We start from the raw sequence: 114499 nt of genomic DNA, 5'->3' as shown, positions 1-114499 counted from the left end.
GTTTTTGTTTTCATGGCAGAACCTAATATAAGCAAAAATACCACATGGTTATACATGGGTGAATTAAGAAAAAATTTGCAGTGTTGTCATACAAAACAAGTGATTTTCAAAATTAATTTTAGTTCTTAAATCAGCTGAAATAAACTTTGTACCTAATATACCCAGGCAGGTAAATGACATTGCCAAATTTATAATTAATAAACTGAAACATGAAGTAAGGTGATCTCTACTGTAGACCTCATAGCACAGCTGGTTTTAGGCGTATGTACAAGTGAAAGATTTATATGAATCTAACTGAATACAGTTGATTATAAGTCAATTACATTTATTATGCATTCAGACATACTAGAACAGCATATAATTGTTTTTCAAAGCACACTGTATTATTAGGAAGATACACATTTCGTGATTAGAGCAGACATCATCTGAGAAGGGATATGTTTATATTCTGTGTGAAACAAACTTCATTGTTACATGCTGAATACACAATATAGCTGGGTTACAAAAACTCAAATAATGGCTACTTTTTCATAAATGACCTATTGCAACAAGATCACAAACTTTTACATTAAAGGATTCTGTTTACTATGATAACTACTTACTAAAGGATGTTTTGAAAAAGAACATTAGGAAACCTGTTTTAGACTCCACACCTAGCATGAGGTGTTTTTTACTAAAAAAAAAAAAATAATAATTTACTTTTAAGCAAAACTACAGTGCAAAATCCTCCCAAATCATATGGTTTGTCTTCATAAAAAAAAAATGCAAATACTAATTTGTCCAATGTCCATCTCATGCTTGCCAGAAGCACAGAAATACATAACGTATTCACATGCACAAATTCATTGACTTCATGAAAAGAAGAGCATAAAATCTGTACTGCACCTGCAGAATACAGAGAGTGCCACCCAAATTCTGCTCTGGTGGTTGTCTTCCAAAGAGCAGAATCTAATCTTTAATCTGAAGTATCAGTGGACAAATAGAAAACTATTTTGCAGGAATGCAATATTATATTAAGTGTATTTGCTAAGAAAGCCAGTTTTCAAGATGCAAAAGGGGCTAATAGCGTAATCCACATGGTGAACATGTTTCTTCATCATACAAAAACATCATGACATCATGTTACCAGCCTTTAAAAAAGCTAGCAGAATAGAAGGAAACCAAGAATGAATGAAATCTTATATGAGCTGGGAGTTTCAATTCATTGGTTAGGCTGATGATGATGCACTAATGCTTGCTATATTTTTTTATGTGAAATTAAACACCTAAACATATTTTGATGTTCAACTTGCATGTTAGCTGTGGTGACAACTGTTTTCCCCCATGACAAATATTCCCAGATAAGCACAAGAAACTTATCAATAGGGTGCATTTATCAATGCAGGCATAACAAGCATCTGCTTGTCTTTTACTGTTTTATCAAAAATCAGTTAGAATAAGCCCATTTATCCTCACCAAAGTTTAAAGAGATTGAGGGAGTGGCTTTCTGTTAAAGGACTCTGCAGCCTGCTTAGCCCTGTGGCAGTGTCCTCTAAAGCCCAGTTCCTTTATTGAGGACTTTGTTAACAGAAACAAAGCTCAAAAGAGACTACACTGTGCATTAAAAAAAAAATCTGTATTATATTCATCATCAAAGAGCAAAAAGCTCAGCTTTTGCACCTCTAGTAGAATTTGCCGTGTTTCTCCTGCATCATCTATAAAAAAAAAAAAAAACCACAAACAAAACCGACCAAGGTTGTACCTATAACTCATAGTTAGAGTGACAATGATTTTCAATCCATTTCACAAATTGATTCACTCAGAAGAACAGATTTTTACATAAAGTTAGTCAACTGTTGAAGGTATAAAAAGCACCAACCCCCGTTCACTGGTGAAATGCAACAACTGTTTTGTTCTGCTCCAGCACAGCAAAACCAGAGTGTGTGCTAGTAGCCATGGCCAACTCTCACCCACTGTTGCAGAGGTGGCCTGGCGTGACCCCCAGACCTCTAGTCTTTTCCATCAGAGTTGTGCTGCAGGAGATGGAAACTGCAGAACTGGGACTGGCTGTCTGATACAGAAATTCTCTTTACCAAAACCTCTGTGAAGGTCTGTAATCACTGGCGATGAAACTGCTAACTAATGAAGGAGTATTTTCAATTAATAAGGGGCCCAAAGCATAGCAAAAGGCCTAGATCTCTGGGAAGATATAAGTGGCTCTAAATACTGATATTCAGAAAAATGGCAGCATGGTGAGCCGTGAGTAAGGCGTGGGGTCCTGACCCTGGGACCAGACTGATGTCGGGGGTCTGCTGAAGAGGGGAGCGCCACGATGACGCTGAGGTGGGGAACGGAACTAGGTGAAGACTTGGTGGTCACCCCTTGCTTAGCCTGCAGCCCCAGCTGTGCAGACTCCAATAATATGCCTCTGCCTCTCCCTACGCTGCTTATCAGCTGCCAGAAAATTAGGCCTAAACTTATGTCAAGAGCCCAGACAGTTTCTAACAGAACACTCTGGGGGAAGTATTTAAACCAAATCAAGAAGCTGTCACCCACTCGCAACTAAACGCTAATCACAAGCACAACTCGTGGTTGAGGGTTTAGTTGTGTGGCTCCTTTAAATTATAGAAGAGTGAACATTTTCGCTGAACCATGAGGCCTTCCACCCTCCTTGGCCCTCATTTATCTACCCAAACAGCCACTGTTCAGCTCCAAGAATCATAGCAGGGTGTGCTGTGGCAATTACGACTCTGGGTACAAAGGTATGTGGGGACTAGGGGCTTCACACCAGCTATAAAATCAGAGATGGGAATAACTCGGTGGAGCTCCCTCTCAGCTGGCCTGAGACCCCCACCACCTTTGGCCTTGCCATGGACTACTGGAACACCGTCATATCCCACTTCTCCCGATTTTATGTATCTTGCTCTACCAATTTATGCCTTATTATGTATTGGGCTTACTATATAGGTTAAAATAACTTGCTTAAGGACAGTGGAGAATATAATAAAATTGTGGTATATGTTAACCGCCTGGTGTCTCATCAGTGAAGCGAGTTAACAGACAAAATCTGTCTCACTGCGGATAACAATACAGGAACAGTGCATGACATAGGGCTGCTGAACTTTTTTTTTCCTCCAGTATTAAAGCAACATGTGTAAGAACTACTTAACACATTAGCTAACTTACATGCAAATTATCAGAGGAATTCAGATCTCGAAGGTATGACATTCATACAATATAAAACAAAGCAAAGCCACAAAATACGCATCCAGGCAGGGGAGAGAGATGCTTTGCACACCAGTAAGAAAACAAGAAACAGTCCCAGTTCTTATCTGACATGAGAGCCAATACAAACACTCCAAACAGCAGGAACAGCTTCAGTCAGGCTATGGACCTCCTCAGGCACCTTGGAAATCTGCAGGACACAACGTCACAGGACTCGAGCGCTTTGGGTGCTGCTGTTAGTTCTTCAAAGCACAGAACAGGGTGAAGATGGGGGACTTCAACAAAGAAGGGACCCACTGGGATGGTGCCACAGGTCAATTACAGTACCATGTTAAAGGGAAAACATTTTTTTACCCACCAGATGAGTTGTTATATGAAATCTGGAATATCTTTTCCTTCTAACCAATGGGGGTAAACTGACTAAGAATGCAAGACTGTGGGTAACTTGGGTGACAGATTATGGAAAAATATTATTTGTAATTCATAAGAAAAAGAGAATGGAATTAAAAACAAAAGGAGGTGAACTGTAGAGCTGCCATCTTTTCTGGATGCTTTCAATTGCATTAGGGCAATTGTTTGCATAGATGCTCTGCAAACACAGCAAATGATTCAGCTTTAAGAGCAAAATAAAAATAAATCTTTCTGCTGGATTATTTATAAGTTGGATTGGTTCTCTGATCCAAATCACAGATCACTGAAGAAACAGTTGTGCTGACAGCACAGAGGGCTGGGGACATGAGAATATCTCAAGCCAGTGTCAGCCGAGACTGTCTTATAAAACCCACAAACTTAGATTTGCCCTCTACTAGGTTTTATTTTATTATTAACTCCAAAAAGAGCAATCTGTTTTCTTAAAGAAATAACGTGAAGGGCATAAACACAAACTATCCTGACCTGAAGGGAAAATAAGATGAGTATCACGAGACAAACTTGACTAAATTGAGAGCTCTTCAGTGATCCTGAAACACTAGAAGGAAGTATACGCAAGTAGAAAGTAGGTCAAATTACTAAAGGAAGAATATTAGGGAAGAGTGCAAGTATGAAGGGGCAAAATCAGAAAGGCCAAATTACAGAATGAGACCTGGCTGGGAAGGAACAGCAAAGGAAACGAGGCAGCCCTGTAGTAGGAGGAGGGTGAAGGAGAGGACTCACTGCTCAGCAGGCAGGGAAAGCTGTCAGATGCCACATGGAGATAAAGCAAAATGTTAAATACTCTCTTGTTTCAGACTTCCCTAAAAGAGATATTATGTATTTTGACTTCAGCAAAGCTGCTGGTCATTAAAGGTGATATAGGCAAAGCTGTGGTAAAAGAGTACACATTGTTTACAATTATTAAATAATGGCTATTAGTTATTAAATCCCAAGCCTGAAGCATTTATCAGATGCTAAATCCATACCAAAACCTTCAATACATTCATTAATAACTTTAATCTTGGAAGAGTTCAGGTATTGCATGTGCAAATGTGTAAACTGTTAGAAACCAGGGAGGAATTGCAATATGGGATTAAAATTCAAAATTAATTTAACCCATAGAAGTAATTTTAGGGGGGAAAAAAAGATGTGTAAGTGAATACCTGCTGAGTGAAACTCAATTTCGCTAATACAGAGTGGGAAACAACTAGTTAAACAATAATCTTTGGGAAAGGATTAGGACAACAGCAAATCATGCACTGAAGAGGAGTTGTTACACATCATCTTGTTGTTGGGGCGGGGAGGAATCATCACACTGCTGATTCCTGGCAGCAGTGTGAAAGAACAGTGTCATTTGGGAGTCACACAGAATTATGCTACTATAATATGGCATAATATTAGCCAAATAATGCATTTTGTTTTTGAAACCAGACTTTAACAAATACCTGACATAGCTGGAGAAAGTCCAGGCAAGAGCAACAGTGACAGTCAGAGGTCTTAGGAGAAAATAATGAAAGAGGTAGCCTGCTTAGGCTAAAACAAGACATGACGAGCCGTCTTCAAACACTTACAAATTTGCTACAAAGAGCAAAGCAATAAACCGTTTCTATCTTCCGTGAGGAAGCAAGACTTGAACTGCAGCAGTTGCAGGATTAAGATCACCATTTAGAAAAAACTTGCTAGGGATAAAACTGATTTTGTACATCTTTTCCACCCATATAATTTGGGTGGTAATTAAGGGCAATCATTATATTACACCTTTCTTCAAATCAAGCATTATAAAATTGAATGGATTTGGAGTTTGGTTTTTTTTTTTAAGTAGATTAAGGTATAGTGATGCACTCTTTTTTTTTTTCTGTAGACATATAAAAAAATTCCAAACCCACAACAAAAACACTACACGTTGTCAAGACCCAGAAATAATATTTCATATTTTTTCCATAATTTCATAGCTACTTATAACACTATTGCATACCATTATTATAAGATAACCTAATAGCTTTATATACTAAAAATATATATATAATTCCAATACACTGTATCTTACTTGTATGGAGAGTTCTGTCGCTGTTAAAATCACTTCAGAACAAAGATCAGCAGAAATGCTGCATTTCTTTAAAAATTGCATTTTTATTTAAAAATCTAATTCAGCTGCTTAGAACAATGCTGAAAATAGAAGTCTAGGTACAGAACATACTCATCTTGTTTTCAAGTTAGGAAAGGATCTGTATTTTTGTTTTTAAGCTTTATCAGCACTTCTGCAAAGAAAATAATAACTGTGTTCACTGGGTATGCATAATATCTCTGGAATTAAATATACTATCTTACTGGCCAGGTCCCAGCTTCAAATGCAGGGTAGAACTGACACTTACTGATGCAGCTAGGGGAATAGTTTCATAGGACAACATTTCTCAAATAATATAGCAAATTTTTTTTGCAAAAAAAATCCTGTAGAATTAACATTCCAGTATTCACAGTAACTTATGTGAATTTGCAGAGCAGTACAAAAAAGTGATATGTTCCTGTCTCAGAAGTCAGACAACATAATTTGTGTTAAAGCTATACAGAACTATGTTAATAAATGTTAATTTCGACTTTAGACATAAAAATTGGTGTAAATGTTGTGGCTATTCATATGGAACCAGGAAAGACCTATTTGTCTCTGAAATTTCTACTCTGTGGCTTTAGTCCTACCTTTACTCCTCTATTTCTGCCTCCCACAATACAATGTGTGCAGCTCATGGAGCTCATCAGTTAAGCATCCTGCCTCTGTTCTGCAAAGCACTTGAGAACATTCTTTGGAGCTTTGCTTTATTTGAGCACAGATAGCTTGCAGATGTTTAATTTAAAGCTCATGTGTAGTCCCACTGAAGTAAATGGGATTACTAAAGTACTTAAAGTAATTCCCTGCTGAATCAGGCTTTTAAGGGTAAGCATAAATGTGCCTAATTTTTATTCATGCATCAGATATCTATAGACTAATAGTTTAAACTCAGCAGTTTTGTATCTAGTTAATATTAAATCTCTGGAGTTTAATATCTTCACCTGCTGCATCTACCATCCCTACGCCAAAGACCTTTTTAAATATAACCCTGCAGGGCAGTTTTTGCATACATCAGGCACTCATGTTCTGCATACAACTAGTGTCTTCAGACCTAGTGCTGTGACGACTTACTCAGCAAGACAACTACTCTAGGTAAACTTTCTCTATTTCGCCAATATACAATAAAACCTGCACTTTTTTGTAAATGATAAATAAACTGCACCTGGACCTTGTATTTTCTTAGTGTTACATGTATCAAAGACTTCAGAAAAGAACTGCTGCAAGGCAGATTAAAAAAATAGTAGAAGCAATTACATTTATCTTGGACACAACAGGTATACTCATTGATCCACCTGTAACTGCTTACTTCCTGCATACAATAGAGTTTTAGAACTATTTTCAACTTGATACTGGGTGGAAGTGTCCAAGGAAACAAAATCTGTGGATTTAAGGTATTTAACACATGTGCTACACATTGCATAGGTTCCTTACCTACACCCTGGCCAGAAGCAAACACAAAGTGGCATGAACTGAAGGTGAGACTCATCAATGCAGAGAGACACTCATGACTTCTTACATCAGCAAGGCCTGGCTGAGTGATGCTGAGAGTTCTCTGCAAAGCATTTCTCTCCTCACATGTATCAAAATTTATCCCCTGCTGAAAGTATAATAAGAGAAGGCTGGCAGCGATGAATTCATCTTGTCATCAAGCATCATCTTAATTTAAACTGATTACTTAATTTAAATGGATACACCTGGAAATATAAACCAGATGCAAAATTACCATTCATTTCAGCTACATTTGCAGGTCACAAAAAAAAAGACCCACTGACATACTTGTGATAACAAAAGAAAAATTTATATGATTCCTTCCTAGAATTTTCATTGTTCACCTCTGGCCCATCCAGTCTTGTTAGTTCACCTGAACAAATATTAAACCTATAAAATTTAAATCAAGGGGGTAAAACAAAGGACTAACAGGCAGATAATAATTTCATTAATGCAACTGTACAATGTCTTCTAGTGTACAGATGTAAGAACTTAAGGCAGCCCCAATTACTTAAGGTTTGGGATATGATAACAGACATCAGACCAACAGCTTCAGGGATAAAAAATTTATTTCTAAATAACAGCACAGTAACATACATAGATAAGTAGTACAATTACTCAGGTCATTACAATGGCAAATCCAGTTAATCAGTAGTACAATTATTCAGGTGGAAATGACAGCAAAAGCTGTAATTCACCAATACTGAGCCAAATGTAATACCCGGGCACGCAAACACTTGCACAACCATGGTTATCAGCCAGGCCAGCAGGAAGCATGGCTGCTTCTTCAGAGGAGCAGCTCGGACCCACGGAGGGGCTGGAGGAGTCCCACACTTGCTCATCAGGCCCACCCTTTCCACTGCTGAGTCGCAGAAGCACTGTCTGGACTTGTTAACCAGCCATCCCACCCCACCTCTTCTCCTCAGTCCTGTCCCTGGTGTGCATGGGGCACAGAAGTATTGTGTAAGGCAATACTGGCCTTACCCCTCTGTTGTGTGCACAGGACCCAGAAATGCTGTGTAAGGCAATACTAGACCCAAAACAGATAAAACAATGCTCAGCAGCTCCAGTTCAACCATGAAAACATGTGTGCTACATAAAAATCTGCTGGTAGAATAACATGCAATTATAAACAGGGGACCTCAATTACTAGTTTAACTGTATACCAGTATCAGCTATAGGCATCCTGACTTCCGACAAGTAGTTTCCTTCACCCATATGAACCATTTCACTCTTCTGAGATTTTATGCTAAAACATGACAGGGTTTTATCTCATGTCAGAAAAAGAAAAAAGAAAAGAGATAATATAGAGGGAGTGAAAATAGTAAACTCCTCAAACCACATGTGCTATCAACACTAATACTTCCAATCTTTTTCTTGACTTAGAAATGCAAGATATGGAGGGTTTAAAACCTGATGAGCTCAAGAAATACTCAGAGGATACAGAACTGCATCTTCTTCATCAATCCACTTATCAATACTTATAAATATTTGAAGAGCAGGTGTCTGGAGGATGGGACCGGACTCTTCAGTGGAGCCCAACAACAGGACAAGGGGCAATGAGCACAAGTTGGAACACAGGAAGTTCCACTTCAATATGAGAAAAAACTTCTTTCCTGTGAGGGTGACAGAGCAGTGGCACAGGCTGCCCAGGGAGGCTGTGGAGTCTCCTTCCCTGGAGACACTCAAAACCCACCTGGACGCAGTACTGTGCCCCCTTGGTCTGGGTGTCCCTGCTCAAGCAGGGGGGTTGGACAAGATGATCTCCAGAGGTCCCTTCCAACCCCTACCATTCTGTGATTCTGTAATCCCACTGATGGTAACATTTTCAGACTTCTCCTCCAGTATTGGTAATGGCTTTCTACAAAAGCTCACATCACAATGAAGGCCTCATTCCTTAACTTCAGCACAATATACAGTCCAAAGACTGTATATTTGTCCAAAGACACACAAAAGACTGCATAATGACTGTACTACAGAAGCAATATTCTTGTCTGTTTTTCTACACTCCAAACCTATGGAATAAAATTCCTGGGGCACAAAGCGGCACCGAAACTTCCCCATTGTTGTGGTTTAACCCCAGCTGGCAACCAAGCCCCGCACAGCTGCTCGCTCACTCAGCCCCAGTGGGATGGGGGAGAGAATCGCAAGAGTAAAAGTAAGAAAACTCGTGGGTGGAGATAAAGACAGTTTAATAGGGAAAGCAAAAGCCGCACACGCAAGCAAAACAAAAGAATTAATTCACTACCTCACATGGGCAGGCAGGTGTTCAGCCATCTCCATCTGCATCACAAGTAACAGTGACTTGGGAAGAGAAATGCCATCACTCTGAACATCCCCCTCTTCCTCCTTCTTCCCCCAGCTTTATATACTGAGCATGACATCATATGGCATGGAATATCCCTTTGGTTTGTTGGGGTCAGCTGTCCTGGCTGTGTCCCCTCCCAACTCTTTGTGCACCCTCAGCCCAGTCGCTGGTGGGGTGGCGTGAGAAGCAGAAAAGGCCTTGATGCTGTGTAAGCACTGCTCAGCAATAGCTAAAATATCCCTGAATTATCAACACTGTTTCCAGCACCAATCCAAAACATAGCCCCATACTAGCTAGTACCAAGAAATTTACCCCAGCCAAACCCAGCATATTTTCCACCCCTTATTACATACCGTTTGTGTCACGCTCAGGTCTCACAGTATCCAATACAACCTCATTAACCACCACCCCCCTTCTCACCCTTTGATAAAATACACAGATATTATTCCCTTAGTCTGTGGACCACCTCTGTGAAATGTCTGTCAAATGTCCATAAGTGTTCATGAATGTCCACTGAGTTCATGTAGTCCCTGACTTTGGGCTCCATCTGTTGTAGTGGTCACTCAGGACAGGAGAGGAGGTGGTGTGATTTGTGGGGTTGTTGGGCACCAAAGCCAGCTCAGGTCAGGTCACTGCTGCACTTGCACTGCTTTTTTTAAGGCTTGGCCTCCTTCAGTTTGGGTGGTTCCTGATATAGTAATTCCCACGACAAGCAACTCAAATCCCAGGTTACAACAATTTAAAGATATTTCCATTATAATATCCACACCTGCTCCCTTTGGGACAGGTTATAGGATTTAACATTGCAATGAACTCTTCCCCTTGCCTCTGCTCCTGCTTTGACTTATCCACAGACTGCAGTCCCTTTGGGTCCAAGTGGAGCCTTATTTATGAGCCACACTCTCTGCAGGGGTACACCAGCTGCAGCACAGACCTATCCATAGCCACAGTTGCTTTGAGGAGGTGCGCCTGTTCCAGCGTGGCCTTCTCCGTGGGCCACAATGCCTTCAGAGGTATACCTGCTCCAGCGTGGCCTTATCCAGAGCCACAGTCCCTTCAGAAGTAAATCTGCTCCAACATGGCCTTACCCATGGCTGCAGTCCCTCCAGGGGAGTACCTGCTCTGCTGTGGGTTTATCCGTGGCCACACGCTTTGAGGTGCTCCAGCTTGACCTCGTACACAGTCACTGATGCTTCAAGGTGTCCCTGCTGCAGTGTGGCCTTATCCTTGGGCTACAATCCCTTCAGAAGCATAACTGCTGTGGCACAGACATAACCAGAGCCACAGATGCTTCGAGATGTACCTGCTCTGGCATGGGCTTATCCATGGCCACAGATGCTTCAGGGTGTCCTGCTCCCATGTGGGCTCATCCACAGGTCACAGTCCCTTTGACTCAAGTTCCCACTGGAGTTCCAGCCTGCCCAGTACAGCAGCACAGAAACAGCAGCGGGGCCCTGGCCACCTGCCAGCCCAGGCGCATCACCATTGCTGTTATCAGAATGTTCCCAGGCACAGCACAGTAAGATGATAAGCAGTACAGCAAGCAGCAAAAGGAAAAAGCAGCCACCAACGAGCACTAGACTAATATACAATACGGCAAGCAAGCCCCATGGCAAGCACAGGGACCTGCCCATTAATAGCTAAGCAGCAGTAACACCTATACATTTGACCTAGCACATTCCAATCAAACCTGTCATTATCCTGAACCTTTCGAGCCCGACGTTGGGCACCAAAGAGGACTGTTGTGGCTTAACCCCAGCCTGCAATTAAGCCCTAAACGGCCACTCACTCACTCCATGCTCTGGGGAAAGAATTGGAAGAGTAAAAGTGAGAAAACTTGTGGGTTGAGATAAAGATAGTTTAATAGGGAAAGCAAAAGCCGCGCATGCAAGCAAAGCAAAAGAAGGAATTCATTCACTACTTCCCATGGGCAGGCAGGTGTTCAGGGCTCCATCATGCGTAATGGTGACTTGGGAAGAGAAATGCCATCACTCTGAACATCCCCCTCTTCCTCCTTCTTCCCCCAACTTTATATGCTGAGCATGACGTCATATGGTGTCGAATATCCCTTTGGTCCGTTGGGGTCACCTGTCCCAGCCGTGTCCCCTCCCAACTCCTTGTGCACCCCAGCCCACTCGCTGGTGGGGTGGCGTGAGAAGCAGAAAAGGCCTTAATGCTGTGTAAGCACTGCTCAGCAATCGCTAAAACATCCCTGAATTATCAACAGTTTTCAGCAGAAATCCAAAACATAGCCTCATACTAGCTACTACCATGAAAATTAACTCTACCCCAGCCAAAACCAGCACACCCATCTTCTCATGGACAAGGCACATCTTTGATCTGTCTTTTTCTCTTTGCATGTGTGTCTCCAAATGTGCGTGTAGGCTTTTACCTACACATTTTCAAGCAGAACAAAAAATCGCAAAGCCCCTTGTTGGAACAGAAACAAGACTTCATAGCACACGCTTCCTCTGACAACAGGGGAATGCATCGGTTCTAGTGCTCAGCTCACTCCTGGAAAGAGCAGAGATTCTTCAGCAACAAACTCTGTGAGTCTGACATAAGAATGTACACAGAATGGTGTCCTGTGAAGCACAAAGCCTGAAAATTTACCCAAGTTTTGTTATGTTTAGTATGTGCAATATTTTAATTTAATTTAGGTTTAAGTCAAAACTGCTTTATAACTGGGCTGAATTTGGCATAAATTTCTGAAGCTCAACTGACTCAACTTCTGATGGTTTGTGTTCAAATCTTTCATTTGCAATTAAGTTTCTGCTTTTACTCACTGCTACTGACATGGCCGTTGCTATTTCCCTGCTTTTCCAAACCATATGCGTCCAGATAGTACCACGCCCCACAATTTATGATTCGTGTTTTTAAGAAAATCCCCATCGAAGAGGAACATTTTCTTTCAGATTTTCTTCCTGCCCTGGGTCTATAACTGTGAAAGAACAAAAAACTAAGGTGCCCTACGACAACAGCTTTCAATCTCTTCTCCACTATTTTCTCTGCTACTTCTACACATCCATATTTCTCCTGTCATTTGCCCTTATATTTTTATCTGATTATCAAATATCTGGCATAGGAGTACTTGGCAGGATTTAGAGCTATTCAGTCACCCAACAGCGTGGAGCTGAAGGCATAATGAGAGATTCCTTACTAAGCCCCCAGCGGTGCTGTCCTTGGAAGGCCTCAGTACCTCTCACGTTCCTTGTGCCCCGTGTCTGTAGACCCGTGGCACTGGTGGTTTGCTCCCACGGGAAGGTGGGCTCTGCGTGTGGTTTGGGAAAAGGGATAAAGCGCAACTCAGCCGTGCTCTGCAGCAGCAACTTCAGCTTAAAACTAGCCTTGATTTTATTCTTTATTTTTACTTTCTCTGAGCTTTAAAAATCACAGGGACGACTTGAAGACGCTCTCCCTTCGAGGCAACCACTTGTTGCCGGCGCCGGCAGGTGCGCAGAGGCAGCAGCACCTGCCCGGGACCCCAAGAGACAGGCAGCGCTGAGGCAGGGCGAGGGGGGCCCTGTCCCGGCGCCCCACGCCGCGGGTGCCCGGCCTCCCCCCGCCCTCGGACTCACGGGAGGGAAGGGCAGGCGCAGGCCGCCCCCGTGGGGCTCCCAGCCGCTCCCGGGGCCGCAGCCCTCCGGCGGCCCGCGGGGCGCGTACCTGCCCCACGGCGGCGGCTGCGGCGGGCGGGGGCGGTGCCGGTGCCGGGCGGGGGGTGGAGGGGCGGGCAGGGAGGAGCGGGGGGCGGGCGCTGCTCGCCACCGCGGGGCTGCGGCGGGGCCGGGCCGGGCCGGGCTGGGCGCGGGCGGGCGGGCGGCGGAGCGCTCGCAGTCGCGGGGAGCGCCGGGGCGGCCGGGCGGGAAGGGAAGGCAGGGAAGGGAAGGCAGGCGGGCGGGAGGCAGGCGGCGGCGGCGCCGCGCTCGCCCCGCTGCCCTGGATGACGGGCGGCCGGTTCGACTTCGACGATGGCGGCACCTACTGCGGCGGCTGGGAGGACGGGAAAGCCCACGGGCACGGCATCTGCACCGGGCCCAAGGGGCAGGGCGAGTACGCCGGCTCCTGGTCCCACGGCTTCGAGGTGGCGGGCGGCTACACCTGGCCCAGCGGCAACACCTACCTGGGCTACTGGGCGCAGGGCAAGCGCCACGGGCTGGGCGTGGAGACGAAGGGCAGGTGGATGTACCGCGGCGAGTGGTCCCACGGCTTCAAGGGGCGCTACGGCGTGCGGCAGAGCCTCAGCACGCCGGCCCGCTACGAGGGCACCTGGAGCAACGGGCTGCAGGACGGATACGGCGTCGAGACCTACGGGGACGGAGGTGGGCGCCGGCGGGGGGCGCCCCACGCGCGGCGGCGGAGGTGGGGGGGGGGGCTGGGGGCGCGCGCCTGCGTGGGGGCGCGCGCCGCGGGCACGGCCACTCCCCCACCTTCTACCCCCCACCCCCCTGCCCAGCCGCCGTTCGCCGGGCGCTGCCCGGCGGGGCTCGGCTCCTCCAGGCGGGGATCGCGCGGCGCGAGGCGGGCCGCGCCCTCCCGCGGGGCCCCGCTGCACGGACGCGCGGGCGGGGAGCGCCACAGGTGTCCGGTGCCCGCCCCGCCCCGCTCTGTGAGGAGCCGCGCGGCCCCGCGCCGAGCGCGAGCGGCCGCGGCGGGCTCGGCTCCTCTCCTCTCCGGAGCGGGCGGTGCTGCCGGGCTCGTCGCTTTCTCCCGGCCGCCTGGTAGAAATCCGCTTTACGGCTGCCCGCAGGCAGCTTTCTTTTTTCCTCTGCGAGGCGGCTGCCGGGCTCCCCGCCTGTGATAACGATAACCGTGACTGGCAGCGCCTGTCTCGGAGAAAAAGCAGGCAGGCGAGCTCGCTGGCGAGCTCCCTTTGCAGCGGCTTCCTGGTAAAACAGCACGAACTTGACAAGCGAGCCCTTGTTACTTTACCAGCAGGGATAGCGTTGTACACTCGATAACGCTCGGCCGCTAAGCAGGACACTCAAGGTAACGAAGTGGGGACGCAACTTGCGTAAAATCAGTGAAACTTGGGTCCGTCCTCATGTAATAACCCTTATTTTATTAAAATACAATTTTAAAAACACTGATTCTAAGTACAGGATACGTTGTGAAATTACAGAGGCCTGTCTCTCACACCCTTCGCCATGAAAGAGCAAATGTTTCCGGGGCTGAGCTCCCGGTTAAGTGTGCGGAGGGGATCGGGCAGTCCGCCCTCGCAGTTGAGTTAGGATTGTTCAAGGATTCAAGGATCAATAAGGTCACTTAGGCCTGGAGCTTATTTGAATGGTCAGTTACAGTTCCTGTACCTGTGCCGTTTCAGTCACTGCACAAAAAATCCACCTGTTATTCTCTAATTCATCCTTTGCTGCTGTGATGTCATTGGCGGCAGGGGAAGTGCCACCTGCAACTTCTGTGGAGTTGCTCTTCAGCTTGGTTTGTTCCCGTGTAACAGGAAGGGCTAGTCTTGGTTTTAGGACTAGAGAGTTGTTGGGGTTTGGTTTGTTTTTGGGTTGGTTGTTTTTTTGTTTTTGTTTTTTGTTTTGTTTTGTTTTTTTACAGAAGTGCTGCTCACTTCAGCTTTGAGCAACGTGCTTAGGTAACGTGCAAGAAATAGAATTTACCAAAATCAGAGGTAATGTTCACGTGATGTGACTAAAGGACTAACCCATGTATCAGATCTCTTAATTGATGCTGTTGTTGGTTTCTTCAAGAAATTTTGGTAAGAGATTTGTGGTCAGACTTTCAGGATTGTGTCAAGAGGATAGGTGTTTCTGTATTAAGCAGAAGAAGAGACGTTTACACTTGGGGTCCTGTGTTTTCCTTTCAGAAGCACAAAATGTAGCGAGTTGGGTAAGATACATTTCCTTCAGAAAATGAAATGTACTGTGGTTTTTGTACCTTGAACTCTTTTAATCCCCTTGTTTATACATACTTCTAGCTGTCTGAAAGTTGTTTCCTGCTACAGAAAGTTCTGATGCTCAAAGTCAGCTGAGATATATGTTTGGGGATTCAAAAAAAAAAAAACCAACCAAAAAACTCACAACCCCCAAAAAAACCCGAAACCAGAATGTGAGAGAGATCAGGATTTTAGTTTCACTTTCACCACGCAGTAGACTCTTCAATTTCACTCTGTCTGTTTTGGCTAGTAATTTGGAAGCTGAAGAATAACTGAATTTTCACTGACCTTTTTTTTTTGTTTTGTTTCTTTCCAGAAAAGTAAATTGCCATTCCAGTAAATCTTCTAGGAGTGATTTTTCTCAAACTAAAGTTCCTTTTATCTTTTTCTTTAGTCTTCTTGTGGAATTTTAAAAATCTCTGTAATATTGATAATTGGAGGTAAATTTTTAGCATGTTTAGACTTAGACCCCACAGGAAATTCTTTGTCCGAAAGGGCATATGAAGCATCTAGTTAACACTGTAAGATTTTTAGACCTATTAACTGAAATCTGTTACCATGGCCCCAGTCTTTTACATGTTGTGATTCATATGAACAGAGTGCGCGAAGTCCCATTGATTTTAACGAAAGTACTCCTGAATGAAGCAAAGCAGTACGTCACAGATGTTTGCAGATGTGTATTTGTTTTCGTGCTCTGGGAACAACAGCCGTATTTGTACCCCAGAAGAATGTCTGAAATGTTTTTACAAGGAGACCAGATATACATATGTGTCTTTAACATACTATGAAATATTTGCAGAAAAGCTATTCCTTTATTACGACCTGAGAATACCATCATAGGGAAATAACTGTTTAGACTATACCAATTGCCAATTTGTTTTCAAATTCACTAAAATCCAGACCTCTTCACTGCTTTTTTTTTTTTCCCTCACTCCCCAATATGTTGTTTTAAAATTCATTTTTGGCAAAATCCTATTAGGAGGTATAGTTAAGGGAGGGAAAAGGAACATAAGCATTGACAGTGTTCCTCAGTGTTTCTGCATACAACACTTTGCACGACATGAGTAATACATGTCATGCTGTGTTTAAATGCTTAAAATGGTCACTCAAGTCAAATCTCTGAGGAAAATACTGTGAATTATAATCCGTGATCCTCCATCCACTGCATGTGCTTGTCCTGGGCCTTCAAGTGGCCCATCGGGTTGTTTCCTGCAGCAGCCTGGACTTTCGTGCCTCCTTTAAACTCCCTAAATTTTGTTGAATCTGCAAGTCTACCTGCGAGCATTTTTTAACGGAGGGACTAAGGCCTAATTTGAAACTCCAGTATGTGTAAATTAGTTAGCGGTTTATGGTCCTGCCAACATTAGCAATAACAGGCATCTGGCTGTAAGGTTGTGCGTTGTCATTCCACAGGGGTCAGTCAGCGGCAAATGAATCCTTAAGCAAAGGTCATCAGTAGTACGTGTGTTCATTGAGTTCTAAGTAGTCTTCTTTCTAGATGTGTGCTTATCTAACGTTTGAGTCTGAAAAGCATGCAAAAATCTTGAGGTAACAACAAACTTGTTAAACCACAGAAGGTGTAAGTAAAAGATAAGAGCACGTCGAGGAGTTAACAGGTCCTTGGCCTGGCAGCTTTCTCACACAGTGTAGTTTTAAATTTTAGCCGCAAGTAGGCAATGACATTTACAGCTGCAAGATATACCGAAGGGCTTCTGGGAGGGATGGCACAACGTAAATATAAGGAGACAGGTTAGGAAATTATACCTTACAGCAACTTGCCAACAAAAACAAAAGAAAAAAAAGTATACTTTCTAAGAGATCTCAGCCTCAAAATGCAAACACCTTTTCAGGGGAACAACTAAAACACCAGATGGATGGTCAGTAGAAGCCGTGGCTGAATGTCTCATCAGTTACAAAGGATACTAAGCCTAACTTTTGGAAAAGGAATGCTGAACAATGTTGCCAAATACAGTTTTAAATTAGCTTGGTAATTATATTGTTAATTAAAATTTTAATAGTTGACCCCTACTGGAACTGCTTTGAACAGTCAATTACAGTATAAGGTAGAACGGGAAAAGGTGTGTTTGTTAATATATCATTCATATTTATATCTATATGTAGAGATAAGTAAATATTGCGTATGTTTTTATCTTCATAAATGGGAAAAGCTTTTTTGTCATGTCTTATATGCTGCAGTATTTAAATATATTGCAATATTAACATACCTTATCTTGATCATTTAAAGTTTTTAAAATTCCTGCGGTTGAAGATGATTCATTTAGAGTCTGCTATTGTCAATCAACTTACTGTTTAAGTATCTTGTGTCTGTATTCTGGACACTGTCCTCCATATGCCATTAAAATATTTTTCCTTTAAAATAGAAGTTGAAAAAATCAAGGAAAACGAGTCAGCTTTCTAGTGCTAGTGTCAGAAGCCTTTCCCTTAATGGATTTGTAATGACAGAGATAGTTGTTACCTGCAAGACTGCACAAAATTCCAACTAAATATCTGTGGTACTCTCTAAGGACGAATTCAGTATGAATCTTCCATTTTCTCATTGACTATTTTCTCTTTAGGAGAAGCTGGCATTGATTTTATTTCCCCAGTAGAAAGAAAAATCGGACAAGTAAATAGCACATCCATTTTCCTTGTTTTAATGCCCTTCTGGGCAACAGTGACCACTTCCGCTTCTTTCTACAGAGTAGTGAAAAATACAAGTCCTACATGAATTAAGTATTTTTGAGCTGTGCATGTTTATTAATTAAAAAAATATTAGTAAGAAAAACGGCTGACCTTTTGTACTTCTGTAAAATTCCACACTGAAATAAGTTGATTCTACTTAAAGTCTGACACCTAAATAGCAACATGGAGAGCTATGAGTTGCTGCTCTAATGTAATACTGTGGTATAGTAAAAACTAGAATTAAATTTATCATTTTAAAATGAAATTAAATGGTGCAGAATGTTACATGGATTGTTGTATGTAGCGGTTAGTACACGTAGCCAGATTCTTAGCTCCAGCATATCATTATGATACTAGAGGGATCCCAGATAGAATTATGGACAAAATGTAGTCATTTATGCTCATAAAATATTAATATATTTATAGGAAATGTCTGTTTAATAAAGAAAAAAAATTACAGTGCAGCTGTATTTTTGCAGTATTTACAGAATGCATCATACCAGTGCTTTTTGCTCATGTTTCTATTTGTTCTTCTCCATATGCTGAGTTTTTTAAAATAATCATGTTTCAGATTCATCACCCTTACAACCAGTGCAGCAGTAGGTATCCAGGATACAGAGAACGAGAAAGAAACTAAGAAAGTTGTTTGTTTGTGTCAGCAGCCATCTGTTAAAACAAAAACCTTCCACTCGGTAGAATTTTCTACCAACACAAAATAGTTATGTTGTGGAACCTATCTAGTACTATATAATGAAGAAAGCACGCTTGGCAAATTCAATTGCATATTAACATTGAAATATAACTTAGCAGAAGAGTAAAAGAGTAAAGCAGTAGTTTATAGATAATTGAAATGTACACGACCAAAATAGTATGTTTATACAGAGGAGATTGAATCTCAAAGCAAACAAAGCTTTGAGCTACATCTAAAACTGCAGGTATTTCACAAATATTTTCACAAAAATTTAGTCAGTCACTGAATTTGACATGTAATATTTAGTTCTCTGAAGAATAGCTTTTAATAGGTGCTCCAATTAAAGCAGATCAAAATCAAAGATTTTTTTAATGATTGGTTATTCATCCTTCTGTAAGAATATTCAGACTCTAAATAGCTTTAAAAAAAAAAGCACTAGGTGGGCAAGAGACTTCATTTTGGGGAGCTTAAAGCAGTTTAATGGGAATTAGAGGGAAATGATCTTAGAAAGCATATTATCTTGTATTTGCCAGTTGTGGGGTTCCTGGCACCTTCCTTCGCAACATCTGGTACAAATGACTCTCAGAGACCAGATGCTGGAGTATGTATCTCGTCCAAATGAAAATGTCTTTCAAGAATACAAGAAAAAAATTGTCTGCAGTAATAATCTGATAATGCTGGGTTTTGGCTCAGATGCATCTTTGCATGTACTCTGTTACATGATCCATGAATTCTTGTATCAAATACCAAGTTGCTTTTCCTTATATAGTTTGTAAAAAAAATTACAAAAATATTTATGGTTGCAAGAATGAAATGTATTTACGATAGAATGGTGTGCAGTATTCTGTTTATTACTGCCTTGTCTTTCTTACGTACTGTAGAACACATGAAAGGCAAAAGAAGTGCTAAAGGATTCATGTTTCTGATCTTTCTGTCACAACATAATATAGAATGCAGTGCCATGTTTACGATACTGGGGATTGGTATCAAGAGTTCATAGAGAGTAAGATATACCAAGGTTTTGTTCTTCCATTCAAGTACATGCAAAAACTTTAAAATATTTAATTTTACAATAGAGGTTTATAACAGTGGATCCAAAAGCCCATCTGAAGACAAGACAATTTCGTGAATTGTCAAATATGTTCTGACAAAGGTGAGGTCTGTAGTCACCTTAAACCCAGGATAACAGGATGTTTACTACTCCTTCTTACTCCTTCTGCAAGCAACTGTAGGCAAAAGTGCTCCCTCCCTCCCCAGCTGACTGCATATAATATGGCTCTGGTTCTGCTGACTACCTCGCCCTCTGACCACCTTAAAAAAACCATTGAGGGAGTCGTGCTTCAGAAATTTCTCTTGAAAATTTTTCCATGGACAAATCCATTCAAAAAGTGCTTATGATTATAGCTACTGTGTCTTAGTTGCCAAAATGAATTACTGCAGCTGGGAAAGTGAAGGCTTTGTTCAGCAGAAAAATAATTTATAGGAAGAACAAGCAACAAAAGTAGTTTTTCTACGGTGTCGTGTACTGTGATTTTTCTGCATTTCTTAACAGAAACAGAGCTGACAACATAGTATTGCTTGTAGCATACTGGATGTAGGGTAGTAGGTCTTCTGCAGCTTCCTAACTTTAACTTCTTATTCCTTTAAAAGGTACGTACCAGGGGCAATGGACAGGAGGGATGCGGCACGGATATGGTGTACGTCAGAGTGTTCCCTATGGCATGGCAACTGTGATCCGTTCACCCCTCCGAACGTCTCTAGCTTCGCTTCGAAGTGAGCAGAGCAATGGCACTGTTCTGCATGATGTCACTTCAGACAGTCCAGCTGGGACAAGAGGAGGCTTTGTGCTCAATTTTCACAGTGATCCGGAAGCCATGGGCATTAAGAAAAAAGGAGGCTTATTCAGAAGAGGATCCCTTCTTGGTAGTATAAAACTTAGAAAATCTGAATCTAGGTCATCGATATCTAGCAAACGGAGCTCTGTCCGGAGTGATGCTGCTATGAGCAGAATTAGTTCTAGTGATGCCAACTCTACAATTAGTTTTGGAGACGGTGACTGTGATTATTGCTCTGTGGAAGACCATGTTGATGCCACCACTACAGAAACCTATATGGGTGAATGGAAGAATGACAAGCGCAGTGGTTTTGGTGTTAGCGAGCGTTCAAATGGTATGAAATATGAAGGAGAATGGCTAAATAACAGGAGGCATGGATATGGATGTACCATGTTTCCAGATGGCACCAAAGAAGAGGGAAAATATAAAAATAACATTTTGGTCCGTGGAATAAGAAAGCAACTTATACCAATACGAAACACAAAAACTAGAGAAAAGGTGGATAGAGCAATAGAGGGTGCACAGAGAGCAGCTGCCATGGCAAGAACCAAAGTGGAAATTGCAACTTCAAGGTATGTTATCGGAAAATATATTTGTTCATCACTGAATTTTCAGAACAAAAATGTGTTAAATATATGAGCTCTTGTTCTTTACAAAAGACTCAAAAGTGCAAGGGTGTAAATGTTGTCTTTAGTGAGTATTTACTCACTTTTCAGTTTCACATGTGTAACTCCATTGTCTTTAGGACATTACACATACAAAACTTAGAACTTCAACTTGCTTGAGTAAAGATGTTTGTATATGTTCCATAATATACTGCAAAAGTAAAATTCCACCACTCATACATTTCTACTTTCACTCAAGAGCTGCTGCATTATGCATTTAAAGCTGTTTGGAAACTAAAACTAGCAAGGAAACATAGAGGATGTTTTGGGGGATGTAAGGTGGAGATTGAATATCTTCCCATAAGCATGCTCCAGTTATGCTTATGGTGTTGATGATTTTTTGGGTAGCATCTGAGCGTCACTAAAGTTGCCCATTGACATTGAATATCTTAAGATGCCTCTGTTTATCTGAGAGACTGTGGTATGAACAGTGTAAGAATAATGGTTGAGGCTCTTGTGCTCAGAGGTTGTTGATTTGGATGCCAGGACAGTATCTGCCAAGAGAGTTCTGTATGAGGAGGACTCTTTAGTTTAGGAGCATGCTTCTTCTGCAGTCTGAATTAATCTGGATTTTATGACTACCACTTCAAATAAAGGTGGTCATTTTCTCCCCACTCCCCCACCAAGTGTTTGAGATGGGAGAAGTGTTAGGGGTATTAGTAGTGGAGAAAAAATGTCATTTTCACTTTGAACTCCTAACCAACAACCAAGCAAAGCAGTCTGAAACAGAATTGTTACAAATTAAATCAGTATAGACAGCTTTAATAGATTTTACTATTAGGTCTGAGAGGTCTTTAAAAAGCTATTTAATTTTTAATGCCTTTCCCTAAGTTTCTGTGGTAGTTTCTCTGTTGTTGTTTTAGTTTGTTTCCTCAGGCAGGCTTTTGTTGAAATACACTGTGGACCAAAAAAAAAGAGCCCAGAAATGTGCATGAAAGAAAATCTTCATTCTATTTTAGAACGAGGATGTCACATTACACTTAAGAGCTGAACAACCGATTCCTGATTTAGTGTGGTCAGCAGTGTGTTCTCAGTGTCTATCCTTTTTCTGACAGTTACAAAGAATACAGAAAAGACCAAAAACTGCCTAAGTGGGAAAGCTTGAGTACAGGGATGGCTCGTAGCGAAAACTAGTTGAGACACAAACATGAAGCAGTTAGCATACTGTCAAAGAACCTTTCTGAGCACTGGTCACCTAAGTAACTAGAGGGTAGCATATAGTCAGTTACTTCTATAAATATATGTAAGGCATTATATGACAACATACCACATTAGCAATGCAGAGCAGTAATAGCTAACTTTAAGAAATTACTGGATCCCATTCATGTTCTGTCAGTACATAAGCCCTAGTTATAAAGAAACTGTGTATGGATTGGGGGAGTCGGCACTTTGAGTCCATATAAAGCTATTAAAAAGCTGTACTCTGAGACGATTAAGTTAAAAGGCACAGGTATGCACTTCCTCTCTAAGAAGGGATGTCTCTGAAGTGTTTTGTTTGCTGTTCCTTCCCTTAAATTTTAGGTGAAGAACAGAGTTCAAATTGCTTCTTTTAGAACAGTCCCTGAAAACAATGTTTATTTCTTGAAAAGATGTTTTTGAAAGTGCAACAACAGAAGGCATCAGTTGTAGTACAGCTGTGACCATGGGCTATTCCTTTGGTTTTTCAGCTGAGAATCTCTCTGAAACAGTCCATGACTACCAGTATGGGCAGCAATACTGCAGTTTCAGGTTTCCTCTCTTTTAGTAGCCTTTGCACTAACTAGACTACTGGCACCGAGTCAAGGGCAAAGAGACCTGACACCTAGCCAGGCAACAGCAGGCATAAAGATTACATTCACTTCACTTGTGAGTGTGCATTGGACTCGGCTAGTAAGCGTGGCATGACCCTTCCCATGTCTCAAGTTTTCAGAACTGCCTTTAGTACCAACCAGTGGGAGCAAGGCCTCAGCATTATGTGAAATAAGGGACTGCCATACTGGCAGAGTCAGTAGTGCTGGATGTATAAGAATCAGGTCATCTGGAAGAGATTCTAGAAGGGCACTGAGGAAGAAACTACTGCTCTGGACAGTTCCTAAACTCTAGGCTGACCAGATTGGTACGGTTTCAGGATGAGAGAACTTCTGTCCCACTGAAACTGGAGGACCAGTATTGTGACTGCTTTTTTACCAAACTGATAAATTAATAATCTATTAATCTTTCAGACAGTAGCATTCTTGCAATGGCTTAGATGAATGTGAGGATTGTAGTCCTCACTACACAAAAAAATCAGAGGAGCACCTTTTTTCATTTCTTTAATGTGTAATACAAAGGTGGTTCTGCCCATGTGGCATAGCCTCATCACGTGCTGGTCTGTAAAAACCTTCTATGTTTCAGACCTGGCAGATGTCACCAGCAATGCGTGCTTTACTGTGGGTTTCCGTTCCATTGGCAGAAGAACTATCCAGATAGACCTTTTCTCACCCAAAAACTGTGGAATGTCCAGGTTTCCATTCCAAAGAGCTAGAAATGCTCTCGGCCAGATACCTTTCTTTTCAATACAACTTTGAGTTGTATACTGTTCTTCCCATATTGTTGATTCCCAAAATGTTTGCTCAGCCAAGTGAAACCGGACCATACTCCTCTTCATGGCTCCCGGCTGGACATGGCAGGTTTGGCTGGTAGTTTGACCTGTGACAGATGTCCACACAGTCATCAACAAGACCAACCACTGTTTTGCTTTATATTCCTGATGTCTTTTTATGTCTGAAAGTCCTCCCTAATAATCTGTGTAGTCTTCTTTTATCTATCATGGCAGTTTGGTGTACAAAGAAAAATCCGGAAGTTGGGTTAAATGTTTCTTCTCTGAGCCTAAAATTATATTGGCTCTCCTGGCTCAGCCTTTGGGTTTTCGAGGCATTTGTACTGCGGTGTTTTAGATGTAACAGCAGCATTTCTCAAAAGATTTCAGATCACAAAATTGTGTGGTGTACAGAAAGCTGCTGTTCAGGGAAATAGCAGCCTCTACTACACAGATCTGTATCCAAAACAGATTATAAATTAGCAATGAATAAAAATCCTTTTAAAATGATAGCACAGCTTAACAGTCTTGATTATGTGTTACAGTTTTACTAGCTATATTTTAGAGAAAATGTGAAGGGGTAATAAGAACCCCAGAATTTTAGGAATTTCAGAAATATGTTCATTATTTTTCCTTTTTAATATATTAACAGCTACTTTTTAATCATTATTATAGGCAGTAATTAGGTCAAATTAATCTTTAACCCATTTGTGCTAAAAGCAGTCAGGTTTACTCTGTATGCCTTTTGGGGGGCTTGGTGTCTAAAAGGAAAAGCTGCCTTCCAGAAATTTTTAATAAATTCTTTTCTATGTTATTTCAAGCATGTGTGAAATGCTTCAAATGCTGGAAGATGCAAATTTGGAAGAGTGCTTTGGAAGATGTTAAAAAAACCCAAATGCCCGCTCAACCAAGAATCAAATAGAAACTTGTTTTGAGGATATGAAATAATTCTCACTGTAGGGATTTTGAACTTCCTTTTCATCGCTGTCATGTGTTTTATTCAAAGGAGACATCCCTCTGTGGTTCAGTATGAACTGGAATTATATTAGAGCAATTCTTTCCTAGTACGAAAATCACTTAAGTTCTGATTAGATGAGCTATTTAAGTGTATTATATTAACTTTGCCTTCATCAATACTTACGATGGTATAACCTGTAACATTAATTCTTTTTGGAATTAAATTTACATTTAATTTTCAGAGTTTGAACATAAACTTACCTTCTAATACTCAGTATCACTGGGTGTTTTTAAATGTATCAGTCCTGTAAGTAAACATGTAGTGCTGGAAGCAGAAGGAATGATGTTTGTTTACATACAACTCTCCATATACCAGATTCTTTCTAGACAAGTCAATATTAGGGGTTCAGAATTGAGTTCTCAGAGCCAGGCTGGTTTTTTTCCCCCCTTTGCATTTTTTCTAGCTAATGCTCAACTAGAAGTGTTGACTCTCTGAGGAAAAAATCTTTTCAGGGACACAGAGGGACAAGACGGAAGTACAGTAAGAGTAAGAAATGTGAATCCCAGAAGATAGTGAGTGGAGGGAAAGAGAGAAAGAAATCAAAAGAAAAAAAGTGTTCCCTTGTTGATATTTTCCTTATGCTCCATTGATCTCTCAGGTCATAAAACAAGCCGGTTTAAGAATTGTATCTTCTTTTTTATTCTCTTTTCCACAGAATCTAAATACTTTCAATTACTCCAAAGTTGTGAGTTTTAGGTATGATGTATTGTCATAATATGCTGTGAAAACTTTTGACCACCTTAAAAGCAATATTGTCACGGGTTTTCATTACATGAGCACCTGAGGTTTGGTGAAGGATAATGGTGCCTTTGTGTTAGGCACTACACAAATTGCCCTGTCTAGAGACCTTGCAGTCTGGGAAAATGGCAGTGCCCAGCAAATGGAAAGAAACTGGCAAAAGGCTCTGAAAGGACCCGAAATCAAGATAAGAGGAAAATTAATATCTTGCAAGTAATAACATAGAGTAATTCCTCCTTGTTAATTAGCTGTCTGCGCTCAGATAGCAGTGACTAGCATGCCTCTAGTCAGGAAGACCTTTTAAGGGGAGGGGGGCACTGAACAGGGGTTAAGTGGTGTCTTTTCTGCAGTGATTTCTTTTTCAGAGCAGCTTTTTTAGACAGCACAATTTTATTTTTAACATGTTTGTGTCCAATTCCACAGATGCTATGGCTTAGTTTTTAATAGAAATATTTTTAATAGAAACTACCAGAACTCTGGTGTGGTGATCCTGTGTCATGAGCAGCCTGTTTTGTTCTGCATGGCTGCGAAGGAGCCTCGAGTTGATGGAGGGGCCACAGGAGGATTGATTTGGTAGCAGAGACTCAGTATAACAATTTTGATTTCAACTGGGAGTGAGCCTGCTGCCACAGCCTGGACTTTCTTGGGTCCCTTCTCTCCCTCGCTGTCCCAGTGGTCTCCTGGAGCCGGTAGCTGGCTTGTGTAATGTTCCACACCAAGGATGATTCAGAGAACTCTGATTTACCCGGAGGCCTGGCCTGGCGCAGCCTGGGCCTGCTCGTTTAGCCTGGGCTTCAAGTCACTGGGTGGCACCTGCTTCTGAACGGGGCGGCTCAGCTGTCTGCCTCAGAGCACTAGTGTTCGCAGCTACAGCGGTTATATAAGGAACCAGTGCTTATACTTTTCATAACCTTAATTCAGTGTACATTTCAGTATTCTGTGCTGCATGTGGTGGGTTTATGTCAAGTGTGTGGAACTGTCGGGAAGGAGTACTAAATGGCTTAGCAGCCAGTTCCTTCGTTGCGTTTGTTGCCTTGTATGATCAGTCCTCTCAGCTTGACCTGAACAAATGGCGATTTCTAGGGAGAGCTGGAATTATATGCCTGTGGGAGTATAGTTTGTGTCCACACTAGATGGCAGCTGCCAATCATTCCAAACAGCACTGAATTATGTGCACTGCACACAGCTTTCCGTGATGGATTTAGCTGACTCTACTGATCTCACTTTACTCAAGAAACTAAACTGGACACTTGCAAGACTAGTGCCTCACACATCTTTGAGATGCTTTACTTATTATAGCTGAAATATGAACATTGTGTTTAGGAATAGGATCCAACAAATACCGAAGGTATTTATATAAGACTGCTTGCTTTAGTACAAAGAGCTGCCTTAAGTTCAAAACAAAATCAGTTTTAATCATTTTACTATACAGTCTATTTGAAGATAACAAATAAAGTGCTGTGGTAAAACTTAAAATAAGTCTTGAGCTACTATGGATAGTAATTTTAATGTTAATTCTGCATTCTTTAGAAGAAACCATATGTTCCTTGAATCCTGTGGGAGTTACACCACTAACTTCAGTGGGGCACATTTTCACTCAGATTTCACAAACAACTCGTTGGTAAAAGAATATAGTCTTGGACTGTTCCTCTGTTATTTGCTGGGGAATGAATAATACATCTGTTTGAAATATACAAATTGTATAAACATCGCTGCACAGATTTGATTTTTTTCTTAGTGTTTAATACAGTAAGATTACATGGCTGAAAATATGCGAAATTACTCCTGTGCTATCCTTCAGCTGGAAATTTAAGAAAGCTTCAAGTATTTAACTTTTTTATCAAATTACCTGTATGCAAACACGCCTACCTACAGCCAGCCATAAATCTAAATAGGAATAGATTTAAAAAAACCCAAAAAGGCAGTTCTGGAGTATAGCCAATCTTACTTTGTGTTTGTATAAGACACAGAATTGTTACCCCAGAATTGCTTTTCTAACCTGTTTAGAATCAGGAGATTGCTAACATAAGATTGAAAATATTCTCTGCTTTCAAAACATAAATGAACCAACACTGCACGGCTGCTTTTAAAATAACCATCTAAGAAAGCCTTTTTAAAATATACAAAGCTTTTTGAAATGTTTCTTTGTTCAGATGGCTGAGGACTTTTTGCCCGGTTTCCAGAATACTTAATTTAGGAGCTGAAAGAATTACCGTGGCACCCCAGCAGATATATGTGAAAACAGTAATGCCTTTTTTTTTTATGATACTGAGGTACACTAGCGAAAGAATAACTTTTTTTTTTTTTAAGCCAAAGAAGATGAGCTGTTATGCAGATTCTTGCCTTAGTTTTTACATAGCATGTCAGGTTTGATCTGTATTACAACAGTTGTTCAAAAGCTAAGCCGCATCTGTCTACTGACTTTCAGGAAAGTTTCTATGGTGGAAATAAATCTTCATCTAAAAAAGCGTCTTGATCGTTTGTACTGGTTAGTCACATCTGAACTGTAGTATAAAGCCATTAGACTTTGTCATTGATTGCTGTAAAAATACTCTCAAAAACAGAAAGATATTTTATATTTTTACTGTATTTAGTGCACTTACATAGATATGACTAGTAGTACCAGTCAGAGCTTGAGTAATTTACTTGATGTTTTGCTCAAAGAATAAACCAATTAATATGGAACTTCCCAGCGTGTTTCTTCAAATAAATAAGAAAGCATGCTGTCATGTAACTATAACATTGTTGATCAGTATTCTACAGAGTAGGATGTTTTTAAGTGAACAACTACAGCAGAAGTCATTTAAACTACTTAGTTAATGTCCCCTATGTTGATCTAATTGTATATTTCCCAAGTAATAATTTATTAATTTATTATTTTCTGAAAACTGGAGTTCAATGAGTAATGCTGTTTGTTTGAATACTAATTGGTCAATGATACATATTGTGACTTCTGTTCTTTTTTCTGGCAATTAATATATTTTTCTGTTTTATATATCTAACAGACATTGGTACATATACCAGCTTGCTTTCTTTTGCCTACCTCACTATTATTTTCCTCTTTTATTACTGCTCTATTCATACATCGTTATGTTTTCTTCTTCTTTGTTCTTCTACAGTTCTGTGCTCTCATTGTCCAGGGAGGCAGAGGCACAGTCTCTTCATGGCTAGTGTCCAGGAGTAGACCTTTCCTTATGAGCTTGTCTCCCCTCAAACCCATGTAAATGTTTAACATCTGTAACAGCCTATTGATTATTATTGTTGTCCTTTTTAGGTGTTTTCCCTTTTCTGTTATATAGATGTAGTCTTCCAAGAGCTCATTCTTGAGGTCACCTCAAAGCCACTTTATATATGGTTAGGATTGTTCTGCCTTGCACTCTTACACTTAAATTGAACTTCATTTGCCATTTAAGAGCGATCAGTGAGTTTTGTGCAGCCTTTCTTTGCAATTGTTCCTCAGACTTCTTTTCTGTAACACTGACATTCACAAGTTCTGCTACACAGCTGTTCACACCTTTTCCCCAACATATATGAATGTCATGGTCCAGTGGTGAACCTTCTCGGTTGGGAAAAACAATCAGTTAATCTATCCCATTATGTTCTGTTTCTGAACTAATTTTTTATTCATTTAAGCATTTCTTCTCTTTTTAAAATCTTTATTTCCTCCACTTATCTGGAGTCTGTTATCTGGAGTTATCACGAATCTGGTAGGCTGCTGTTAAGGCTTGTTTAGTCACCTTGCTGCTATAATGCAGCACTTCCACTTTGGGCTTGCCTCAGTTTACTTGCATATTATATAAGATGAGGGAGAGGTCATTTTGCTGCTGCTTTTACAAGGTCTGTCTTTCTCTGAATTTTTAGACCACTTTAGAAATAAATGTGTTGGATTATGCCAGTCTTACAGCTACGCAAAAGGACTTAAAATCCAAATGTGGAAACAAGCAAGACTCAAATATTTTTTCACTGTTGAGGTGAAACTTGACTTCCATAGGGAAAAGAAATAACACCAATAAATCTCAGTCATGACTAAGCTGAAGTGACTCCATAGGAACTGGCTCTGCGTGTGTACTCAGCCCAAGTTTGCTTTTTAAGTTCTGTCACCTACAGGAATTTATGATGTCAATTGTATAATCATCGTAGGAATATCTTGAAGGAAAAGAACATATTGCCAAGCAGTAAGATGAAAAATGTATTTCAGGAATAATGAACCAAAAGTTAAGAGTGTGAGTCAACAGATGTCAGTCATCAGAATGATTTGTGCAGACACAGTGGTGAACCACCTTAAGCATTTAGGTGTCTTTTTCTTACATCTACTGTCTGGAGTTCTGCTTTTACCTTAACATATCTTGATCAAGGGCTTAATTTCAGTTTTACTAAAAATCCAGTAATGTTTACAAATGTATTACCATTCATAGCATTGTCTTGTGCTTCAGAGAACAGTATGTTTCTGGAAATTACAGATTAGAAACAAAATGTGAATAGCATTTATCAGTTCTAAAAATATTAACAGAATATGTAAACTGGTGACTTGTCCTGATATTCAGAAGTGTTTGATTTGTACAGATCTGTTGAACTAATAGCTGATAGTTTCTGGTGAAGAGATTTTCCTTTTCTTCTCATGGTGGTTAAATTCCTTGTGCAAAACTAATTCATATTGGGAGGTCTAATGTTGCCAGGCATTCAGTGTTTCTTAATGGTGCGATGTACAAGTAGGAATATTGATTATTTTATATTATCAATTGATAATGAATCATCAGAAAAAACTCATACTGGATGTTTTACAATCCCAAGCGATGTTTGTTACGGTATGCGACATCAGTGAAGAGTCTGGGTTTTTTCTAATGCAGAGTTTATACCTGTTTCAGAAACAGGTTTTGTTTAAAGACTGAAATGGGACAAATAAAAATTAGTGTATATTTTGTATGCTGAAAATTAAATCACCTGCAAAAAATATTCCTATTACCTGTTCGTAATTGAACTTTATAAAAAATATAATTTGCTATATTAATACTTATTATGAAGAAAAGACACTGAACATTTTCATGTCAAAGTCTGTATCTGTGATATGCACAGATGTGCTGTGTTTCTGATGGAAAAACTGCTTAGTGGAGCTCCTGGAATGAACCTTTGTTAGCAGAAGGATTGGAAAAGTGGATAGCTTTTAGCTTTGCTGGGTTTCTGGACAACGAATGCAAAGAGCAATTAGTCAAAATTATGGTTCTGAATAAGTTCTCCAAGGAATTTGTCCTAAATTTGTTATGATGTTTTCTTCAAATTTTAGTTCTTCAGAATATGCTCTAAATGGCTTTTAACAGTTCATTTGTAAGTTCTAACTTTAAGATATTTGATTTTAATTCACCTGCCTCTTGCACTTAAGATGATAAAAAAAACTATAAAAGTGGTCTTGAGGTCTGTATAATAGTTGTGAGTTAACTGCGGAGAGATACAGTCGCTGCATAACATGATGAACTTTGGCCATGCACCTTAGTGGTGAATGGACAATATGAAAGAGCTGATGTCTCTTTCAGGAAGCTTGGAATACAGTACAGCTAGGTAAGCTATCAGAAATCTCTGACACTTCGTTGCATGCCTAGATTTTTACTGTTTCCAGCAAGGATCAAGCCAGACTGCAATCCTTTCAATACAGAACACTTAAGTTTTGGACCAGTATAAAAAAAGTCCTCAGAAATGTTGAATTATGCCCTGGTGTTTGCACAGGGGTCATACAAGCAAGTGTGGCAAAACCTGTGAGCTGGCTTCCTCACAGCAAAAGTCCTTTCATTTATTTGCTCTTTCACAATATATTTATCAGTTGTTTGTAATAATGCAGGCATTTTTGGTTGACAGTTCAAAGAACATCCTGCCTGAGTCTTCCCTAGGCCAGCCTGTGAAAAGTCAGCTTAAACTATCTTCAGAAACCTTGCTTGCTTTTGTTCATGAGCCCTGACAGTTTAAGGAATTCTGGTCTGCTTTCAGTACACCTAATTTGATACTTAAAAATATATGTTTCTCTAAAAAAAGAGAATGAATTTGCCTTGAATTTGCAGGTACATGAAAATACATATTTGAGTGGATGTATAACCTAGCATTGCTTAATCCATTCAAGAAAATAGTTCTCATTTTGCATAGAAATTCACTTTGCAGAATTATGGTGACAGTTTCATCTTGGATTATCTGCTTTTATGCACTCACTTAAAGCCATTTGATAACATCTGTCTGACCCTGCAACCATTTATTGTCTCAGTAAAAGCAACATGCATGTTTGACATGTTCTGATCTTTTCCTCTGTTCTTTGACACTGAATTGTCTCATTTTGCAAGTAAAAGTTTCAAGGGAGATGGAAATTGAACTTCCTTAGGTGCGAGTCAGCTGAGAAAACAAGCACGTTGTACGAAAGTCTGACATTGCCATCTATTAATAAATGAAACTTTGGAGTAGATCAAATAAAATATTTTAAGAGTTAAGTCCACTGTATTTTGTTTCAGATTACAGTAAGGAGTGTTATTTTTTTTCAAGAATATTTACTGTTTAGAAAAATATTTTTGGTGTGCTTTGTCCCTCCTATTCCCATGCTTTCAGTTTAAATATGTTTTGTTCTGAGACAAATCCTTCTGAGATTAATATAAAGTAGAATATAAGGGGAAAAGAATAACAAGATTCTGCTAATATCCCCAATAGTAAGTCTTATAAACCCATCTTTTCTTAGTTTTCACACTCATATTTTTCTGTGATAGATTTTAAATATGATATCTAGAATTTATTACTTAACACAATAAGCATTTAACATTAATACAGCAACAGTATAATAAAAAGGAGCTGAAAGAAAAACCAGAAGTCTTAAATTTAAGAGCTATTATAAAATTATATTAGTATCCCTTTATGGTTGCTTTACTGTCTGTTCTCCAAAAAGTAGTGTTTTTCAGGAAAAATAGAAGTTGCTTCAGGATTTCCATGTAGCATAAACTTCATACGCTGCTCAGAAGTTGCCTACACACTTAAATTTCTATTTGCTTCATTTTCTTGAGGTGTCATCAGCTTGTTTTGCATTATGAGATTGCGGTTTGAAGCAGTTTTGTGAGTTTTCCTTCTCTGTTTTAGGTCTTCTGTTCAATTCTTTATGTGTAAGTGTCATCCAGTCCCAATCACTGATAAACCTTCCTTAGGAATGGTTACCATTAAGAATAATTTCAGATACTTTTTTATTTTCTAGAAAATGTAAATTCCTTGTCAATATACCTATGTTTTGACCCTGTTACTCCTATCAGCATAATGCATTTTCTTCTGTTGGAAAGAAATGCATTACATGGATTAGCAAAGCACTAAAAATATCTTTGCTTAACCAAATTATATAACCATCCGATTTCTGTTGGCTGCTTGTCTCATGCTGTGGTGCGTTTTAGAAATCTACCTTTTACAGCACATCAAGTGAAAAAAGTTTTTGGTTTACATCAGATCTTCTTTCAGAGTTTCAATTTTTTTTAAATATAATTTTTCATTCAGAAGGTTAAAAGTAGGATTTACTGAAAGCTTCTGATAACTATTGTCACTTCAAAATTTGAAAATGCTGCTGCTTTTCTAAGATATATTCCTCTTTTTTTTTTTTTTTTTTTTTTTTTTCTCCTGTGTCTCTGGGCCGGTATGTCTGATGTTTTCTGTGGGTTTGTGGTTTGTTTTGGCAGGGGGGTATTCTTTAATGAACAGTAATTTAGGTCAGTTCCACTGCTGAGGGCCATGGTACTCTGAAATAAGATTAGTAATTTCTCTAGAAAGGTCTTTACGTATGCAAGAGAAGATTTGGTAAAAATGACCAGATGTAGAGCAAAGTGTAGTCTTTTTTTCTGCACTTTCTGTAACATTTGAAATAAAGGATTTTCTAGAGTTAATCTATTCCAGAGACCTCTGTAAGGAGAGAACAAGAGGAAAATTGTTAATCTGCCCTTAGATTAATTAAATCTTTGTAATTTCAAGATATTTCTCTAAATTTATCTTAACGATCTAAAGTGATTTATCTCTCAGTACGCTATTCCACTACTTGACTGTATAAATAGGAGGTATAGTAAGTTGATGCTATAATTAAAATTCTCTTTTCATTGGAGAATGAAGAAAAAGGAGGCTCAATTTAAACATCTAGATAATTGACTGAAATGCTCACCAAAAATGTTTGTGATAACTTTGTAGACTGCTGGCTTTTCTTTCTTTCTTCAGGGCAAAAAGCTCATGTTGATTGCAGTGGAACTGTTGCCTGTGGTCCGGGCTCCCTGTGGTAGAGCTGCAGGATTTTGTTCTTTGTGAATGTGACAAGACAAGTCCACTTGTATCCTAAGGTCAACCAAGTGTCACCTTAGGCTGCAGTTACATCCTTTCCTGCTGTTTGTTTTTCTATTGTGTAGCTGTAATGAAAAAGAAAAAAACTGAATGCATGAAAAAAGGAAATTATGCCATCAGAGCAATCCCTTTGCATGTAAGGGAAAAGACTCTGCATATAATCAGCTGGCTAAAGGGCATGAGAACATCCTGAAAGGTAATTGGGCACCTTTTGTTGAAATACTCTGATATATCACATTAACTTGTTCAGTGTTGCTCAGAAACAATGCCTGTAGACAGAGGCACAATACTAAGCCTTTTTCCCTTTATTCAGCGCCAAAAAATGTGGTTGTTGTAGTATACGGCATCACCTTAAAGCTAGTATTGTTCATGTACTGCTTCTGGAGGGGTATGTGCACAAAGGGGTCAAACTTTCCTCAGCAAGCTTTTTTTGTGCTTTTACCCATGATGATGTCATGATGACTCAACAAGTGAGACCCTTCTCAGAGTTCATCTCTGCAGTCATGTGTCTCGTAGAGTACTAATAGAGAGCAGAAGTTGCTACTTCTTTTCTGATTGAACAACTTAATATTGCTCTTCTGCTTGCTCTCACTCCATTCTGTCTGGAATATTTGTCTCTACATGTTCCATCTCATCTTTTAAGTTGTACGGACTCTGGGGCCTGTTCCCCATATATTTTTTAAATGACTGAAATGGTGGAACCTCGTATACTTGTCATCGTGCAAGTGTTCGCAAAATATATGCACTAATAATAACAGGAACAAAGAGAAGATGATTTCCTGCGGGGGTTTTGTAGAACTCTGTTGTTTTGTTTAAATCCAAGAATATAATCTTCAAAAGCATTGTGGTTGTAAGAATAAACAAGTGGGGTTTTGTCTGTCTTTTCCCTGTGACTTAGCAGGAAAGAAATCATGGACTTCTAGTCTTCAAGTCTCTAGTTTCTTCTCAAAAGAAAATAACTGGTCTCTGCCCGTGGATGTTGGGGTGTATGCAATTGCAGCAAGTCACTAGAGACCATGGTATCAAGGCGTTATGGCTGTGTCTTCTGCCTTTCTACTGCTGAAATGTGGCTTAATATTTTTGCCAAAGAAAATAGTCACAAATTTTTATAATTACAAAAAATCTTAGATAAGAGGGTTATGTTGAACCTAGTGAATAAAGCAGTTCAAACATGAGCATTTAAGTGGAAGATTTATGTTCTTTAATAGCAAGAGCAAAGAAAGATTGGCATGATTCAGATTCTGGTATTTCTAAGTGAAAGCAGGAGAATTTCCATAGGGGGGGATCCTTGTCATGCATAGAGGTATAGTAATATTAATATATTCTTATTAAATTGATCTAAAAATTACAATCAGAATTGAGATAATTTTGTGGAATTTTAATATGAAAAAGCTCAGATGCTTCCATATTATAATTTGAAATAATCTGCCCTTTCATGACTGTGAAGGACACCTTAAAGTGGTCTTTATTAATCCTAGAGGTCAATTATGCAAAAAATTATCATGAGACTATGGTAATAATGTGTTTGTTTTGCCACTTTTTATTGTACTTTTCATTCTGAAGGAAATAGCTGACTTCACATGCTCTGATCAACAACTTCTTGTGGCTGTTACATGGCTAATTCTGAGGTGAAGAAAAGCTGGAAAGGAGCATACAGCTTGCTTCTCGGCAGACGAAGAGGAAAAAAATTGGTCAAGAGTTTTTAAAAAATTCACCTCACTATTAAAATACTTCCTGTGGTGTTACTCTCTTTAGGAACAGACAAAATGTCACTTTCTGAAATTTAATCAAAGAACAGCTAAATGGCTTATAGTCCATTTACCCTGTAGCTTTGGAGGATAAAAGCGTGAGCTCAACCTGGCAGGTTTTTAATTTATTCTTCACATGATCCATTGGTGAAATATTAAATGTTGGCCATGCTGACATCAACAGCAAACTCCTACTGGTTCCAGTGATAGCAGAATACAACTGATGTTTTGTGAGTTCCATGTTTTGTGGGACTCACAGGCAGTTAAAAGGCCAAGATACTAGAAGTTCCCAGCTGGACCATAAGGGATAATCAAGTAGAGAGACAGTCCATTTGCCACTGAAGGAAACCTTTAGGTTCTCTGTATGCTGTCTTAGGTGTCCACTCTTCATAATCCACAGAAAAACTAAAATTCTGGGTTTATTTTATGCCCATTGAATTGCAAAGGAACTAATCTGTCTGAGATTCAGTCCCTTCCCTTTGCAAACAATAAATGTTCTGTAATGAACCCGTGTGTCACATTCCGTCTGCGGTTACTCATGCTGAATGCTATGCTGTTCTACACACTGTCCCAAAAAAATCTGGGATTTGAGTATGGTACAGCTCAGTAAGAGAAAGGGTGACAGACAGAATTTATTCTAGAAAGATAGGTTGGCTCAGGTGATGAGGATATCCATATTTCTGGAAATCGGGGTGGGGGAGTTTCTTTGACAAGTGTAACAGAGGATACAGTTTTGTGTTTTATTGCTGTACTAGAGAATCTGGTTTCTGGCTTTACATATATATGAGAAAAATTAACAACAGATTACATGGGTTTGCAATGGAAATAGCTGATTATCTAGGTTGCTGCTTCTTTTTGCAGTGCAGCTGCTTTTGTATTGCAAAGATCCTCAGTGTACTAGTTAACTAGATAAAAGCATCTTAGGAAGCATGATTTGTTTTACTCAGCTTTGCTTGTTCAGCACGTTTCTGGAAGGTCATCTAGATCATGGTGCCAAAATTGCCTGACTAGGTGCATGTACTGCTTACCTAGTGACAGGGAATGCTAGGTGGCTTATTGCATCTGCAGTACAACAGAGGCTTCCAAGGAAAAGAGGGTGCTGGAGCTATCCAGACAGCTGGCTCCCGGCTGTGCTTGTTCCCAAAGGATCTTTAGGAGCGGGCATGGCATGTGCTGTGAAATTCTGGTAGTGGCAGCCAGACAGCCTTGTGATAGAGGCAGCAGCTCTGGCAAAAATGATGATCAGGAGTGGGCTGCTATTACTTCCAGAATAATTCAGTCAGCAATCTGCCTGTGTGCTGCTCTTCCCCAGGTGTTCGTCCAGCCAAGAGCCAGCCCTGGGTTTGGTGAACTGGCCTAATGAGCTACATACGCTCTCAAGCCACAGGCTGGACATTAGTCCAATGGATCTGGTGCACAGCAGAACTTGGTTATGGGAGTTACTTTCCAAGCACGCTACAAACTTCAGTGTGGCCTTCCAGCAAATTAGTTATGGTGAGGCACCACATTGGAGATATGTGACCTGGCTACAAGTACTCTGTTAGGTTTGTATGAAAGAGAGCAGGGGTATGCGGTGAGTGTACAAGCTCAGGTTCTGTCTTAGGCTGTGACCCTGTTGCATTTTCACTGTATTGTGGGAAACCAGCCTTACTACTCTCAGTCTTACCAGCTGAGCTAACTAGCTCAGGCCCAGGACTGCACTGATACAACTACACAGCTTCCACCTCTGGAGCAGACTTGTTCAGTGCGACATTGTATGTTGTAGATATTCTTCAAACTTGTGTGAGGACTTTCCACCTGTACAAAGGAAGGTACTGGCTAATCTAGCTGGTCTGCTCTAAAAATAAAATCTGATTAATACAGTAGTGGAGGCTGTATAGCCTTTACTGAAAAAAGTAGGATATGAACTGAGTACTTTAGCTAACATGATTAATGGCATTATGCAATACAGAGTGAGTTTTAATAGAATATATTATCATAGTTCCAAAGGAAGCTAAATATGTGACATTCAGTGGATCTCCTGTATTCGAGAGCTGACCTTTTGGCAGTAGCTGTGAAATAATATACAGCAGAATCTTGTTAATTCATGCTAATGACTTAAGACACTCATCATGGATTACTTGATTTTTACAACTTAGCGACTAAGTGAAACATGACAAAACTTCAGAGATGTACACTTTAACAGTATGTTCTCTGCCAATTTATCTTGATAAGAGCAGTTTGGTTGTAAATATATTTGCAATACATGAGTTAATGGACAGTGGTAACATTAATGAAAGCAACAATGATTTCCTGAAATTACATTTCAGTACAGCAGCCTATTATTAAATATCTTCAAAGAAACAGGATGAATCTACTAGTTAAGACAGTGTGAGACCAGTGAAGAGGTTCTGAAGGTAACAGATGTTTTTTAGCAATAGTAAAAATGTTCTCATCTGTGTCATATCATACAATAAATGCAGCTAAACATAGTTGGGAAAAGGGTTATCCTGACTAGCCTAGTAGTAATATGCAGGTATATAGGTAGAAAGTGCATGAAAAGTTTTATCTTCAGGATGATTTACTTCTAGAGAGCTAAACTGCTAACTTATGCTCCTTCTTAAAATAGTAATTCCCAAACTAACTACAGACTCATTGAATGTCTACTCATATGTTCTCGTAAATTCCTTAGTCTTCAAAATAAAGAGTAAATATCTCAACTGTGAAAGTCTGTCATTATTTTTATGACCAGTTTTTTTCTACATTGTGTTTCCATGTTAAGTACAGATAAGGATGCAGTTTCCTTACTGCCAGTGTATTCTTAAATGAGCAAGTAAGACTTTTTCGGTATGCCTTAGAAAATGACACTGAGCTGTTTAATATTTGCTACGCTTTTAGTAAAAGAAGGAGCTGAAGCCTCTCTGTATTGGAAACATCATGTGCACTTATTACTGTGCATTGGTGTGTCAGCAGAGAAGTCTGACTAAATAAGGCAATGCATGAGTAGAGCTTATCAGTGTTTGACAGGAATATAGTCCACCAACAGCTGATACAGTAGCCCATCTTTTCTGTGCTATCATTGTCTCTCTACACTGGACAAAGATGTATGTTTGTTGTCTGCTTAGTTGCTGATTGTGCTCAAAACTTAGCTCTCCACCTTTTCTTTTCAGTTAGTTTATGCCAGAAGTCATACAAGTGAGCTGAAACCCTTAGAAAGCCAAATGTATTTATGTAAAAATGTATGTGGAGTCATCAGCTTCCAGAGTTTAGGGAAGTGTACTAGTAGTCCCTTTTGTTTCTTCTCCCACCAAACAGTCTGGAGTGAGTGAATATTGTTTGATAATATAAATAAAAAGTAGGAAACTTCATGCATATGGGTGCCCTTAAGGTGCTGTTGTGCACTAAAAAATGCTTGTAAAAAGTGTCCATAACATTATGAAAGCAAGTCCTGACTGATTTTTTGCCTTCCTCACTCTGAGGGACTGATACCACTCAAATGAGCGGCTGAGCTCCCAGTGACCTTTCTGGGAATAGTATTACACCTGGCATGTTTGTAGGTGCTTTTAAAAAATCCAGAGTAAAATACCCTTAACATTGTTTCAGTATCAGTTTTCCTGTTAAACTGAGTTTGGTTGTCAGATTTTGCCCGTGTTGTGCAAGAGTTTGGGATTTGAAGATCTTATGAATAAAGTTACTAGGCCAATAAATGACCTTTAAGTTCTGATGGCACCTGGCCTGCTACAGACTGTCCCAAAACAGCCAAACTGGTGACGTGCAAACATTTTTTGATACTGGGAATGAATGTAAATTTCTGTGCATGTATGGCCTTTTGAAAGGGATTTCTGAAAAATATCTGACATTAAATTCTTATCATTCCATCTTTTGAAGACAAATCAATGATTCGGGAATCCTTTTCTTGCAAGTTCAAGTCATTAAACTGCAAGGACAAGGATGTTGAATTATTGGCAAATGTTTCTGTTACTCAAAGTGGTAAATACCTTTTACGCCAAGTGGGAATTTAAGACAATAGCAAAAAATGCCCTTCACTTCTTCATAGTACGCTTTTCATTTCTTGTTCCTCCTGTCTTTTTCTACTGTCTTCTCAAGTCAGGGAGGGAGGAAGAAAGGGTGGATGCATGATGTACCTTTTTTTTTTTTTTGTTGCACCGACTTTAGTCTTTTCATATTAATCCTTGTACATCTATCTTGAGCTCCGATGTGTACCCCTAATTGTTTTTTACACATGCAGCTAAAAGTAGTCTTGGTAAACTTAGTTATTCTGCTTTTACTGTAAATGTAAAGCAGACATTATAAACTTTTCCATATAAAATCAGGACCAATGTACTTCTGCCTTTTCATCATACATTGTATGTACTTTCTGCCACCCAATACTCTACTTTGGCAAGTCAGTATCCTGCTTGTTTATTCTTCCATATAGCACCATTACTGTCTTCCTGTTCTCACAACAGCACTGTCAGTGTTCACCCCCTGATTTTCCTCTCCTGTACAGGAAGCTAGCTGAGGAATGGGGAATGCTTGGCATCCTTCTGAGAGCATTCAGAAAGTTCAGAGTGTGTTCTATGGAATCTCATATCTTGTAAAAGTTGTTCATTATACTCTGTACAACATGATATAGAGAAAGACTAAAACTCCTGTAGCAGTTTAGGAAAGAGACTTCTGATAACTTTGGATTAGTCACAGTCCTAGGAAAGTGTAACAGGTAAATCTGAAAAAAAAAACCACACTGAGGCTTTTTATTTTTGTGTTTTTTTTTTTTTTTTTCTTTTTCTTCCTGTTATCTCTTTCCTAAGCTTGGAATGAAGAGTCAGGTTTCTTTCCTTCAAAAACGACTTTGCTGTCAGGACAAAGAAGGGACTTGCATGTGGGAAGAATGCTTACCTGTGTACACTCTTAACTGGGTATTTGCTGGAGGTAGTTTTATGTACTGCGTAGCATCATGAGAGAATAAAATACACCAATTCCTGATCAGGAGTGGTGCTTTTTCCAAAGTTGGTTGTTTCAAAGTGCCTTTTCATCATACTCAATGCAGTGCTTAAAAAAACAAGCTCGGAAATTTTAGTTGAGATACCCATCTTTTTCAATTCAGTAGCCTGGCTTAAATATCCTAATGTGAATTCACAATTCAGTAGCATTGTTGTATGCAGTGTATTTAACAGAGAGATCTTTCTGTCCTCTGAATCGTCTCTGATGATGGTACTGAAAGAATAAGCGATTGATAGGGATGCTTTGCCATTAGAGCACGTGTGAAGGGTCTGCAGTAGATGCACAGTGTAATGGACTGTTTGCCACATGTATAATAGCTCTTGCACACAGCTTTTTATCTAACTCCCCTCCAAAATAAGAGCACTTTTACAGAGCTAATAAGGACAGTTTCATGCTGCCTTTTTGATACTTTTCTGCTATGCCCAAAATACTTTGCTGGTTTTCTAGAATGTGTCTGCAAACCATCAGTATTGAGGTGGATGCAATGTCATACACCTGCATGATGGGCACGGAAAGCAGTATGATGTGTCCCTAGTGACACAGAAGCTGTATAGCTCTGAATTTAAGTGGAGTGACTATGTAGAAAAGCATGGTAAAGCCATTAAAATTCTTTGGTCATTCAGGAATGCTTTATTTTGAGGAATTTTATTAATGAATTTTATCTTTTTAATTTCTGAAAATACATTTTCAAAATATTTTAATTGTTACCATACTAATTAGGCAGACTTACATTTTCACATCTTCTGGTTATTTTAAAGATATCATAGTCTTTATAAATATTTTATCATGTTTTCATACTGCACAAATTTACTGCCTCTATAATGATGGCTGTCTCGCTTTAGGGGGAAAAAAAAAAACTTGAAGCAGTTCAGGGCTCTGCAAGACACATGTTGTAGCACCTGAATATCTGTTCATGTATAATAGCAAGAGTTTGGCAAGCACTATTGTTATATATTATTAATCATATTTTATCATGGAAATGAAACCTTAATCAATAGTACTTGAACTTTAAAGAATAAGCCATTTAATAGCTGTCTTTTTAATTGCTAAATGAGACAACATGATTAGATTTGCACAAGTTTGGTTAACCATGTCTACACTGAATTTAGAGAAAAGCATTATCTTGGGCTAAGGGCTGTACTTAGCTACAAATTTTTATTCTGTGTCAATTTTCAACGCGTTTCATGGCAGGTGTGTTTGGCATGCATCAAGGACTGATAAAGGGCTTAACTTTAGTGTGGTTTAGAGATGTAATCACTCTAGTTTTCTATTGAACAGTAACTAAAAAATACTTCTGAGAAGGAAGTTTACTCATCTGATATCACCTACCTGACCCCACCCATGCTATCATATTTTCTTTTTAATAATTGCTTCAGAATTAAATATAAATGTTGCGACCAAAAAGCCAGTCAAGTGTATTTGAAAATAACCAAGAATTACTTAATCTTCAAAACCCCCCACCTTTCAGTCCCTCTGCTGGGAAGATTAGAATTTGAAAGTTATTGGCAGAGTATGATGCCCATACCACTACTACTACTACTACTAATAATAAATGACTGTTGTTAATCATGGGAAGACATTTTTATGCTGAGATGAAACACCTAATTTTGCTATGATGAAGCTATATTTTCACTTCTAAATTTTCACTTCTAAATTTGAACTTTTCTTAGATGATTTTAACATTTACATTTATTAACTATGATTTATCTTTTGGGTCATAGTATATGTTAACAAAGTGAAGTCCCACATGTGTGGTAGTTCATCCATTCAGAATTTGCATCATCAGGTTCCAGTGTTTACTGCTCATCCTGCAGCTCCAGGAGAGAGTCTGTGATGTGCAGATGTGATTTCATCATCTTAAAATGAACCAATTTCAAAGCTTTCATAATGAAATCTATTTTTTAAATAGATATTTTTACTTCCAAAACTGTAGTTCACATTGCTTTATCTTTTTGCATAGAACAAATAAAAGAAATTTAATGGAAAAAAAATTTCTTTCAATACATTTGACCACCTGCTCAGGTACCTTATTGTTTCTGATGAAACTTTTAAGCTTTCGGTGGATGCAGTTTTCAGGTTGTAAATAAAAATTCTGCTTTGAGGCAGCAAGGCATTGCTCATAGGTGCCTAAGTACTACTTTGTGTAACTAGGCCTGAGACCTGAAAGTGGAATATGCCGCTGCATATATTACAAGCTATGTATTGTAGTAAATGAGGACAGGTCCTGAGCACATAGGCTGTGTAATAAAAAGGCCATACTCTGATGTCTCTGTGTAAATCTGTACTTTTCTGAAGATGAGATTACTCCAGATTTATCGTGACTTTTCCTCATTTTCTCATACAAACTGGCTTAATTTGAAATATTTCCTCCGTTTCTGGTAATGCTGAATTTACCAGAAGAAGTCCTATTTTTGTCATAAAAAGCATAAACTTCTACACATAATTGGTTTCCTTGCAGTGGTTTATGTTGTGAGGTAAATCCCCTGATACTTTCCCTAAGGGCTGTGAGGGAAGATTGTTAAGAAACTTGGGTTGTTCTTTTAATTACATGTGAGAGAGGTATTCTCTAGGAAGAACCTCTTCCTCCTAATAGAGCAATATTCTTCTTCCCTGTGCTATGAAAAGTATGTGAGGTTTGTGAGGGTTGTCTATAATGTGCTAATACGGAGGGATACTTTTTCTATCCTATGCTCAAGTTACAATATACTAAGCAAATATTTATTAACAGACCTTTCAGAGGCAGTGCAATGTCAGCAACTGCACTCAACACATCCTGGGTAACTAGGAAGCTTAGTTGCTTCTGCCCCTCTCACAAATACCACCTTAGTTGCCTCATTGTATACAAACACAGTACATTCCCCCTTTGCTTCCATCCCCAACGAGTAAGCCACAATTAAAAATACTGATGTTTCTGCTGAGTAGGAATTTGGATCCATAAACTGCTTCTCAGCTCTGATTCTTTCCCTGTGTCTCTGAGCAGGCTTTTTAGCACTTAATACAAACAGCTGCAGCACCATCTAGTAATTGTGCTTGTGGCTGTGTTAGTTGCTGCTGGGCTCTAAGGGTGTGACAGAATCGTTGTAGGGCTTTTTGCTGCTCTGTCCTGGCATTTCACACAAAGGCAACAGTTTCTAATGGTTTCTTCTCCATGTTTAATCCAGTACTTTTTCTATAAGATAACATTTCTGAGGGTGGTCCTTTATGGAGTCTTACTTCCTCACCTGTCTATTGTAGTCCCTTCCAGCCTTGGTGGGTGGTGGCTGGCTATTTTGCAAGTTCTCTGAATTGTAGAGGTTTTATATAACCACGGGAACTGGGAGACACTTGCTTACGCTGTCCTAAATTTGTTCGTTTTGAAAGATTCCTTGCATTGTCATTCTATGTTTCTGTCGCTATTTCTGCTAGCTTATTTGTAGACCCTGGTAAGTTTGGTACTGCGATGTGCACCTGTTCCTCTAAATCTTTCTCCTCTTTTGCATCTTGTCCTTTCATGAAAATACAGGGTGAGAAGGGGTGAGGGAAAGAAGATCTGCCACAGGAATTTCTCTTTCAGGGTTGTATTTCACTTTCAAGTTTTTACCTTTGTCGCCGTAAGATCATGTGCCAAAGTCTTGGCGATGCAAAAGCTAGAAGTTGTTAAGAATATACTTGGGAGTGGGGGTGACCATTCAGTCCGTCTGCAGCTGGCTCCTCAGTGTCCTTGAACAAGAGGGCTTGGGAGTAGGCTGGATGGATTGTCTTGCTGACAGCAGCCCACTCCTGACTCCCAGGGGTTCTCAAACACAGCTGAGAGTGGCTAGGGATTTATTGGATGGAAGTAATGCAGGCGGGAAACATCAGGCTGGATGAGCATGTGTGTCGCGCACCGACTACCTCTGTGTAACTGGCGGAACAGTGGAGCAAAGAGGCACCATGGCACGCTCCCTGCCCTGCCACGGTGCGGCATTTGGGCACCGTTGCTCTGTGTCAGAGGCTGTCACTTAGCAGCAGTAGGAGAGCAGGGAAACCATTTTTCTCCACCTTTCCATTCTCTGTCTTCCCAAGTATCAAGTGATGGGCAGCACATTGTTGCCAGGTGGGAGTGAACAGCGTCTGCATCTGTACATGAGGCCCTGCCAAGATCGTCAGCCAGGTGCAGAGCCATGCCTCTCTTGTGTCTGTGCTGATCTGCCTGAAAAGAAAAATGGGCTTCAAGCATAGCTGATGTGGCTGTGTTTATTCTGGAAGATCTCAACTGTTACGCTGCAGCCATGTCTATGTCTATAGTGTTCTGGATGTCTGAGTGCAGTGACAGATGACGACTTATTTGCATGCAGTTGTGTGGCAGCGTGAGTGCCGTTGATCCTGTTCCCCTCAGGGTGCTTTCATGCAGCCATGCTACTGACACTCATGAGTGCTTTATGTTGTCTCTCTTCTGTAGTGGGTTTTTTTTGTGTGTGTGGTGTTTTGTTTAGCTTTTGAAGGTGATTAAACCCTTTGTACATGAAAATCCTCTTTATGTTTCTGTCACACTACTGCTAACTAGCTTCCCCAACCCTCCCCCCCTTTTTTTTTTAAGGGACTTTGATCAGCAGGACTAGTCTGGCACCTCCTTCTTGTAGGAAAATTGCTTTAAGAACTCCTTTGCCGTTTTTGCTGTACTTGAGTGCATCCTTCCTGATTCTTTTGAGCTGTTTCCAGAGTAATTAACCAGCTCTGCGCAGATTTGCATTCTGTTGTAACTGAATTTTGAGTTGTACTCCCTGTGTATCATAGGTAATGTTAAAAGACTATTTTGGTGGTTTTGGATCATTTTTAGGTATAACTGCCATGGATAACCTCCAGTCCAAAGCTCTACTGTTCTGCACACTTCTCCGAAAGCTCTCTTATGCTGGCAGTTTACCTAAAGCCATTCATTCTGTTACAGCACCATATTTCAAGCACAGTGGTGGGAATGTTTCTTTCACTGCTCTTAGTTTAGTCACATGTCATAGATATAGTATGTGGTACAGTAAAAACTTGCTGGGGAAAAAAAGCTGAAGTGATCTCATATAGTTGTTAGTGCCGCACAGTGTTGCTTTGTGTAGATCCTGCATATTTCTGTTGCAGCTGTTGGGTTTTCTTTTCCTTGTTTTCTTTGTTTTTCCCCAAAATTATTTACATTAATATAAACTGAAGTTGCATTCCTCTCTTTCTTCCTTTATTTTTGGAACAACTAGTTCTGTAATCCTGGCAGTAGAGTGCCCCACCTTCAACCAAAAAGGCAGTATCCAATCTTCATAAAAGAACCCTTCAGTTTGCTAGCTTAAGTCGTTCTCCTGGTATGTAGGTAGTACAGATTCAAACTGGGAGCAGGCACCCACAATCCAGTTTTCACACTTCCCAGTTCAGTGTCCTAATTACCAACAGACACACAAAGGATGTGCAGCACTGCAAATTCTGCCTTTGGCAATGTTTTCTGAATACTGACCATAAGCCACTCATCCGTATTTAAATGCATGAATGTAGAGCTTGAATTCTTGAAAATTTTTATGACCTGAAACTCATTATCACAAAGTCACTTATGCCCAGATGAGAGGATGTATTTTGAATGTCTCTGAGCATTTCCTTTAGGCAAGTTTAAGCTTCCTGGTGTGTAACGTGCTCCCCAGTACCTAATCCATACATCAGATTCTCTCCCATTCACAAGGAGAGGATCTAGTCATTACTTCTAAGCATTAGGATTTTTATTCCTCATAGCTAAACACAGTATTGCTAAGCTTCATACCGCTTTGCTCCTGATCCCGTGTAGTGTAAAATACAAGCAGTTTCCATTTCCCTATTTTACCAAGGCATTTTGAGGATAAAGTGTACATGCTGCAGAGATGGAGTAGAAGTACCCAGGTAAAATAGTGGGTGGATGAGCTTAATGCCTTCCTCAAAGGCTGAGTACCCAAAACAGCTCATGAAGATTCTGGTGTGGTTCAGTTTACTTCAGTGGCTGCTGACAGTTCCTCACTGTGGTCTTTTCATCTTAATGTATCTGAACTGTATGTACAAGACTGAAAATGTTTGAAGTAAACCTCAAGGTGAGGCAAGATACAGCTATTTAGGTGTTCTTGTGTGCATGGGGAGGGGCGGGGGGGAGCGGACAGAGGAAAGCAGTTAAAGTGTATTTTAATTATGCATGTCCTTTCTATGACAAAAGACAAATAACCACAAAGAAAATTAGGAAAGCACACCTAAATCATATTTTTAAATTGGCCAGACCAGTAATAGTTAAAGTTGTGTTGGTACCTAGCAATCTTTATTTTATTTAACAAAAAGATTTATTTTAAAATAAGTTGATAATATCATTTAGGTTTTCTTTTAATACATGAAGTACATTGCTGAAAACAAGCAATTTATATTTTTGATTCATTACTTCACTGGGATATTTTATTACTCAGCAAGACAAGCTTTTCCGTGATAGCTTATGCTACTAAGGAGGCTTTTTTAATTAAAATCATCATTATTTCCTTTTACTGTTACTGAATTTCTTGTCATTGCCAATAGGACTAACATATGATGCTGAATGTAATACTGTAGTACTAATACAATTTTTTCACTGTATATCTTCCTGAAAGAAGAAAATATGTAGCTGAACTTGAGGATTTTGAACTAATACTGTTTACATGTGCAAGTCAGAAAAGATGATGCACCCTTCCCCCTTCATTGTTAAGTGGTAAATTGTTGCTATGGTGATCGTTCTTTCCATCTCATCAGCTATAACCTGGTTTTCCACATCAACTGAATAGCTGCAAGCAAAGCATGATCTTTATTAATTTTTTTATATCAGTTAATATTGTTTTGCTACATAGTTATTGTCTTGGGACTTAATGTCAGCATCAAGATGCAATGCATGTAAGCACGATAGTTCTGGCTTTGTAGTACATAAATCTGTGCACTCATTAAAACAGTCTTCATGTATCTGCCAAGAACTTCAAGTGGATTTCTTAAAGGAAGCTTGTTTTTGGTGTGTATAGTTGATATTTTTTTTTCATTATTTGAAACGCTATAAGATTTTGTAGTAAATACATTAAAAACTTGGTAAATATCTGAATAAGGCCACAGTTAAGCAATTTGTTGTTTGTTAGCTATGGTGATGAAAACAGGTAGTTTAAGAAAATTTCACAGGGCAGCTTTATTTTATTGGAGTGTAAATCGGTATGCATGGTTCAGATGCAGAGAGGTGCCTGTTCTGTAGTGAGACTAAGCTGGGTAACCTGTTGTAGGGTCACCAAAGGGCAAAATAGATTAATGTGGTCTGGATGTTGTCCTATGCATTTACACAGCAGATCTGTGTCAAGAAAAAGGGCAGAATGAGCGTGTGGGCCATCAGAATATTGCCCTGAAGCCAGAGATGGTCTCACTCAGCATCAGCAGGAGGTATTTCAGGAAATAGGCCAGAAGTTATGGCAAGCCTTGGAACCACAGGTGGGACACTGTGGTCTTTCATGATAAACATGAATTTTTAAATAACCTCTTTGAACTTAAAGTGATGCTTTTAGAAGACAGTATTTGTATAAACTCAAGTAGGTACTGTTCATTACAGTCAGTCTTTCCTTTTTATATAAGATTTGAAGCATTTAAGAACGTAACCATATTGTGTCCTGCATTGCTAGACAGCAGATGAGCAACTGTGTGTTCTGATTTTACTTGTGTTCCAGGTTTTTGTTTGGGGTCTTTTTGTTGTGGTGGTTTGCTGGTTTTTTTGTTTGTTTGGGTTTTTCTTTTGTTTGTTGTTTTTTTTGGAGGGGAGTGGAGAGTTGGTTTTATTTTGGTGGGGAACTTTTCCCCTACATTTCATCTGCATTACTCGCACCTGTTTTAAATTGTATGTCATGATCAATAAGGGAGCAAGATCATTATCTATCTCAAATGAAGTTTTCTATTTATTACCTGTTTTATTCTCCACAAGAGGACGTGCACAATAGAGAAGTGTTCTCAAAGACTGTACTTGAGTCTATCATTTCACATAAAAGCATTCTAATTATCATATGTGAAAATGTAAATAAGAATCTTGGTTTCTTTGTTACTAGTCTTTTTGGGTTCTGTATATGAAACAGTATTTTTCACATCTCAAAATATTGTGCTGCCATAGGCAGACTTCCCATTAGATGTTCCTGACCTAAATTTGCAGAGAGGGATGTTTTGCTAAATAATGTCAAGGATCATCTCTCAGTAGAGCGGTCCCTTAAAGGGTATGGTGAGAGTTACAGTACAAACATAAGAGGCAAATTAAGAATTGGGTTGATATTTCAAGTAAGAAGGATATCATTGCACGATTTAAGTTTAGGGGAAGGTATCTTGAATTACTGAATGGCTTAGGTCTTTTGGAAGTACTTACTGCATGACTACCACAGGATTAATCCTTTTGACCAAAACACAGTTCACTAAGTAGCCTGACAGAAAGTATTCCATGGAAGTGAAGAATGCCATATTTCCTTCCAGCTGCAGAGGATGAGAAGTAAGTTATTGAGAAAGCATATTGTAAAGTTACCCAAGCCAAAGCAGCCATTACGGTGTTCTTGTAGTATCTGTTTGCATTGACTAACTTTATCAGGTATGGTATTTTATTCGTGGATCCACGTATCTTAGTTTTCTGAGCTATCTCTTTGCTTAATTTGCCATCACCATATCTATGATGGGTACAAACTGAGCACCTGCAAAAGAGTATACCAAACTGTATGAGGCATGAAGTCCTTGCACATATTTCACAATCACATGAATAGACCCCAGAAGGACTTTGTCATGATCCTTTTTTGTTGGGGAGGGATACAGACAATTCCAGTATTTGGAGCAAAAATTGATGTCAAAGAGAAGCAGCTGCTCCATGTTTTGTTGTTGCATTTTCCTGATCCTAGCATTTCCTGCATAACCAGGAATAATTCCTCACTGAACAGGAGCAGTATGTCCCAAGGCTCAGTAGCCCCCAGTGCCAAAAAAAAATATCATTGAATACTCTTTATAACAAGCTCTCTACTTACTCAACCCTCTGACTTCCATACTTCTTTCCAGAAGCCTGTAGTTTCAAGTACATTTTAGCCTGCAGTACCAGTGAACCAATACCAGGGATTGGCTGTGAATGTGAGACAAGGACTGATACAAGTGCAGGAGTGACTGGCTGAGAGTGGGGAAGAGGATTCCTTTCAGCTGTGTTTTTCCTCAGATTTAAACATACACCAAACTGTAGTCTTGTTTTGCCAGGTTTTTTTTTTTGTCCTGCACAGTCCCTTAAAGGGATCTAGTGTGTTCCTTTGTTGTATGAGTATAATCGGGAATTTGATGACCTGGAAAAAATGTGTTCAGGCAAAATGCCAGCCAGAGAACAGAGTCCTCTGAACAGTAGGACTATGCACATGGAATCTAGTATTTCTTTCTGTACTATTTCCTGTTATAATAATTGGGGTTTTTTAATGCTTCAGTTGCTATTCTTCCTAAAACCATGAACACATTTATATAGTACAAAATTGTTCAATAGAAGACAAATGTAAAATCAAAATAAACCCTCATTTGCCACATAAAAGGCCATAAGATAACTGTGTTTCATTCTCCTTGGGCGTGTGAAAGTGTGCACAGGTTGCCCTATTTAATCTTGCTAAAATCTACTTGTTTTCTGTATCCAGTATTCTGTTTATTTTACTGGCCATTAATTCAATTAGCTAGTTCTAAATTCTCCTGTATGTAGTGGTAAATAGACTTTGTGGCTATGATATGTAAGAACATAATTCTAATAATTCTAAAAATATTCTAAGAATATTCTAAGAAATAATTCTAATTTCTTAGTAGTGTTGAAACAGATTAGAAAATACAGCTACAATGATAAACAAGTTCCATATTTGAATTTCTTATTTGTGCAGAAAAAGTACACATTTTTAAACAAATTTACAGTTTTGATTATCTTAGTATGAACGTGCTGGCAAGGAGACAGTGTCCTCTCATTGCCGCTCGTATAAGGAAAAACAGACGAAGAAGGCTGTCGGTGCCCACCAGAGAATATCTGTTGCTATAGATTGAAATGTATAGTGTCAAAAACAGTTTAAGCTAGAAATGATAAATCGTGCTTTAAAAAAAAAACAAACCCTTTTTCCTTCTGGATTGCTCTGGACCTGGTCAAGAATTGCAATTCTGTCTTCTATCCTAAGTGTCAAGGATGCAGCATTTTGTCCGAGTGAACATAGTTCTTCCCCTGAATTCATGGACTATCCGTAATGCTTTTCCTGCCTCAGTAATTCACAAGGAAATTACAAAAACAGTCCATATCAAAGATCGTAGAGGTACCAAAGAATTTTCTAAATGTTTGTTTTCTTCACCTTGACTCAGTTCTCTACAGAGACTCTCAAATACTTTCACTTCTTCTGTCTTTCCGTTGTGTAGCAGCTAGATGCTTTCACAGCTTTATTTCTGCTGAGCATATTTTATTTCCTTACTAACCTGTTTGGCTTCTTGCGTTTTAACATTTCTGTTCTCTGACATAAGCCTGCTGCAGCTAAGAGGCAATACCATTGTTCAGGGAACTTGCTTAAACAACGTGTGCTTTGTTCCTCTTAAGCACTCTGAAGAAATGTCATCTGAAGGATAACAGAGAGAAAAACTATCAGACCTTTCATAAATATTTTCGTCTAAGATTAGCGATGCTGCTTCTGTGTCCCACAGCCTTTCATCCCAGCAAATTACAAGAGAAACATTGCTCTGTCCAAAAAGCATTATAATAAGGGGGGAAAAAATGTGTTTTAATTTTTAAAAAAATCTGATTTTAGTAAGTAAATCAACAGACAACACCAATGTAGAGATTGTTTTCCTTAGCTAAATTACATTTTAGCTGTGTAAAATTTTCTATATATAAAATACTCTGGATTAACTATTCAAAATTCTCATGCACTTCAGGATAACGGTGCCTTCTCCTAGTGCGATTTGAAAGTGGGTTGAATTTTGCAAAATTGGGAAAGGTACTTGATGCAGAAGGCAGTTGGCTTCATGGATTTACTCCAGACTAACTGTTATATTTTACATGTAAATCAAATCTTATTCTTGAATCATTTTCATGTGTAGCAAAAGAGACCACTGAAGACAATAGGTAGAAAGCATCAGTACTGCAGATACCATGAAGGGCATTGGCCTGTACAAGGGTTTAGAGGTAATACGTTGATTTACTTGAAAGGACATTAGGAGAAAGTAGGTATAACCTGTTCTTTTGAGTTATTTCATCTGTGACATTGCCAGTACTAAGAGAAAAGTAGTGAAGTTTGCATTGATTATTACACTTTATGCCATACTAATTGACCCAAATAACAGACCTTTTTTCTTTAGTTTACTTCAAGGGCAGCTAGATACCAAACATCTCAAAAAAAAAAAAAAAAAAAAAAAAACCAAAAAACAAAACACCCCAAAAATTAAGGGTATTTAAGTTTCTGAATTCCAAACTTCATACTGTCAAAAGTTTTTAAAACTTGTCTTAGATGTAATTCATACGCTTTGATGCAGAGATATTGTAGGAGGAAAAGTAATTAGCTGGAGGTGGGCTCTTCTTTGCTTAATTATCCCATCTCCAGCAGGGCTAAATTCAGCTCTGACATACAGTGGCAAAAATTTCATTCACACAGAAGCAACATTCAATTGCAGCACTGCAGTACATCATGCTCCAGTCTCACCAGATGGCATTTCTTCTTCAGGTGTGTGTCACTGTAGGTGTCAATCTGCTTTAGGCAGGTTAGACTAGGGGGCTGTTTTGTTTGTTTTTAATAGCAGCATACTTTATGGACCTACACCTAGCTTAGCCTTTTCACACTTCCGTGTAGTGTCATATGGATAGCGCAGAAGGAGCTTCCTTATTTTCCTCTCACTGTCAGTAAGAGAATGTGGAGGGTATTGAAAATACTTGTTCTCAGCTCAAACGTTTCCAAAACCTTCAAATATATCCAGAATTCTGTCTCTGTCCTGATCTAGTATTCTCTGGTTCAGATGTCCCTGCCTAGAGATTCCTAAACTGAGCAGATAAGAATCTGCATGCTTTAAATTTAGTCTACCTTGCAACTAACATACTCTTCCCTGCACAAGGTTAAAAAGTCAGTGGTCCTTTTGCTAGGGAAGCTGCACGTTCAGGTATTTCGTATGCCTGCCCTTATCTGCTGGAATGCACAATATGCGAGATTCATGACTGAAACTCTATCTTCTGCAGCAGTTCCTGGCCTCATCAAACATTGAAGTAAGCTCCAGCATTTCTATTGTAAGCAATTAGTGTCCATTAAGTACATACAAGAGCAGTCTAACACCCAACTGCCATAGCAAAATATCACAGAATAATAGAGTTAGCAACATACTGATACTCTTACACCCTGCTGAGATAAAAATTTCAGAATGACAGCACCGCTGATGCTCCCAACATGTCCATCAATAGCTATTGTTACTCCAGTGTGGGTCTCCGTATTGATCCCAGTTACAGATAATGATAATCTCCTTAATCTGGTCCATCACTGGTTTTGTGATAGCAGTTATGCCAAATAGAAATTGTAGTACCAAGTGCCCATCATATCTATACAATGTTCCCGGAAGAAGTTTGGTTCTCTTGTCTGTCTTCCTCACTGAACAGGGGGCTGTTCCCCTGTGCTCAGTGTTCTACCCAATGTCAGCCTATTTGGCATCTTATGGGAGTGTCTTGTGAGTGATCACAGAATCACAGAATGGTTAGGGGTTGGAAGGGACCTCTGGAGACCATCTTGTCCAACCCCCCACTTGAGCAGGCACACCTAGAGCAGGGGGCACAGGAACGCATCCGGGCAGGTTTTGAGTGTCTCCAGGGAAGGAGACTCCACAACCTCCCTGGGCAGCCTGTGCCACTGCTCTGTCACCCTCACAGGAAAGAAGTTTTTTCTCATGTTTAGGTGGAACTTCCTGTGTTCCAACTTGTGCCCATTGCCCCTTGTCCTGTCGTTGGGCACTAATGAAAAGAGTCTAGTCCCATCGTCCTGACACCCACCATTTAGATATTTATAGGTATTGATGAGATTTATAGGTATTGATGGACTTTGTGATACTCAGGATTGACTGAGAGCTGGCAATCCAAATGTTCTCTAATCTTTCAGGCACTGTCTTTTTAGGTATTGGTCTGCACCAATGAGAGAAGAGTCTTCTTTCTGTCATGATCTGAGGGTTTACCATTGATGAATGTATATGCGGAAGAATTGCATAGCGTGGCACATTGTTACTGTGTCTGGAGGCTTAAAAGACTGAGGCACATACGGATGGTTAACATCTAGGAGGTTATGTCATGTCAGCTTCTTATTTATGCAGGGTCATCCTCCGTGTTAATGAGTGGCTCCTAAATTCACTGAAAACACTGTAGTGGACCCAGCCAATGAAAGATGTGAGTAATTTATAGAGAGAGGCAAGAAAAAGAGCTTGAATATTTTTATGGCAACTCCAGTTGAGTCTCCTAAGTGGGCTTCTGTCAAGCAAAAGTACACCTAAGGACAAAGACCCCAAACAACTTGACCTTACTGTGAGGAAACTATACCTCAGCTTTGCTACAGCTGTTTGGCTGACTGCCAGGTCTTGCTGGCAAAGAATCATCTTTTCCTACAGGGTGGGGTGACACCTTGTTCTCATGACAACAAAGAGCTCAATTTTAGTGAAACAAAAGGGTACACTGTTAGCCAAGTAGCCTTGCAGGAAGAAATTGACATATTGGATATCCTGACCATTTATGGCCTGGAGTGTGTCGCTGTGTAACTGCAGGTTTTCTGGAGGAAGTGGGACCTTTTTAGAGCTCATGGTTCTTCAGTGTGTAGATTTGGTGCCGTATACCAAAAGAACTGGGACCTCTTACCCTGGGCAGTAGGGAACTGACACTGAGTATTGTCCCAGCATCACAGACAAAGTCTTATGCCAAATGCTTCTGAGATGCTGCCATGGGAGTCAGCCTTTCTTTTTCTTTGACAATATTCGTGCTTCTGAGACAACCCAATAGATTTAACAAGAAAGCAAAGATCTCTTTTTAAGCCACACTAGAAAATGTAACCCTTCAGACTCTATCTTGCCCTGTTTCCTCAAGACTAGTTGTTAGGACCTCAAATGGCTGGGTTCTTAAATATAACCTTTCCTGACCAGCCCATTCAGTTTCAATCTTTCGTGCCAGAGACAGCTTTTATTTCTTTGCCTTCTCCAAAGATTTTTTTCTAGGTGCAGCCTTTTCCAAACAAAATTGACCTTCCTGATTCATATAAGATCTGTAGATGATGTTCCTGCTTTCTTGGCACTGGAAATTCCATGTATTTTCTCAAGGTAGATAAGGAAGGCCATTTCTTTCCTGTCCTAAAAAATTTCAAAGTCGTCCCCCTGCTATCTCACTTGTAGGCTGGTAATCCTTGATTTGTCATGTTTAAAGTATAAGACTGTTTCTGGCATTTCTATGGAGATAATGCATGGTGTACCAGAAATTATCAATAAAGGGTGCTGCATCTTGAACTTTTCCATGATCTGTCACTCTCTATAAAATGTATGATGTGTTTAAGGTAAGGAACTCCACTTCTGTTTTTGCCTAGACAGCTAGGTAATGAGAGAGAACTACAGAACAGTGATTCATGTTGTGACTTCTACACTTTCTGTCCAGAATTCCTTGCAAGTATTTTAGCAAGTCGTCTTTTCAGCACTGTACTTTGTAGCACAAGTTTTCTTTATCTCAGCAGGCCTTTCAGTGCACATCTGTCTCCCACAGAGTGAAAATGTTATTTAATAGGGTTCCAGAGTAAGTCTCTACATGTTATCAAGTGACTTCTCCTTTCAAATGAGAAATCAAATTCCATGTGTATCCACTTGCTGCCTGAGCATGCTCGTGCGGGAGCAGCAGGACTGCTATATGGAACAGACCCTTGTGTTTTTATCAAATATTGTCAGCTAAGCATAACTTGAGATCAAATTCCATGTTCAATAGACACCCGCTTCTTTGATATAGCTGAAAATCTGACTATTGTTTGTTGGAGAGGAGATTTTGTTATTATTTTGCTAATTATGTAAAATGGGATAATCTTTGAATTACCTTGCACTGATCATCTTGAATTATCAAATTCTTCAAGGAAGCATGTGTTTACTTTCCTTGCTCTTCCGCTGGCTTTTCAAGAATGTTCTCTATTCCTTAAGCCCAAAGCAACATAGGCTTCAGCAGAACAACTGAGGCAAGACTGAGGCCTTTCCTGTTGCTGACCTCCATGTATCCCCATGGGATTCATAAAATAAAGTACATATTTAGGTGAAGGTGTATCTGTATGGACTCTAAGAAGGATCATCTTAACTTGGTACACAACCTGACAAGTTAAGTTGTTGTTGATGTTGTTTAGCCCAGACAAGAGAAGGCTCTGGGGAGACCTTATAGCAGCCTTCCAGTATATAAAGGGGGCCTACAGGAAAGGTGGGAATGGACTCTTTATTGGGGAGTGTAGTGACAGGACAAAAAGTAACTGTTTTATACTGAAAGAGAGTAGATTTACATGAGGTATTAGGAGGAAATTCTTCACTCTCAAGGTGGTGAGGCACTGGAACAGGTTGCCCACAGAAGTTGTGGGTGCCTCATCCCTGGAAGTGTTCAAGGGCAACATGAGCAACCTGATCTAGTGGAAGATGTCCCTGCCCATGGCAGGGGAGTTGGAACTAGATCATCTTTAAGGTCCCTTCCAACCCAAACCGTTCTATGATTCTAAGATAATTCATCCAGCCCACAGACTTGTTCCAGTACACTGCCTTTTCCAGGATTTATCAGCCCTTTCCATGCCATGATGCATGCCCTTGCCATGGTGAATATCCTTTAATGTCCTCAAAAAAAACAGCAGGCAAAAATACTTACCTCTCACTTGCTGGTGTTCAGACCCTTGCAGTTACCACTGGCTGCCAGCCACATGAATTGCTGTAGTAGCAGCAGTTACTCCTATGTGTTATTTATTGAAGACTTGAAGAGTGTAGAACTTAATCGGGTGTGTACAAGCCTTTGATAATATTTTCCACAGCATTTTCCTGGAGAAACTGGCTGCTCATGGCTTGGATGGGTGTACTCTTCACTGGGTAAGACTGGCTGGATGGCCAGGCCCAAAGAGTTGTGGTGAGTGGAGCTAAATCCAGTTGGTGGCTGGTCACAAGTGGTGTTCCCCAGGGCTCAGTACTGGGGATATTCTGCCAAATATCTTTATCAGTGTTCTGGATGAGGGGATTGAGTGCACCCTCCGTAAGTTTGCAGACAACATCCGATAGGGAGGAAATGTTGATCTGCTCGAGGGTAGGAAGGTTCTACAGAGGGACGTGGACAGGCTGGATCAATGGGCCAAGGCCAACGGTACAAGGTTCAACAAGGCACAATGCCGGGTCCTGCACTTGGGTCACAACATCCCCATGCAACGGTACAGGCTTGGGGAAGAGTGGCTGGAAAGATGCTCAGAGGAGAAGGACCTGGGGACATTTGTCAACAGCCGGCTGAACATGAGCCAGCAGTGTGCCCAGGTGGCCAAGAAGGCCAACAGCATCCTGGCTTGTATCAGGAATAGTGTGGCCAGCAGAAGCAGGGCAGTGATTGTGCCCCTGTACTCTTCGCTGGTGAGGCCACACCCTGAATACTCCATTTGGTTTTGGGCCTCTCATTACAAGAAGGACATTGAGTTACTGAAGCGTGTCCAAAGAAAGGCAACGAAGCTGGTGAAGGGTCTAGAGGACAAGCCTTATGAGGAGCTGGGGTTGTTCAGTCTGGAGAAGAGGAAGCTGAGGGGAGACCTTCTCACTCTACAACTACCTGAAAGGAGGTTGTAGTGAGGTGGATGTCGGCCTGTTCTCCCAAGGAACAAGCGATAGGACAACAGGAAATGGCCTCAAGTTGCACCAGGGGATTGGATTGGATCTTAGGAAAACTTCCTTCACGAAAAGGGTTTTCAAGCATTGGACAAGACTGCCCAGGGAAGTGGTTTAGTAATCAACCCTGTAGATATTCAGAAGGTGCGTGGACATTGTGCTTAGAGATGTGGTTTAGTGGTGGACTTGGTCGTGTTAGGTTAATGGTTGGACTTGATGATCTTAAAGGTCTTCTCCAACCTAAACAATGCTGTGATTTGATGGTTCTGTGTATATAATAATGCCCATATAATAAGCACTTCTGGAAAACACTCCTCTGTGTGTGCAACACCATCATTCAGTGCAGGCAGAGCAGATCTGGTGCTTTTGGCAAGCTGTTGTAGTCCTGCTGTGGAAATGGGAGAGGATTCAGCATGTGACCCTTCTCCAATACTCATGAAAGCTCAGAGGAGCGGTTCCTTCCTGCAGTTTAGGAAGGTAACTTTTTTAAGATACTTTACTGGGAGAGTGATTTTTGATGCTTAGGAATTGCCTGTGAGGCACCAGGTCTCCAAGACCGGGCCTTAGTAGGAACAGCTTTTTGGTGGGAGGGGAAGGGCACAGTACGGCGTAATAGGAGATTCTTGTCTTACCAGCTGCTCCAGTGTCACAGTCTCGAGAGTCAGTAAAACCCATCAACCTTTAGATAGATCTCAAAAGTCTGACAAATCTGTGTTTGTCTGGAGAGAGGACAAGAAGCTGTTAGGATTGATTATTTTGGGACTTACTTCCTCCTTCGTGGCATGCAGTAGTATTTACGCTATAATTCTGCTATTAGTGACTCAGAAAAGAGAATATTTACTTTCCAGAAGAGGCTGGGTGAGAATATCAGGGCTCCATACAAGGGCTGTAGTAAGGTAAACAAAAGAAGCAAACAGGCAATTACTAGCTCTGTTCACAGGATCTCAAAGCAGTAGACTTCATGAGTCTGCAGTAAGTTTTTACTTTCATGAGCAGTTACTGCTAAGTATGTAAGAATACAACAATGAATCCTCAACCTTACCGTGCAGATCTGCATGACTTCAGCTGAACAAAGCAGTCAAGGACTGCTCTAAGCAGGAATAAATAGGCTGCTGTGAACTGTTTTTCAGCAGTCTCTGGATTCCACAAAAGCTTTTTGGGAATCTAGGCAAGATCATTAGCCCTATGGGAACCAACAGAGATCAACATTTTCAGATTTTCTGGTAGCTGACAGGACACGCTGGTTGTTTATTCAAATTGTGTGTTATTGGCAGCATTGTAGGTAGCTACAGCGGGTACATAAATATATATATATATATGTTTATTTTATGGGGGTTATGTATATGAGAGATTATTTTAAAGCTGTTAACTGCGTTTGTCCTAAATCCAGATTTTGCATTTCCTTCATGCTGGAGACAACAAACCCTGTGAAATATCTGTTACCTGCTCAATGTCTGAATGATCTGACGTTATTTTCAATCTGCAGTGCTCTTCAGTTAAGAGGAATTACATGTTTACAGATGGAAGGATCATCAAAGTCTTTCTGTTGCTTGTTTATGCTGTTCAGTCTCTTGATGTTTAGTGTATAATACGAGCAGCTGATTCATATCTGTCAGCCTGGAGAAAAGTCAAATCACATACAACCATCCCTACACTTGAGCACTTGCCTTTCCTTTTGTTAATTAAACTGTTCAGGTCTAACACATCAGTGTTTTCTGTTATCTAAGTATTTATGTGGGGTTTTTTAACAGTTATCTTTAAACGTGTCAGAGAATCTGTAGCAACTGAAAATGGAAGAACTAATCCCAGAATGGTTTGTTAGGCATTTTTCTATCAGTACTATTTTTCTAGACATCTGGCACCTGTTTGGGGAACAGAAATAAACAATGCAAAGAAAAGCCCAATTCAGTTTTGGCTGTCAGACTGCTAAGGACACAAAGATTAAATCTAAACACATAGAGTTTATGCCTTTAGAAGGATGAAAATACTGCAGTTTTGTTTCCCCACTAGATTTTAATGCCTAAAGATATTAAAAGGACTGTTCAAAAAATTAACATTGCCACAGATTATTTGAATTCATATCAATATGTTTGTTATTTAAAGAGCTTGATTGCCGCATCCCTTTTTTTGTTATAAAAATACACATTCATAAATTGCACTATTGTGTCTCGTAATGATTTATTTTGTCATTATGTTCTAGATATTTTTTTCAAGCCTTCCCAAAACTATTTTAGGTTAAAACTATATTCCATGGTCAATGTATCCGTTCTGTTCTCATTTGCCATGAAGATTTCAGTTCCATATTGTTGTTGTTGTTATTATTGTGAAATGGCAGAAATAAATGTGTGTGCTACAACTTTTGGAAGAGAGAATGACAAATAAGCACCAAGCCACTAAACCTCTAGTTGTGGCTTTCTTTTTTTAGTATATTTTCCTCCATCAAGCACAGTAATGAAGTCTTTGGATTTGCGTATTAGAACTATAATAAGTTACAGACTGCCAAAGTCACTTACAAAAAGCATGAAGCATACTTCTAGAAGTGTTTATGATTGTAGAGTTTATCTTATATTTTTGAAGTCAGCAAAAACCACAGAATTTTAAATAAATTTTTGCATATTTCCTGTAATGTAATTTTCATGCAACTAGTGTGTTGCAAGTTATCTATTGTATGATGTCAAGAGAGAACAGATACAGATTATGTATTTTGCTCTACAAATATTTTTGTATTCTTTGCTAAAATATCTGTAACACTGTGTGCCTTTATTTGCCCTAAGATTTAAAAACATCCATAAAAAAGCTCACCAACTCTGTAAAGAGGAGAGATTTAATTGAAATACATTGCCAAGGACAATATTTGACACAGTTTTCATGAATAAGTTTACTGATTTATGGAGCTTCTAAAACTTTCCTAACTACAGTTTTTCTAACAAAAATAATGTAAAATTTACTGTTTTCCAAAAATTGACATTTTATCTTGTGTTTCTGAATTTTTTTCTTATTTTTGCAAGTGATTAAAAGCGGTAAAAATCAGTAGAAGGCTGCAAAATGTTAAGATAGTATTTCTAAATAAAAAAAAAAAAGTGCAGTTTGAGACAAAAATAATGTCTAGTCTCTCACTGTAAGGTGTTCTTATTTTTCATCTAGCTGTATTCCTGAGATGATGATACATTGCTGCTTTCTTACAAGCAGAGTCTAGAAAGCTGCCAAATGTTGGTGTTTATGATAAAAGTTGTCATACCTACTGTTTTATTTCATTTATCCCAGGTAGAGAACAGCTGGAAAAAAAAAAAACAGACATGTGGCAGTGGAAGAGTGCCATGCACTAACCATACCTTGGAAATTCTCTGAGCAAATAATCACAACAGTCCACATTTTGCCATTTCCTTGACAGGCTTACCTTCTCTGTGCCAAATCCTTGTTACATGGGGTTCTTTTTTCCTTGAAGCTCATATTTTATGATGAAGGGAAGAGAAACATATTTATCTCCTTTTTTTTCCTTTACTTAACTATGTCATCAAGAACAGCTGAAGCTCAAATGTGCATCTATTTTTTTAATGCTTCCGGCTAGATTCAGAGGCTCTCTTCAGTCAACCAATATAATTGGCTGTGGTGATCAGAAACAACAAATTGTTTGCAGATATTCCTTCACCCTTTTCCAAAAAACTTCCTGTCTGCAGGAATTAACATTATGGGGCCAGGGAACTGGAAGAAGATGTTGCTCACTAAGGAGACTTTGTAATAAAGTAGAATAGGATATAGTCTGTCCTGTAAAGTAGGGTAGACAAATGCACATCAAGATTTATACTTTTCTCTAGAAGTACTTGACGCTTAGTGATGTGAAAAGGTACTGGCAGTGAATCACCATTGGCAAAGCTGGGAAAAAACCCTATGCACATAGTATACAGAAGTGTATTTTGCCCAAAGTGTAAGTTGCCCCACATGAAAACTTGCTTTCTGCTTGAAATGATGCTGCTCATCTTGCTGAAGTTGAAGACTCTGCCATCTTCAAGATCTCTGTGCCAGTGCTAGGGTGAAGTGCATCAATATGAAAGCAAAACTTCATTCATCCAAGATCCTGACAGAATGATGGATAAAACCGAATACATCATGTGAAGAGCCAGCTCCATTATTTGAGGCAGATTACCGGGCCTGCACACAAATAATGCTGAGCTAGTGGGACACCTAAGGTTAGGGAGAGTACCATGTAAATACAGCTTCTCTAGTGATGCTTAACAGCAATGTAAAATGACTTTTTAAATTCAGACATGTGCATATGAGTCTTTTTCCAAACAGGTGATCAAGAGTGAGGGCCTGCAGACAGGTTAGGGAAATTGAACTAATTTATCTCAATTGTTAAAAGTGAATTTTCAGAAATACCTTCTTTTTTGGGATGCTATCTTCCATTCACCTAAAATTTTTCTGAACTGCTGAGTACACATGTGACTAGTATAAGTTACAGAAACACGTACCTTGGCACCCCTGAGCTGCTGAGTGGTTCTGGTTTTATTGATGTGGACCATAGAAGTCTAAAGAAGAATGCAAACAAGTTCTGAATCTTGGCATAACAAGGTGCCTGATTCCTCAACGAGCACATAGATTGGTGTTTGCTGTAAGACTACTCACATATTCATAGGCACAGCAGGGTGTGTTCATGCTGACCACTGCAGGAGTCTAACATCCACACAGTTCAGAGAACCAAACTGTGAATAGTTCAAGTTTCGTATTTTTAATGGAGTGAGAGAGGTGCCTCCAATGAAATGATCAGAGCACTTATGTCAGCTTTCTGAAATACCTAGTGTAAACAGTCCCTAAATCCTCTAGTCTCACTTCCTGTAAACAAAGGGCCATGTCATTTTTTTTCTCAGAAAACAGATTACAGAAGGCTTTTAGTACACTGCCTAATATAATTTTAAAGACTTAGGAGGATCCATCTTTTTCTCTGTAAAATATACCCAAAATATTTCAAGGTTGACTATGCCCAAATTCAGCTTCTAGTCGCTGGGCCAGTTATGTCTTTATCTGAAACGCTTGTCTTCCCTGTTTTGTCTTCCCCATTTCCACTGTCAGATATCTGTGTGTACATCATGATAAGTGGCTTCTCAGTGTTTCTTCAATAATGAGTAGATATAAGGTTCAAGAAGTTTAAGTTAAAAAGCTTTTATTTTTAGAACCTCAGTTAGTTATTCTGTGGTCCTGACATCTCTTTTCCCTCCTTGAGACTTAGATGAGATTGTTGCATTAGTGGTTTTATGGATTCTGCATTATGTAGTACAGTTAGAAGAAATTCCTGTTTATACTTGATTTTCATCTGCATGTATAAAGACCACATTAAGCCTTCCTTTTGCCATGGTGTGTGGAGCTAGCCAGTGTCACCTCCTGCTCCTTCTGTGTTACTTTCCGCGACAGTCTCCCATACTGGCTAGATTTTTTGTTTCAGTGTTCTGTTTCAGTACAGTTAAATGCAATGCATTTTGAAGTTGTCATTGAACTTCAGGTTACAGTAAAGTGTCCTCTTGGGGTTTTCTGGAATCCAGAAGTCATATAATCTGTCAACTCCACCATAGTATGTTTTTATCTTGTATTGAGACATTATAAAAGTAAAATATTTAACACCTCTGGAGCAAAACCCAATTGCTAAGGTAAAATACACATATCAACCCTTTTCTTTGATGTTTTCTGCATTAAGCTTCGAGATGTGTCAGAGAGTTAGCTTTTAATCCATTTTGATGTGCCTTATTAATTCCATATAATTTATGCTGTTGTTTAATTATGTTGCCATAGGGTACAAAATCAGAAACCTTGAAAACAATCCAAGTATGTTAAATCAAGGCAATGTAGATGAGGTATAGGACCCATATTCTTTACATATTTATGAAGTGTTTGGCAAAATCTAGTCTTTGTTAAAGCATGATGTTTACATTAGCCTGTAAATCTTCATGGATGTAGACCCAGTTTATATATGCTGTTATTTATGGCCAAGACTGACATCTGGCTCACCAGTCATCACCCCCAGGTTATATTTTCAAGTCCTGAAATCAGGTTGTCCAATTGTAAGGAATTTCCTCAGTTTTTCAGGAGTTGTTAACTAAAGGTTAGTATTTTTTCAGTTCTTCTCATATGAGTTAGGACTGAAAAAAACTGAGAAATGGATTTAGGCTGGGAAGGAGGAGTTTTCAGAAGCAAAATACATTCGATAAGATGGTACAGATTAATGTGTCAGCAGTATGTACGCAATAGATCTACTTATGCTTCACTACATGAGACACTACTGGTAGTACCAAGGTAGTTCAGTTCCTGAGTGAAGTCAGTTTGTGAAGGAGGAGTGGCTGGTTGAACTAAAATCTAGCAAAGCACAAAGGAGATTGATCGAGTGAAGCACTTTGAAGAGTTTTTAAGATCAGACTTCTTGATTGAGGACACATATCTCATTTGGTCAATTCGGTCTGTAGTTTAAAAGCACTTTAAGTTTCTCACTGACATGAGGCTCTCGTATTGCAGTATCTGTAAATCAGTCTTTTTCCTCTCTCTGTTTCTCTCCGAGAGGCCCATTTTTTGCTGGTATTCAGTGACCTACCCTCACTTCCAAGGTATATTATAGCAGTGAGTTTCGGAGAGTGATGAAGCCAAGGGTTCTTAGGGTAGCTCTGCATAGTTGTGCACGTATGTATCTTTAATCCTACCACAGCAGAATACTGTTCTTTACCCCATATTATCACTGAAAGAAGCTGAGGAAGACTAGCACACTTGATAAATGCCAGTCTCTCACTTGCGGTGTTAAAAACTGCATAACTATCTAGCATTCATTACTGATATATAATATCAGAGGAATATGGAAATAAAATGGGGACAAGGAGAAAATTAAACTACAAAAGAATCATTCCTTAAAGTTTTCCTCTTCCTCTCCAGCTCTTCTTTTCCTGGAAATTCTATTGATCTCTGTAGCAATTTTATCACTCGTAGCTTGGTTTTGCAGAATTGAGTATTCAACAGATAGAAAGAAATGTAAAAATATTGCAAAGTATCATGCCTAGAAAAAAACTGACAGAATATTCTTCGCTTTCTAGAAAAATCACTGAATTTTAGAATTTAGGAAGATGGGATTGTTTAATAGAGAATTCCAGTGTCAAAAGGGACGATGTGTGTAGTAACCTACAATATGTGATGTTACTCAGATAAACCTAATAACTGTCATTAATTAAATATATCTCTGAGAACTTCATATAGGTTTAGCCTAGACTGGTTGGTTTGGTTTTTTTTTTTATAATATGGAAATCTGTTAATAAGTAACATTGTTAAGATTATTAATTTAGGATAATTTAATAGGAACATAATTGTGTTTCATACATTTGCCAAATAGGAAACAGAGACAATTATTTGTATCATTTTACGAAACAGAAAGCAAGCCCCTGGAAAGCTTTATGCTGGAATCACTGTGTTTAATAAAAGCTGAAAAATGAAACAAAGTAAACATATGTTGCTTACATTTTTAGTTGACTCTGAATGAAGCAGCATTGCAAGTGCGTTGAAGGATGCCATGGAAATATGAAATAATCTGGAGGGTAATGGACAGTTCTAAATAGGGTTTAAATTTAGATAAACATTACATAATGCATTCCAGACACATGGCATTATATATAAGCATTGTTGCTGCAGGACACTAGATAATGTTGTTTAAGCTCTTCAGCCTTCAATACTCCTCCTTCGAGTCACTTTTCAGACATAAGTAGATAGAAATCTGATTGTAGTATCGCAGGAAGGGAAGATTGCTTGTGAGAAGCCCCTGACTCTGTGCTTATAATCTCTTGAGTGTAGCTAAGATGATATATACATTTACCTCCCCAACCAAACATAGAAAAGAAAGGAATCGCTAATGGTATCAGTTGTCCCACAGTATAGAAAGCTTAGGCTTCTGTCAAAATCAGACCCTGATACGAGTGCAAATAAAATTTCTAACAACAGCAAAGTTATTCCAGCCCTCGCTCAGTGATGACAGAGACTGGTAGATACAGGGACTCCACGTGCAGTCACCTGGTCCTAACACTGCATAAGCTATAGCTGTGGGTTCCCTTTTAATGTAACTACAGTTTGATTCCTGCCACAGACACAACTTAATTTTGTCCCTGTCTTGATTGTGTTTGCCACCACTGTTGACTCATTAGTTAAGTGGTAGATTGTCCCTCTAAATATGAATCGGTTTTGTTTTAAATACTTTAATTTTATATTGGTTTGAAAGCTTTCAAGTACATTTGAGTCATCACATGGAATATTAATGGTAGGGTGATACTTTCAAGTAGATAAGCATGTAAAAACCCATGGCAGTTCAAAAGTTAGTAATGTGTATTATGTGTTACAGTTGCTGAGAATGAATTTTTACAAAGGACTGCCTGTTTACCTAAAAGAAGAGTAATTAAAGGTGCTTTGCTCTGGGTTAGAACCTGAATGTAGCATTGCAAAGCAAGTCACTCATCGTTTTCCCATACTGTTTTGCGGTCTGTGGATGATGCCTACTTCCCTGCTAGTGTCCATTTGCTTCTGAAACTTCAGATTGACGTTTCCCATACAACATGTGGAACAGCACGCAAAGCCTACTGCAGTCTTTTTCTGGGCTGGGGGAGAGGAAGGGAGACATTTTTTGAGTTTTCTCTTTCAAAAGTTCTGGTAAATATTTCTTGTCACAGCAAAGGATGTAGAGCGCTCTGGGAAGAAAAGCAATTCTTAAGTAGGTGGTCGTCTTTCAAATGTGGGTCATTTTGACTTGCTATGTCATAAACTTAAATTTCCATGAGTAATTACTGATAATAAACAAAACTTCAAAACTTAACAGTGACAAAATTACTCCAGGAACAAAACGTAAAGGTGACTTCCCCAAATGGAGCAAATGGATTCTATGTCAGTGGGGCTACTGTGTTTTGACAGCTCTCCCTTATAAAAGTCATCATTCAAAATTAACATATTTCTCCATGGTATCTGATGATAACACTCTGATGGTGTGGGGGCCAGTGCAAGGCAGAATAAAAAAAGTGTAAACAAAATGTAGTGCCAAGTGGCAGTAACTATAACCAGGTAATTTGGAAAACATACGGACAAATCAAGTGTGGAAGTCAGAATTAAAAAAAAAACAGGAAATCAAATAGCAACAGTGTTGTGGTTTAACCCCAGTCAGCAACCAAGCCACCCAGGTGGGATGGGGGGAGAATCTGAAGAGGAAAAGTAACAAAAATCGTGAGTTAAGAACAGATTAATAATAATAATAATTAATGATGATGATGATGTAGTAATGAAAAGGAAAACAATGAGAGAGAGAGAAACAAAACCCAGGAAAAACAAGTGATGCAACCGCTCACCACCCACCAGCCGATGCCCAGCCAGGCCGTGAGCAGCGATCGGTGCCTTCCAGCCAACTGCCCCCATACTGAGCATGGCATCATATGGTATGGAATATCCCTTTGGCCAGTTTAGGTCAGCTGTCCTGGCTGTGCCCCCTCCCCTCCCGGCTTCTTGTGCATCTCCAGCCTTCTCGGTCGGTAGAGCATGAGAAGCTGAAAATTTCTTGATTTAGTGTAAGCATGACTTAGCAACAACTAAAACATCAGTGTGTTATCAGCATTATTCTCATCCTAAATCCAAAGCACAGCTACTAGGGAGAAAATTAACTCTATCCCAGCCAAAACCAGGACAAACAGAGAAGATCATTTGAGTCTGACACTTTAAAGTAAGTGATGCAGGAAGTGAAAGAAATGTCTGAATATACAGCCACAAATTGAGATAATGAAGTACACATTGCTGAAGGTAGCCGGTAAACCATCCAAATGCCGAGGTGATAAATAGCAAATAATGAAAATAACGAAGAGCCTGTGTTCACAGGTGAAGCACAATGATTCTGTTCTGTACATAAGCACCGGCTCTGCCGGTTTCTCCTGTTCTTTTCACATTTGCCGTATGTCGTCAATGATGCTTGCTGAAGAGGCCGTCAGGGAGGTGTCTGAGCACAGCCACGTGCACACACTTCTGTTTGGCTGGTTGAAGGCCTGCTCAGGAGCAGAAACAATGTTGTTGTGCCTTACCCTTACCCTCCTGTGCCTATTTAGTTCATCTTGCTGCGTCATCTCTCAACGACAGTACAGCACTGAGGCTCTGCTCAAGTGTGTCGCTGAGACATGCCTTGGCAGCATTCATGTCTGAACAGTCACTCCGGCTCTGGTCTGCTGGAACTCCTGACTGTGAGTACAAAAGGGGCAGAACAGCAGGAAGTGTGTGTTGAAAAAAAAGTGTGAGATAAAGCAGCCAAGGAAAGCAGTGCACAATTACCTTCTGTTCCATTGGCTTCTTCCTGCTGTGACTTGCTTCTGCCCAGATTCACTTGTCAAAGTTTCGCTAGCTTATTACTCAAATCACCATTTAATTCCTTAACTAATTGATACTGTATGCTTGGACAGGATGTGTGGTTTGCCTCTTGGATACAATAATATTGAAAATGCACAGGCATCAATAAATAACTGTACTCTCCTGGCAGTATGTTTTCCTGATGTTGGTCATTGAGTAGATTAGTTTTTAAAAAGTCTATTGCAGCGGTGGCAGTAGTATTAGACTATTTTTATATGGAAATAGTCTGGTTGTTCTGTCATCACAAAAGGATGATCAGTGTCTAGTTTATCTATGTGCAGACTACATTACTGTCTCACAAAACAATGTCCCAGTGCTAGGATTGCTTCATTAAGTTTATGCTACATAGACATAATTATGCAGGAGCTACGAATAGCTCATCTAATTGAAAATAATGGTTATACAGAGAGAACGGGTTTGATTACTGTGACTAAGCAAGCACATACTGTACAACCATTCATGAACTGCATGGAACACATATGGTATTATACGGTGTATTTGTTTTGGTTAACAGCTTCTTTCCCCCATCCTGATTACAAATCGGAGGTGTTACTGCTTATTTGCCTGTTATCTTTTTTCTCAGAGACCTAGAGGGACCTGTGAGAAGGCAGCATGAGCTGATATTTATCCAGTAAATTATGTCAAGCTAAGCTTTGAAATACATTCAACATTTATACCCGGACACATTTTAGGGAGGATGTAACTTAAATAAATATTCTCCAGGCACCACAGATGAAACTGTCTGTGGTTTTTTTATGTCTGTGTTTATACTAGTACCCTACGGGATTAAACATCCTTTTAGAAATGCAGAGTCTGCTGTACTGTTAATCTCTTGGTGCTCATTCTGGTTAATGCTAACATTTAATTCTTGCTTCGTCTAAAAGACATAGGTCTCTTCTTTATTCCTTGAAAATAAAACTGAATTTTTACAGTGAAGTTGTTGAAAGTTTTCATTTATTTGATTGCTGTTGATTGTTATCACCAGGCACATGGGATAAAAGTTGCTGCTGCTGTTGTTCTCTTAACTAATTTTTTTCTTACTTAAGTGTTAGTTCTCTACCAGAATGTTACAAGAAAATTCCTGAGATTATGAAGTTTAATAGATCTGATTTAGAAATATTATTAATATCTCTAGAGGCTCAAAAACCTCTGCTGGCTTGCCATGTTTAACTTCCCCTCCATTTTAATGAACTATTTCATAGCTCTAGGCTATGTGCTAATGCTGTAGAGGCATGGAGAGATCACTGCCATCCAGAATTTTTAAACAGATGACTGTTTAAAATATGAAGATGGGACACACAGTGATGCAATCCTGCAGTAACACAACTATCAATTTGCACAGTCTGGAATCAGAGGCACTTGCACAAGCTGTTCTTGAGGCATTTTAAGAAATAGCAGAAGGAAAAAAGCGGAAGCATAGGGCAGAATACTTTCTTAAAGTATTCCAAACCGTTGTCTTGACTTCAGAAAAGTTGCCTTTTCAGATAGTTTTAGATTTGAAATTCAGTGAGTTAGAATAATTTAAAACTGTTACGTCCCCATTTATACAAATGCCTATTGAAGCATCAGACACGTTTTCCATCCCATTCCTTTCCAACATGGTCTGATTGTGGAAGGCATTTCTCAGTTTTTTGGGCCAACATACCTCAGTTTTGCTCTTCAAAAAATTTACGTGGCACCCAGCATTGAGCATTTACTTTGAAATGTCATAAAGATAATAGCATTCCACAGTCCCCTTCAACACCATGTATCCTGGTTTCACAGCCCCCTGTTTAGGAGTCAGTGCGGTGGCCCTGTCTGACCTTCTGTACGCATTCTGGTGCCGTGTACTAAAATCATAATCCCAGGTTTTGGTCAGGTACTGTTTTTTCCTAGTTAGAAATTTTAATTATAAGCTTGGGCTGTAAACTAAGTACGTACGTACAAGTAAATTTGATGCAAGGGTGAGCAGGACTGAAGAGCCGAGAGAAATAATGTGTTGATTGTGAAATACTTCGACTGATTTGCAGTTACTCACAGCAAGTGGGCATAAGAGTGCACTATACAGTATAGTGTATGGTAGCTGAGGACAGTAGTCCTTTGCTCTCACATTATTGATGTAAGTCATAAAAGACTCCTCTGCATTTAAACTGTTTTCTACTCTGTACAGAACTGCGCATGCAAGAGCTAAAGCTGATGCTGCGGATCAGGCTGCTCAGGCTGCTCGCCAGGAATGTGATATTGCAAGAGCAGTTGCCAGAGAACTTTCACCAAATTTCTACCAACCAGGTAATTATAGATTGGGGTTTTTGTGGCTAGTTTTTTCCTTGTGGTGAAAAGGTTCTGTGTTATGTTAAAAAGTTTATTTCATTTTGAATGTTGTAATTGATACAGGTACAACAGTCATGTAGGTAATGAAGACTAGGTTGCTCAAGGGGATTTTGTTTTCAATTTTTAATCATTTGGTGACTATTGCTTTCTATAAAAACAGTTGAGTATCAAAAAGTCAGTATCAAGCATACAACTTTGCCTCAATAGCTTCTCGAGGACGCTGTCAAAACAGACTTCAGGGAATGTAAATCAACAGAAATTTGGATTATTTCTAGGGTGTGTTTATTAGGGGAAGGATCCTTAGGTTTTTTACAAGGGAATTCTTGACAGTCTTGGTTAGTATGGCCGAGTTCTGGAGAATGTTTACCATTACACGTACATAACCTGAGAGGGAATCTTCCTCTGTTATGCCTGTGGTGCTCTGTGGAACATTAGTCCCATACTCAAGATATCATAGAATTAAGTCTGTGTCACCTATATCAACATTGCAACCCATTTTTACCTGTCACTAGTTTGGAAGGTTGCTATAAAAAGAAGCAAAGTGGTTTTTGCTTTGTTTTTCTGATGTCTCTCCATGAGGTTAATATTTTTGTGTACTGCTCTTTAGCTTAAGATTGAATAGATAAAATGCAACTCCACTTGCCAATTTAATTTTCGTAAGTCTGTCCTTTCTTTCACCTGTCAAGTAAGTTGAGTTATATCTTGTTATTACTTCTCAAGGAGTTGCCTGCACTTGTATGTTAATACAGTTTATAGCTCTGAGATTCATTTTCGCTTACCTTCATCTTCTGCATATCCTTGTTTCAGACACAAACACCTTTATCCTTAAATGTACCCATATGATGGATGCAGGCTAATATCGTGACCCGCAAAATCCAAGAACAACAACATTCCTCAACATTTTCTAACAATCTACATATTTCCTTCAATTTTTGGTATAAGTAACAGCTATTTATAACTTGTTATAAATCATTACTGTCAGTTAGCTTAAAGAATACTTGTTTTCGTCTTTATTCCTAAGCATTTAGTTGTAGAGAGCAATCTGCATATTTTGGGGTTGGGTGGGTTAGAGTGCTGTTTTTTGTTTGTTTGGTGCCTAGGCCAAGGGCTGGTCACTTCGTGCAGCTTAGAATCTCCATTCCCCTTATCAGTCTTGCAACCTTTCTTTGTATTCATCCTGGCATAAATTCATCTTTCTTGAACATGGCTGTACAGAACTGTAGGTAAAGCTCAATGGAATTATTTCCAGTAGTACAACTTTACTAGCTTTAAAATTGTATCAATACGTACCTTTCACTGTTGGAAATTACCTCAGTACAACCTCTCCTGTGGACCATTAGTAGCCCATACTTGGTCCTATGATACCGAAGTCTTTTTCTTTTTCCATTATTTTATTCTTACATCAATGATGAACTCCCAGTTTATAGCAGCAGTCCATGTTATGTCATAAGTTAAGAAGTCATCAGCTTAGCCATACAAATAACTAATGTAAAAGGAGAGCTTGATAGAGGGTAGAAGTAAGAGAGAATTAAAGCATTTGGAATGAAAGTCTTTCAGAACTGCCAAGCCCCTAAAATAAAGAAATTACTGGAGTACTCGAGAGAAAACACGAACAGCTGATGGCGTGAAATTTTACTTCAAGAAATCCCCCAGATGAGGAATTTGTTAGATGTCTTTTTTTACTTCCTGCCACAGGATGTGAAGAAGCATTGCTGACAAATCGGCTGAGATGTGGGGAGAGAAGGTGCAGGATTCTTACTTTCCTCTCATTTAAAACTTTTATTCCAGTTAAGGAAGGGAGGAGTTTATATCCCTTCCCCAGATCTGCTGTATATGTGTACAGTGATGTAACAAAACATTTCTGGAAGTCTACTTACTCTATTCTTTGTGTGGAAATGTCTGTCGGTTAGCTAGCTATCTATCAAAAAATAAATACCTTTTTTGGAGTCTAAGTTTTAAATGCCCTCATTATTTTCAAGATGGCCAAATACAGCATATTTGTACACACTGGGAAAAAAAAATGCCATTCCCGTTGCTTAAGTAACTTTAAGATGCCAAGATGTTAACTCAATTTCAGTAAGCCCAGATAAGCTGCGGCAGAACTCTGGGTTCATACATCATTATGATCCTTTCAAATACTATCATGTCAGAGATACTTTCTGTTCTCAGTGTTCACAATGCCTTTCAGATACGTTCTTTCTAACTGATACCAGTTAACCCTGAGTCTCAGCTGTACGCATACTTGCTTTTTTAAGTATTTCCTAAGTGTCATGCTATGAGTTACTGGACAATGTTATCATTACCTTTTGGTGTTTATAGTAATAAAGTAGATAAATATTTTTAAGTATTTGTGTTCACTCACACAAACAGCAGTAAATATCTGCTTTTCAAATAGCACTTTTTGTATGTTTGAATGAAAACCGGGTAACCATTATACGCTTCCTAATAGCAACTTCTCCGTTTTCTTGTTGCTTGAGCTTTTTATTTTTACAGTACCTTTATAAGCTTCTATTAGTGCTACTAAAAGGTAATGATAAGTATTGTATCTCAGTCTCTGAAACTGTAGTTAAGATAAAGCTTTCCGTTGTGCTAAATTGTCTTGAAAATAAGTTATTGTGGGAAAGTGTAATTTTTCTCTCATTGCTTGAACTCCTTAGTATGGTAGGCAAGCATGCTGTCAGCAACGAATAAATGTATGTAGTATATCAACAAGCCTCTTGAAAGAGAGAGGAAAAAAGTGAAATACAAATACCTCCCTGTAAACAACAGTTAAGCATTTTTTTCTGTCTTAATGAGTGATCTCTGCACTACCTGCAGCCTAAGTCCATTTAAATATTTGAAAATCTTTTGATAAAGCTCTTAAATTTCAGATTCTTAAAAAGCAATCTTCTGGGCCATATAGCCTAGTATTATGCCCAATTTATAATTACAGTGAATATTCATCACTCTGTACCATGACAGTTCTTACTTCCCAACTACTTTCTCTCACATTCAATTTTGTGTTCATTAAGACATTTATCAGAAGCTGCCAAGAGGTTCTAGCTTTGTAATGTAGTTTAAGAGGAGACTGAAAGGAGAACAAAGCGGTAGGAAGCAAAGTAGCATTCAGCAGGTGAGAATAATAATGTCAGTCTGAATCATTAATATTGAGGTACCATAGAAATCTTGAAATTTAGCTTTGCCAGTAATTGATTACCTTAATATTTGCATATAAGGAAAGCAAGTATGATTGAAAAGGTCAGTGCCGTGGTGTAAGGATTTAGAAGGTTACAGGGAGCTGTGTTCCCTAAGTTTGTTGACACTAGTCTCAGGCAAGACCCTGCTTCTGCTTTTGATGTAGCAGAGGTTTGGCTAATGGTTAGTAGCTATCAGGATGGTATATCTTTGCAGAGCCCTACCCACAATGGTATATGTTTTGTAGATTACACAAATGTTGCAGTCTTCATAGAGGCCATACTTTACAGGCCTTTTTATCACCAAATAAAATGAATTTTGAGAAATCCCAGCTCTGGCCTGTTTGTTTCCTCCAGGCATCACTAAACTTGTAGATGTGTCAGAAGAGAGCATACCAGGACAGGAAACAAATGAAACCTGAGTCATATCCTCATTCAAGGGAGTTGTACAGGGACAGTTTGAGATTGCCTTTGCTTAAAGAAAAGCAATAAATGCCGTTTTGTGTCTCTTGTTAAAACCTAGAGACAGGCAAAAATACTAACGGGAGTGCTGTATCAAAGGTGTGACAGAAAAGAAAGCCTTTTGACACCCAGTAAAAAGGGGGAATTTTGTTCTATGCTTGCACAAGGTTAACGGATACTTTGACTTACCCATTCATGCTAAATTCTACAGGCCATCTCTAGGATATAGTATGGTAAACTACCAGGAGGTAGGCTAAAGTATGAACTTGCACAGACTGGACGGCTAAGCCATTATTGTCTGTGTGCATATATATCCTGCAGCAAATGGATACTGCTCTTTCATTCAGTTTGAATGAATAACATTTGATTAAATGAAAGAGGGGTAAAACTACTTTGCTGCAGGGTAAGAGCAGTCTGGGCTCTTTACCATGGAGCAGTTAAGGTCTGGAAATTTAGACCTGAATTGTTTTATGGCAGATTATTTTTCAAGCCAACCAGCTGCCAGGCAAACATACATGGCTCACCAGAACAATTCATCCAGCCTTTGATCTCCTAAACAAGGCAAGAGAGAAATCAAGGAGCAGTTTATCAATTAACACTCTCCAAAGAGATGGTGTATGAGCAAAGATTTTCTAATGAAAAGAACAAGAATTTGTCATTTTTACCAGCCTTTTTTCCTGTAATGTTTGGTTATGCTACAGCATCAGTGTTATCTTGCTGAACATTACTTGTTTCAGAAATAAGCATTTTAAGCTTTTGAGAAGGCAACTTCTAATGACTTTTAAAGCCTTAAAGAGTAACTGTGTTCTCCGTTCTCTTTTGACCAGTGGCGGATGTCTGTAGCCTTGGAAGAAACCCATCTTCTTCCTCTCTGCCATCTCTACCTCCTCCAGTTCACAAAATGCAAACTCCATATGGACAGGAAAGAGGGATTTCTGCCTGATGCTAATTAACTGGAATGTGCTGGCTAAATGCATGTGGACCAGGCCAGATATTTTTATTTAAAAAGCCAATTACAATGAGCATTTTGCCTGATTAGAATTACCAGGCATGCCATCAGTTTGTGCCTTAAAGCATACGGAAGCTCACTAGTTATTCTTAGTCATATGAGAGCCTGTTCATTTTCTGAAATTATTCAACATACAGCTTCATCATCCTCACAAAACTGTTGTCAGGATCCTTGCTACGGCATCTTTTCTCTACAACTTTTATTGCTGCCGTCCTCTTTCTGCACAACTCTGGAGAAGCCAGAGCCTAAAGGAGTATGCTAAGGCACTTCTGTTGTATCTAGTAATTAAAGAAGGTGCATTAAAAGAAAAGGTATCAGCTTAAAGCTTTATTCTTGTTCTTCCCTTTCTTTCTATAACTCTTGTCATACCAGTCTTCATGACTTGACTTCGAAATTTATCACCAGTCTCACCAAGCCCTAGGTACAGATGCTCCCACCCTTCCACATCTTTCCTTTTGCCCTGAATGAGGCCCATCCAGTTTGCTGTCAGTCTGCACCCATCCTGCCTCACTTTCGTACACGCATGCTGGCTCAACGCACTCCCCAGCAGTCTTGAATGCATCTGGGACAAGAGAGCATGCTTGGGAGAAGACAAAGGAATGAGAGGTTGCACTGGAGTAGCCTTAATTCTTCAGGATGCTTTTTCAGTCTCTCCAGATACTTTCGAGTCACATAATCAAATTACGTGCTTAGGAAAAAATGCACGTAATTGGTTTTGAGCAAATTAACTTTTAAAACTAATAACGGAGAACCAGTTTCCTGTAGAGAGATAAAGCTGTAAGCTGTTACCGTCACTGTAATTTTCACAGGCTTCCATTAAGTACTGAGCAAGTTAATTTGCGTCTAGATACCACTTGTGATTATCTTCATGGAAGGCTACAGGATCTGACTATGAAGCTAGCTAGACAGTCAGGCAACTAGCCTGGACTAGCTTCAGGCTCCGTTGCTATCTTTAAGTACCTTCTTGAACTAGGTGTACCTAGGTGTGTCTATCTTAGCTGCAACCACAGGAGTGTTAATTACAAGTATAATCTGAGAGAAAGAGGTCAGTGCTACCTTGGAGTTTTAATTGCCTCCTTTCTTCTGTTCAGAATTATTCCTTTGCTTCCAAAAAGAACCATTCCTTCCAGGACACAGAACCTGGACACTGTTGGCCTGCTCCAGTAAATTTCTATATTGGTCTGTCACAGTGTCCATCAGCCAAGGACAAGATGAATTAGGGTCTGTCACATGGGAGTATTGTCACAGTGTCAACATTTCCATTATAAATCCTATTTATAACTGCATCATAAATATTTGTTCCATGTTGAAATTCAGCTAACAAGGTCCGTCCTCTGAGAACATTCCTTACAGTGCTCATTTTCACTAGAGTATGGTGGTTTATTTTGAAAGGACTTAATATAAGCCTTCACTAGTATAATACTGTTGGAAAAGGTTAGGTTTCTCATGCTATTATTTTAATATGTGATATGGGTTACACTAGCATATCTCCACAGCTGTGTTGGTTACAGCGCCTTGTACTACTTGACCATAAGCAGTTAATGCTTGCTGTGGGCTCTTTTGCTGTTGTTTTTATAGGAAACGGGGAAAGAGATATGTATTCCAGAGGAAAAGGTAGCACATTAGAGAGACATAGTCTTCGGAGATGCGTTCTACGTTTGTCAAGGCCAGAGAAACAGATGGCTAATGAACATGGCATTTTGTTCCAAGAAAGTCTGCAAGATTTAAGACTTACATAGAGGTAGAGAGAAATCTGAAAAAGAAAGATGTTATTCAGATTATAGACCTAAGTAATGTAATGTAGTGTTGTTCAGTGTGATGTAGAAGTTGATGCTGAGAGTTTGGAGGAGATGAAGCTTTCTACCTTTTAGTCTTGTAACAATTATTGACTCAGATCATAATCTGAACCAGAGCTAAATCTAGAATTGAAACACAGCCAGAATGGAATTGGTAGTTGAATTGTTTTGTATTGTGAGATTAAACAGGATGAAGACTGTAAAAAGATAACGTAGAGGGACCAAGAACAGAGTAATCTGAGATTATGTTCTTTTAAAATATAATTAAAAAGTGAAAGAAAAATGAAGGGGAAATAAAAGGATGAATCACTGAAGTTAACAGAGGAGAATTGTTCCACAAGAGGAGAATGGCCGGCTGTGTCAGAGGATGAGAACAGAGTACTGATACTGAGATTATGACTAAGAAATCAGCAGAGGAACCTCAACAAGTATCAGATGAAGAGCAGAAGGTATTTTGTCAGGGGCAATTGCCAAACTGTGAAGAGTAGAGGATAGATTTGGAGGATTCCACTGTATTGGAAAGCATCTGACAGCTATGAATGATATTTTTCTCCTCCTCCTAAAATCTCAAAATCGTGTCATTTTGTGGTTGTTTCAAGTTGCTTGTGGAAGTGGCTGCAGTTTTTCTTCTGAAGCTGTTTGATCCCTATCAGCAGAACAACTACTATAATTTCAGTCATTTCTGGTATCTATGTAAACCTGCGTATGTGGACAGATGGACCAGGAGCTTGAGGGTTGGCTTGTGTAAGAAATTTTGTTTAAAATTTTTCTCAGTATATGATACCAAATTCTGCAAGTGCAATGGAATGCAAGGAAGAAAAAACTGCTGCTTCCTCCGTACTTTTATGTGGCCCAGGAGGCAATGTATCTGCTACAACTTCGACAGTCTATTACCAGTCTCCCACTGAGAACTGGCATGCTTATGTTAAAAGCTTTGATCAGAGTAGTGATCACTCACCAAATGCAAGCTAGTTTGCGGAATTACCAGACCAGAATTTAAACTGAAGACAGAGACTTGTTCCTCAGAAGTGCTACGACAAGTCCTTAAGGGCTGACAGACTTAGCCAGTAGATGAGATGTGAACCTGCTCCTGGTGCAGTCAGTTGCCGGACTCCCATGGAACAGGATGATAGCCACGCACTTGAGACGTGATATGGCAGGAGAATCAGCTAATACTCTTCCAGGCTGCATATACAGAAGCAGCACGTCATGGAGAAGGATAATGGTCCCTTCTCTGCACGATCCAAGTGACACTGAATCTGAAATATTGCGTATAACTTTGGACATCATCATACCAGAAAGATGTGGACATGTTGGGAGAAATGTAGAAGTGTGGATTTTACTGGGCAGATATTATGGCACATTAACAGTCTCTTCATGTATATACAATCATCTTTTCAGGGAATATGCCATTGTGATGAGAACAGAATTACAGCCTTTCACTTCTGCCCATCTTTTACGATAGATATAAGGGAGCTTAAAGAACCCTGCTGCCACAGTTAACATTTGCTAAATTTTCCAGTGGATTTTTTTTCTAGTTTACAGAAAAATGTTCCCATGATCAGAGGTTCATGTACCGTTTTTAATAATAGACGTAAAACATCCACTGATGCTAGGCTTCAGTCTCCCTCATGCCCTAGCGCAGCTCAGCTGAAGTAAAGTAGGCTTTAGATTTTCGATGAAAAAGCTACAAGCTTACCTTCTCAGTTATCTCATATTAAGCAGCCTGCAGGCTCAGAAGCATTCAAGTAGATTATAGTACGTGTGTTATTTAGCTGGGAGCATTCACATTAAATACAACGCGTGTATATTAACTAGCCTGGAAAAATGAAGTCTGTCCTATATACAGGAGCCATATGCAACACCATATAATCTTGCAAATATTTTTTGAAGTTCTGTCAGTATCCATCAACAGAGTGTTAGGGTAAGTAAAGCAAGCCATAAATAAGATCGCTGGTCATGAGCAATTTCTGTGTCCGTAAGCTGATGTCCCAGAGAGAGCTACGCAGCGGTCATAGTGCTGTCTGTCAGGTAGGGTAAATCTGTTACATTTTTCTGAGGGTAATGAATCCAACAGTATAAGGGCCTACACCCTGTAATCTTCTATGCAGATACAGTTACGAATTTTGTACTGTTTTACAAATGTCATGGCTACTTTAGTCACCTACTAAAGCAGTCACAGAAATGGAGCTGAGATTGGATTTACAGTCAGAATAAATATATTCTGCTTACTTAGTGCTGACTGCAGGCAGTTTTTGAGATTCATTAGTCTATTCTTTTCTGCCTTCAGATCTTTCAGTGTGTATATATCTATTTTGTAATGATGCATTTAGAAACCTTTTGAGGAAGAAAATCTTACTTTTAGGGATGCTTTTATCCTTAATTGTTTTTTAATTATTTATTGGAGGATGCAAAAAGTTAAAAATACAAAAATACTGTTTATGCATTATATTCAGGTATCCTAATGGTAGGACGACTCAAATGGATTTCAGATTTGGAGAAACTGATAAGAAAGGAGAGAAGAGGCAGTCTGAATTTCGTATAGCTAGGAATTGCACTAACGTCTCTGTTTTGTCATCCTGCTGCTAGTCTCACAAGTTTGTGATGTTGCATATGTTTTGGATCATTTGGTGGAAGTCCATTTCCATGTTTGTTCATTGCTGTTGCTAGCATCCCAAGTTCATGTGCTTGAGTAGATGCTTTAATATTTTCAAGAAGTTTCTTATAGCACTGTGAGATAACAATGCTGTATACTTTTCAACTAATATCCCTGTGAAATGGAGAGAGACTGGCAGTACCGTAGTCAGTTCACAGGCCACACCAGTAGCTCTCTTGTGCGGTGTAAAAATCAGAGTAGAGTAAACACAGAGGCCTAAGACCTAGCCTTGCTTTTGGCCAAAGTGTATGCATATCCCTGTGTGTGTGGCTGGTAAATAAATAACTCGGCACTCTTGATCTTTGGCTAGTCCATTACAGGAAATGTTTGATGTGGGTTTTGAGAATGTCCCATCATTTTAATTGATGTCAAAACCAGGAAAATAAAGTACTGGCAGATATTTTAAAGATGGTATATAGGTATTCTTGCAAAACTACCCGGAATTTGTTAATGTACTGCACAAAACTGCTTCCTGAGCAGAGCTGAAGAAAGTAGTTGAGAGGGCAACCTTGATATGCATGAATTTGTATGTTTGGAGTTCTTCTGCATGAGACAGTTAATAAGCAAATTCTACCAGTGGTTATGTATTGTAGATGCTTATCTTTACTTAACAAGAAGGGAAGGTTGTACTTAAGGCTGCATTAAAACCCACTTGTATTCAGCGATGCTACCTTTTAAAGTTAGTCCTAGGTGGAATATTTGTGTATTCTATCTTTTACATCGCTGAATGATGATGTGGCTTTGTCAGGTTGTGGCAATAGTATAATATCACATTATGTGCTGTCTTCGTGTTACACTTCTAGGTCATGTCAGTGGTACATGGTTTGAAGGACAACTGGCTGCCAGATCAAATCGCAACAGTTCCATAAAATAAGTACATGGAGGCATCATTCTCCATGACATTCATGGATCTAGTTAGTGAGCAATTGTTGGCACATACTGGTTTCAGTATTGCCTCCAGTGCAGCAGGAGAAGAAAGGCTCCCCGGCGTAGTGCTGAAGCAAGCAGCAGTGCTAACAACAGATTGAGAAGCCCTAGAAGTCTAAGCTGGAGAAAATTTCAGCAAAGGGAAGGTATTTTCAAGGGGGGATGAAGAAGAAATGAGGAGTTGGGACTAAGAGTGAATTAAGAAAGAATAAAAAGCATCCCAAAGGGCAAACATCATATTTTAGAGTATTTCTGGGTTATGCAAAACATGCAGTCTTCTCGCTTTTATTTACCTTGTAGTTTGCTTTCCTAGGCAGCCATGGTACTTGCATGCTAGTGGTAGTAAGTCCAAAAAAATAAGAGAGTATGGTAAGGCAGCCAAATGGAATTTAAAAATTAGTCCAGGCAAGGCTTTTGATTTGGCCCTTGCTAGGGGAGCTGTTTACTGGTGTTTAAAATGTTGATCGTATCTCTCCAAAATGCATTTGCCATCAAGGGCTAAATGTTAAAGCAGGCATCCAGACTTGGGTTTCTTTTAAGTCTCACCAGATAGTGTCAAAAATCCCTTCCATTTCAATTCTTCATTGTCTTTTGTGGCATTCTTTATTTTTAAACTTTAGCAAATGTGCTGGTTTTTTTTCTGTAGGGCACTCTCAAGTACAGTTAAGGAGAGCCGTTATTCCAGCTGGCATAACCAACTTTAGATGCAGCCAAAACAGGATAACACAGCCTACATACGTCATTTTGAATTAAGGAATTATTAAATATATGCATTACTAGGAGTAGGGCATTTCTTTCTAGGGAAATCCCACTTGGCAATCAAGTCAGGTGCCCACTTACTGTCTGGGGGCCAGATATCTTACATACCTTGCTGCACATTGACCCAATCATGAAGCAGCTGCATCGTTCCGTGTCCTGTTGCTGGGGCATTATATCCATCAGAACGATACTGCAGACATCTGGGGTGATAAACTCTTAAACTACCATATCTGTCAGGCAGAAATGCCTCTTTAAGCACCTTGCATTATATCCATAAATTTGTCTTAATTTCCAGCCCCATTCAGTCCCAGTTCAGTCTGCCAAGATGGCAGACAGGGCTGCCAAACATTACTAAAACCACAACCATATCTCTGCTCTGCTGAGCTTATGAACACATTTCACACATGACGTTGCACAGCCCTCCATTCATTTGGGCTGAATTCAAGCCAGCAGCCTAGCAGTTAAAAGCTTTTATTTTGCCTGTTATCACTATAACCTTCAGAAAAATAAGAATAAAACAGAGGAAGTACTAATGACATTAATTATAGTTCTTGCCCCCCTACACATCTCCACAATGAAGCAATAATAAAAAACCCTGTCTTTCTAAAATTTACTGACTATAGTTATTTGCACTTTCATAATGACTCATTGAATCACTTCTTTTGGCAGACTGATAAATGATGATTTTTTATTTCCTTCACCTACAGTTACCATCCTGAATGATGAGAAATTATTACAAAATAGATGTCCTATCCTAAAAAATCCTAACATAAGAGCATTTTGGATGCTTGCAGGAAAGAAGATCCTATATTAACTGGTCTTGTAATGGGTCACCAGGCTTTCCAAGTTTTATTAATGTTCACCAGAGTAGCAAACAAATCTTATCATGAGAGCATAGTTATCGTTGCCAACAGTGATACTTTGGAAGACCATTGATCACATCAGAAGATTACAAGTCCGATGGTGTTTGCTGGCTTATTTCTCCAACAGTATATAGCAACCTGCGGTACCAACACCAAACTATATATTTTCCTTTTTTTGTACAGTGCATTTAAACACAAAAGACTTCAGGTTTTGCTTCAACAATATCATGCCCTGGATTTGTACTAGGATATAATGTGCAGTAAGAAACTTACTCGTCATTTACTATTTCCTTCTCCTGGTCTTTGAATTCTGATTCAATAGACAGTTCTCAGCTTCTCCAGGAAGGTGACGTTTATGAAGATATGTGACAAACTTACAACTGAAGTGCTGTGTTGCCTTTTGATTACTTGGAAGACTTGCACTCCATTCCTAGTTTTGACAAAGGTTTCCTGTGCAACTTTAGGCTATCACTTTACCAAAGATTTAGCAAAGCTTTGAGCATGACAGTGCTTTATTGACAACAGATCACTGAATTCAGAGACATTATACAGGTGAAGCATGCTCTTTGGGTCATGATTTCCCTCTTTTTTTTAGCTCCCCCATCTGTAAAATGGGCTATTGTATAACCTTTTTGCTATTTTTTGTATTGTGCTTTTAAATTGTGGACTTTTCAGAGCAGGAATTCTCTTTTTTGTACAAGTGTTCAGTAGTTTAGTAAAAAGGGGCCTTTACTCTTGGTAGGTTTGCATATTGATTGCAGTGTCCTGACTGAGCAAAAACCTTTGATCGTGTCATCATTACCCCTCAGACAATTGGTAAACCTTGCAGTGAAGATTGAGAGTCTTTGCGCCAACAATGCATAAACAAAATTAGGGAGTGGAGTATCATCTGCTTCGTGGGTGGAATTTATAACTGCAACATAAATTTTCTTGTAATTGTGAAATTATAATGCCATTTATTTCCTGGGTTACTCTTTATATAGCACTATATATTTGTTAACTCTTCATGTAGCACTAACAATAGTTGAGTTAGATCATATAATATGTACTGTAGTTTAAAAAGCAGAAATAGGCGCATCCTTCCCTAATAACTATTTCTAATATACCTTGAAAATGAATCACATCATTTTGGCATCAACCACATCAAAATGGCATCATTTTAAATATGATATTCCATAAATACAATATTCTAGAGCCTGCATTAGTGGCATTGCAATCTTTTTTCCTTTCAAAAGTCTAATGAACTTGTAATATGAAATGCTTGTTTTTCCTGAATTGTAAAAATGGTGAGGCTGTGGGGACAAAAGAGTGGAAGAAGTGTAATGAAGAAATTATAAGATGTTTATAAAATTTTTTATAAAGTTGGGGTTTTTTTTCTTAAGGATAAGCTGTCTTTTTTTTTCTTTTTTACTGTAAAATTGCAGAGTAAAAGCCTAAATGCTATTTCCATATATTTAGAAGGTGATTTTGCCACGCTTTTCGTTTTCCTCTGAAAAACAAATAGAGGGCATGTCTGAAGAACAAAATCAGTCTCTACAGTAAAGAACACATCAACCTCTAGGTTTTAAATATATTTTTGCAAGTTATGATGATGTAATTAAGCATGGTCTTATTGGTAATGCCAGGTAATTCCCAAATTAGCAGTTTTGCACAGAATATGTAATTACAGCACCTTCCAACCAAATCACTTTTAACTGATTTAAAGGTTGTGGCTGGGCCTTCACAAATTCGAGGAAGAGAAGGGGAAGGAGCATCCTTCTTGTGCAGCAGCCAAGCAGTTTAAGACTGGGAGTAGCAGTCTGCCATGGGGACCAGAGACAGCCAGATGACAAGGCTGCTAGAGTCCTGTAGCCTGTGCTTATCTAAAGTGTCTTACAGGAACCTACTTCAGTCACATACGAGTCCAGGGCTGCAGGAATAGGCATCTTCTATCATAGCATGCTGAGAGGCTCTCATCTGTATTACACAGTGTCTCAGGCTTAGCTCAGAGAAACCTACTCTCCCAAAACTTTGTTGCTGCTCCCAGAGAGTGGAGTTTCTAGTGGAGTCTTGGTGGAGTTTCTCACAATATTCTAAGAAGGAATGCATCTGGCACTGTAAAAATGTTTGCTATGGAAATTGTTTGTTCATATGAACAGAATTCCCTGTCTTAAACAATTTTGGTTCAGGGAAAAGCTTTTAAACCTGCGCATCCACTCCATACTTTCTTTTTACATGTGGACCAAGTAAGACATTATAACATGTCCAAGGCAGTACAGAAGTACACGGAAAGTTGCCAGAGTAGGATGCAGTGGATTAACTCCTAAAGAAAATAGGGCTATGGAGAACTAAATTGTACTAGAATGTAGTATATTTTAGTTTACATAGTACTATTTTTAATTCAATATGCTAGTATGTTTTAATTCTGTAAATTACTAACTGCTGTGTTTCTTTATAATATTAGAAAACTACAGCAGTGTTCTTGTATTACTTGAAAATGCATTGTCCTGCAGCCCTGCCAGAAAACTTCAGACTTTTTTGTTTGGTTGATGTGTTCCTACAGAAGTCCTTTTTGCCAGTTAAAAGAAGTATTAACCTAATAATTTTGAGAATATAGAAATCATGCTAAAATGAAGCAAAAGCTCATTAAATTATGGAAATGAGATTTACAGCAGGTTAGTTAGTTATGCATATTGACTATGGAATTCAGAATTGCTCCTTGAAAGATTACCAGCCCTACTGTAAGGAATCCCAGTGCCTTCAGCACTCCTGAGCTCATCCTCATTCAGTCCCACCCTTTTCCCATACCCTCATCTTTTCTCATTCACAGAGAGGCCAAAATACATGGAACTGGCTGGATTGAATAGGCATGGGGATGACCTGAAGCTCGTATATAAATATATATCTATGCCTTTTTCGTCACTATCCTAGGTGCATTCAGCAATCCCTCTCAAGCTTCAGATTTCATCCTGAGCTGATAAGGCACAAGGTCTCTTCTTACCCTTCTTGGGAAACACTGGCTGCATTTACAGTGTCCTGCAAGATGGCATTTTCAGACAATGCTTGAGCCACAATCTGAAACAGCCACGTGCTGCCAATATGTATACCTCAGTAGGCCATGGGGGAAAGCATGCGGCTGTCACCTCTCTAAAAATGCTGTGGCAGAACCAAGGCACCCTTCTCTTGTCATTTACAGGGCTGGTCATGCTGTCACATCACCTACTGGGGCCCTTCCAGGAGGAGGGACATGTTACACAAGAACTCCACAAGAAATTCTAGATTTAGAACAACTACGAGTGTGTCTGCAACCAAAGCAAAGCTTGCCTCACTCCACAGCCATCAATGAAATGTGACTCCCTTTCCAAATTCCCTTGGCCCTCGTTCCTTTAAACTCATGCTATAGAGTGCTCATATGCTGAAGAAAAAGGACTCTGTTGCCTGTATCTGTAGTGTTAGATAATGCCTTTAACCAAGGGAACAAGGTGAGTCCTGACAAGTATTTGTGGTCAGGTGTGGGAACTGTGTTCTTGCTGCTTGAAGTCAGTGGTTTAGACAGGTGCATAATCATCTGATTGTACTGAATACAGTGAACATACATAATGAAAGTCCTTGGACAGTCTCCAAAGCTAACTTCAGCAACAGAGCCAAGAATTTGAGTGTTGGAAAGACCTGCCTGGCAAGATTGGAGGCAAGGGATGTACCTCTAATAGCCATATGTGATGTACCTGGGGGTGGGAGGGAGAGCTGCTGTGTTGTGTTAAGGCAATTGCTCAATGCCTGGTCAGACACCCCACGATGTTACTTGGATGGCTACAGCTTTCTCTGGTGGGGCTCAGTGTCACTTAGCATCAAATATTGCCAAATACCCAGTAGAAATATGGCATTGTTAGCCTGTTGACACTTAACTTCTTTAGGAAGCTCCAGTTAAAGATGATATTTTTGTTTTGGTTTAAGTTTTTTGGTTTTTTTCAACAGTCTCTCATGGAGATATGGGCAGCAGAGACCTGGCTCCCTTCTTGTTTCAGAAATTCCTACACAGTCTGGAGGTATCAGCAGGAGAGATTGTCCCGCTGGCGAGCTTTGGGAGGCGTTTAGTTGATCATAGGAAACAGTGGAGAGGGGTGACATTTCTGAGGCCCAGATATGTTCCTTATCAAAGCGCCTTCAGTCTGTCAAGTGCCCTCAAATACTAATAAAAGTCATATATTTACATATATTGGGCAGTGGAGAGCTGTCCCAAGATGTGCATTTTCTAGATAGGTGAGGAAGAGATGAGGTGCTGTTTCAGCAGCATTGTAAGGCTGAAGAGATGGTATTCCAATTGGGATGCTTTCACCACAGCAGTCATAAGGGGCAAGCTAATGTGAACATGGATGTGTCCATAATAAATAATCATTGCAGTTTGACAGCTCCATGGCTTGGGCTTAAAAGCTAGGCAAAACTGTTGTAGCTATCCTTTTCTCTTTACACCCCTAATTATATTCCATGTGAAAAGAGAAGAAAACCAAAGTTTATGCATGTTAAAACCCTCAGTATTAACTTATGCATCTCGGGAAAGACAGAAGAAAATCCTCTATATGATGGAGAATTTTGTGAATGGTGATTGTAACTGTAACTTTATCTATGGCAACTTTTATTTTGTGTTGTGCCACCTTTCCCTTTTACCGGGAAGATTATAAAAAGCCGTAAGAACCAAGCCTCTAGTCCTCTCCTGCTGTGCAGGCTTAATTCCTCAAAGCTTCCTCCTCAAATATCATATGAGAACAAATCCTGGCTTGTCTACGTGCAGCCTTCTTTCTCAACAGCTCCCTGTTTCAACCCCTGGTTTTCAGAGATGCCAAAAATGTTGTGATTTTCCCGCTCAAAAGACATTGCATGCCGAGTAATTCTTCTCAGCAATGCTTACTTACCAGATGACTCAGTAACTTCCAAAAAATTCATGCTACTCTTCTTTCCTCTCATCTTAGCGCTGTGTAGTGATGCATATGCTTCTGGCATCTGTAAAAACACTGTATCTGCCTAAGGCAGCTAGAGCCTCCTTTAAACTCAGAAGCAGAAAACTATGTGCAGACGTTCTTCCCTGGGCGCAGAATTTCTCTATGACATAAAAGACAGATAAGCCTCACTTACAGAAGATTAAAAAAAAACTAAAAGAAAGTAGTGGTGCTAGCAAAGATACAAGTGGAGAAACAGTTGCGATATGTTTGGCAGAAGCCATTACTGAGCATATAAAAAGATGTTTGCAGTTCTCTGTTCACAGAGCTCCCCAGCTTCTGACTTCTTACGGTACCTGATCCTGGAATCTGGGCTGTGGCCTCTAGGAAGAAAAATAGAAATCAGGGCTGACAATACAGAAAGATTTACAGCAATTTTGTTTCTTCAACAGAGTGTTTGCTTAAGTCTTAGTATTGACCTGTTAAATCAGACAACCAAAACCTGGAGCAAAGCATCTCAGCCAGCTTGTCTTTATGTAAACAGCTGCATAGAAACGCACCTTGATAATTGAGTCCTGGTGGTGAATGTGCTCATGGGTGTTTAGCTAGGATTTGGGGAGGATGTTCTTCATACTGGCTGCTCTGTAACTGTTTCCCTAGTGATTGTGAGAGAATTTGACTTCCTAGCTTTTAAGCAGAATTGTGTTACCACTAGAGTGGTTAACCTGGGTCTTCATATGGTAAGTGATTGGATTAGGAAGGCAAAGCCAGTGTGTGAGAGTTCAAGGCATGGAGATATATGTATAAGACAAGCTAGCATGCCCACAAAGGGAAAAAGGGTAGGTTATAAGGGCAGAAGAGATGTTTTATTCTAATGTTTAATTGCTTCCATATTAAGTAGATATTATGATCATGAGGGTAGAAGTTACACAGATTAGGGTAATTAAGGAAAACATACCTCAAAACATGCCTCTTGGAAGAAGAAAGAATGATAGATATGTAGTGTAAATCAATCTTCAGCTCCTCAGACTTCACTCGGAGACAATTTATGTCCTATGACCCTTTGCAAAGCTGGATATAAAGTGACCGAACAAAATTAGTAAGTACCAAAAAGTACAGTAACTTCAGCTACTGAGTGATTTACAGTAAAACATTACAGATGCCAGTGAACTTTTGGTAACGCTTGCCACTGCCAGCGTTTTAGCAAGGCAGTCCAGTCTGACATCCCAATGCAATAGTTTTACTGTGAAGTCTTATTTTTGTTTTAATCATAATATTTCTATTGCACTATTTTTCAGGTCCAGATTATATCAAACAAAAATTTCAAGAAGGATTGGAAGTGAAAGAAAAATCTGAAGAAAAGGTTCAGGAAAAGCCACCTACTCCAAAAGAGTCACCTCACTTTTATCGGAAAGGTACTACACCCCCTCGAACCCCAGAAGCGAGTCCAAGGCATAGTCCTCCTCTTTCTTCTGAGCCTTCTCCTTCAAAACAACTGAAAAGGCAAAGCTCCACTTCTGGGGCAAGACTCGGTCAAGATAATAAAAAGCTTTTAGCCACTGAGAATATAACACCCACAATTAACAAGCCTTTATATTCAAAAGCACCAATGAAGGAGGAAGTAGCTGTGAAACACCAGCCAAAGTTTTCGGCCCATCACAATCCCATCAGCACAGAGAATGGGGAGCTGCATGGTCACTACCATGGCTATTATGTAAAAATGAATCCACCAGTGCTTCCACAGGAGCTCAGGGAAGAAGATGAATATGTCAACCCATCACCGTCAACGCTTGCACGGTTACCACCCTCACAGAAGCCAAGTCCTGCTAGATCTGGGGGTAAGCCAGATGCCAAAGAAAACAAACCTGACACAAAAATAACGAAACCAGAATTTGCTGCACCAAAGAACCCAGCTAATAATGAGACACATTCAGCAGTGGAAAAAGAAGTAGAAAACAGCTCGGTGAGTACTGCAAGAAATGTTTTCACTTTCACTGCCCTTTTGCAATCTGAAGACAGGCAAAGCTCACTTCTGTCAAATCTTCATCTGGATACAATGTACTAGCTAGAACCCACTACACCGGATTAGAGTGAGGAGCAAATATTCCAGTTCTTTATATTATCCTTTCAAAAAAGTGGGAAGGGATAGTGATAGCCAGATACTGACAGACTTTCAAAACATGCATCCATAAACACAAAAGTGTGTTAGTGTGTGTATTAGTGTGTGTATGTGTATATATATACACACGTACATTTTGTGTGCATGTAGATACATATTTGAGGATATACATATAGGTATATACTTCTCCCCCCACCAAAACAATGTTCATTATACTTCAGTGGATAATTGGGCAGTACTGGGAGTTACACTCACGCTCTACTCCAAAGGTCTACTTTTGACTGCTGTTGGAGACAGGATTGTGGACTGTGCTCTGACCCAGTCCAGACAATCTCCCATTTTCATTTTCCTCTCTGCGCTGACAGTAGGCTCTAAAACCAGACAATTTACATCAACATATAAACTGTTTTAAAATGCGTACTTCTGACTATGCTTGTATGAAATTTTACTTTCTTTTTCATCAGGAAATGGAGAAGGAGTTTTAAAACTATGCATTCAGATCTCTGAATCTCATTATTATTCAGAAATAATAGAACTATCAATAGTTATGCAGAAAAGGAGAGATGACTAATAACATTTCTATTCCATGTTAGAAGAAAAAGACAAGTTATCAAATTCAGAATCTCTGATGATGTTAAAATTATTTCTGGGCCAAGAGAAACTCAGGAAAACGTTAATTGTAGATCCTAAAATTAATATTTAGCAAATGAAGAGGTCTAGATAATTATCATAATGTTTCTTTTTTATAAACATTGTTTCTGTGAACCATTTTTGGTACTCCAGTAGAAAAAAAAAGTGTGTCATTATTGATGGGAGCAACAGAATGACCCATTTAATGAGATAGAGATAGCCTAGCACAGAACTCAGGTAAAACAGATGAATAATTGACATCAAACTTCATTAATAAAGAATGTAAAAATAAAAAGGTGTAAGAATTGCCAACCAACATGCATTGTAAAAGATCTTGCCAAAGAAGTTTGACATCTTCAGGTGTGATAGAACAATCATATCCTCCATCAGGAAGGTCACTTGATTTGCTTTTACACAGCTATTTATTCTAAGGAAGCCAGAGTAATGCAAAGGCTAAATGTCACATCACAATAATTTTTTAAAACTGACTGATGGTTCATAAAAAGTAATTAGAAGAACATCAGTAATTTGGTATTATTCTAGTGAGGTAATTTTTTTTATGAATTCTGCTGCTCTATTTTATTAACATCCTTATTAATGACATGGAAGAGGACATAAAACTATTACCCACGAACTTTACAGAAGACGCAGAGACCAGGAAACTGATAAACAATGAAGATAACGTATCATCAATACAAGCTAGGCCAAATCACCTGCTAAGAAAGGTGCAACTATAATTATCCATGTGTAGCACAGCAAAATGTAAGATTGTACATTGACAGTTAATAGAGCCTGGCCATGCAGGATCAGAACTGGAAAAGGTTGGTGGATCAGGAGCAGGAGAGGCTACTGAACATGACCTCCCAGTCTGCTGCTGCTGTTCAGAGATGTTAATATAATCCTTAGATTTATCAACAGGAAAGATTAAGCAAGAGTACATGGGAGTCTGTTTTATCTGGTTTCTGGCACTGGTGCAGCCACTTCTGGAATAAAATACAGTGTCCATAAATCAGGGATTTAAAATGAAAAAACCTTAAGGGAAAGTCCCGCGAAGAGCTGCAAGAACGATTAAAACATATATTACAATGAAAGATTCAAGGCAAAAAAAATCAGACATATTTAATCACTTTCTGTAAGTACATTTTATAAAATAGTTTCGCAAGCTAACAGGCAGATATGTAGGAAGATCCAACAGCTTGACAGATTTAGATAGAAGTATTGTTTTAAGTTGCTTTTAATGATATTAATTAAATGTAACATCAGTTTTCAGATGCCGAGTTTTTGCAGCCGTCACTGAATAGTTCCATAATGAGCGTTTTGCCAAGATGATATTCTCTAGTTCAGCAAGAAGCTTATATTCTGTTTTGTGCGGATCAAAGTAGATGTTCACAGTGGTTTTGTAATCTGCAAATCTGTATTACAGCTGATATCAGCCCTTTAACCTTTCAAATCTCACAGATATGACTCCTATGTAGGGTAACACAAAGCTTCAGGCTTGTAAACGTTGAGTGAGCATGGACAGAATTTTAGCCTGAATTGGAATTCTTTGTTCAGCTCTGGTGAAAGTAAGTAGCTAGAAAGAGTCATTTTTCCCACATTCCATACAAACCAAATAATTGTTTGGAGCTGAGGGAGTCTTCACCTTAAGAAACCAGGTAGGGCACCTAAACAGCAGTTTACTGACCTTCTAGAACAATCAGGATAAGGGCCATGAACCTATAACCGTTATCTGGAAAGGTGGAAAAGTGATGAAATATTGTACCGTAGATACTGTTTGTTTGCTGATGTTACAGGTCATCTGCGAGGTGTCCTGCTTCATTTAGAGCACCCTAATTGCATTATTATTACCAGCATTTCAGGAAGGAAGGAAGGTAGAGTTTAGGAACTCATTTTTAATATAATGGTATTTTAAGATATATGTAGATGTATGTGTTCAAGGTATCATTCAAAGATGTCTTCTATATGTGTCTGTAAATTTACCCTTATAGAATAAATTTCCTACATGTTTATTTAAAATGCTGAGATGAGTAAAAATCCTAAAACAATTAAAGCAGAAAGGAGCAGCCTACAGGCCTAGCAGTCTGAGGGAAAGACTAAGTACAGAATGAATGTTAACATTGCCTGAGGACATTTCTTTTTAATTTTTAGTATCACCTTTCAACTTCAGAAAAAGAGTATCATTAGTGTGCTGGAGTTACGCAGTGGCTAACCTAAGAGCACATGGTTACTGAGGAGAAGCCAGATTAACGTACTTTTCTTTATCCCAAATACTTCTGAATGTTGAAAGACTTCAGAATTCTAGGGCTGCATTGGGGAATTAATTTGTTTTATTCAGTAGCTATTGCTTTATAGTCATCCTGACGAATTATTTTATTGTGGTTTGAAAGTAAATCTGCCTTAGATCCTCCATAAAAGTTTTAAAATATATTTATTAAGGAATACAAAGACAAAAGTACTCTCATTCTCTTTTCAAGAGAATGAGAAAACATGGTTTTGGAATGCAAAAATAAATATATAACATTTATTGAGCACTTTCATTAGATTATCCAAAAGTGCTGTATAAAATTGTGCTGTGCTTTTTCCAAGTTTCCAGTGATAATGCATTAAGAACGTAGATCCAGAATGTAAGATTTTCAGTTGTTCCTTTAATGTATCTAAATCAAAGCCATTCCTCACAGCTGAATTAAACAGAAACGTTAATATAGATTAAGAACTTCAAACAACTTTATTTACAGAAATATGCAGCAGCTGTTTTAGTAATCAAATTCATGTTTCGTATTTTCTGTGAATCTGTTACATCCTTAAGAATGTCATTGAATATTATCTGTGCAATAAGTTAATTATAGGAACAGTATTGATTCACTAGGTATCCCCATTTCTGGCATTATATTTGAAAAATAGCAGCACATACTTCTTATGCCACACACATAGATGTGTTTCTCTATGTACGTATTTTCTAATATTCAAAAATCAAAGCTTAAAATCATTTCAGAGCTCATAAGAAAAAGTCATAGTTTCATCAAGGTGAAAATATGCATAAAGCATGATGACAAAGTCACAGTTTGTCAGCTGCTCCAAAATAGCTGTCTGCAGGCATTTACCCTAATAAATGAAAGGTAAATCATCCTTTCTTCACTGAAAATTAGCTACCTTCAAATTACCTTATATTTACCACAGTGTGTAGAGTACACAGAGACACTTGACCACAAACCAGTACTGTTGTTTCTAATTGCTCGTTAGCAGCCTCTGGCCCCAGCATCAGCTTACATGCTGCTATCCCCCCTTGAATATGAGCTAATTTGAGATTGTCTTGGATTTGGGTAAAAAGTAGGATTGAATTGCAGAAAACACCATTGTACTGAATATACATTTTATTTGCCTGATATGTGTCCGTACATTGCCCTAGGTCTGGTACAAGCCCAGGCACAAGTGTTCTACTATATTGCTGTTTTTTCGTTTTGCAGGTAAAGATTTTTAAGCCACACAGAGTGTTTAGCCTGGTGTTTACCTGTATCTAAAATCATTACATTTTGCTGAATGTTACCCAGTATGCTTCTCCTCTCATCTCTTTGTTCACTTAGCATCCAGTTAGTAAGGGGTATAACTACCATGATGTTAGAAAAACAGATCAGTATTTGCCTGATTCTAAAAAAAAACTCTTAGCAAGAACGTTATGCTAGATTTAATGGACATTCTTAATGTAGTAGGTTTACAAGACTAGTCTTAATGCTTTCTGGCACTGCAGTTGAGGAAAACAGCTTTCTTCCCTCCCCAAATGAAAACTACTTGTATAGTTACATTTTTAACTACGTAAGAGTCTGACTTACTAGAAGCTGAAAGGGCAGTTTTTAAGCAGGACTGGAGGTTTTCTACTACAGCTTCTTTAGTGCACCTGCTCTAGTCACTCTTGGACTCTTCAGACTAATTTTGGCTTTTGCTATTTTAAGCCCTTGCAGGACACTAAAGTCTTATTTATGGTATTTGTCTTAAAGCATTAAATGCTCATTTCATAGGTGTCTACAAAACAAGTAGTAGTTTTTTGGGTAAGAACCGTGTGCTCCACAAATATTTTTTGATCATTTTTCAGTATATCAAGAAATTCTGCCTTAGGCTGAAAGTTGCAGTTAGAAGAAGAAGAAACAAAATGCACATAGCAGGCCAATGGAGATGAGATTTACTTCTTTGTATAAAGCATAGACTCATTATGATAAAGAGATAACACATTTTTCTTTGATCTTCATATAAAATCCCAGTTCTTAAGGTGTCATTTTCTTCTGTTCGTGTAGATGAGATTTCTTGATTCAGACCATAGTCCCTAGGTTTTTTAGCCTAATTTATCTAATGTTATTGTGGTGAGATTGTTATACCTAACCTGACTGACAGATGCATCAATCGAGAAGGCCCCTCCCTCCAAGCTTAACTCTGTAAGACTGTGCACCGATGATACCGAGTTGCGGTTTGAGCTGCAGTCCCAACTTGCCGCTCAGCCAAAAGCTGTCTTGCAGCTATCAGGATGCTGTTTCAGAGTATATTTCAGGTAATGAATGAATTCCTGGCTCCTGTGAAGTCCCCATAGGTCCAAATTTTCTTCAGTAGTAGTAAATCAACTTGATTTCCACTGATGTTATTTTCAAATATGCAAAGCATTAGATGGCCAAATCCCAGTGAATTTTAATGGTATTAGGCAACGATCTCCTTCACAGTTTCTTTCAATTCCTGGTGCAGTATAACTGTAAAATCTTTAAGTGGCATCCCGAACAATAAAGGAACTATTGACCTGATTTTGATCACACAGGGAGTCCCTGTTAGAATCACAGCATAGTTTGGGTTGCAAGGGACATTTAAAGAACATGTAGTCCAACCCCACTGCCATGGGCAGGGACATCTTTCACTAGACCAGGATGCTCAAAGCCCCATCCAACCTGACTTTGAACACTTCCAATGATGGGGCATCCACAACTTCTCTGGGCAACCTGTTCCAGTGTCTCAGCACCAGATTGAAAGGTCCTGAATCCAAATCTTAGTGGATACTAACAGTGTAATGACGCTTCCTGTAGAGAGATATGTAACATTAGCATGTATGTACTGTTCTCGTTTGTCAGGAGATCCTGGATTCATTTTGCAAAAGAAGTCATTAAGTAGAAGGTTCACTCTAAGGGTGTTGACGCTGATGTTTCAAGACAGCAAGACTGAGAGATTCTCAAAGTAGCTATTGTTTCAAGTAAAGCATGTTTTATTGCTCAAAGTCTTCCAATATGGCCTTCATGCATAAGTCTCACAATTGCCAGATGTATTTGGTGGGAATCCTGATGAGAACTTGGATTTCCTTCACAGTTGAAATGCGTAGAAGTACCCAAGCTAGCACAATTGTGATCGTGCCAGAAAGAGAAAGAAGAAATTAACCGTAAGATACTCACTACTACAGTGAGGCTGCTTATAGTGCTGTGGTCAGAAATATAATCATATCTGGAGTCATGCTTTCCTTTTATGCCTGTCCTCTGTTACCAAGTGTCTTGTATTCTTTGGCACATAGTGACTCACTTCCAGTAAGAAGGAAGGAACATGGTTCCACTTCTGTTCTGTGACCCGATAGTTAAAACATACCACTGGTAAGTGGGAACTTGTTACTCAAAATCCCATGGACTACGGTGGCCGTAAACCTAGTCTTCAATTTCCTAGTGAATAATTTAGACATTCTGCCATGAAGCAAAATGTGAATGTTGCTGGCAATAACATTACCCCTATGGCAGCATTTAAGTAGCGTCCTGATAGTCTCAATCATTGCTTGAGCTTGAACACCTAGTTCCTCAAAATGTGAACAGATACCTCTCAGTAGGTGCAAAGGGAACTTCATGGCCCTTCAGATACAGATGCTGATTGGGTTTAGATTCCCCAGAGATTTAAGGAGTACTTGACATATTTTGTGACTTATTCAAGAACTGGAGGCATCCTTGAAACATGCAGCTGGCCTCTTTGAAGCACAGCTGGGTACCCAGAAACTGGACATCTGCTGAAATGGCATTGATGATCACAAAAACAAGAAAATTTAACCACTGTTTATTGTCAGAAAAAGTGGAGACAGTCTGGGAATTTTAAATTGGTCTGAATAAACAAAGCAGGGCTCTGAGCAACCTGATCGAGTTGAAGGTGTCCCTGCTCACTGCAGGGGCATTGGACTAGGTGACCTTTAAAGGTCCCTTCCAACCCAAACCATTCCATGATTTTATGAACTTAGCAGTCCATATCTGGCCTGCTATCTTAACTACTGCATAAAGGTATGTTCTGGTAGAAAGTGTTTAATGAGGCTGTTTCAGGATGAAAGCATGTGATGTAATAATGACAGAAGTACTGTTCAGTAGCTTCCCGGTTACACTGCTGCAGCAAATTAATAATAGCAAGTTCTTACACCTCAGCATTCCAGAAATTCTCTAGCTAATGTTAGCATTGTCATGAAGCACAATGAACCTCTGCAAAGTACGCCTCATGTGGAAAGTGAAAAAAATTATGTCATTTCTAATAAAATATATACCTTCTTATGCAAGCCAGTGATCCTTATGTAGCTCAGAAGATAGTTTTCTGCAGAGATTTTTTGGCGGGCTTTTTTGTGATTTAGGAAAGTATTGTCTGAGTGAAGAGTTTTTCTGTTGATACTTCAAGTAAATGTGCAACCTTAAAATATAAGCATATACAAATCTTTCTGAAAATATGTTGTAGTAAAGCAAATATGTTAAGAGGAAAACAGAAGAATTGAGATTTTTCCATCTGTTCAGGACATTATTTCAAGTTGCTCATTAGGAAACATATATGTTTTTAAAAATGTATCCAAAGTCGCTGAAAAGAGTTAAAAACATTGTTCTGTGGTTCACAGAAAGACTAAAATTACATAATGAGTAGCTTTTCTAACCAAGCTGAACTCTAGCTAGGAAGGGAAGGAGTATTTTGATGTTTTTTCTTCGGTACATAGGTCTGTAAGATAAACATCAGAGTAAATCAAAATGAGTTTAATTTTGCAGGTGTAAAGTTGTTTTTTAATCTGTAATGGAAACATTGCTAGGTATGTTAGTGCAGTGATAAGTAACTTTTTTTTCCCTTTGGTTATCGAAACAAGGGTATTCTTTTCATAAACCACATTGTCATGTCTGTTTTGAAACAGGTTGGAATTAGAGAACGAACCTACAGTAAGGATGAAGAGCAGTGCTCTGGCTTTCCTGAAGTAGCCAAAGTTTTTTGTTTTGCCTTAAGCTGATACTGGTTTTGTGTTGATGGGTGTTTTCTTTTGTTTATGCAGTCATATTTGTCAGATGGTTTAATCTCAGTGTGATTAAGAAGAGTGTAATAATATACTCTCACCTGCATTTATCCAGCTCATTTTCACAGAGGAGATACTTAGCTCACCTGAAGACAACAGGTAATGGCTGTGCTTCAGGAGCAGAGTCTGTATGTTTAATATTTGGGTAACCTTTCAGACCAAGGTCAAAACAGGTAGAAATTACAAAGTCAGGTCATGTTCATCACTGTGCACTGTGTAGAAGGTTGCGTTAATCCTGATATCTTTATTTTATTTCAGGGCCCTAACTCAGTCATGATCGCCCTGGTAATGCTGTTGAATATTGGTTTAGCCATTCTTTTTGTCCATTTTCTAACTTGACTGGAATTAGGAAAGGTAAGAAAGGTCTTGTTTTCATATAAAATCACCATATCCACCCCACCTCAAATGATAAAGCGTTAATTTCTTTGCATACTTTTAATGTTCCCTACTTTAATCTTAGCTATGCCTGAATGTGATTCAACATAGTTATTTAATAATGTAACTGTTTTGACCCTTCAGTGAAGTCATGACAACTAGTGGTGTTAGCCCACAGTTCTCTGCAGTTGTGTCATCAGCCTTTTAAATGGCACCTGTCATAACTCAGACACAGGGAAGGAGGCTTGGAATTAGGATGGGACGCAAGAGAGATGAAACTTGGAAAATTCAGCCAGGGGCCCAGATCAGTTTCTCTGCTGATGGCTCGTGGCTTTGGGGTCTTCTGAAAGCTGAAGCAAGCAGCCATGTTGGAAAACAAACAAAATAATCTGCTGAAGCAGCCCCACCAGTGAAGTGCGTTGGCTTCTCCATCTGTTCCAGCAGAGTGTGACTAAACTGGAAATGTACGGAGCTGCACTTTTTGTTGATGGAAGCTAACAGCTGCCTTACTATTTTACCGTCTGATGTTTTTAGTGGGGAGATGGGAAAACGACTGCCAGAGGAATGTGGTCAGAGGATTCTGTTGCTGTGGAAGTGATTCCAGCGTTCACTCCTATCTCATTAGAAGAAATAGCTAGCAGCATCAGTCACCAGTCTTATTCCATTACCTGCTGCTTTTAACATCTCCTGCAGTGTTCTGGGAGATAGAATTTCATTTGCCTGTGCATGATTCTGTTCATTCGTTGTTTATGAAATTTTATGTATAGCCATAACATAGTGTCTAGTCCAACCTGGAGAAAGCTACCAGTTCTGCCTAGCAGCAGAAGCAGAAAACAAAATCTCTTTTTCTAATCTGAAGATAAAATTCTTAAATTCATTTTCCTAACCTGAAGAGCCATTTTGCTTTAAGGTTTAGTAAGTAATACACCATGACTGCAAAATTTTAAGGTGTTGATATCTTCCTGAAAGTGCTCAAATGCTTATGACAGTAGCAAGCAAAATGTTTCATAATAAAAGAATAAGAATCTTAAGTTGATATCAGCACGTTCTAAACAGTAGGTGGAATATCAGAATAAGCCAAATAAGCCAAGAAAGATGAGATACAGGGTTTGCATGTTGATGCTTTTTTCTTTCGTGTTTTTTTTTTTTAATTCTGGTGCTGTGGTAATTGGTGATTTGAATTATTATGTTTCAACACTGAGGTATTTTGCCAGCAGTTAAAATAAAGTCTTGTCTGAGTGCACATTAATGCCAATGACAGTTAAGCTAGCTCATGCTCATAATAAATTATCATAATTTTAAAATACTAGATTTGTGTTGAATACATTCAGGTAGAGCGGTTAGAAATGTTAAGTGATTGTTTATTGATTTGATACCTTCAGTGTCTTTAAAGTCCATTTATAATTTTACCTCAGCATTAAAAAAGCCTCAAAATTTTTCATTTGGAAAGTTTGTCTTAAGTAGTTTCAGAGCCCTTTGTTCAATTGATGTGATCATGTTTCTTTTTATGTGTCATTATACTATAACTCTTGTACCCTATATTAATCAAAAGCATGCTTATTTGCTGAAAAGATGTGGTGTGATCATTTGGCAAGTAAATTTTAATTTAAAGCTACAAAAAGCAAAGGGCTTGTATTATGGTTTATTTTATCTCTATTAGAAGATCTTTCATACGATATAGTTTTTGAACCTGTTTGTAAACTTTCTAAGTGTTTGCATGGTTTAATGGGCAACATTCTTACAGAGTACATTAGATATCTTTTGATGCAGCATATTAAAGTAACGTAGGTGTGGACTGAATATTGTGCAGCAGAGCGGCTCCGAGCAGGGCAGTAACACCATGGTGTTTTTTACAGAAGTATGTTGAGAATCCTGTGTTTTGACCAGTGTGGATAAAGAAGAAAGCAGAAAGAGAGCAAATGAAAATAAAACTTGTATATTTATTTTTTAAAGAAGTTTAAATTGTGTTTTAAATTTAGGGAAGTAATTTCTAAATAAGAACAAAATTTTAAAAGTTACTGTGTAAGCCTTGACGTTATGGACAAAATGTTCCATCCAACAGTGAAATCACCCCCTGTCTCCTTACACGGAGAGGTAATTTTGTAACTGACGTATTTAATTCCTACTAAATGTTTATTTAAAATACTTTATGCTCGGGAAATAATGGGTAACAAAGCTATTGAAAATGTTTATAAATTTAAGTAAGCATGTTAGTACCATTTATAAATATGTATGATTTATAAGCTTTTTTAAAACAAAGCTCAAACAAATTGTTGGTATTTTTCTAAAATGTGCACAGCTGTATTTTACATGAAAGGCTATTTATAAATGGTTGTTATACTGTACACTACATTTTGGACAGCACAATGAAGCCTGCCAATGTACTTAATAATGTCATTTTGTCTATTTAAAGTTTCTTGCTGTCAAAGAATGAACTCGTTATCTATGAGTTTCTCTATTTATAATTCTTGACCCAAAATGTACAATGTACAGTTTTCACAACTGTATTTGCTCCAATAAAAATAAGTTGGTTATTAATAAAGTTTCAGACTAGTTTTTCCTGTTTATGGATTACTTTGTTCAGTCTCTGGAAACAATTTTTCTGACAAATTCAATAATCGAGGAGCAAAAAATGGGTGAAGCCCTGGCCCCTTTGAAATCATTGTGAGTTAGTGTTTCCAACAAAACAATTCTGGGAAACAATTTAAAGTTTTTTTAAAAAAAAAAAGGCAAGTTTACTTATGTGTCTTCTCTTATCTTCTGATACAGGATTTTCACATCTTTATAAATTTAGTATCTGAAATTATACTCCCACTACAGGGATGATTTAATCAATCTTGTTTTAATCAGTGAGTGACTGGTCCATTAACAGTTGTTGCTGTAAGTGAATGAACAACTTTTTAGATCCCTCCTTCTTGAGGTCTTCATAGGTTCAAAATTAACATGAAGTTTGTGAGCCCATATTCGACACTGAGAAACTCACCATTACAGCTGCCTTAAAGCTACCACATTTGTCAAACAAGTAAATCAGCTGAGAATTTTATTTTCTGTGATTCCAATTCAGAATACCAGCCAACTAGTACTGAAATCCTAATGTTTAGCTGAAAAGGAGAGCAAGTGTTCTTAGTAGATCCTGTTTAACGGAAATGTATTTTTAGGAAGTAATTGTTACTGCTTTATTCTTTAAAATAATTCTACCAGCATGAAGCTTAACTTCAAGAATTGTATTTTCTACAGAATAACACACTCCCTGAAGAAAATTTTTGGCTCTTCAAGTAGAGAAAAATACATTCTCAAGAAAAATAAACAGAAATAACTGCAGTGCCAGAAAATTTTGAAGTCAAGTTCACTGAGACAGCTCTTCTCTGGCATTTTGTGATCCACATTGTCTAACACGTTCAATAATGAAAGTGAATTTGACATTAAATATTTCTTAAATTCTGTGAATGTGATAATATACTCAGGCATATATCAATCTTAACAGCAACAAGCAAAGGATTTGCCCAGAAACAGAAGTTCACTGAATGAATGAATGAATGAATGAATGAATGAATGAATGAATGAATGAATGGACATTTCTGCTCTGCGACGTTTTTACAAGTGGTTGATGCGGTTGTATCAGTGTTTTTATAGTGGTACACGCTATATACACAGTATAAAACCAGTGGTTTATATCAGTTGTGAACTTACAAGTGGGTTTATGTAGGAATGCATCTGCTATGCCTAAGGGAAAAACAAAAACCATGGACACACAATGCAACTTAATGCTCCAAGATTTGCTCTGGCATGGAAAATTTAACCCCACTTCAGTGCACGGAAGTTTTTTCCCAGGCAAAGTAGTTTTTCCTGGCACAGTTGTGTTTTTGCCCACAGACACCAGCAGACAGTGAGCTCCCATCTTTGAATTTGAGGTCTGGTTTCTTGGGCAGCTCCATTTATCTGATTAAACAATATATATTGTGTGCACAGAAAAACAGCAAGTGAATGATGTTGAGGTGCCAAAGGCTCAAAAAAAAATATCATTGGTTACCGTTGCTTTTTTGTGTATTTAGTCCTTCCTTTACTTAGTATGTGTATATATGTATGTAGTCCTTACTTCACCTTCCCATCAGGAATGCAGTAAGGAGCGCAAGGAGTGTGGAATCTTTTCCATTTGCATTCCAAAAGGAGGGGTTTGTTTTAGAAGCAGAAATTTCATGACACATGACTACAATTTGCCTTTCAGATACAGACATATGTTAAAAAAATCATTAATGCAACTGAGTGCTGACTTTAAAAGGAGTAAACGCCTCTTTACAAGCATTTGATTAAGTCTTGAAATAGTTATTTACTTTTAATGACACATTGCATATCTGTTAAAAGCTCTATTAAGATACAGTTACACAATATTAAAAGATTCTGACAATAATGTGGATGCAACAATAAAAGCCTGCAGAAATTCACTACGTATTGAGCTACAGTAATATTCTTAGCTAGTTGTTATTCATAAAACACGGTTGTGAATTATATCTAAATGGTTTTACTCAGCTCGTTTGAACCATTTAGTCAGGGGAGACAGTTCTGCATATCATTCTCCTATGGAAATGTAATTCGGTAAACAAAGCAAATGAAAAGAAGGGAAATTAAATAAGCCTTTCAAATGAAGCAGTCTTCTCATTCTCTCATTTAATATTCACAGAAACGGGAAAAAAATAGAAATTATGTTAAGTCTGAGCAAGAAGCTGTGTACGGCAACATGCTGTAGCTGAGCCACCTACAGTATCCATCTCATTTGTTTTTCTACTGGACGCAGAAACTGCAAAATAAGAGCCATTACACCTCCTACCATAGTAGGAAGTAAATGTAATTTCCATAGATAACATCTTTAAGAAAAACTGTCTAAAATGTCAGTGGCTTTTAGACTAGGAGGAAGAAGCAAAAACTTTGTCTATCTAAACAGTTTATGTTGTGACCATCGCTGTGACAAATCCATCATCCCCAAAAAAAACAATAGCAAAAACGAAGCTGGTAACAGAATGTGTTAAAATGCCTCATATTTGTTCCCTTTGTTTGCTAGAAAGAGGAAAAAAAAAAAACAGGGAACAGACACTTTTTTTTTAATCCACTAATCTAAATTTCATCACGTCAGTATGTGTTTGTTTCAGCTAATGTCTTTCACAATCACTTGGGACTGGTTATCTGGGAGATTTTAGGTGCAAAGCGGCAGCATATCAAGCGCCATTTCTCCACGGGGAAGGTTTTGAATTTTTTTCAGTGATGGAGAACAGGATTTTCCTTATCACCCTTGGAATGGTTTTCCTTGTATCTTTTCTATACTTCCACTATTTTTTAAATTATCTTTTATCCTCCACTGCCTACCCACCCCACAAATCCAGCAAATTCAACTTACTATCCTTTTCCCCACACTTCAGCCTCTTACTCCAGTAACTCATGCTTTTTCTATTGGGCACCCTTGTTGAAGCAGCGAGTTTAGCTCACTATGGCTATGGAAGCCATCTCTCCTGCAGTTTGTCCTACATGGAATTCCTTGTGTCACGTCACAATTTTCGTTTGGTCCAGTTTTCTGCATGCTGCTGATGCTGGTGTATGCAACTACATTGTAATTCCAAATCTGTACTCACCGTCTCCAATATCAGGACAAACACAATATGTGGGAATTAAAGAGAAAATAGCTGAAAACTCTATACAAAGAAATTTCTAATGGCTCTTTGTAATTCATGGAAACCAACATAATGCTGTCCTCATTGAGGGAAAAGTGTGGTATCAGCGGGGTTATGAACCTCACTACAAATGTCCACAGTAAGATTGTGAAAAAGTCTGGCCATGCAGCTGAAGCTGATTCCCAGCTCAGAAGACCAGGGAGTCCTGGTGAAGGTTGTGATTTACTGGAGCGGTGTGGTGTGATGATTTCTGGACCTGGTATACAAACATGTGGATGGTTAGATGGAATAAAATGCACCCTGTGTTGGAAATTTGGTTTTGCTCACTTGCCTGAGCTTTCATATGGCTTCCTCCATATCTTGTACTGGTTAATCAGGCAGCGATATGGAAACTGAAGCACATACCTTTAGACAAGGAGTAGGGTTTATTTTCGTAAGTGGCTTCAGTGTTAATTAAGGAAAGAGCAGTAAGTGACAGAGGTGAATGATAGGCTTTAAGCTATAGATTTTGAACTCTGCTTTTTTTCATGCTGATTTATCCAAATTGGAAGAAAATACATAATATAGTCAAGCAGTAGAATTCCAGGTGTTATCTTTCACAATAATAATTTGTATGGTATCCGTGACAATACCTGCATTCCTTTGAGATCAATACATGACTTTGAGAGAGGACACATGTCCTTCTCATGTTTCCAAATTGTGGTTCACTGAATAGCAGCTTGGCAGAGACGCTGTATTGGACCACAAAAGACGGATCTTGACCAATATTTTTGAGAAAGGCTGCCTTTATTTAAAGTTCTTAGTCTACATTAATGACTTAAATTTAAAAATTCTCCAGCTGAAAACCTCACAGTTACCATTCAAAGACATTCGTGGGGAGGGGAAGGCGGAAAGAGGGAGGAAATCAGGTATTATGCTGAAAACCGCAGCCTATGAAAATGTTGAGTCTGGCCTACAAATATGCCGAAGGTTGAAAGCATTTAGATCTGGATGTTGGATCGGCCGTTGGAGTGAGAGGCTCTAAGCGTGGGATTTCAGTCAGAATCCAAACCTGGGTTTGATTCCAAGGGCACACAGCTGAAATGCTTGAACTGGGTGTGTTTTTAAGGAAGGCAGGTGGGGGGAAAGTTAGTTAAAATCAGCCTGCAATAAGGCTGGGTTAATTAAACCATTATATTCTGTACTTTTGGAATGGTGTCATTAACTGTATTTAACATTACAATTTTACTATATTCAGGACATATTCCACAGAATACCTCTGAAAGTATCATAATTTAAGATAATGGTGCTTAATTACTTACCCATTTTTAGCTGCAAAGTACTTTTATCATGTAATACCACCCAGTCTTCAAAAATACTGTAAACTGCCTTCCATTTTAATTATGACAGTTCTAGATTTTGTTTAGGCCACTGATGAGAAAGTCACAAAAAGGATGGGATCGGCTACCATGGAAACGGTGAAAGCAGAAGAGCACCAGCAGCATTTCTCAGGGGCTAGGACTAAAAAAGACATTCTGCAAAGAGAAGGTAATTGAAAGACATTTACATCACAGCGGATGGCTTCCATGCATTCCTGCCATACCAAGGCAACACATTCCTGGCATAGATTGCAAGGAGCCTCCACGTACACCCATGATGTACAGCAGAACAGGCATTGTCTGGAAACAAATACTTAGGAACAAGGAGGTATAGACATGTTGCAATCGAAAACGGAAGAGAGTAGAAAGTATGGTGAAGGGGAAGAAAGTGAGGGGAAATGAGAAGCTGTGGGGGGCCTATATGTGTGAATGAGAGGGAAAAGGACTGTTTATGGAGAGAAAAAATACAAACAAAATGGACAATACCAGACACAGAAGAAAGTGAAGTTTGACAGATAGGAATATGAGGAGGGTAGAAGACTGAGAAGTAACCATCCTCAGTACACAAACAGCTGCTCTGGAAAGCTGCTTTCCTAGCCCACAGGGATTAAGACAAAAAAAGATGGACTTATTGCATGAAAATTGAGATCCAAGTTAGGCATAAAGAAAAATTCTACCATTTCTATGGAAATGGTAGAATTTCATATTTTTACTCTGGACAAGATTACAGATTGAAAGATTGTTGAGTGTCCCTTACAGCCTGTTTTCTGTGATTCTGTGCTAATTATTATGGAATCTGGGCATTAGTTGTGATGGGAAGGAGCTGGGGGACTGGGGAGTGAGCCCTTCTTTACCGGAACACATAAATTACACAGTAGGAAGAGAAACTTAAAGGAGGGTCTGCTGCAAAAATAAGGTAGGAGGATGTTAGGACAAGACAGATGGTAGGAAGAAGGAAACGTGAGCAGTAGAGAGTCAGGAAGAATATGAGGCTTTTGACTGAAGGCACACATGAGCAGAGGGGATAATTGGCCAAAACCCACAAATGCTAAACTGAAGAAGATGTCTAGTGCAGAAAGGAGCACAAGCAAGAAGTGGGCTGAGAAGCTTCAGGCAGTGCTGCAAGAACACCACACTGAAGCACAGCAAAGGTGGCTTGGGAGCCCAAAGAAGACCCAAGAAGCAACACCAAGGAAGCGTCAGTTCTTCAATGACAGCACAGGTGTCCATCATCTCCTTCATTTTCTCAGCTGAAGATACTCAGCTGTATTTCATACAATTTTTAAATTGTGGGAATAATTTATCAGGAGGCCTTCTTTTATTAAATGTTCAGGAAACGCACGTGCAAAATCTGCAGAAAGCAACATGTTGCTGTTACAGCAGGCTGGCTTGAGTGTCACTGAAAGAAGTCAATAATGCAGACATGGTAGCAGTATGTTTTATTGATTCTTTGCTTAAAACTTCTCTAAGAAAAATACTTTATACAATGGGAATTTCCTGCTATTAATAAAGATGTGATAAAACAAGAAAAAAACACCCATATAATCATACACTCTCCCCATTTGAAAGCACGTTAATGCAGATTTGCAGGTCTACTTCTCTGTGAGCATCTCCTAAGACTACAGAAGTATTGTTGGTATTTACGCTGATTCGCTGCTATCCCAAATGTTGCATATGCTCTATAGACTGTTGTTGTGAGTCACGCAAGAAATTCTGAAACATTTGGAAATATACCCAGTCATCTGCTTGCTACAGAAATATTGCTAACAGATTCTTCGCTCTCTTTTATCTCTACAGTCTTTATCACCCTTGTTATTTTCATGCAACTTCCTCAGGGGGAGATGACTCAGCCGAGAGTAAACTATAATGCTCCATTGGCACCAATGGCCATATGTTCTGGTAATCAGGTACTGCGTCCCCTCATCTTTGACAAAGCTATCATCTACTGCATGGGTTTTTAATTGCACCCAGAGTACTACTCCGTACTACACACTAGTGCAAATGTTAACATAAACAGAGCAAACGGCTACAAAACATGACCAGTAAAAGGCACGATCATACATACAGCCCTCCTTCCAAATGTCAGTTCTCCAAAGCATCAGCATTCCCTCTCTGACCGTGCACCTTTCAGCCTGTCTCCTGCCTGACCACTCTGGGAGGGAAGATGAGCTTTTCCCTAACAGTGAACAAATCCAGGATCAAGAATGACGTTTAGCCAAGGACTCCTTCCAGTAAAACAAACCTCACTCAATCTCCTCTGATTTACCTGAGTGCTAATCAGTTTACACCATGTCCCCAACAGGCTGTGTGGCACCTGCACACCTTTGAGGATTTGGAGCTTCATCCAAGCCCCAATTCCTCATGGAAGGTGGGGGGAAGGGGTTGGGTTTGGGGTTTTTGTACTCACACACAGGTGCATGCACGCTGTTGTCTAGTGTCCTTTCTTCTCAGACAGAAAGAGACAGCAGTTTTACTGTTTCCTGCCAGTAACCGCTGCCGTTTCTCTCGGTCAAGCAGCCTGAAGGCAGCAAACACATTTCAGAGGCTCAGCGTGGACATGAGAGTTTCATCCCTTACCCAGGAGACGGAGCACTTCTGTAGTCCATTGCTGCCAGACAGGTAAAAATACTGGATGCATAGAGCATATAAGCCAGCTGTAAAGTCTATCATTAATGCTTCTGGCCACTTTTACAAACTTTTTTTTTTTATTTTAAGCATCAGAGTGTTTTTCACAGTTGTTTAAATTGCAAGTCTGTAGCGACTGACACAAAAAATAAAAGATGGCTTCAGCTGCCAGAGATACGACTGCTAAGTGTTCAGATATGTGAGATGCCATCTTAGGATGAAAGAAACAAAGGAAAAACATTTTCAATTTACCTTGTGACTACTAGGTAATTGGCTGACATTTCAAAACCTGTGTTCACCCATCTTGCATTCTTCATACTAAAATGAGAGATATTGAAAACACTGAAGAAAATGTCTTTTCAGGCATAGGAAGAAACATGATTTGAATTTATTTTGGATGGAAATGACAAGAGCGTTTAGGTTTCATTTATGAGTCAGAGAACCTCAAAGACCATTTGTACACAGTTGTATCGTGTCCACGGAAGCCAAGCCTGCGACTCAACGGCTGGCTAGAAAAGCTGTACATAAATAACCTACTGAGGACACCCTCTGTGCGGTGACAAGGCTTCTATTCACTTCAGTTCACTGTTCAGACAACATCACAGCTGCCAGCTGACTATAGGTACGAGCTTTAGGGTAGAGGACCTGCGATGTGATGTACAGCTGGAAAGCAGGAGGTGGTGGAGCAGCGCCCCGGGCTCAGCCGCTGGTGGGCAGAGGCCTCTGACAGCTACGCTCGCCCCACCAACGCTGGGTCTGGAGCACCGTATCCTGGACAGGGCAGTGATGAATAATGGCGCGTACAGCAGATCTCCACGTGTGCCTGACTTCCGCAGCTGCACCGGCCCCCGAAAGCTAGGTGCTTACAGCATGCCATGAATATTTTTCATATTGCAGCAGAAACCAGCTGTTGCGTCTAGGCACCTAGGGAGTATTTTCAGTGTTCCAGATATGCACCTATCAAAGTCCCGTTGAAATTCTGTGAAATACTGATGGTGGAGTAAAATAAACAGGAAGAATAACAGAAAAAGTTGCCGCTTGCAAGACAAAAACAGAAACGAGAGGCGCTTCCGTCCTTACAGTTTGCACACGTGATTTGGGAACAAGGCTGGCGGCCAAAAGCTGCCCGATTGCGCCTATCAAGTGTCCCTGTGGTGGGAGGGAACGTCCTGAGGAGCTGGCTGGCCACTGACATTTGGAAAATGAATGAATTGTGCTTGCCAGGTGCTTGAGAACAACATTTGGCACAAAATAGCTGGCATGTCATGAGCTTGCAAGGCTGTGTTATTATTTCCTATTCTTCTAGACGTTCTCATTGAATCAGGGGACTAAACACAAGCCTGTTTCAGAGCACATCAGATATTCCAACGGGGGTAGTTACAGACGTATTTACAGTATATTAATTTTATTAACATATTTAACTAGAATGGAATTACACATGGGGTATTATCCCAGACAATGACAGCAGTGGAGACCTGAAATGCATCTGGAGTGCACGCTGTGGAGACACTGGGAAAAAATGAGAAAAGGTAAGAAAATGTGAAAAGTGGCATTCTGTTGTCCGTAGTGGCTGTATGGTTGCATCCTCCCGCATTTCTCTTACTGCCCAGAGCCTAAAAAATAAAATATATTAGTCACTTTTCATAACAGGAATCCTTGAACCTGTTGGAGATAACTCTGTTACTTCCAGAAGTTATGAAACGGGTGAAAGAATTTTGCAGACCTGAACTGCCATTGTTGTTTAGAGACCTGCTTTAACTAGGAATGGGATAAGCCCCTCTCTCCTCCCCACCCTGAACAGTTAGTTCCCTTTTGTTTTTTAAAATGCCACTCCAATATTTCTAACCTTAATACTCACTACAGCAGAAGTAGTTGAAACCAAGCATAAGATCAGATCTAACACAGCAGCCTGGCACACGTTGCTCCAGATCGGCCTTTAAATCCTTAGCAATTCACGTCTTTTAAAGAAGATGTTCTTTCCTGAAGAAGAGGCTTTGTTCCCGGAAGCCACAGGTGCTGCTCGTGGCACATCCACATCAGAGAGCCTGTTTTTGCCCACCTTTGCTGCATTACTCAAGTCACAAGACAGAAAGTTAATATTCTAGTTCAGTGGCAATGGTGATTAACCGATACCTTTTATAAACTGTGGAAAACACAATTGCAGTCAAACAAAATTACTCTATGGCTGAACAGGAGCTCTTACAAGCTGTTCTGCTTTCTCCAAGGAAAAATTACTTGATTTTGAAAGAATGTTGACTAGCGACTTTGGATGAATGGCAAAAGTAGAAAAGCCACACCAGAAACAAGAGCTACCTATTTCCTCCTGACACGTTAAGGTATACCTGTCTCACCTGACTTTCTTGAATTTTTCCGTATTCTTCAGTGATTAACACAATTTGGCTTTTTGGTCTTTAAAACAAAGGTGAATCAGCAATGCAAAATGTAACATTTTTATTACTGAATATGCAAGAGGTTCCACTCTTCACTGGTTTTCTTTTTAACTACTGAGGGACAAACTTCACTTAGGACATCGGTGCAAAATGTGCTGCACTGGCACGGCTCCCAAGAGAAGCAACAGAAGGGGTCGATAGTAAACATTCACACCATTCAGCCTGGGAGACTTCAAAGGGCTAAATTTTCACCCTCCTCATTAGTGATTTGAAAATTAGAAATGGCAGTCTTAACCTTAGCCTTTCCTCCATCTGCCTCTGGCTCACCAATAAATCTCTGATATTCACTGAAATGTACAGCTCGTTTAAGGCCACTGAGACTCTAGATGTTGTTTCTCCTTGACTTCACAGAGACTATTCTTGTCAGGATCATATGATTTCAAAATGACTACCCATCCACTTGAAAAGTTCATGTAGACCAAAACATTAGGTGACTTACCTTCTCCCACTGACGAATTTACAGGTTTCACCAGAAAGAATAGCAAATTTAAGCTTTTATACCATGTAAACAAAATCAGAGTATGTTAAGGGCATAAAAAAATTACTTGAAACCTAATAAAAAGATATAATTTATTACATTAATTCAATTGCATTGAGGATGTAATTAACATCTGCTTAATCATAGTGTTACCAGAACGAATGAATAAACAAACATTCATGCAAATGCAGGAATGCTCTCTTTAGGAGAGGAAGGGGTATATTCAGGACATTTTAGCTTGTTTGCTTAAAGATTAGATCCCAATCAAGATTAAACAATGAAATTAAATGAAATCTCTCAAATGTTGGTATTTTACTACTTTTGGAAAATAAATCCTTAATAAATCTGCTCCTAAACATTCAGCGGAATTCAAGTGGGATTTTGCAGAATCCCCAACTCTGGGCAGACACTATGGTAAATGTTGGGATGCTCATCCTTGAAGCAGAAACTGAAGCCTTTCTGCTAACATATTTGGGATAGAATTTGCAAAGGGACCTATATTTCACCGAAAGGGGAGGGACGTGAGCTTTTACGTGTTTGTGTAATTTTATAATATGTGATACTGATGGGATTTCAATTCTTGAGTGAGCACTTTTGCAGATTTTATACTTTTTCATACTAACAGGATCTGTGCCAATGTCAGTGTAGTCAAACATGAAACTTCAAAGCAACATCCTGGTTTTCTAACGCTACGAAGGCTGCTGCTTCTGCCTGGGATCGTCCGTCATCCTGCATTTTAACAAATACCTATGGAAACTCTCCTACACCGCTGGACTCCATGTACCGCTCCCATTTAAAGCTTAGCCCCTTGCAACATATCATTTAAGGAAAAAGCAATACAATTGGCATATTCACCATTTAAACCTTAAATGAAGTAGCTACGAAAGCAAGCAGGAAATGTTATTGTGGGCACCCGTACCAGAGATATCAAACAAAACCCTGAAGCAAGAAAGTAAAAATTTCTTCATAATTCTTGTAATCGATTATGTTTGCTCAATGGCAGAGAGTGCTGATCCCTCTGTTCTGGTGAGTAATCCCGTGAATATTCTCGTTAATCACAGCCTTGCTCTAGTAGGAGTTTGGGTGACCCCAAGTCCCATGTCTCCCCTACCTATCTTTCTGTGTGCCAGAGAGCTCAGGCTAATCCTGCTGGCGAGAGTCAGTCCTCTCTCCCCGCAGCCCGTGATGTGGTGAGCACTCCAGCCATTTGCCTGTCCAAATGTAATGACTGGCTTCACACACCTACCCAAAGGAGTGGAGTTGCCTAACATCTCGGGTGATTATTTTACGTGTCAGAGATTTCACTGATTCATGAGCAGAATTGTCACTAGACCTCAGTCCTCAAGTCACTGTCTTGCAATGGCCACATCCCCATCTCCTGCACAACCACTACCAAGGGACAAAAATGCTCAAGAGCAGCAACTAATCAAAGAGACTAGGATAACAAAACCAAGTATCAAATCAGAATATACCTACAGGTACGCCTATCAGGTTTACATGCATCAGTGGATCTGGGTCTAATTTATAAGCCATTGTACAAATTCAGATGCTAACTGCTCATTTTGTTTAAAAGCGCCAGTATCTTCGGCATCAGATGTGTCTACTTGCTCTTATATTAAGTGAAAGAGTAAATCAGAGGAATAATTCACTTCCTTTAGTCTTTTAAATATCTGTGTACATTTCTGTCTTACTCTTTGGCTTGTTTTGCCAAATTGTCTTATTGCTTAATTTTGACATTCATATGATGTTCCATACCTCCAAGTCTTTCATCCAGCTTCAGCCTCCTTGCTCCTAGAGCACCCTTTTTTACTTAGTGTTACCACTGCTGACCAGATTGTATTAAGCACCAGTTATGCTCAAGACTATTCTCTATCCCTTTCTTGTTGTGATACAGCATTCTCCGTTGTGACCTATGTTACACCTCCCAGGGATCTGACTTGCTCTAATGTCACCCTCTGCACTAGCTTTCATTTCTCAGCAGAAACACGCCCTTCATGCGTGCTGCTCACTACATAGCTTGCTTAGCTCCCTGTGCCCCCAAAACCTCCTCCAGTTACATCACGCTCAGTTAACTGCATCCTCTGACTCCTGGCTTTCCCCATTTTAGCTGTGAATTGACAGCTTTCTGGGTCAACTAAACCGTTCCGAGCTGCAGGACTGCAGGGCTCCATATTCAAACTTCTGTGGGACCAGACTCCAGTTACATGTTCTGATCTTGGTCTTTGGCTGGTCTTCCAAAATAGGGATCTTAAGGAATGATCATCAAAAGTCTGTGAAAAAAAATAAGTACAATAATGCTCTCTCTTACTTATCTTTACATCTGTATATATGCAGTACTAAATAATTATGAACCATAAGAAAACAATATGCAACAAGGCTTACAGAAATGCTGATTTTTTTTGTGAGGGAAAGGATGACTAGTTGAGATTTGGCCAAGGTGGATCCCCTGTTGCAGACCTTCAACCAGGTCCATGTGCTGCTCAGGAACTGGTTTGTGGAAGTCAAGCCTTGGGCCTGCCTAGTTGCTATCTTTGGCCAGAAACAAAAATAGATTTATGGGCTGGTCAGAGCTATGCAGGGCCTGCAGTAATTTTCAGTCAAGGCACAATACTACTACAACACCCCAAAGCGCTGGAGTTTGCACGGCATCCCCCCCACGCTCAGGAGCACTCTCTGCTTGCGGCCTTGATACTTGGCACTTAAAAATTGCTTTGCAAGTCCTGCAACCTCACCTGCAGCTGAGCTAAGAGGCTGCTGCTTCCAGCACCTAGAGTACATTAACAGGACAAGACTATCCGGGCCATGAAACCAAAGGGGTTCCTAACCTCCACTGAGGAAGGGGCCATGATGGGCAGCTTTGGCCAGCAACCTAAGATCAGCAGGTGTGAGAGAAACCAAAATTGCACAACACCCCTGCCTAGAAGGTCCCATGCTCCCCTAGCTACTCATCTCTGACTCCGTCCTACAAGGGGTTGTCCATACCATCCATGGCAGTGGCGGGGGAGAGACTCCAGCCCCCACACACTGTGTGCCAGCCTTTAAATGGAGACTTCATGCTGAGACTCCCTCCAGATGAGACAAGCTAAAGCTATTAAAAACAAACTTCATACACTTCACATTAGTCAGGCAGAGCTATACTGACCAATGCCCCCCACCGGCGTGGCAGCAGGGTGCTGGGCAGGTCTGCTCAGTGGTTACTTTCAGAGATAGTTGCACTCTTCACATGCTCATGTTTCTGAGACCTACAAATTTATTTCACATAGCCAGCACTCATCTATTTTCCATAGTATTTTGAAACTGCCTGGCATCAGAATTCTTACTATTTATAGTTTTACGTGCAACTTAATATTTATTTCAACCTCCAATAAGGATGCTTATTGTAAATGTCAGAGGATTATTTGCTATGGCAAATTAATTAGTTGCGTAAATGATTCTCTTTTTAGGGAGGAGAGACTGTTAATACTTGTTGGATTACTTGAGCATTACGATCCTTTGAAGTTCTTCAACATTTTTGGATATTTAGTTCAGGACCATGCAACTTTAAAGCAACCAGTGCAAATAATATCCCAGAGCTCAGGCATAAAGAAAATTATTTTGTTTAACTCAGGTATTAACAGTACTTTGGCTCAAATGACCATGCTGGTTGTGCTAAATTGTGATGAAATTCCAGTTGAAGCATGTAACATGGGAACGTTTTATGAATTTATTTTGATGAATGTTATTAGGGTGACTATTTGCTGTATTAATAATGATAGGACAACTAAAATAAAGTGTCACCAGCTGCTACTAACCAGCTAAACAACAGCAAATTTTTCCCCTTGTGCCCTAAAATAAATTTTAAGAAGAGAAGGATGAATACTGATAGATAGAAATTCACATTGTTTTGTACTTTAACTCCCTTTGATGTTTCTGGAGTGTAGTCACTTACGTTTTATTTGCATAAGATTAATGCATATGTGAATGAATGATGGCAGAGAAAACGTATAACTGGCAATACAAAAGTGTACAGTTTGCTATGAAATATGACAGGCCACATGCTCACAGCTAACACCACAAATAAAAAATTACAAACCAGCAACAACACCCAGCTGCTTGTTAAGCTGGCAAAGTACACACACAGCACAGATTTTCAGGTGCAGAGTGCTGGGGGTTTTATACATGACAATAGGGAAACCATGCCGACAAATTTATTGTCACTGGAGGCCCTGCTAAGCAGCCAGACATGCAGAGCAGTAGCAGAGACAAGATCCTGGGGTGGGATTGGATGGGACTGACTTAATACTTTTATTTTGTACAGCATACACTTCACTTGTAGAGCTTACAAGTAAATAATATTTACTTCTTTGTTACCATCATCTGGAGTCTATTTGAAGATGCAACTTTTTTTTTTTTCCAGTGTAATTTTACTTTATTCCTTTCCAGTTGAGAAACAAAGGATTCCTGTTTTTGTTTAGCAGACTCTGTCGGTCCACCCTACTTTTAGAAACCCCTTAAGAGCAAGAAGGATGGGAAGCTGTCAGGAAACGGCTCCAAAACCTGCTCCACTGCAAAGTGAGGCCAGGCTAGAGCAAACACATCTGAAGGAGCTTTCCCCGGTGGGGACGGTTGGGGTGGGTCTAATGATCAGCCCAGAAGAGCATGCAAGCAGGAAATCAAGGAAACAGATGGAGCCCTGAGACAGTGAGAGGGGAGAGCATAAAGCTGGTGAGCTAAGCAAATGGGCACCATTGTTTCCAAACCCAAGAAATGCTCCTACCGGAAAGA

The 114499-nt window shown here is 39.3% G+C and overlaps 1 protein-coding gene across 5 annotated transcripts; it reads left to right on the top strand.

Annotated features, from left to right (window-relative positions):
* The first annotated feature begins 13328 nt into the window (after window positions 1–13328).
* On the top strand, window positions 13329–101606 carry JPH1 (junctophilin 1). 5 transcript variants are annotated; one of them, XM_075085267.1, is made up of 6 exons: window positions 13329–13837; window positions 20438–21194; window positions 70013–70131; window positions 88030–88694; window positions 97048–97143; window positions 100402–101606. In XM_075085267.1, the coding sequence occupies exons 1-5, from the start codon at window positions 13459–13461 to the stop codon at window positions 97126–97128; spliced, it is 2001 nt and encodes a 666-aa protein (XP_074941368.1). In that variant the 5' UTR covers window positions 13329–13458; the 3' UTR covers window positions 97129–97143; window positions 100402–101606. The 5 variants fall into 5 exon arrangements, with proteins under 5 accessions (XP_074941368.1, XP_074941366.1, XP_074941365.1 ...); XM_075085265.1 differs by lacking the exon at window positions 100402–101606 and adding an exon at window positions 97699–99720; XM_075085264.1 differs by lacking the exon at window positions 100402–101606 and adding an exon at window positions 97250–99720.
* The last annotated feature ends 12893 nt before the right edge of the window (window positions 101607–114499 follow it).

Source organism: Phalacrocorax aristotelis, chromosome 2 (genome assembly GCF_949628215.1).
Source record: "Phalacrocorax aristotelis chromosome 2, bGulAri2.1, whole genome shotgun sequence".
NCBI classification, from domain to species: domain Eukaryota; kingdom Metazoa; phylum Chordata; class Aves; order Suliformes; family Phalacrocoracidae; genus Phalacrocorax; species Phalacrocorax aristotelis.
This window is presented reverse-complemented; position numbering and strand designations above follow the sequence as displayed.

What these genes read in the sequence shown, in the direction of transcription:
- JPH1 (XM_075085267.1), top strand. Translation starts at nt 13,459, where the DNA reads ATGACGGGCGGCCGGTTCGACTTCGACGATGGCGGCACCTACTGCGGC. An exon ending in CGAGACCTACGGGGACGGAG is followed by an intron (nt 13,838 to 20,437) that starts GTGGGCGCCGGC and finishes TTCCTTTAAAAG; the next exon opens with GTACGTACCAGGGGCAATGG. An exon ending in GTGGAAATTGCAACTTCAAG is followed by an intron (nt 21,195 to 70,012) that starts GTATGTTATCGG and finishes TACTCTGTACAG; the next exon opens with AACTGCGCATGCAAGAGCTA.